We start from the raw sequence: 137780 nt of genomic DNA on the forward strand, positions 1-137780 counted from the left end.
CAGGAAATCAACAATAAAATCTTCCCACTTTTGCCTTAAAAACAAAGGCATAACAGGAAGAACTATTTAACAGCATGTCCAATGAAACAAGCCTTGAAACCATTGAATTTCGTGATCCAAATTTCTGGGTAATTCTTGCTGGCCAATGATGATTCTGTTCAGCTCAGGAGAGATTTTTCAAACCAAAGAAATCAGATAAAGCTTTCCTTAGTCTTTTCACCACACAAGGTATGGCCTGAGCTGAACAATATCATCTTGTATTGGCAGGAATATAACAAATACCATGTTGCTGACTTGGAGGAGTAAACACAGATGAAATACAACCAAAGTATATCATCTAATGGTCCTAAGAACATAACAACATTAAAATCAACAGTTGCATGGAGTTAAAATTAGCAAACATATCCAAAGTATAAAATCATCTAATGGTGACACTGTTAACAAAAATCATAAAACAAAGTCATGAGATAACACTAGCAAAATATAACCAGAGTATAATATCATCCAGTGGTGGTAAGAATATAACAAATGTCACTTGGACATAATGGGTAAAAAAGAACATATAAAAAATCATATCACCAAAAAGCTGGGATTAATGCTAACATAACATAACCAAAGTATGACATCATCTAGTGGTGGCAAGAGTATAACAAGCACTGCAACACTGGATATAATGTAAACAATAAAAAGTGAAAACTTAAGGAAAGTCTGAGCTAGACTGAAGCATACCTTGTATGTGATTTACGTTTCTGAAATGCATTCACCAAACCTTATACTGTACCTTTAATCCAGTGATATCTTTTACTGTTATATTGTTAGTCTCCAAAAAAAAGTTATTAAACTGAACAATGACCTCCATACTCTTTTTACTCTAATGCAGCCTAAAATTGCCACCTCTCCACCTTGAATACTGAGTGGCACTGGAATGTGATAATAGTCACAAAGAAGTGCTACAGAAAGGATACAGAACTATACCACTGTTATCTTTTACCACTAAGCTACGTATGCATCATCATCATCATCATCATCATCATCATCCGGACCTCCTTTCCCACCAGAGGGCAGGTTGAGGAGTTGCAACATCCAGACAGTCCAAGTCTGCACAATTCAATGGACCACACTCCCATTCACTCATCATTCAAGCCACCGGAATTCTGGCTCTATCTGATATGGCAAAAACTTTCACCACATTCTGTAGCTTCAAATAAACACATCCAATAGAGTCAATTCGAATGCTGTCATGTTAAAAATGGGTGCCAAATCCTTGATCATGTGCTTCTTCTCACAACATTCAATCAACTAGCTTGATCTCGTCAGTCCCCTAGCCTCACCGACTTCCATACCTCTCTTCCTCACACACTCATCCACCACATACAATACCTCCTTCGATTCTGGTGTCCAAAGACTTCCTCATTCCGCATCTTTCAAGAATCGCATTATTCCTTATCCTTTCCACTCTCTGTACTCCACATGCATTCCTCAGCAATTCCACCTTCACTGCTCTTACTCTTGACATTCCATTTTCATGCATACCACAGTCACACATTCAAATGTTAAAGTTGGCACTAACACTCTTTCATGTATGCCTCACACAGCTGAACACTTAAGCCTCTGTTTTTTATCATGGTCTTCATAGTACCAGCTACTTTCCTTCCTTGTGTCACTCTACTTTCCACTTCTTTTCCACAGCAACCTTTCTTCCTTGTTGTACCCTTTCCAGCACTTCATCCTCCAAATTTCCATCCTTACTCACCACACTACCAAAGTACTTAAACGCACTCACAATTTCCGTTTCCTCATCATCCAACCTCACTGAACATTCAGAGACTTCATTTCTCTCGATGACCAAAACTTTACTCTTCCTGCATCCACATGTAGATTTCATTTCTTATACACTCCCCCAAACTCATTCACCGCGCCTTGCAGTTCCCTCCACACACATGCACACATAATACTACCTTTCAGCAAACATACAAACCTATTTATCTTTACCTATCTACAGTATACTATACATACACACACACACACACACTACATAGTATATGAAACTACAGTATACTCTATCATAATCACCAAAGCTATAACCACAGTTTATTATAAATCCTCCTAAAAGTTTGCTTAAACTACTTTGAAACCACAAGTTAAAAAACTTAATAAAAAACTCAATATAATGGGTTAACTAATGTACTCCACTTGGATGACATACAGGCAAACCCTGGTTTAACGATGCAATTGGTTAAGTAAAAACCCATCACTAGGCGGGTTATCGTCTCTTGGGGTAGATTTAACATGTACAGTACAGGGATGCATTTCTGAGCCTTGGGTTTCCCCCCCAGCCAAGTAGTAAAACCACCTCAACAAGTCCAAAAGTTTACAGACAACTATATGTGCTAACAGCTGTAAAAGAAGCTAACCTAAGTGTAAAACCAGCACCCATCTCGCTTGTACCCAGTCAAGGTCACTGAAGACTGCAATCTCCAACTCGTATTCAAATTAGTTAAAGAAGAAGCAGCAGCACTGCATACAATCCTACCATCAGACGCTCCCATGACAATTCAATAACCATCTGTTATGCATACGGTAATAATAATGTAAGAATGACGCAGAACCATCCAAGGTGCGAATTGTCATGATAGAGAATCGATGATGTTTTGACACAGATTTATCTTGATGGAATGTGATCAATGATGCGATCATGATAACCTTTTCAACGGACCCTCTTTATGTCGTTTTTGTTACTGTTCCTGTTGCTGAGCTCCTTTATTTTCTTCTCTCTAATTTTCCAACATTTATTTAGAAATTCCTTTGTATTTTCAAAGCGTTTTCCCTTGAACATCCTGAATGTGAGCACGATTTATCGACTGATGATGCGATCAAGAGAGCCTTTTCAATGGCCCCTCCTGATGTTGTTTCAGCTACTGTTCTAGTTGCTGAGCTCCTTGATTTTCTTATTTTCCAAAATTTATTTAGAAATTTCTTTGTACAGTATTTTCAAAGTTTTTTTCCTCAAACAGCCCCAATGTAAAGATATGTTTTATCGATGTCATAGTTTTCATCAATGCATGAAATATTTACTCTATAAGGTTTTCATAATTATTAATATTTATTCAAAACTATTATTATGTACTCCATGATAGGTTAGATGACAGTTCAATGGTCAAACATAAAATATTCTTGGTTGGGTTGCCTAGTTGTCCACACTGTTTTGTACCTAGTCTGATGGGTGAGAATCCGTAACCCAAATGACTGTGGTCACTCCACCTATGACTAAAACATTAAGTCTAAAAACAGTTTATAAATCGACCTAAACACAAAATTTACTTCTAAAATATCATCAAAAATAGTAAAAAAAAATTCAAAACCCACCACAAAACCAGGGGTAGACCTCTGATAGGCGGGATAGGATAGTATTTCTACTCCTGTCACTACTCCAGGGTATTGCATTTAAGGGTATCTTAAAACAGGGTTTGCCTGTACTTTCTAATTTAGTCTTGTTTTCAGCATACAGTTTTATTCAACTTGGGAGACACTTTCCCAAGCTGAATAAATTATCCTGAGGCAATAAAAATATAATGCTAAAAGAGGCCACCAACCTGAAGGGATTAAAAGTTATCCAAAGCTGACGTCAAGCATAAAATAGGCTAAACTTAAAAAATATATACATGAGTTTCTGTCTATATATCATCTATAGTAATCCTTTATTGCCCATTCAGGGGATTGGGGGCCTGGGACTAGATTAATAAGTTCTGATAGTTTAGATGTGTGACCAGTTGCACATCCATGAGTGGTCTATAATCTGCAATCCTCAATAACAATAATAATAATAATAACAACAACAACAATAATAATGATAGTAATAATAATAACAGTACTAATGATAATATAATAATAGTAATAATAATAATAAAATAATAATAATAATAATAACTATTCACACTTAATTCTCCTGGGCCACATCCAGTTGGAGCACCTTAACCCACTAAACTACCATGGTATGAATGCACAGGTTATATGGTTACCATCCAACATACTGCAGTCAATGCTTTTCTGGGTTACATTTGTGGACAGCTAGTTGGCCTCTGCTTCACTAAGCTTCTTAAGTGCTTTTTTGGTGGCTGATATTTTGGCGGTCCTGTTGTTCTTTCCATGACCAATCACCTCAAACATACCTTCAATCTGTGGGAGACACAGAGGATTATGTAGCATTAGCATCATCACTGGCATGATTGTCAAAAAATAATTATTATTCTCCTTGCCGTACTACTACTACAACTACTGTTCATAATCCATCCATCCACCATCCAGTCCTATGTTGTCCCATGAGGAATATAGGAACCCGGGGCTAGGCAAGTTGGTCCTGACATTTAAGACGAGAGTGATCAGCCTCACTCATCCCTGAGTGGTATTACAATAATAATAATAATAATAACAATAATAACTAATAATAATAACAGTACTAAAAATAATACAGTAATCCCTCTACTATCCGATGTAATAGAGCCAAAGGCATGTCCGGAAAGTGGGCCTCTGACTGCTGGACTGGTACTTATGACCCTAACCCAGCCTATCTTTGAAAGTCACCTAAATAACTCCCTACTGGACATGCATAGCACTTATTTAAACCTATTTAACACCCTATTCACACCAATAATGGACATAAAGCATGAAATAAATGAAAAGGAACCAAAGAATGAGGAATCAGAAGTGACTGTACCTCAGCCAGGGTACTTACAGCACTTCTGTGGCCACCTTCTTAAGGGTTTGGCAGTGGTGATAATGCTCTTGAAGCACATACAGTAATCTAGTGTTGTGCTGCACTTACAGTAATTCTTTGCACTATGAGTTATAATTGTTTAACACTGCACATTGTTAATTGCAACATGCCAGTTTCAACCGACAGTTTGCTCTCCACAGTTAATCCTTTGCACTCTAAATTCTAATTTCTTAACACTGCACAACACTGTATATTCCCGTGTGGTCTACTGGTGAGGTATTGCAGTTTATTCAAAAAAAAAAAAAAGCAGCAGCACGTGTGGCATCTGCTGTGATAAGCATCCACTCGCGATCGAAGTTAAGCAGTAACTGTTGATGACGGGGAAATAGTTGCCAGATCGCAATGGCCACATTAGCAAACTCCTCAATTTTCATAACCAAATTTAACTTTTCATTACCAAATTCGTAATGCTAGCATTTATTCTTCACTAATTATATAAACAAGTGGAAATACATGTAATCACTCTCCTTATAATTAACAGCATGTTGATTATTTTCACGCTATGTTGGCTGGCAGATTAATCAGACAGAGCAAACAATCCACCATCTCCATCCTGTGTATCCTCGTACATGTGAAAAACACGTGAAAACTCCATATGGTAATGCATTATTCTGATTCATTACCAAACGAATTTTTCATTGCCAAATTGGCCCACATTTAGTAATGAAAAATACCAAATGGCAACCCTGACAGGGAAAGGGGGAGGGGGGAGGAAGGAAAGGGTGAAGGGTCCGTGGTGTAACAGCTGGTCAGTGCCGCGTGGCAATTTCAAATTACGAGTTGGAAAAAATTAGGATTTTGGGGGGATTTTTTTCTTTTTTTGGCCATTTTTGGGTTCTGAAGGTCCAGGCCCACAATGTCCAGTAAGTGGGCATCCAGAGAGTATGGGGATTACTGTAATTAATAATAATAATAATAATAATAATCCATCCATCCATCCATCATCCAATCCTACATTGCCCCATGAGGGGCGTATGAGTCCAGGACTACGCAGTTGGTCCCGACATTTAAGATGAGAGTGACCAGCCTCACTCATCCCTGAGTGGCATTACATGAGCAATAATAATAATAATAATCTATCTATCTATTGCCAGACGTCATAATCCCGTAAGGGGTGGCCATTTGACTTTGAGTTATTTGTTTTACGGGGAGGGGCACTAACCCTCCACTAACCCACTTGCTCACACATAGGGAGCACGTATGGTTTGGTTATATGGTTACCTCCCAGCATTGTAAATGGTATATTGGCTTAAAGGAAACCATTTGGCTTGTCACTCAATGTAAAGCCACCTGTAAAGGAAAGAAAAGCAATAAGAAGTGACAGGAAAGATGGGAGAAATAGGAAGAGAGGAGGACAGGCACAAAAAAAGAATGATAAAGGCTAAGGAAGAAGTAAGCAGCACTATATCAAGTGAGTGGATGATGGTCACCACCAATAATAATAATAATAATAAATATTCACACTTGAAACGATTCCACCTTTACAATACAACTGTGAAATTATTCCTACACAATGCATCACCATGATTTAACATTTAACCATTTTTCCCCACCATAAACTTGAGGGCAGGATGGTGAGAAAATTATCTTATCTAGAGAACTGGGCCACACATTCATTCATATATCATCCAAATTCCCCAAATCCTGGGTTATGTATACAGCAGGCTATGAAAGGAATGTCACCACTCTCCAGGCAGTAACATGAAAAAATTATTAGTGAAGAAAAATTTTATATTGTACACAGACCTTAAAATAAACCATCCATCTGATAATGAAGAGGAGGGACACAGGATTAATATTGTATACACATCATCATCACCATCATAATCATCACTGTGGCCTTCACTCCCACATACCATATAAATCTGGTGAAGGGTAGCATCCGGGAACACAAAGAGGAAATACAAAAGCGAGAAATTTATCAATATTACGCTAAGCGAAATGGGGCACACAATCATTCACACTTCATTCAAGCCCCCTCGGATACATTTAAATGGGGTACGGCTGTCAATTAACTATCTCTTTGCAATTCTGTCCTTGTACAGTATGCCTCTCTCACTTGTTTAGTCTTTTTCCTTCCTCTTCCTTCTCTTCACAATGATGGTAACAGGAATCACAGGGCTTTAATGGTGTGTGAATGAATATCTTGTCCCTTTCACTGGGCATGCCTTTGATAGCTCCCCAGCTTTTGTTTATCCTTGCTTTCTGAACCCTACCTCACCTCATCCTAAATGGGAAAAAGGTCAGGACGATGATGATGATGATTACACACACTGCTTACTGCTGACAACCACTATTTCAATGGTGGTCATGTGAGGTAAGTAGAAGTATTTTTCATTCAATCATTCATCATCTAATCCACAGGAATATTATCAAGAGAGAGAGAGAGAGAGAGAGAGAGAGGAGAGAGAGAGAGAGAGACTTACTTTCACTTTACACTTGGCCACGTTATCCCCTTCTTCAGGTTCCACCTTTTCAATCTTGACTTTATCAGGTACTTTTTCATACAGCTGACGAACACAATTGATGGGAATAACTGTCATGGAGTCCTTGATTATATCTCCCATGAGAACCTGAATTACATCCCATGCTTTCTGCAAACAAAAATAAATACACTAAGAAAAAAATGAATGATACATGAGGTACAGTCAAAGTTTATTCTGACTAGTTTCACTGAATAAACTTTGACGCTACCTCATATATTCTTTGTCCCTCACTCACCAACCTGTCACAATGTCACATAATAAAAAATGAACTTCAACTCACACTATAAGAAGGAAGGAGTACCATAACAACAGCATAAACTGATTGTCTGTAATGACCTAAGTAGACAGGACTAAATTTCTTCTAATATTATACCGTTTCTGCCTCTCACTTTCTTCTGCTGGATATTACTCGTATTTCCGAGACATTATTAGTAGGCTTCCCTACTCATAAATGATTCTCTACGATGTGTCAGGTAGGAAAGTGATGGACATGATCCAAGCAGAAGGTGGACACAATAGACTAGTAAGTGAACTTTCATCCCTAGCTGCACCTCAGTTTTCAGTTAGAAACCCTGTAACAATATGAAATGCTTACATTGTCAGTCCTCACTTAAAGTCTAGGCTATGTGGCATGAAAATGATACCTATCTATCGATCTATCTATTGCCAGACACCTCAATCCCGTTCGGGGTGGCCACAAACAAATTGCCTCCACGTCGCCCACCCCGCCATTTCACTGCCCTGCTCCCAACTCACACCCCCCTCTCCCATATACCTCTCCACCCCATCCCTCCATCTCATCCTCCCCCCCTCCACCTCACTCACATACACTCTCTTCGTCAGTCTTTCACCCTCCATCCTCTCCACATGGCCAAACCACCTCAGTGTATTCCTCCTAACACTTCCTATCACATCCACATCCACACCACAACATTCCTTTATATCCTCATTTGTCAGCCTGTCTCTCCATGTGACTCCATAGGCTCCTCTTAAATAACTCATTTCCACTGCTCTCACTCTTGACTTGTGTCCCTCCAACAACATTCAAGCTTCACTTCCCTAAGTTAGAGTTGGTATCACAATACTGTCATGTAGTAACTTTTTCACCTCCATGCTCACTTCCCTGTTTCTTATCACTGCTTTCAAGGAACCAGCAACCTTTCTTCCCTGCTGTACCCTTTCAAGCACTTCACCCTCCAAACCTCCATCCTTACTCATCACACTACCCAAGTACTTAAACGTACTCACCTTTTCCAATTCCTCACCATCCAACCTCGCTGTACATTCACTGACTTCACCTCTCTCAAAGACCATCACTGTACTCTTCCCTACATTCACCTTTAGATTCCGTTTGTTACAAACTCTCCCAAACTCATCCACCAAGCCTTGCAGCTCCCCTTTGTCTTCACTCAACAACACAGTATCATCTGCAAACAACAGTACAGGGAGTTTCCAAACACTACCCTCTCTCACCAGGGCCACTCCAACATCCACTACCCTACCTTGTACCTCTTTTATTACCCCATCCATGTACAGATTGAACAACCATGGAGACATGACACATCCCTGTTTCAACCCAACCTTCAAAGAGAAAAATTCACTCAGTTCACCATCCACACACACTGCAGCCTTAGCACCATCATACATACTCTTCACAGCATTCAACAACTTCCCATTTACTCCATATGTTCTTAATACTTTCCACAATCCTTGTCTATCAACCCTGTCACATGCTTTCTCCAAATCCATGAAAGCCGCATACAATTTCTTACCCTTCTCTAGAAACTTTTCCACTAAAGATCTAAAAATGAATATCAGATCTACACAATCTCTTCCCTTCCTAAAGACTCCCTGTTCTTCTCCAACTAATTCCTCTGTTCTTTCTCTAACTCTGTCAATAAGTATCCTACCATACACTTTTCCTACTATACTAAGAAGACAAATGCCCCTATGATTACCACACACTTCTTTTTCCTCTTTGCCTTTGTACAAGGGAATAATTATACCTGACTTCCAATCCTCTGGGACTTTACCTTCCTCCCAGGACAATCTGCACATCTTCCACATCCATTCTACTAATATCTCTCCCTCATGCTTCAGCATTTCACCACACACCCTCTAAATACCAGTCAGTATAATATGAGTCCAACCACAGCAGAGCCCCCACCCCCTCGCTCATACCTCACACAGTTAGAAACCCTCCTCCCACCCCTCCAGGCCCCCCATTACCCACACCCCTCCACCTACACCCACATGTAAGACAAAATTAAATAAATTTATCATAAGAGCAAAAGTAATGCTATTTCAGATGGAGATGTTAGTATCTTACCCTAATGGACCTGCCACTGTCAAGGTACACTGCTCCAATGATGGCCTCCACCATGTCACCCAGAGCTTTGGGGACATCTACATCCTAAAAAAAAAAAAAAAAAAAAAGCAATAATAATAATAATACTGTAATAATAATAATGGTATGGTCATGTGGAGAGAATGGATAACAATAGAGTGGTGAAAAAAGTATATCTATGCAAATTTGAAGGAGGGAGGAGGCAAGGTAGGCAAAGGAGAAGGTGGAGAGATATGGTGGATGAATGTGTGAGGAAGAGAGGTTTGGAAATCGGTAAGGCTAGGGAACTGACAGGAGATCGAGCTGGCTGGATGAATGTTGTGAGGAGAAGTGCATGATCAGGGATTTTGGCACCCCTTCTTAACATGGCAGCGTCTGGATTGACTCTATCGGATACATTTTTGTGAAGCTACAGAACGTGGTAAATGTTTTTGGTGTATCCAATAGAGCCAGGATTCCAGGGTTTTGAATGATGAGTGAATGGAAGCATAGCCAATTGGACTGGGCAAGTTTTGGCTGTCTGGACATTGCAACTCCTCACCCTGCCCTAGGGTAGGAAAGGAGGTTGGATGATGACGATGACGATGATGATAAATAATTACTCTTTTCACTTTAACTTTTGCTACAATTACAATCCCTCCATCTTGAATGCGGAGTTGTAACAAGAGATTAACACAATGAAATATGATGCTAGTCAGAAAGAAGTGCTGTAGAGGGGATGATTTGCCATTCCAGTCTTTTTCAATTAATGACTTATGTGAAAGAAGCTGCAAAAGAACAAAAACCTGGGCCCAGTTAAGGTGAACAAACTACATTTACTATACCTTTCTCTCATACAGGCATTTATCATCACAATCTTCATCCTGATCTTTTTCTTCTACCTAAACACAAGGAAAGAAAAAGTATGAAGGAGAGAGAATTGCCAACTCTGTGTCTAGTGAACTCGGTTCACAAAATCATTCTCACTTTCTGTACTAGATTACAAAACATCCATCAGACTGCTGCTTTTCTAGCGGGGCAGGATGTCAAGATGATAATGGAACAAGGATTTTGAAAGCATACGTGACTGTATGGATAACTTTACTAACCATGATGTCTGATATACAAAGTACAGTGATCCCTTGGTTATCCCACACTGGTTATAGTGATTTTCATTACCACTGCAAGATGAAAATCTGCATGCCTGTTGTTAGCGCAAAATTTGGCTAAAAAAAAACATTGTTATAGTGCACCTGAGATGGTCTCTGCCAACATTGATGGTGCAGTTTCTGTGGTTTCTGATGGCTCTGAGGGATTCAAACATGAGGTCCTACTTGAGGAGTTATTCCTAGGTGTTTGGAGACCAGTAACTCTCCACCCACTAGCATCAGAACCCCTTACCTCACGCCAATCTTGGGCCTCTCTGTGGTACATCTTCCTTCCTTATTGTCTCCTTTTCTTTTAACTTTCTATTAACCTAACCTAGCCTATGTGTTTCTGATACTGTACTTACCATAACAGTACGTATATACTGAGTGAGTATAAATTAGCCCATGTGTGTTTCTGACACTTACCATAACAGTGTGTATGTACTAAAGATAAATTGTTGTAAAAGGGAAAATTTGAGTTTATGACAAGGGTGCCTGGTACCAACCAGGATAAATCCAATAGGTTCTGTGCCTTCGTTATCACACAATTTTGTTATAACGCACTAAGTGCAGTACCAATTATGCGCGATAACGAAGTTACGCCTGTAGTTATTTCACTGTGCTTATCATCATCATCATCATTATCCAGACCTCCTTTCCATCCTAAAGCAGGGTGAGGAGTAGCAATGTCCAGACAACCCAAGTTTGCCCAATCCAATGGGCCACATTTCCATTTACTCATCATTCAAGCCCCCGGAATCCTGGTCCTACCTGATATGCAAAAAACTTTCACCACATTCTGTAGCTTCGCATAAACGTGTCCAATAGTCAATCCGGACATTGTCACATTATAAATGGGTGCCAAATCCCTGATTACGCACTTCTTCCCACAACATTCATCCAACCAGCTCAATCTCTTGTCGGTTCCCAAGCCTCACCGACTTCGTACCTCTCTTCCTCACACACTCATCCACCATATCCCTCCATCTTCTTCGTGGCTTACCTCGCCTCCTCCCTCCTTGAAATTCGCTCAGATATACCCTTTTCACTACTCTATTGTTATCCATTCTCTCCACATGACCATACCATCTCAGTACACTCTCTTCGATTCTGGTGTCACAGATTCCTCACTCCACATCTTTTATGAAACACATTATTTCCTATCCTATCCACTCTCTGTACTCCACATACATTCCTCAGCAGTCCCATCTTCACTGCTCTCACTCCTGACTTTTCATTTTCATGCCACACCATAGTCTCATATCCATATGTTAAAGTTGGTACTAATACTCACTCATGTAAGCCTTGTGAAGCTGCAACACTCAAGCCTCTGTTTCCTTTCAAGGCCTTAATAGCTTCAGCTGCTTTCCTTCCTTGTACTACTCTACTTTCCACTTCTTTTGCACAATTTCCTCTCTTTTCTATCACTGTACCCAGGTATTTGAACTCTCTCACCAATTCCAGTCTCTCTCCAATCACTGTAACATCACACTGGGAGCCACCTTCTTTCTCAATAACCATCACTTTACTCTCCTATCTAAAATCACTTAATCATGGCAAATGTTTTGGAGAGCCCTAGAGGGCCCAATACCTGCCCAGTGCCCCAGCCAAATGGGCAGATACACATGGCCATGTGAAATGTGAGAGGTATGAATGAGGAGAGCAAGAGGGTGGAAGTGGTGAACGTGTTCAAGAGTTCAAGATATGCCGTGATGGCATTGTGTGAAACAAAGACAATAGTGTGTGAAGAGGAGGAGTGGGAGTGTGTGAAATGTGTAAGATCGGGCATGAAGGGGCAAGGAAGATGCAAGGAAGTAGTTGCTTTATTGATGAATGAGGTGAGGCAGAATGGAATGAGAGATTACAAATGTGTCAGCTCGAGATATATGTATGTCAAGTTCAAGTTTGAGAAGGTAAAAGTGGCAGTGACTGTAGCGTATCCACAGGAGTGAGAGAAAGACAGGTTTTGGGATAAGCTGGATGAAACAATGGGAGAATGCCCAGGAGCTATAGAGTTTTTGTCATCATCATCATCTAAGCCTGTGCTGCTCCATGAGGAGCTTAGAAGTCTGGGGCTAGGTAAGTTTGACCTGACATTGAAGATAAGAGTGACCAGCCTCGTTCATCCCTGAGTGACATTACGTGAGCAATAAACCCCAACAACCCCTTGGATACAAACCTGTACGGGCTCAATTCGACTGGAGCGCCTTAATTACCCACTAAACCACCAGGTGCCGTAATTATATGGCTACCACCCTGTGCAGTAAATGGTTTCCTGGTGTGCAGGAAACCATATGGCTTGTCACTCAGTGCAGCGTAACCTATAGGCAGAAGGGAGAATGAATGAAGGAAAAAAAAAACAGAAGAGGGATTACAGGGTCACCCACGGTAATAAGCAAGAGGAAAGAATGAAGATAAGAAAAACAGAAGAGGACAGACAGAAAGAAGGAAGGAAGAGAGGAAAGGGCAGTCACCCAAGAGCAGCAATACATCAAGTGAGGAGCTATAAAGTGATTGCAATGAATGAAATTAATGGAATAGTAAGCACTGGTCCTGAGGATGACATAATGGGTTGTAATGGAGTACCAGAAGAAAATGATGATAAGAAGCAACTGAAGGATATGTGTTTGGAAAGGAGGTTGTGCATCTGTAACTCCTACTTCATACACAAAGATGCACATAAATATACATGGTATAGAGGGAACGGGGATCGTGTTGAAAGGAGCCTGACTGATTACGTGCTTGTAGAGAGGTCAATGCTGGGAATGGTTGCTGATATGAGGGCAGTGAGAGGACGATGTGGAGGTCTGTCAGATCATATGATCGTGGTGTGCAAGATCAAGCTGAGAGGAGTGAGTTGGACCAGGAGAGAAATGAGGAGTCAGGGAGAAAGACTGAAGTAAAGAAGCTGAGGATCAAAGAAACGGCAGATGAATACAGGACCAAAGTAGGGGAGGAATTGAAATCAGTGAACTGGAATGAAATGAAGGGACTGCTTAGTTAGGAATGCTGATGCAGTGAGTGGTGTATTGGGTACAGGAAACCATTTGTCTTGTCACTCAATGTACAGACCATAAAGCAACCCTACATTAAGTGAGTGGATAATGGGTGCTCCCACCTACCACATGCTTTTCCTCACACGTCCAAAATGGCCACTCACACAACCATTCTTCTGTACACTATATGAACAATCTTTACTTCATCATTTTAATGTTCTTGATGCAAATTATGTCAATATCAGAATGATGTAAATAACATGCAACAGAATGTTAAGGTGTAATATGCCAACAATAAATTGCCAAGGAAGTGGTACTACACAGACTCCTATACTAAACACAATATGATGCAATATAGCTGTTGTTACTGTTGCTTGATACCAGACCATCTGGCTAGGCAGACCCATTGACCACAGGCAAGCAACTGCCCCTATGGAGCCATCCCACACATAAACACAGTACATTCACTGTGTAGGGATCCAGTGCCCCTTGTGGTAGACAGTGCCACACCTGAGCAAGACACCACGGTGCACAGTGCCACCACATGTAGTCTCCTCATAAGTGCATCTCTATAGTAAAAAGTACCTGCCATTCCACTTCATCTTCTTCGGTGTTGACATCATCTTCAAAGCCGCTATCCAAGCTGTCCAGGAACTTGTCAATGGTGGCCTGCAGTTTTGGTGCCATGTGAAGCAAATGTTGGTGTAGCTCTGCTTTCACACACACCTTGGCTAAGGTCTCATTGTTTACATAATGTGATCTGCAAAAGAAAGGAACCGTTATACTGTACTCTGTCTATTCTAGAAAGTTCTTACTGACTGCAAAACAAGACCTACAGAAGAAAGGAAATATTATTTTCTATTTTCACCATTTCAGATGCATGTACATGATTCACCTTAGATCTGAGACCTGTCCTGGCGTGTACTGCGCATGTCGTGAGAATACCAGACCTGTCACAAGGTAGTCCAGTACTGCATCCCCCAGGAACTCCAAGCGTTGATAGCAGTCTGTCACCTGCAAGTACCACCACCACCATCATTAGCATCGGCATTATCATCATTATTATTACTCTCAAAATTATTTTTTATAACTATTAACAGCATCACCATTACCTCTACCCAGCATTTTTATCATTATCACCATCATCATAAACATCCTGACAGCCATCACTAGTAACACCACTGTCACCACCACCATCATTTTTTAACATTACTATCACCATCACTGGCATCATAACTGTCAACATTCTTACCATCATCAGAATCATCAAAAACATTTCATCTTTGTTACCTCCATTACTGTCATCATCATTACAATATCAAGGCATTATTAACTAGATTACAAAATATTCAAGCTGAGATTCACACATACATAAACTTCCTCCTACATACTGTTGATTTCTTTTTCTTTTTTTCAAGCACAGCAAGTATCACTTACATTTCTTCCTACATTCTAATGATTCTCTCTCTCTCTCTCATTCTCTCTTTTAAGGTCAGCGTGTATCACTTACATTTCTTCTTACTGCTTTTTTTTCTTTTTACTATTATTTTATTATTTTTTAAATGCACAACAAGTATCATCTGGGTTGAGGGAGAATGAATATTTCCCATGTTCAGGTACTCTCATATTCCTTATGTATTGTAAAGACAACTACAAGGGAGACGGTGGTGATGACCAGAAATCCCTAGGACCACCAATCAACTACAGAAACAAGGCTACAACCCTCACTACAAGGCTATTCAGAATACAGTCAAAGCTTGATTATCTAGGTTCAAATTATCCAGGCTTCGGTACATCTGGGCCATGTCCTAATGATTCAGTGGTACAGTAATGCATAAAATTATCCGTACGACAGCTCCAGTTTAAACAGCAAGCATCCGGTTGCTGGCAAGCGAGCCACAGGTAAACAAGCGTGAGTCTACATCCCCACCCACGCATCACGACGGTGGTAGGGTGAAGTTTGGTGAGGTGACTGTTATGGAAAGGAAGCCAACACCAGAGATGCTCGTTTGCTCATTTGCTAAACATACACTTTACTTTAAGCAGTAGAAGCACCCAACCAAATCAGCTCTACTTCTTCCTAGTTGTGTGTTACATTTTTCAGATTATTTCTGGGTGGTAAATACACATCTTTTGTTAAATCTGTTTCCGAGTTGGTTTTAGCTGTTCCACTGTGACAACTCGTTTGATTTGTCAGTGTATTGGTGGAAGGGACTGTCGTAGCCTAAGTGTTCACCTAAACCTAACCTGACCTTGCTTAACTACCTAACAATTTAACCTAGCATAACCTAACCTGGGCTCCAGTTGGGAAATTTGGAAACAATCATAGGTATGGCTTGAGGAACATCACGATAATAACAGGGGGGAAATCTTTCAGAAAGAAAAGACAATTCACTACCCTCAAAAGTCAGAAAAATACAAAAAACAAACAAGAAGAAAATGAACTGAATTGGTAAGGTCTTTAGGCTGTATGCTTAGATGAAAATTTATGAGTTTCACAATTTTGGGGGACGAAAAACAAAAATGTTAGCTACTCAGAACAAAATTACCCTTTCATCCGACATGTTCTCATAAGTTAGCATTCAGTTCTACATTATTCATTCCAATTTTGTGCTTCCCAACACATTTCAGACCAACTGAGCGTAGCGTTACTCCTGCTACTTAAAGTTAAGCATACATTCACTAATCAATCATTTCTTTGTTCTTGTGTGTGCATGCAAAAGAGAGAGTACAGTAACGATATGAACAATAATGTATTCCATTAACCCCTTCATGGCAGCTGGCCTTGAACAATGCTTTACCGTACCGGAGTTAGTGACGTTGAGTTAGAGTGAGCTATAAAAAACTGTGAACAATCATGGGAAGGGAACGAAGGTCACTGGTATGTGTACACAGCCCTACTCTACCATCCCAAGCAATCAGGCAGTCACTTCATCTCAAACATTTTCGTCCGTATGTTTGCATGTTAACGTAACGTGCGCCTTAATTTTTTTAATTCTTCCACGAATCACAGCAAATCACGGCATGGGTAAAATAATAATAACATAAAAAAATGCCAGGTGTGCCAGATGAGACTTTTCACATCTATAAGAAAAGAAACTGATTTTAGAACTTTGAAAAAATGGTCCTGAGGCCTGCCACATGAGCATGCAAATTTCTGAACCCACGACCATTTAGGGGAGCAAACATACCCTTTATTTTAAGCAGAAGAAGTACCTTACCAAATCAGTTCTTCCTGATAGTCTGTTATATTTTTCTGATTATTTCAGAGTTGGTAAATAAACGTTTCTTGTTAAATCTCTTTCCCCGCTGTTTTTAGCTGTTCTGCCGTGACAACTCTTTGTTTGATTCATCAGCATAATGGCGGAAGGGACTGTCCTAACCTAAGTGTTTAACTAAACCTGACTTAATTTAGCTTAACTATATAATAATTTAACAACCTATCCCAACTGAACCTAGCCTCCAGCTGGGAAATTAGGTAACATAATCCACTTTTGAGTACATTCAGTTTCTTCATTGCAATGGAAACAATCAATCATAGTTACAGCTTCAGGAATGTGACATATTAACAGGGGGGGAATTTTTCAGCAGGAAACAGTAATGTACCATACTAAAAATAGTCAGAAAAATACAGAAACAAGCTGGAGGAATATGAATTAGTAAGGTCTTTCTGCTGCTTAAAGTGTACATTTACCGGTAAATATATCAATCTAACAGTAATTGTGTTTTGATTCCACAGGGTAAACAGTGACTTCAGACTACTCGGGCACCCCTCCACACCACATAGTATGGATAATCGGGCTATCTCTGTATCTGTTTATCTAACTGTACTCAGACATTTAATCCTAGAGGGAACGGTTATGAACGACTCACCTCCACTTTGCCCTCCCCTATGCTATCAGGCAACTCTTTTTCATATACCTCTCCACCCTATCCTTCCACATCATCCTTGGTCTCCCACTCCCACTCTCTCCCTACACCTCATTCATATACACCTAGTCAATCTCTCATTCTCCATTCACTTCACATGGCAAAACCATCTCAGGGTACTACTCCTAATGCACCACTGGATAATGAAAATACTGTCTTACATTTTGTTTGTAGGAACTGTGGGTGACAGCTTGAACGATGAAACTCTTGTCCCTGAATCTGTACCCGATCTTCATTTCCATTCTGTCCAGACAATGTTTCATATATAGTTTCTTGACTTCTCCTGGCGCCCATGCTTCTTGGTTCACTAGGGCAGATGGTACTTGGAATGTTGTTTTTAGAAGTGATTCACCCTGGAAATTATGAATATTCTCTGTCTTGAAAGCTGGGAATTATTAAAATGACAAAATTATACTAACATGTGGAAAAGCTGCTTCTTTGTAAGATACCTGGTATGTATTGAGATATTAATGTATCTCCTCAACAAAGTACTTTCTATATGTGGGCATAATTTTCCATAATAATATTTCTTGCACAGTTTCTTGATCTCTTCCTGCACACATGCCTTTAGGCTCACCAGGGATGAAGGAACTTGGAATGTCAACATAAGAACAACTCACTCTGAAATTCTACTTAATTATAACCAAATGCACTTATGGTTCACCTTCAGCTGAAAAGGCAAATAAAAGTAGGAGAATAATCATTAGAATGTCCAGTGAAATCAGGCTCAAATCAATCCACTCATCCTTCAAGCATTCAAAATTCCCATCTCCATTTCAAATAAAAAACCATCAACTAAAACACACACACACACACAAGCAGACTTTCAAGACACCACCACCCTAGGTATGCAGGGAGGTGACTGTGCCTCACATCCACACTAGCACAAACACTTCTGGTAACACTGATATAATTGTATGGCTCTGTTGTCCAGTTATACAAACATCCCAAAACTCTCTCCCCATCCCCTGAAAGGAGGAGGGTAGGCTGCAAGAGGGGCATATCAGCCTGCAGTCCACCGGGTCCACATTTCAGATGAACTGGGGACCAAAATAAACAACAAGCAAGAGTGTGGAGAGGGTGGAGGAATGGAGTCTTAGACCATCACTTAGTGATGGCCAAGGTAAAGCTGCAAAGAAAATGGATGAGGAGACGAAGGGGAAGACAGGAGGAAACAGCTCCTGTGAGAAGAGTGGAGAATTTGCAAGATAGTGAGAGAATGGCAGAGTATAACAGCATAGTGGAAGAAAGATTGGGAAGGTATGAGTTAGAGCAGATGGAAGGGGTGGAAGACGTATGTAAGATATTCACGGAAGAGATAGGCGCAGCGTGTGAGGTGGTTTGTGGAGTGAGGAGGAGATGCAAGGCTGTGCAAGGGACAGCATGGTGGAATGATGAGGTGAAACGAGCTGTGGAACAAAAGAAGAAGGCATATAGTGAACGGTTAGTGAGGAGAGGTAGGGGAGAAGATGAGAGAGAGAAGAGAGAGGTATATGTGAGCAGGAGAAGGGAGGTGAAGAGACTGGTGAAGGAGAGTAAGAAGAAAGTGGATGAAGAGTTTGGGAGGATTCTGAGTGTGCAATGGAGGGAGAGTAAGAAATTGTCTTGGAAGGAGGTAAAGAAAGTAAGGCAGTGTGAAAGGGGAAATAGTAGGGGAGTGAAAGATAGGAATAATAGATTGTTGGTGGAGAAGAGAGGGAAATTGAGGAGATGGAAGGAGCACTTTGAGGATTTGTTGAATGTAGAGAGTGAGAGCAGTGCGAGTATAAGTGGTTGGGGAACGGCTGGGAGAAGAAGAGATGAGAGGGGGGAGGAAGAGATCAGTAGGGCAGAAGTAGTGGAAGCAATGAAGATCAAGTTGGGAAAGGCCCCAGGAATTGATGGAGTGTGTGGTGAAATGCTGAGGTATGGGGGTGAGATTGTTGTGGAGTGGATATGGAAATTGTGTAGCTTGGCTTGGGAAGAGGGAAGGGTTCCAGAGGACTGGAAATCAGGTATAATTGTTCCTTTATACAAAGGAAAGGGGGAGACAGAAGTATGTGGTAACCATAGGGGTATTTGCCTTCTTAGTGTGACTGGTAAAATATATGGTAGAATACTCATTGACAGGGTTAGGCATATGACAGAGGAGCTAGTTGGAGAAGAACAAGGGGGATTTAGGAAGGGAAAAGAGTGTGTAGATCAGATATTTGTTCTAAGATGTTTAGTGGAGAAGTATCTAGAGAAGGGAAAGTGTATGCTGCCTTTATGGACTTGGAGAAAGCTTATGACAGAATACTGTAGATAGGCAAGGTATGTGGAAGGTATTAAGAATATATGGAGTGGAGGGGAAATTCTTGAGTGCTGTGAAGAGTATGTACGAAGGAGCTAGGTCTACGGTGCAAGTGGATGGTGAGCTGAGTGAGTTCTTTGATCTCAATGTGGGACTGAAACAGGGTTGTGTGATGTCTCCATGGCTGTTTAATATATACATGGATGGGGTTGTAAAGGAAGTGCAAGGTAGGGCAGTGGATGTGGGGGTGGCTCTGATGAATGAGGGTGAGATTTGGAAGATTCTGGTGTTGCTGTTTGCTGATCATACAGTATTGAGTGAAGACGAATGGGAGTTGCAAGGTTTGGTGAATGAATCTGGGACAGTGTGTAGGAGGAGGAAGCTGAAAGTTAATGTAAACAAAAGTAAAGTTATGGTGTCTGTGAGGAATGAAGTCGCAGAATGTACAGTAAGGTTGGATGGTGAGGATATGGAGAATGTGAGTGCGTTCAAGTACTTGGGTAGTGTGATGAGTAAGGATGGAACTTTGGGGGATGAAGTGCATGAAAGGGTACAGCAGGGAAGGTTGTTGGTTCACTGAAAGCAGTGATGAGGAATAGGGAGGTGAGTATGGAAGTTAAGAAGTCACTGCATGACAGTATTGTGATCCCTACCCTTACGTATGGAAGCAAGGCATGGACCCTGCAAGAGGGGAACAAGTCAAGAGTGAGAGAAGTAGAAATGAGTTACTTGAGAGGAGCATGTGGAGTGACATGCAGGGATATGTTGACAAATGAAGAAGTGAAGGAACGTTGTGGGGTGGATGTGGATGTGGTTGAGAAGATTAGGTGATATACACTGAGGTGGTTCGGACATGTGGAGAGAATGGAGAATGAAAGACTGACTAAGAGGGTGTATGTAGGTGAGGTGGAGGGAGGGAGAGGGAGGGGTAGACCGAGGATGAGATGGAGGGATGGAGTTGAGAGGTATATGAGGGAGGGGGGGTAAGTTGGGGGGAGGGTAGTCAAATGGTGGGTGACAGAGCAACTTGGAGGCGTTTTGTCTGCGGCCACCCTTTACGGGATTAGGGCGTAGGGCTATAGAGAGATAGATAAAATCAAAATTCATCTCCACCATCCATTCAAAAAAGAGAAGAAACTTACATTTGACACACCAACACCCAAGTTATGAAGGAAGGTGACAGCTGCCTTACAGCCACATGCCAGCAGGTATGCGCCAATCAGAGCCTCCACGACATCCGCCACGCTCTTGTCTGCCAACTCGTGGTGTGTCCAGGGGTTGTAGCAGGATCCACCCAGTTGCTTCCCTTTATCGTCAACTTTAATCTTCTCTGTCACCTCCTGTGGCCGAGTGTGTTAAGTCCTAATTATGTCACCTCTTTTGACTTTTTTTTTTTTTGTTTATTAGTTTGTTTGTTTTTTGTTAACCCCTTCAATCTGATGATGATTTTCAATGTTACACTCTTCAAACCAATAATCTAAAAAAATAAAAAAACTTTGTTCTTCTTGCTTTCAGATGTTATGGTCACCCCTCACCTCTCTCTCTCTCACCAGATGTCCCTACACTGAGTGACAAGCCAACTGGTTTCCTATACCCCAGGAAATCATTTACTACATCTGGTTGTTAACATAGTCCAAACAACACCTGGTGGTCTAATGGGTTCTGGCACTGCAACCAAATGAAGCCTATATGGTTTCCATCAGAGGGATGGCTGGGGTTTATTGCTCACATAATGCACTCAGGGGCACCTTAAATGTCAAGATTTGAGTAGTCTAGTCTCGAGCCTCTACACTCATGATGGGGTAAATTAGGATTGGCTGATGGATGAATGGATATTTTTGCTGCTTGGAGATTTTACTCAGCTTAGGAAGTGGTAGGCAGTGGCAAGCATCATCCACTAACCTGATGTAGTGCTGCTTACTTCCTCCTTCCCCAGTCTCATTCCATCTCCATGTTTGCCCTCCTACCTTCCTATTTTTCCCTTTCTGTCAGGTCACTTTAAATTCATTGAATTACTGATACCGGTACTCTTCTTTCAATTTCAGGTGGCTCTACAATGAGTGGCATGCCTAATGGTTTCCAGTAACCCAGGAACCCATTTACAGCAATGAGTGGCAACCATATAACCAAACTACAGGGCAATGTGGAGCCTGTTATGGTGTCCATTACACGGGCAAAGAGACTTAACCCGTTCCGTGCCGGAGCCTTTGTCAGGTTTTTGGTCCCCAGTGCCAAGGGTTTGAGAGGTTGTGTGACCCTTAGTGCTGGCCATTTTCAACATTTTTTTTTTTCCTCATGAATAGGCCTAGTCATAGTAAAAGTGCTCACTTTGTCTGTTTTCCAACCAAAAATAGGTGTTTTGATCCAGCATGCCCAGATTTGCACCAGATAGCTACTTTCAGATACTGCCAGCAGCTGATGTGGATAGACTGTCAAATTTGGTGTGGAGTGGGTGGATTCATGTAGTACCTATAGTATGCAAACGCAACCTGGTTTACGTAACGCGGCCACAGTTGAAACAAGAAGCAGTGCCAAGGCACAGCAAACTTGTCCCCTGCAGTCATTTTAGTGCTGATGTATAAACACAACAGGGTATCTGGTCAAAGATGCCACATATCAAATTTGGAGTAAATCGGGCGAAAATTGATGATTTCATACCCATCTGAAATTTTAGGCCCGACCCACCTGACACTGACCCCCCTACCGTTACCTAGGGAGTGACCCCCCTGATGTAATGAGGCATGTTATAGGATGCAGATTTGAAAGATGCACCTTTAAGTTTTGGTTTCATGTTGATATGATAAATCTGAAAGTTTTTTTTTTTTTTTTTTTTGAGCCTAAAGCCTGGGCCTAAGCACAGTTAGGCCCCAAATTTAATCAGGTGATCAGAAGGTCATAGCCCACCATCCCTGTAATTTTAGTCAAAAACGCACCAGTGGTTTTCGTGTAAAGTTATTAACAGACAGACAGACTGACAGACAGACAAACTGAGAGAAAACATACCAATCCCCGAGCCCCTCCGGGGCAGGGATGAGTAACTATGATGGTGGGAAGTTGAGGTCCCATGCTAAGTTTACGTATTTTCAAATTCATTTTTTTTTTATATATATATTATATTGGTTAAAGGCACTATTAACACTCGAATAGGGCACAATAAACACTCATGCAGCACACAGTCACATTAGTTATGGTAAATCAAATGTTTCTTATGGTACTTTCCATGCATTACTTGATTTTATGATTTTGTAATGGTAGGTGGGGACACCTACCATCCACTCACTCGATGTAGTGCTGCTCTCAGGTCTCTGTCCTTTCCACTCATCCCTCCTATCCTTCCTTCCTCTTCTGTCTTTCTTTACTTCATTCTTTCCTCGTCCTTCTGCTTATGGATGACTTTACCCTCCCTCTACTGTCTTTCTTTCCTTCATTCTTTCCTGTTCCTTCTGCCCACGGGTGACTCCACACTGAGTGACAAGCCAAAAGGTTTCCTGTACACCAGGAAACCGTTTACTATGCTGGGTGGTAACCATATAACCAAATTATGGCGCCTGGTGGTTTAAAGGGTAATCGCAGCGCCCCAATCGGATTGAGCCAGTGAAAGTTTAAATCCAAGGCATGGTTGGGGTTACTGTTCACATAATGCCACTCAGGGATGAGTGAGGCTTGTCACTCTCATCTTAATGTCAGGAACTTGCCTAGCCCCGGGCTCCTAAGTTCCTCATGGGGCAACGTAGGATTGGATAATGGATGGATAGATGGAGTACAATCACAGCCTTTTTCACTCTGCTGGCACAGTTTCACTCATCCATGCCTTCTTACATATCTCCAACAAGCACTTCATTCCACTCTCTCCACCACACTTAATTATCTCTGCATACACCTGATCAACCCCAGCTGCCTTCCCATTTTTCAGCCACTTCACGGTGTTCTTCACCTCTGTGACTGTCACATTTCCTGGCACTGCAAAAAGTATCTCCTAACCTTAATAAATTTGTCTGGCAGTAGCAAGAATAAGAAATTTATCAAAGTGAAGGCATTAAATAGTAAAAGTATGGTACAGTACTTACATTTCTAATATTGTCTGCAGAGCCAAAACTGGAGAGTTCTGGCCATATATCATGTGGAGTATTCATATTTCGTAGCACAGCTGCGACATTGTGTTTGACCTCAAACCCAGGTAGGAATGAATTTCCACGTGGATACAGGTTGATGGACAAGATCTTCTCAGGAATGGCTCTCATCTTTGCCAGGGCATACAGTGTCTTGTTACACACCAGCTTGACTCGACGCATGGACAGCTGCCCCTCGTGTTCCTGACTAAACTTCAAGTACAGATGCTCAGCAATGATGTACTTCAGGAAAGAGTCACCTAAAATTTCCAGTCTCTCCAAGTCAAAGTTATCATTAGCTTGCCTCAAAGTTAATGCCTGGACCAGCATCATGGGATGGACACAGTCATCCCTGTCGCTCATTAGAGAAACTGATAAATTTTCACTGAGATCATCTGTGGGTTGTCCAATATACTCTTCTGTCCAGTTAAAGTCAACTGCTGCAAGCTCTCGCTCTGTCTCTGAGAACGAGCAATTCAAAACACTGCCCAACTGGTGAGCCACACTGAAGCTATTCAAACGATGCATTATTGATGGAACACACATGAGCTGCCACCAGAAGGATGCTTTCAAAGGCATCAATCCACATAGCTCTGGTATTAACTGTGGAGGCTCACGAGAAAGCTTCACATCCTTTCTCTTTGCTTTCTTTAAATAGTTCAGTTCCTTGACCATATGCTTTGCAACCAGCAGTGGCTGAGTTTTATTAGTGATCTTCCAATTATAACGAAGCCAGTAGTAGTCTTCATAAGTGTCATACCCCCTGGTGTTGTCAGGGAACTTGGTAACTGGAGTTTGGTTTTCCCGGATATCAATAGTATAATACACTTCACCTGGGGCATACAAGGGATATATAATGCTGTCTTCATAAGCAGATCTCTCGAACTGGAACACTTCATATGACGGTCGCGTCACTTTGGGTGTCAGCGATGAAAATGGTTGAAGTTTTTTGAGAAGGCTGTCATGAAAACAACCTGATTTTGTCAGTGGAACTATGAAAACACCAGAAATCTGTGAACTAAACTCAAACATTGATGGGTTTATGTGAAGCAAGTGTTTATACACAAGCTTGTGGAAGTGCTCAATATTTCTAATGACCTCATCACTGATACTGGTTAACGTCTTCAAAAACCGAAGTTCGACAACAATTTCACCCCATTTTGAAAAATACAGAGGAAATGGAAAATGAACTAGATTCCTCATACACAGTATTCCAAGTGATACATCAGACAAGCTTGAATCAACTTTTATATCTGAGGTGTTGGATCCTTGAGGCCTGATGGTGCAGGAGTAAAGATAGAAGTGCCCTTGATGCTGGTAGGTGAAGGCCTCAGACACCTCACGATCATATATCTGCCGACGCTTCTTTGTTCCCGGGGCTGGTGCTCCTGGCACCTCTGGTTCGTCAGGAAATTCTACCAGGCCATCCACAAGAACTTCATCTTTGTGATCTCTTGGTCGCAGGTGTTTGTTCAGCTCCCCCATCTCATGCAGTCTGCGACACATGCATATGGCTGCACTCTTTTTGGCAAGATCTTTATTCTCCATCCAATCACCAAAAATCATCTCCTTCAGTGGGGCATTAATTGGCAACCTGATACCTGCCCTTACTCCATCCTCCAACTTGATCCCAAAACTCGTAACATTGCTGGCATTTTCAAACACTACCTCAGGTGCTAGTTCTGTGAATTTGTCCTGAGGTAAATGTCCACAATACACATTGATGAGTGATATTGCTGAGTTCATTGTGATTTTAGGACCATCACATCCGTAAGGCTCATAAGGAGGAATGTGCAGGTCTTCGGCATAATGACGACTGACATCCAACTGTGAGGGTACTTGGCGATCATGGCACAGTACATTAAGAGAAGCTTCAATTTGTTTGTACCTAGCTATATCATCGCTCAGTTCATTTATCCCACCTTCAACCACCATGAGGACATACCTGGAGGGCAATGCTCGTGCTCTTCCTCTTGACTGTACATATGAACGGTAGTTTGGGGGTACAGAAAAACGAATCACAATGTTGCATTTCCTGATATCAACACCCTCTTCCAAAACACTTGTTGAAACTATGAAGTTGCACTCACCACTGCGGAACTTTGACAGAGTTATTGCTTGTTTTCGCTGTTCTAGTTTGGCTAGATTGATGTCTACAGCAGATCTGGTATTAGAGCCAATAACATACAAAGCTTTAATGAATCCCAAGTCAGAATTTGTTTCAGCAATTACTCTGAGAAGATCATACAGGATCTTGGCAGTGTTTCTCATTTGTACAAAGATCAAACCATAGACTTCTCTCTTACATGCGCGCAAAATATCAATCAGCCTCTTGACCTTGTTTGAGATGTGGTAAATTGGATTGGTCATTACCAATTCTTGCTCCACACAATATTCATAAATATGCTGCAGTCTACTGCGAAGGAGACCCATCAACTCTCTAATGTCTGGGACATCTTCCATCTCCTCTGATTCTTCAAAATTCTCCATCTCAAACTTGATGGCTCGAGCAACACACCAGTCCCCAAGTTCAATCATGATTGTGTTAATATTATTCAGCTTCTTTTTCACAACCTTTTTGAACTTCTTATCAATATTAGACATCTCTTCAATCTCATGTCTCACCCCATGCAGCTGGGCTTGTATCATGCTCTGATACGCTGTCATATTCTCAGGTGAAAAAGACACAATAACCTCCTTAGGACCAGTGCTGTACTTTATGACTTCATCAGTATAAATGGAGGTCACAAGAGCGCTATCCATGGCCGCTTCTAATTTCTTCATGTACGACATCACATCTCTGGGTTTGCACTTCTTGTGGATAACACATGCAGTGAGGCCGAGGATCTTGGGGCAGCGCTCTGGGGACTCGCTCTTTAGGGATTCATACTGCCGCATCACCTCACGCATGGGGTGGTTGCCAGATGTGTGGTGGCATTCATCAATGATGAGAAGGTTCACTGAAGACATCCTTAGCCGGGCGTGAAGAACAATATCAAGGAAGATCTGTGCAACCATCACCAGCACTTCATGTTTCTCTATTTCTTCTTGCCACTGGAAGATGAAAACAGATAACTGAATTAGCAAAGTCGGCAACTGTATCTACCAAAAGAGCATTAATTAACCCCTAACAGGCGGGCGACGTTACGTAACGTCTGTGCGTGAGGAGGAGGGTGATGTTATGTGACGTCCAGCCATTTTCAGTCCTAATTTATCGGTGAAATTGGGTGATGAGGCATCCTTGTCACCTATTGTCCTTCCTTCTACTCTCCTAAGCCTTGAAACAAGTAAAATAGAATATATATATATGTATTATAAATTGCAGTGTTATATTTGTTCAAGAAAAACAGAATATATGTATGTAAGTTGTATTGTTATAAGTGTTCAAGTAAAATAGAAAACACATACATAAGATTTTGAAGACAATGAATAGTGTAAACAAAGCATAAATGATGAATACAGTGTTCAGTGGTGAAGAAAAAGCAAATGAGTGAATAGTTTGCTAGCCTCGCCCCAGGTGTGCCTGGTGATAAGCTGCCTGCCCGCTCTCCTCCCTCACTCCTCCCCTCCTCCTCCCACAGCCAGCAGAAATGTATTACCATGCATGTAACACCTCTTGCCTTTGTTTTTCATCCATTTTCATCGATTTATGCACGTTCAGGCTTATTCCTTGATACTTTATTTTTCCGAAAATATGCCGCCCCACATGGTGGTATAATCGATAAGTTGCCCGCCCATAAGGGGTTAAGCACAGTCATTACTCGTTTTACGATGTTTCGGTTTACAATATTTCGCTACAACGATAACAGAAAAGTTCAACCCCACAATCCAATTTACGATAAATTTCCTGCTAACGATTTTGCCATCAGGAAGCACCAGGCACACGCAATGTAACCATCGCTTGTCTCAGGCAAGGTGGCAGCCCTGGCTTGCAGCTCATTGTTATGGTTCAGGTCCTCTTCAAAGCCCTGTCTTTTCAACTTGTTCATGTGTGCCCCCCTGTTATCGTCACCTCTCAGCCAACCATCGTACTACAGTACTGTACAGTAATCCCTACCACTTACTGAAAACTGACAAGCACAGGCATAGGTGGAGACTCATTAGCACAGTCTGGTGCACTAGCCATCACTGCCTCCCGTATGCTACGTTCTGCCTTCTTTATTGTACGAACAATTGACTCATTCACCCCAAACATACGGTTCTGAGACAATTCCCCATAAAGTCAATTCACCGACAAAACATGGACGATTCCCCGTCAGGACAATTCGCACCCTGGACGATTCCCCGTCATTCTATAAATATACTTATTAGTGATTAATTAATACTTCAATAACTAATTTTCAGCAGGATTTTATACCTCATATAAGTAAAAAACTAGTGTACTGTACTTGCTAAATATATTGGTGTGTAAATAAATGACGGTGAATCGTCCTGACAGCGAACTGTCGCCGACATTCCTTCCCTGAGTTTGTCCAACATTTCAACTTTCTGTCAGCGGCATCACTTTACGAGCCCACTTTGGTGTGTTACCACATGCATCACTAGCACCACGCTTAGGCCCCATGTTGACACACAAGGCAAGCAATCATTGGAAGGCAGAAAAATAAGCCACAAATAATGATTCGCCAGTCACGCATGGTTCGACCTTCAAATTCAAACTGACTGTGTGGTGCGTGGCAGACTGATCTCCCACCCACAAACACACATGTATGCACGCTGGCAGCAGGTAGGCATTTTTATATTTTATTTATTTCTCTCATATATTAAAATTATTGAGTACTATAATTTTATGTTTTAATTATTGTACAAAAAATTTGTGGATAACCGAAATCACGTGAAAATAGGTCACGTGAATTAAGGGATTACTGTACTGTGGAGATGTGTGCCCAGTGGAAAGGTCAGTGCCAGTGTAGGCCTCAGTGCTATGGTTGGTGCAGGTATGGGTCCCAGTGCTAAGGCTGGTGCAGGCATGGGCCGGCTTCTCCTACCCCTGTTCCCGTCTGACTCAGAGGCTGACCACTAGTGCATGTAAGCACAGGCTGTCCCCCAGCCTCGGAGGGGACGACTTGGAGACGACTTGGACAAACACAGGAAGGAATGAAGGTGGGTTGTCATTTAGGGTTCAGTCTTGGTTAGGTAACTTTGGGAAGCTGAGTTGACGTAGCCCCCCTTTTATAATGGGTTTCAATCTACTGATTTACAATAAAATCGGTATACAGTAAGGTATGACCTGACATAACCCCATCGTAAAACGAGTAATGACTGTACAGGTAATTCCTGTAAGTACTGTATAGGATGAATTCTAAAATACCACAAATTTTTACTGGCAGCTGCTACTGTAAATCGGGGGGAAATCACAGTAATTTCACAGCTAGTAACATAAATATATTAGGCATTTTACTGAGGACTTCAGAGTACAATATATACAGTATGTATGTATATATATATATATATACATCCACCATCCAATCCTACTTTTCCCCATGAGCAGCATAGGAGCCTGGGGCTAGGCAAGTTTTTACTGGCAGCTGCTACTGTAAATCGGGGGGAAATCAGTGACCAGCCTCACTCATCCCCAAGTGGCATTAGGTAAGCAATAAACCCCAACCATCCCTTGGATATAAACCTTCATCGGCTCAATCCGATTGGAGGGCCGTAATTACCCACTAAACCACTAGGTGGCAAAATATATACAGGGTGTCTGAAAAGTTACTCTGCAGTGAGAAATTTGTAATGACCCAACACATCGAACAAATAACTCCCACCACCCTTCAGAATATGTTCCAGCAAATGCTGGAAATGTCCCACAGAGGCCTGAAGACATGTTCGCACATGATGCTGCATACTGTCGAACACATTCTGAAGGGTGGCGGGAGTTATCTGTTAGATGTGTTGGGTCATTACAAATTTCTCACAGCACAGTAACTTTTTGGACACCCTATGTGTAATTATATATAAAAGAGGTTCCTTATAACAAGAGTATTGTACCTTCAGTAGCTATAAAGGGAAACCATTATGAAAGGGCTGCTTTCTACTGGCCACTTGGAAAAAGCCACCCCTTTCCTCTCATTTATCTGTAATCAGTTGCCACAATGCCCCTGCACAAATGTTACAACATCTTGCTGTACTATGAACACTAACTCTGGATGCATGCATGAATACAAAGTTGTTTAAATTGTTGGTGGTCAGTGGACAACACACATGCATGAATAATTGTATATTTAAACATGGGTTTATATATATATTACAAAAAAATAATAATAATAATAATACTTACTTTCTCATCACTCCAAAAGTCCACATTCATGGAGCCTTCATACTTGCCCACCTTAAGAGCCGTGTGTCTCTCTATTGCCTCAGCTTGCTGGTAGACAAGAGGAACAGTGTTCACAACAAACACTGTCCGCTTCCCTTCTGCTACAGATCCTCGGATCTGAAATAGAGAAATTCATCATCTGTGATGTCTTACGTACTGCTGGGAACCCTTAGACAAGGGATGCCCTTGACAGATCCACCTCCAGGCTGAAATAGAGAAATTCATCATCTGTGATGTCTTACGTACTGCTGGGAACCCTTAGACAAGGGATGCCCTTGACAGATCCACCTCCAGGCTAATTCATCCTTGCGTACTTTTCTAAGTTACACGCTTCTTTTTCTCTCACCAATATATGAGGTCAGTCCAAAAAGAAACCAAACTTTTAAAATAGCACACTAACTAGCCAGCGGTGTGATTGTGACTGGAGCACTGTGTAGCGGTGACTTTGAGCTTTAGTCTAACACTAGCCGCATCACGCCACGTCACTTAGTCATTGAGGTACAAGCATTTGAGTGAATGTGTGTTTAGTGTACTTACCAAATTTTCTTCTGACCTTTCAGGGTGGATTTCAACTTGGGGGGAGGGGGGGGGGGTCTGTAGGGGCCAAATCCGGAGAGTAGGGTTGCTAGGGGATGATAATTGTATCAAGCTTCACTAAAAAGTCATGGATAAGGAGCGATGCGCGAGCAAGCGCATTTTTCATGATGCAGCATCCAGGTTATGTTTGTCTATGCCTCAGGCCTCTTCCTTCATACCACCTCCCTCAAATGCTTCAGGACAACCTAGTGTTGACTGTCTGACCACATGGAACAAATCCATGATGAATGATGCCCTTCCAAATACGAAAAGGTGATCAACATTACCTTCCCATTTGAGCAACTTTTTTTTTTTTTTTTTTTTTTTTTTTTTTTGGGGGGGATTCCTCTTCCTTCAGCCCGTGGGTGACTCTACACTAAGTGACAAGTCAAATGGTTTCCTGTACACCAGGAAACCATTTATTACGCTGGGTGGTAACCATATAACCAAATTTTGGCGCCTGGCGGTTTAGTGGGTAATTACTGCGCTCCAATTGGATTGAGCCAGTGAAGGTTTATATCCAAGGGATGGTTGGGGTTTATTGTTCATGTAATGCTACTCAGGGATGAGTGAGGATAGTCACTCTCATCTTAAATGTCACGACCAACTGCTTAGCCCCAGGCTCCTACGCTCTTCATGGGGCAATGTAGGATTGGATGATGGATGGATGGAAAAATTTACATTCTTGTACCTATATACAAAAGTAATATAAAGCCAGTTGAACGTAAAACAGAAGTACAGATCGATTTAAGATCGTCTGCACCAACCTCACACACCGCGAGTTTGGCTCATTCAGCACCCATGATTTTCGTAGATGGTTTTGTCTTCCCATGTTTTCAGTTATGAAAATTACAGTATATACCTGTAGTACTTGTTTCATACGTAACATTAGGTACATTTACTTCAGCACTTGCCAGATGCAGCATTAACCTGTTCGAAACCTACGTGATAGATATTTAAAAAGAAACATGCAGCGAGATGTGTAACATTGCGTGATGGATGCTATTGCACCACTTCTCGTTTAATGTATTTTAGTAACTGTTCTGCAATATTTTTCTTAGTAAATCATGCCTAGAAAACTGGTATAATAACTAATGATTATGTTATTGCAGAATTAACATACTGTTCACTAATAATTAATGGAAGGGATTTTAGCAGTGGTGGGCAGCGCAAATGAAGAGACACCTTGTGCAAGTGCAAAGCGCAATCCACAGTTCACTACCTTGCGCAAGCGCAAATGCGCAATCTGACAAATATTTAGTTTGCGCAATGTCACAAAGCGCAAGCGCATACCATTTGCATATAATTTTGGGAAGCACAGAAAAATATTGGGATATTTAAATAAAACAGCATACCTACTTACTTTTATTTATTATTGTTATTTGCTAGTCACATTTACCCTAAACCCATGTGCCCCCATTCCATCTCTGGGATGGGTTTCAAATGTATTAGTGTTGCGATGTGGAGGGGTAGATTAAGATAGTTGGGCCAAGGTAAGAAGATGAAAAATGACATGTGGTTGCAGAAGAGAAGAGGTGTGAACATTGAGATACAGTTGTAAGGGGCAGACCGAAAAAGACCTGGGACAAGGTCACAGAGTGTGATCTCAGCAAAATGGGACTGAACAGGGAGGCTGCCAGATATCGAGCAGCGTGGAAAGCTGCACTGGATGACCAAAGCCAAAGCATACAAGCATACTGGAGCCTTTATAAATATGATACAGTAGGCTATGGGCAGAAAAACTTATCATTACCTCTCTCAGCTTCAAGGATGAGCAAGGAAAGGAAAATGAGAACTATAGGTGAGTAACACATCTTTGTTTTTCCAGACTGTGGAGAGAATGGAGAATGAAAGACTGACTAAGAGGGTGTATGTAGGTGAGGTGGAGGGAGGGAGAGGGAGGGGTAGACCGAGGATGAGGTGGAGGGATGGAGTTGAGAGGTATATGAGGGAGGTGGGGGTGAGTTGGGGGGAGGGGAGTCAAATGGTGGGTGACAGAATGACTTGGAGGCGTTTTGTCTGCGGCCACCCTTTGCGGGATTAGGGCGTCGGGCTATAGATAGATAGATAGATAGATAGATAAAAACCTTACCTGATGAGCAAACTCTCTGATGAGAAGGATGGAGATGAAAGTCTTGCCTGAGCCAGTGCCCAGAACTAGGATGGAGTTCTGCTTCTTTGCATGCTCAAACAGTTCCAGTTGGTAGGATCTGGGGGTGAATTCTGCACTTGACTCCTCCTGTTTAAAATAAAACCTTGTAGTGTAAAATGTAAAAACTCAAAAGAAAGACAAACTCCATGTTTTAAAGCAATACTTAGGTGTGTTGTGCTGCTTTCACGTGGCAACTTTATGCCTGCTGTACTTAAAAAGAACACAGTGAAGAACATGATAAACCCATTGGGCATACAAACATCCTAATTTTATTCTGCTTAGGATAAACTTTATAAACTTGCAGGGTGAGGTATTGTACAATCCTAATAAACCCCTTTAGTAAAAGAGTTCTTTCTTAAGTTAAATAAACCTGTCTGGCAGCAGTAAAAAAAAAATCATAAAGGATGTCTACCTTTCTATCTAAACAGCAGTAAAAAAAAAATCATAAAGGATGTCTACCTTTCTATCTAAACAGCAGTAAAAAAAAAATCATAAAGGATGTCTACCTTTCTATCTAAAGATTGCCTGATGCCTCAATCCCATACAGGGTGGCCACAAACAAACTTGCCTCCACATCGCACTGTCCAATGCCACTTCACTGCCTTGCTCCAAGCTCACACCCCCCTCTCTCATATACCTCTTCACTTCATCCCGCCATCTCATTCTCAGCCTCCCCCTCCCCCTCTCTTCCACCTCACTCACCTACAATCTCCTTGATAGTCTCTTGCTCTCCATCCTCTCCACATGGCCAAACCACCTCAATGTATTTCTCCTATGGCTTTCTATCACATCTACATTCACACCAAGCATAAAAGGTCTAAAATAGATGTTCCCAGACTAAAAGGGTTTAAAAGACTGTAATTATTTGATACTGCAATTATTCAGAACAATGCTGAACTAATGACTTGGGTTAGGACAGCATGATGTAGGTTAGGCTTGCTAGTATAGTACCGGTATATAACTCGACGGATGTAACATTCTGTACAAAGTAGTAAAAACTCTCAAATTCAAAATACTTGGGTCTAATGACTTTAACCCTTTGTGAGCTGAGCCTTTCCAAATTACATGGGAGGCTGACGGGGTCCTACCGGACCCTACAACTTTTTGGTGAATTTCTGCCATTTGCATAAAGCTACATCATTTAAAGTTTGTGCGTACGTTGCCCAGGACACGACACGTGCAGCCAACCCACCAGTGTCCCCCCCCCCCCTTTTCTGTATTCTAAGAAAATTATTTACATTTATCAGAAATTCATGAGTTTCAGTATGGATGCACTGAACCTACACTTATTTGAGTGTTTGACTGTCAGTACTCACAGGATAGTGTCTTTACATAATAACAAGCTCTGGTATAAAGTGTGATACATAATCATACGTTAAAACTATCCTTATAATGTTCAAATTACACACAAAAATTTTTACTTTCAGTTTCACACAACTATAAAGAAAACTTATTTTTTATCATGGGCAAACAACTAAATGATAGTACCTTTCTCACAAAGAATAGTGACTTCTACAATGTTAATAATGATAATACAGCAGAATGTTTCTGTCAGATTGTTCAACCACATCGTATTCATCAGCATCCGATAATTTACTGACAATCAGTATCTTATTATAAAAAAAAAAAAAATAAAAAAAAAAAAAATAAAAAAAAAAAACAGGCTGGTCATTATCTGTCAATAAAAATCTGTTATAAAATACTGATTTTGGTAGTCTCATGTAAAAAAAAAAAAAAAAAAAAAAAAAAAAAAAAAGTGATGGGGGTCCCAGTAGACCCCACACACATTTTTCACACTGCCACTCCTAAATGCTGCAAGCTTTTTTGCATAAAAATTATGTGCATATATACAACAACCATCTACAATAAAAGTCAGGGATGGGCAGGTTGTAGAAATAAGCAATGGCTTAATGGCATCATTTTAAAGACATGCTGAGGTCCACAGGGACCCCACTCAGCTCACAAAGGGTTAAGGAAAATATAATATTTTGGAAAGTAGAATAGCAATGATAACTATGAGAAAATCATGTAAAAAAATATCTACAGTACCATGAACAGGAAAAGCAATGAAGAATCTTGTATTGAAATGCAATTAAGCATCTTGTATTATATATCATGTACATTACTGTAACACTTGTCCACATAATAAACTCTGTCTTCAAAATAATATACACTGATTGTGTGAGGTGGTGGTAGGTGGTGGTGACCATAATCCATTCACTTGATGTAGTGCTGCCAAATTCTTCTTTCACCTTTATCATCCTTTTTCTGTGTCTGCTCTTCTCCCTTCTTACGAGCTATCTCCCATTTTTTTCTGTCACTTTTTATTACTCTTCTCTCCTTTTCAACTGGTTTTACATAAGTGGCATGCCTAATGGTTCCTGTAGGCCAGGAAACCTTCACAAGGCTGGGTGGTAACCAAATAACCAACCAAAACGTATTCTCTACGTTTCAGTAAGTGGGTTGGCAGAGGGCTAGTGTACTTCCATGTAAAACAATAAACTCAAAGACAAACAGCCACCCTTATGGGATTATGGCATCTGGCTATAGACAGATAGAATGTGTGAGGACATACTGTACCAGGGGGAGGCAGTGGCTGAATCAGTATTTAGGTGCCATGCAGTCCTAATGGACCCTGGTTCAAATTCCAACTGGGAAAGGGAACAGTTTAAGGATTTTATTTTCATAAAGAAGACTTTACTGATATACCACAGGACCCACTGACATATCATAAAAATACCCATGTTACTACCAATACAACAGTCCTCTCTGAGACAGCCCTAGCATGTATGAGGTGTTATTCAAAAGTTCCAAATTATCTATCTATCTACCTATTGCCAGACACTCTCATCCCTTAAGGGGTGGCCATAAACAAATCACCTCCATGTTGCTCTGTCCAATGCCACTTCACTGCCTTGCTCCCAGCTCACATCCCCCTCTCTCACATACCTCACCACTCCATCCACCTCATCCTCATCCTCCCCCTCCCCCCCTCTTCACCTCACTCGCATACACTCTCTTCATTAGTCTCTTGCTCTCCATTCTCTCCACATGGCAAAAACCACCTCATCGTACTTCTCCTTACAAGAAACAAAACTGCACAGAACACAAAAAACACCAACATTTCACAATTTCACCACCATTCGACAAGACTGGGCTGACGGGATTGGCGGTGGACTCATCATCCTGGTACACAAATCCATCAACTTTTCAGACACCAGTGCACACACAGTCACTTCTCCCCCCACGTGACACCACAACAGAAATACAATAAACATGCACTGGTAACAAATTACATATAACAATCGCCAACACATACATTCCCCCCCAGTCGTCCCCCACAGTACCACACAATTACTCTCCACAAATACATCACATCACTAACATACCCATCATCATCCTGGGTGGTGATTTCAACGCCAAGGCGTCGGCCTGGCATGTCAACAACCTGACACAGACAGAAGGCTGGTACTATAATCCCAGACAGATCATCTTTTCATACTGAATAATCTTATCAGCACACCCATACCCCACATCAAGCCCTCTTCCTCCCATCATCCCCAGACATCACCTTCTGCTCATCAAACCTCACCCCCACTACATCCTGGAGAGTGATCAAAACCCTTGGATCTGATCACCTCCCAATCATCATCACTATCAAAACCAGACTCATCCCAGCTGGCCACAGACACACATACACTAATTATAAAAGAGTCAACTGGGAGGCCTTCACAAATGGAACAGAACAACATTTCAAAACAATAAACAGTACATCCATCACAAACATCAACACCACTGCACACACTTTCAATACAATTATACAAAACGCAGACAAAAAGACACATCCCTAGAGGCAACAGAAAGAGACACAACCCCAACTTCACACCAGAAATTCAAGGCCCCATCAGTTAATGGGACACACTGCAACACTCCTCAACAGCCAACACCCCATACACAAGACACCATACAACAAAGACAAGAACTTAACACTCTAATAAACAATAAAATATCAGAACAGCAGACACTAAACTGGAATAATTATCTCCAAACACCTGACTACAAAACAAACACCATCAAACTCTACAAAACACTAAACAGCATCAAACTCTCCAACACCAACACTACACAATCACCTGCTGCCATCGCAACAACAGACACCATACCTTCAAACAACAAGCAAACACTCTCATCAAGCACTTTTCACATGTCAGCCATCTAAACCCCCATCGCAACGACCAATGTACGATCTGACATAAGATACAGTTCCCCACAGACCCAGACTACACACCTTTCACATACAGCCAGATGAAGCACATCATTAGCAACCTTAAGTACTCATCAGCCTGTGGACCAGACAACATAAGCAGCATTCACCTTAATCACCCTGGACCACAAGGCATACAAGCACTCACCAACATATCAAACTAACTACAACTACTCACACAACATAATACCCAACATATGGAAGCATGGCACTATCATCATTATCCCTAAGACCAACAAAGACCCCACATTACCTTCCTCACACCACCCCATCACACTCCTCTGCACCCCCTCTAAAGTCACTGAATGATTGGTACTACAACTTGTTACACCTCACACCCCCATAGCCCAATCACAACATGGCTTTAGGCCACCACACTCCACAAACACTTTTCTTACAGACCTTACACAGAGACTCCTAATCACAATAGAACACTCCTAATCACAATAGACATTAGCAAAGCTTTTGATGCCATCCCCTGCCACAACATCACAAACAAAACTCAACACAAACATGCACAATAACACAAAAAGATGGTTGGCAAACTACTTAGCGGGCAGATGTGCAAATGTAACATTTGCTGGTCAGTCTTTGAACATCAGAAACTTCACAAATGGCGTCCCCCCAGGATCTGTTTCGTCCCCTACACTCTTTAACCTATACATGCATGACATGCCCACACCCCACACACCATGGATACACATAGTTTCCTATGCAGATGATATAACACACATACACACCAAAACACAAACACAGCTGCACACACCCTCCAACCTTACCTCAACACACTACACAAGTAGTTCACCACAAACAGGATCAAAATAGCCCCAGCCAAATCTACAGTGATCCTTCTCACAAACTGGACAGCATGACACAGTCACATTCCACATCTCACCATAAACAACACTCCCCTACCACACAAACACACACACACACACACAATCCTTGGTATAACATACAATACATCAATGTCATTTAAACAACACATCAAAAATATTAAAAATAAAATAACACCAAGCCTCAATGCCTTGAAGTCACTTGCTCATACAAGATTTGGAAAAAAACCACCACCACAGTATACAAACAATATATACGTTCAGTGATGAATTACGCAAGCCTTGCTTGGGCTCCTAACCTCACTAAAACACACTACAACACTCTACAGACCATACAAAACAAGGCCCTAAAAATAATCACAGGCTGCACAGCTACTACACCCACAGATCATCTACATCAAGAAACCAAAGTCCTCCAAGTCAAGGATCACCTAGACATGGGAGGTACCCAAATTCTTGTTGCAGCCTCTACAACCCTACAACATCCACTACACTACATGGCAGCACATCCACACACACCAAGGAACATCAAAACAACACCCAGTGACTGATGTGCTGCAGGAGATAGACGGTTGGGTGGAGTGTGTGCGTTTAGATTTGGAGAAGGCCTTCGACAAGGTATCCCATACGAGACTAATGTAGAAACTAAAGCATATAGGAGGACTGAAAGAAAACATTCTGGAGTGGATGAGAGACTTTCTGAGAGACAAACAAATGAGGACAGTACTAAAGGACAGGATGTCTGGATGGAGGGAAGTAACAAGTGGAGTCCCACAGGGCTCAGTGTCGGGGCCAGTAATGTTCCTGATTTACGTAAATGATATGGTAGATAGAGTGAACAGTTATGCAAGTCTGTTTGCTGATGATGCAAAGATCTTGAGGAAGGTAGAGGTTGAGGAGGACTGCAAAATGCTGCAGGAGGATCTGGATAGGATACATGATTGGAGCTGGATGTGGGAAATGAAATTCAACACAAAAAAAACGTAAAATATTGGAAATGGGTAAAAGTACCAAGAGGCCATCACAGAATTATTTGATGGGTAATGAACCAATCACAAATGCTAAAGAAGAGAAAGATTTGGGAGTGCTGGTCCAGGATAGTTCGTCACCTGAAAAACACATTAACAAGACAGTTAGAGAGATATATAAACTCTTGACTAACATAACAGTAGCATTTCACTTCATGGATGGGGAGATGATGAAAAATTGACAGTGGCCATGATCCACCCCAGGTTAGAATATGCAGCAGTATTGTGGTCCCCACACAAAAAGAAAGATATAAACAAGATTGAGAGAATACAAAGAACAGCAACCAAGATGGTCCCCAGTCTGGCGGATGTCGTAAAATGACAGGCTGGAAATGCTGGATTTGCCTTCCTTAGAGGAATGGAGAGAGAGAGAGGTGACATGATTGCAGGGTTCAGGGCCATGGTGGGAATAGACAAAACTGACAGAGAAGATCTGTTTGTATGGGATAAGAGAGTAACAAGAGGACACGGAATGAAACTGAAGAAGCCAAGCTGCTTGAAGGTTATCAAAAAATATAGTTTTCCTTATAGATGCATAGACCTGTGGAATAACCTGGACAAAGAGATCATCCAGTCTAAAAACTTAAACGAGTTTAAAGGAAAATTTGAGTTATTGAGAAACAGAGACAGGACCCCACGAGCATACCTTATTTCCTGTATATCACAATTAGGTAGGCTAAATACGAGGGAGAGTGGCCATGTGCAGTTTGTCACAAGGGCGTGGGAAGTACAGTAATTTCATCTTGTGCGGTGTGTGTGATAAATGGGTGCATAAGAGATGTAGTGGTATCAGAGGTAGACTGCGAGATAATGCTGATTTTATGTGTACGGAGTGTCGGGGTGAGCAGGTGGAGATTGTCAGCCGTGAAAGGATTGAACTTGCTGGTGAATATCTTGAGTGTGTGGAAGAGTTTTGTTATTTGGGAGACATGTTGTGTGCTGGAGGTGGGGCTAGAGCTAGCTCTGTGGCTAGGGTGAGAAGTGGTTGGAAGAAGTTCAGGGAGCTCTTGCCTCTCCTGACATTGAGAGGCCTCTCCCTACGTGCTAAGGGGTCTTTGTATGCAGCATGTGTTAGGAGTGTAATGCTGTATGGTAGTGAGACCTGGGCAGTGAAGGAGGAAGATATTCGCCGGCTCAGACGTACAGAAATGACAATGATTAGGTGGATGTACAGTGCATCCCTGCGTCCAAGGCCTGGAGGGGCTGGGTTTATGACGGAAGAGTTGAGAGGTAGGATGGGACTGGAGTGTATTGGTGCTGTGATGAGGAGAGGTAGATTGAGATGGTTTGGACATGTGGAGAGGATGAGGGATGATAATTGGGTGAGGAAGGTAAGCTGTGTTAATATTAGGGGTGGGGTTATGAGGGGTTGACCGAGAAAGACATGGGATGAGGTCATTAAGTGTGACCTCAGGGTTAAGGGACTGAACAGGGAGGCTGCAATGGATCATGCAGCACGGAGAGCCGCCATAAGGTGATCAAGGCTGACATATGCAAGCATGTTGGAGCCTTTAAAAACGAAACGAAAACGAAACAAATAGTGTCATCTCTCCCCCCTCGCCTGCCTCAGACCAGCTTCCAGAAGCATATCCATAATCAAATCACTCGCCGCTCCACTCAGTCACTTAAAGACAACACACAGCTGCATGCACAGCCTCCTGATGTCCACCCTTCTGAATCCTATCTCCCTCATGAGGACAGGGTCCACCTGGCCAGGCTGAGATGTGGGCATCATCCAGCCCTCTTAAGTTACCAGAAAAGGCTGGACGATTCTGTCGCTGATGCCTGTCCAAGATGTAACACAGCACCCCATACTATTAAGCACACTATGAAAGACTGCATTGCACACAATCGCCTACCTCAACAACATAACATACACTCCTTGAGAGCTCTGTGGGAAAGTCCGGTCTTGGCCATGGCCTTCCTTAGGGACTTGGGGCTGTCCGCCCACACTGCCTAGGGAACAACTACTACTACTGCTACTTCTCCTAACACTTTCAATCACATAGAGATTCACACCACATTCCACATTTGCGGGGGTCTGTGTCCCCTAAACCCTGTGAATGTGGAGGGCCGCCTATGTGGTTTTGCAAAGCAAGCTGAATGGTTCAAAGAGGGGGTGAAGTGGGTGACTGGTCAGGCACACCACAGACAAGTTCACCTCTGCCAGTCCAAGCCAGACACCAACCCTCACTTGTGATCTTGGCTGAATACAGTACACCATGGCTTTTCATGGGGTTTACCTTAGGATGACAGGGGTGAACTTGCATCCATTTCCATACTGTCAAGCAAAATCTACTGAAAATGCTCATATAAAAAACAAATTTTTGCTTGGGTGGCAAGGTTGCCTATGTCATTCTCAATGCCTCATATGGTATATAGATGGATAGATAGTAGCAGAGAAGGACACATTAAACATACCTCAGATGGAGACGTTGTGTCAGGCTGATCAACATCCATGGTTGTACTGAAAACCAAAATGTTCAGTTTATAAAACAGTATGTAATAAGTATATATACATGTAGCTACAGTTACTGTGGCCCAAGTTCATCTGAATGTGAACTCAGTGGACTAAAAACAACAGATGCCCTTCTGCTATTCACTATCTTCTTTTTGGGAGACAGGAAAATTGAGGGATGTTTGTATGGCCTGGCAGCCTATGTATATTACATCCTTGTTTTAAGTCATTTTTGTAAGTGTTCAGTTTTGCTATTAAATCAACATGATCAAAGACAGCCTATTCAAGGCTCCACTGTTCCTATACAGTTGATATTCCAGTCTTCCCCATTTGACAGTACCGTACTACCCATATGGAGAAAGTTTTAGTAGTGGAACAGGCTGCTGCAAATCCAGAATAAACTACACATGAAACTGGAGGACTACAGACAAGCTGTTCTTTTCCTGTAGTCCACCACCTTCCTTTTGGGGTACTAGAATGGAGTATAGGGATGCTCGTACAACTAAACATCAGAGTTGCTTGATTATGTCAGTGCCACTATGTGAAGACAACCCTCTTCAGCACCACAAAAAGGTGTATATATAGTACTATCTTTTAATGCAATACAATACCTGTATTGTATTCATATATGTCAGGAATGTGTTCCAGAATGTTAGTTTTTCCACACACTTGGTACTATAAACTTGGAAAAATGGCAAATAAGCTTTACAGATACCAACAGAAATTTAACAAACACTATCACTGTAACTTACTTTATAGGAGGTGGTGGGGGGGGGTCTATGTCGTACAGGGACAAGCTACTAGTATCGAAGACTGTACGGCATCTTGTACAGAACTGTCATATAAGTGTGCATTTACCATCATCCTAATCCTATTTCCCTCCATTAAATAGGGATGAGGTGCTGAGGAAGGACACCTACATGTGGTGACACCAATAAAATAAGATAGTTCTATTGCCTGGTTATAAGTGTCCTTCAGCTCCCTCCAAACACCCAATAGAAGGATGGTGGACTGCAGGAGTAGGGACAAGTGAGCCTGTGGCAACAACAAATGAGGTGGTAAGATCCAGAAGCAAGGATACAGACAACACAAAAATGTGAAAACTGTTGAGTGTGTTTGGTGCAATGGGTGCATACGAGTACCTTTATTCCCTAAATCATGAACACGAGGCATGTTTCAACAAAGCTGTTTCACTTAAAATAGTATTTTCCCTGCAAACTGCAAGTAGGAAAACACTGTAACACCATCAGGAAAATATAATCAATAACAATATTAATAATAATGATGATATTAATACAGCAATAATAACAGCAACAACAATAATAATCCATCTATCTATTGCCAGACGCCGTAATCCCGTAAGGGGTGGCCATTCAACTCTGAGTTATTTGTTTTACAGGGAGGGGCACTACCCCTCCACCAACCCACTTGTTGACACGTAGGGAGCACGTATGGTTTGGTTATATGGTTACCACCCAGCGTTGTAAATGGTTTCTTGGCTTACAGGAAACCATTTGGCTTGTCACTCAATGTAAAGGCACCTGTATAGGAAAGAAAAGCAATAAGATGTGACAGGAAAGATGGGAGAAATAGGAAGAGAGGAGGGCAGGCACAGAAAAAGAATGATAAAGGCTAAGGAAGAAGTAGGCGCACTACATCAAGTAAGTGGATGATAGTCGTCACCACCTACTACCAATCTGAAATTGCAATGCTATGAATACAAATTTCCTCATTCTGGTTTGACCACACAAAAATGAATGATGACAAAATGTTCTCATTTATGTGAACATCACAGGTGAAAACTATTATTTTACAACAAACATACAACCAAGTTAACATCTTGTAACAAACCTATATTGGCTGATAAGCACCTTAGGTTCTATTATCGTTTCAACCCCTAACGGAAATCATTATTTTTCTGTTCTCCAATGCAGAGTTCTCCTTATGACAAGAATTTTGAGTAGCTACCAATTACTTGAGTTAATACAGCACAGCCTCATAAAGGTTAGGTTGGATTGGTTTGGTTATAGTAGGTTAAAAAAAAATAAAAATAAAGTGAGGTTTGGGGCTTAAACAATTTTACCGCAACTTCTGGTTACGCCTATTAAGTAATACAAGTAACCAACCTTCCTAGTTGAGGACGGGGCGAATTTAAAACCTTTCCCATCCATTTTATAATCAGTATAAGTAAATGGTGACATCATCATCTATCACTCAAGATCGGTCTCAAAAATTCTTGCACAGCAGGCATGGACTAATTACCGTTCACTATAGTACACCACATCTTTGGTCATATCTTGTAAACTGTTCAGTATTACACCTTAACACCGTGGCGTTATACAAATAAAAGTGCTCTACATAACACTACCTATTAGTTTTGTTATATTTATACCTGTGGAACCATACGCAAAATTCTGTTGGTTTGACCGAGACTGAGAAGGCAACCTTACCTTTAGCCGAGATAGGTTGACCATAGCTTAAGTACAAGTCACAATGTCCAGGACCACATCACTTGAAGGCAGTCACCGCATATTCTGAGCCCCTGCGAGACTTATCGCCCGTCCCAGCGCTCACACGGTACGTATCGCCGCACATAACGTGACGTACCGCCCGCCACAACAAACTGGTCGGATGGTATTGTCTTTGACTTCTACTCCATTGCTTCTGAAATTTGTTTTTTTTGGCAAGTTATATAGAAGAATTACCCGAATTATATATTGGAAATATATCTAATTAAATATCTTTATAAAATACAGGAAAAGTCTTAGACAAAATTGCATTTTTTACAGATTATAATTAAATATTCAACACGAAGAGCGTTTGAACATTTCGTAGCCACACGTTCAGGTCCTGTCGTCTCAAACTTCAAAAAAAATATACATGAAGAAGTAAATCAGAGTCCACCTCCATAGCTAGGTGATCATTATCATTATTCCCACATTCTTATATGAAGTACTGTACCTGGGTTATGAGCAATCAACATGACATTGTCATGAATAATTATCGACACCAAATATCTGCTACACCGCACAGGCCAATCTACACATTTAAAATACCTGTTGAACTGCCGTTCTGTCGACTGTCACACTGAGTTACAACCCTTGTCAGTGCATCCCTTGCAATCATATTTTCATAACTTCCTTAACCACATTTATTCACATATCCACTTAACGTACCCGTCCACTATCTTGCGTTAAAGCCCATATATTTCAGTTACTCCTTACATTCTTGCAGATCCTGTCAAGCCCATTATTATTTACTTATGGGCACTACGCACACCTTCATGAAGTTCTTTTGAAATACTGACTTCTTTAAGTTACTCTACAGTACTCTCTACTATCCTGCTTTAAATACTCTACAGTATAAGCATTCATCGTTATCCAAAATCCTCATTAGCAGGAATTGTACAATACTGTATTATATAAAATTTCCTCCACCAACCCTACATAAACCTCAAAAACTACAATGACATACAGTTTTCATGTAATCTCATTCCTTCTACAAGCCTTGCTTCCATACCCCAACCTGTAGTCATATCTAGCTATAGCCCCACACCATAATCTGAAAACGGGTGGCTGTTGTCTTTGAATTAGTTTTACGGGGAAGGGCACTACCCCTCAACCAACCCACTTGCTGACACGTAAGGAACACATAAGGGCTGGTTATAAGGTTTCCACTCAGCTCTGTAAATGGTTTCCTGTATTACAGGAAACCATTTGGCTTGTCACTCAATGTAAAGCCACCTGAAAAGGAAGGAGTAATAAAAAGTGACAGCAAAGATGAGAAAAACAGGGAGAGAGGAGGGCAGACACAGAAAAAAAGAATGATAAAGGTGAAAGAAGAAGTAGGCAGCACTACATCAAGTGAGTGGATGATGGTTGCCAACACCTACCACCAAAGTCCCCTTGTGCAATGGGCAAGTACAGTACTTATTAGCAAGTGCAAGAGGAAATTACTCAGGTGTGAAAAAGATACCACCATTTATTTATTAAAGTTTATATACACTGTAAGAAATTTAAACTTAGGACTCTGCAATGCAATATATACTTTAACATCCATGTCTCGGATAACACACAACATACGTTTGATGGTCTACCAAAACATTCCTTTATAGTAACCACACAAAGCCTCAGACATTTCACGTACAGTATTTGGCTTATTTGAAGCTTTCAGAGTTAAAACCTAATTACATAATGATAAAGCTTCAGTACTGTATACAGCAAACAAATGCTATACCTACATGTATTTTGAACTGCATTGACACCAATCTCTGGTATCCTCAATACAACACAAAATTACGTACTGGGTGATATTCTCAGCTTTTAACCCCTTCAATCTGATACTGCATATTCTTTCACTTATTATTATTCTTGCTATCTCTATACAACTTGTTTTCACCTTGGGAGACCTTTGGGAAGTTGAGTAATTAAGTTCAGCCTTCATTTACCCCCCTAGCATTAAAAGATCTCACCCAAACCACATAACATCATCTAAAGGTAGCAAAAACAAACAGCTAAAGTACACCACTGGATTCTAAGAGGTTTACAAACAAACTTGTCCTTTAGTAGTGGTGAATATGCATTTTCTTTACCCCACTGACAAACATGCCTCTATTCTAAGAGGCACTGTAGGCTTTGCAGCACTCTTTCCATACCAATTTATTACATCTATTGCACCTTGATATTCTCTACTGTTATTTACATATTTTTAGTACAGTACAACCTCTCAAATCCAAACACCTAATCTTTACAAACTTTCACTTTCCAAAATATTTTTTTCATGCAATATGAGGGTGTTCATGGAATCTGTCTTCACACAATTAACATATATTTGATCCGTGAATAAGTATAACAACAAATAATATATTACCGGTACCACTTCACTGTATTTACTGTTCATAGTAGATTAGGCTATTTTTTTACATGACTTTTGCAGTTACCATTGTACGAGTAACTCTACTTCACAAAATAACTATTCCATTTTCCATAAAGCCTTCGGATTCAAGCATCTTGGATCGGAAAGTCTGTACTGCACTAACATACTCTGTCCCAATAACAAACACGAAGCTAAAAACCTGTAACATGCAAAATAAATGGCTGAGAAAGAGTGTTACCAAATCTCCAAAGCCTGTCAGAAAATGATCCACAGCCTCATGCCTCACTCACTCCAGGCAGAGATTTAACCCTCCATCCATCAGCCAATCCTATGCTGCCCCATTAGGGGCATTTCAGTCCCATAATACAAATTTTGTTCATCCATCCATCATCCAGTCCTACACTGCCCCATGAGAAGCGCAGGAGCCCGGGGCTTGGCATGTTGGTCCTGACATTTAAGATGAGAGTGACCAGCCTCACTCATCCCCGAATGGCATTACATGAACAACAAAACTAACCACCCCTTGGATACAAACCTTCACCAGCTCAATCCGATTGGAGTGCTGTGATTACCCACTAAACCACCAGGCGCCAAAATTTGGTTATATAGTTACCACCCAGCTTAGTAAATGGTTTCCTCATGTACAGGAAGCCATTTGGCTTGTCACTCAGTCTAAAGCCACCCACAGGCCAAAGGAAGAGGAAAGAATGAAGGAAAGAAAAACAGAAGAGGGATTAAAGAAATAATGATGATAATAATAATAATAATAATAATAATAATAATAAGGATCTGGATTGACAGGGTTAATTCTTCCACGTCAATGTTGTATTTTCAACAACCAATTCTTGCCACTACCAGATTATTTTATTAAGTTTTGAAGGCTATTTTATACTGTAAGGGGTTAAGGTAATCCCTCCAATTAAAAAATCTCAAACTTATTTAACTCATCTGGAGGTACAGCAGTATGAATATGAAAAATATGCCATCTGAATGACAAAAATTGGCATCAAATACCAAGCATTTATCAACCCATACTGTATTATGCACTTCAAAAAGACTAAAATCAAATGCACAATGACCTGAGGTATATCCACAACACTGACCTCGAATATATATACTGTACGGGATTATGGCATCTGGCAATAGATACCAGTAGATAGATAGATAGACTATACACCAAAAGACAAAAACTGACTTCTTTTAGACATTACCTAACATTATTTCTTCAACAGATCTGATTGGCATTTAAGAATACAATACCCCTTTTCACACCTGAAATTTCGCTGAACTGCATTGAAAGTAAGGTTTCATGCTTCCTTCCTCGTGAGGTATAAACCTCTTGTAACCGATGATATCATCATCAAATCCTACTCTTGCTACTACCAGCCCATTTTATTCTGCTTTAGAGAGATTTTTAGCATTTGTAAAGGCCACATACAGGATTTCACTAACCACTTCACTAACAAGAGATCTCCCTGAAGTTTAATAAACTCATTTGGAAACAACATATTTAAATTTCTAAAAATATGTCATCGAACTGAAGGATTCAATGTGATACAAATGGTATAGGTATTACTGTGGTACAGTATACACAAAATATCATTACCCACTTCTCAATGGGAATTATTTTATCTGCAGTTTGGAACATACTGCTGCACTGGCACTGTACATTCGTGGACATGAATAGTGATCCACTTCATAATGGGAATGAAGCAGTGAGCAATGACTTTCCAAACCCAATTATATGATCTTCAGAACTAAACAAACTTTTTGTAAGAACATCCCTTAGTTTTGGTACAGACAACACACACACAAATTTTGTATATATAGTGCATCACAACCAAACATCATAACAAACTTCATCATTTTATTAGAAAAATCCACGATAACGTGCTGGCAGACAAAGAAATATGGGAAACCTCTACTGACAACAGCAAACACTTAAAAGAAATATCTTCATCACAACTTGTTTTTTGATCTATGGTCTCAAAATATATTTTTTTCATCATATGAAGATAAATTTCTTAAACAATGAGATTAAGTACAGTACAGCACTGACTGATGTATGAAGTATTTGAATGCATACATTATGTAAATAAGATCATAAAAACTAAACAACTGTATTTATTAATTATACCTTTTCCACACAGATGTCTCTTTTTTTTATTATGTGCAAAATACATCAAGTATTTTAATGCGTAAATACAATACTAATATTCTATTTCATAATTATATAGTTTCCATACAGTAATACAGTATATATACCAAAATTTTAATCATAAAAAAAAAATAATAATAATCAATCAACTGGGTTTCAAAAGACAAGAGATTACATCCCTCAAACAACTGAACACTTGAGGCAACTTTTTTGACCCCTTCAGTCCCAAGATGTCTTTTTATGGGTACTCTATTTTATTCTTGCTAGTGACACAGGAATCTATACACCTTAGGAGGGGCTTTTGTAACTGTGGGGTTGTGGAGAGAATTTTAACATGGGAAACTTTTCTAACCAGGGGATTAGGAAGAATATTTTCCAGGGAGAGACTTAAATTGGGGATCAGTGAGAGACTTTTTTATTATCTGCAAGAATTCAAAGGCCCAGGACGAATGAATGATATGATACACACAAATGAACATACTCTCATGGGATTAGAAAGATTACAAGTCCTTTTCTTTAGTGTCTTATTTTGCATATTATAGCTTAGTCTTCTTCTGTATATTACTTATGCCTTTGAGATATCAGCATCGAGTGCATAAATGACATACAAGAAATTATTAAAGTACGGAAGAAATTTACTGTTAAGGAAGATGTGTAAGAGAGCCTCCTTAACCAATAACTATATGAGCGTAAGTGACTTTTCAAGGGAGGCTTTTCTAATGGAGGGGGAAATAGGGAGATTTTTAAGGGCAGACCTTTCTAACAAATGGAGATTAACTACAACCTTCATCAACCTCTCCAGCTTTACTTGAAAATCATCATCACAATCCACACCTCTTTTCCCACCCTAGGGCAGGGTGAGGAGTGGCAACATCCAGACAGCCCAAGTCTGCCCAATCCAATGGGCCATGCTTCCATTCACTCATCATTCAAGCCCCTGGAATCCTGGCTCTATCTTCCACATTCTGTAGCTTCAAATAAATGTATCCAATAGTATCAATCCAGACGCTGTCACATTAAAAAAGGTGTGCCAAATCCCTGATCGTGCACTTCTCACAACATTCATCCAGCCCGCTTGATCATTTGTCAGTCCCCTAACCCCACCGACTTCCATACCTCTCTTCCTCACACACTCAGCCACCATATCCCTCCACCTTCTCCTTGGCCTATCTCGCCTCCTCCCTCCTTCAAATTCGCTCAGATATACCTTTTTCACCGCTCTATTATTATTCATTCTCTCCACATGACCATACCATCTCAGTACACTCTCTTCGATTCTGGTGTCCACAGACTTCCTCACTCCGCACCTTTCACGAATCACATCATTTCGCATCCTATCCACTCTCTGTACTCCACATACATTCCTCAGCAGTCCCATCTCCACTGCTCTCACTCTTGACTTTTCATTTTCACTCCCCACCAGTCTCACATACATTTGTTAAAGTTGGCACTAACACTCCTTCATGTAAGCCTTGTGCAGCTGCAACACTCAAGCCTCTGTTTCTTATAAGGACCTTCATAGCACCAGCTACTTTCCTTCCTTGTGTCACTCTACTTTCCCCTTCTTTTGCACATTTTCCTCTCTTCCCTATCACCGTACCCAGTATTTGAAATCTCTCACCAATTCCAGTCTCTTTCCATTCATTGTAACATCACACTGGGAGTCACCTTCTCTCTCAATAACCATAACTTTACTCTTTTCTATGTTTACTCTGAAGGCACTATGCTCACAGACATCAGCAAAACTCTGCAATAGTCTACCAAGTTCTTGTTCGATATTTGCAAGTAGTGTATACATATATATATTATATATATATATACTGTATATATATATATACATACACACATGTATATATCATCATCATCATCAGCCGTTGAGGTCCACTGAAGGACCGGCCTATCCCTAACAAAGCAGGGATGATACAGCCAATGTATCTCTACCCAGTGGCTTAGGCTGTCTGGTAGAGACTGTATGTAAGGTGAGAAGTGCTTGTGAGTGTGACTGTAGTGTTGTAGTGGCTTTGGATGTGTGTGTAGTCTGTGAGCCAAGTGTAATCGGCCCGGCTTAAGCCGACTGGGTGCAGGCATACTAGTATGCAACACTGGTTCAACCACAGCACCCCTTATGTCCGCCAAAGTAGCAAGTGGCTTGGTGAACGCTTCCCAAAGTTTTTACAATTCTGGCAGGCGGTGAACCTGCGCTCACCAGTGTGCGAAATGTACACTCTACCACTGTACCACAGAGGCTCCATATCTATATATATGTATATCTATATCTATCTATCTACCTACCTATCTATCTATATATATATTATTTATATATCTAATCTATCTATCTATCTATCTATATATATATAATTTTTTTTATTATTATAAAGGTGCATTAAACTCAATATTAAAAAAAAAAAACTTGGGCTGAAGGGATTACAGTACATAAAACCAAAAATAAATTTCCTCCCTTAATGCACTGCTCAATTAAATACTTTACTGAAAAAAAAGGGGGGGAAAAAAAAAAAACACCTATCTGTATTCTTAAGAATATGCCACATTATCTTTCTTTAATAATCACTGAAAACATGCTTTTTACTTACTATACACTGGTCTTCAAATTAACCTGTTTTCAGAAAGTATTTAAAAAAAAAAAAAAAAGACATTTAACCTTGTACAGCTGCATATAAATATCCCAGTTTATTTTTCCTTAACTGATCACTTAAAATAACCTTGTTACTATATCTACATTTGCCTTCACAACCAATCCATTCAATCAGAGAAGAAACCAATGCTGACTTCTCTCTTATTTGCCTGTACAGTAAAAAATGAATATGCCAGCATATGTTTCTTTATGAATCACCGAAAATAACATGGTTACCTATTCACGCTTGACTTCACAATTAACCTGGTCAATAAGAGACTGTGCCATTTTATTTCTGGCTGTCTCCATACGATTACATTCACCTTAGGAGAGTTTTTGAACAGGAAAGGTTAGATGGAGCCTTCATTAACCCGTTCAATATGAATGGCCCTTTCTGAGTTAAACTGATAGTGGGCTTTACTGGACCTTGGAAAAACTTTTTTGAAAATATTTATATCTATTAAGTAAATAAGTAGATTTTGCTTTCCGGGTTAAATCAGAACACATCTATGTCAATATGGTAACAACAGGCTAACGGCCAATCCCATATTACTGACATCCTGCTCAATATGTAGGGTCCCAAGGCTAGGCTACTGTTGGAGCCAGATGACATGTTTAATTGGTTTAGTCCTGTTACTTCCAGACAATATTATTCAGTTATGTGGAGATCTTTCATAGTGAAGGACTCTGATGGATATTACTTCTAACTTCATTACTGTGCAAGGTTTCTCCACAGTATAATTACAATTATCTTAATGTAGTGTGTCACAGATGCCTGAGGATGTTGAAGAGTACACGCAGCTGCACAAAGTACCAATACATGGAGTAAAGACATCAATACTTTGTTTTTCCTGCTTTTTTCCTCCTCCTTATGGGCACTAGAGTATCAATAACCCCATATACATTCTTGATTGAAGCAAACGATATTTCCCAGTTTTTTTTTTTTTTTTTCTGTCCACTGATGAATCTGAGCATACACTCTCATCTATCCAACAGCCAATACATTTTTTCCTACTTTTCTTTCTCTCATCTGTTCTTTGTAGAAACTAAGCATTCATTTTTATCTACTCAAAAGTTTATCTCAACAATACCAGTCACCATATGCATTACATGAAGTACTGTATGTGTGGCTACACTCAGTAACACAGTAAAAGTTGCTGTACTGTACTTTGTAATTTTCACATAATTTTCACTTTTTTAATGGACACTGTCGTAAGTGAGCATAAATTTCCAGTCTACTAAAAACATTTTATTTATGTCTTCTCTCTTTTCATCCACTACAGAAGCTAAGTATATATCTACAACACAAGCAACATTTTTCCAACTTTTTCTATGTCCACTGCAAAAGCATGTTTTCCATCTGCTCAAAGTACTGTATATTTTTTTTTTTTTTCCTTTTTCCCCCTGCTTTCCACTGCAGACACAGAGCACACAATCTCATCTACTAAACATTCATTTTCCCACTTCTTTTCCTTTTATATCAGTACTGACTGAGAATATAATCTTACCTAATAGTGAAAACAGTTTATATGTTTACCACTTTTTCTCCTCATAAAGTAAATCTATATACAAACTCGATCTAATCACTGCATTCTTCCCCGTTTTCTCTCTTTCTTCAGTAACACCCATGCTTATATTCTCCATCTACTCAATCACACCTGTACCAGTAGGCTAATAATATTAATCATTTTGTCACCCAATCTCCTTTATATTTCAGAGGGCAGGGTAAATATTCACTGTAATTATGAAGTTTAGTAGTGCAGTCTTATTTATGGATATAAGTCACATCAAACCTCGCCACGAAATCCAAATACTTTTATTTTTTGATGTGGGCACATTCCTAGAAGCAAGTCTGTCTCTCAAGTCACTTGCTGATGACTTTTTGTAATGAGATGCTCCACACCTGTAGACTTCAGTGATACTGAAGATTAGGGCTGATGCTCTCCCATCTATTTACAATACAGTAGTTCTTTTCCATCCATCATCCAATCCTACATTGCCCCATGAGGAGCATAGGAGCCCGGGGCTAGGCAGTTGGTCCTGACATTTAAGATGAGAGTGACCAGCCTCACTCATCCTTCAGTGGCATTACCTGAGCAGTAAACCCCAACTGCCCATGGATATAAACCTTCACCAGCTCAATCCAACTGGAGCGCTGTAATTACCCACTAAACCACTGGGTTACCACCCAGTGTAGTAAATGGTTTCCTGGTGTACAGGAAACCATTTGGCTTGTCACTAAGTTTAAGGTCACCCACAAGCAGAAGGAAGAGGAAAGAATGAAGGAAAGAAAGACGGAGGAGGGAGTGTAAAGCTACCCATAGGCAGAAGGATGAGGAAAGACTGAAGGAAAGAAAGAGAGAAGAGGATGGAAGGAAAGGTGGATGGAGGAGAGTAAAGGGCAGACACCAGAGAGCAGCACTACATTGAGTGAGTGGATGGTGAGCACTCCCACCTACCACACAGTAGTTCTTTTTTATTCATTTATTCTTTGCCAAGGTTAGGGGTGCAGGATGTTCTGTTAGGATCGAAGTTCTGCACATCCATGTTTTACAAATGGGATGTGTCTCTGATAACCAACCACATACCGGTACATAAAAATCAGGCATCACAGCAACTGTATAAGGGGGGGGGGGCTAAATTGTTGTTGATTGTATAAACAAATGATTGTATACCGAATGACTATAAAACGAAGGTATACTGTACAGCATATGCTATTCACAGTTAGGTTTGGACACTAGGTATGGCTTGTGTACTATCCGTAAATAAGACTGTGCAACTAAACAGGACAATTACTGTACAACATTCACTACCAAAAGCCTATTGCTCTGTTATTATTATTATTATCATTATCACTAAACTGTCCCACAGACCAGTTGGAGTTGATCATCAAAGTATTAGTGTTCATTATATCACTGTTAATCCCTTCCTGTCTTAGCAAGTTATTTTTTAATTTTATTGCTACTACCAGACTTTTTCAGTTCCAAGAAGACTTCTGATATTGAAAGGGTTAACAGAGGCTATACCCAACCCCTGAAGGTTGAAAGGTCTCCTTAGTGGAATATAATAGCCTTCAGGTAGCAAGGATAAAATGAAAAAGTACAGCTCCAGGCAGATGACAAAAAAACATCTTTCAAAAAACCTGCAGCTGCAAATAATATGTCTGTGTTGATATATCAATAAAGACACTGACTAGGTAGTGTTCTGTTAATGGGAGAGAGAGACAACAAAAAAAAAGCTAAAAATGCCTACATATTTATGGAAAAACATGTGAATTTCAAAATAAATGGCATACAATGGAAAATGAGCAAAGTGTTCCAAGTCTATGCATATTATCAGCTCTCAGTGTAGTGCAATAATAAATCAAATCCTCTCTACATTGAAACAAAATACTATATTGTACACACACACACAGACACAAACTCTTGCTAGCATGAAAGTCTGCAGTAGCCCCCTCTCAGCGATTTGTTTTCCGTACTATGCCCTAACAATCTCCCATATGTGTTTTTACACCTTTTAATATCAGTACAGTATGATTTCCTTAGGAGACTATGGTGTACAGCTATAGACAGCCAAATAGATTATTTGAAGTAGAAATGTACATGGGGAAAATAACCCTTTCAGCATTACAACACCAGCACAGTGTCAATGTTAAGGTGTAAGAAGGGATAAGAACCCTTTCAGTACAGGCAGGTCCCATTATTCGAGTGGGATATGTTAATGGAGGACTGCTCAGATAGCGAAACCTCATATAATGGATGCGGGGGAGGGGGGAAGCCTTGCAAACCTTGTATAATGGAGTACCAGTACATAACCTATGGGAAGAAACGGGTTAGGTTAACTGACCCTGCTCATGTCACCGAATTCTGACTTAAACTGCCCATTCTCATATCATCAGTTTCTCATATAGCAGATGCTCATATAACAGGACCTGCTTGTATTATGACACTAGCGCAGTGTTAAGGTTTTAGTGTACGAACAAAGTAAATTACTGAGAAAGATGCATTATGCTCCAAACCCAGGAAGAATTCCACCCTCTATGACTGGCTGGCCATTTACTCGGGTCACTACTACTATCATCTTGACCACCTACTGTCCTCTTGACTATGATGAAGTCTTTTGTCACTTATTCCTCATACCACCAAATTATTTTACTAAGCTTAGGAGACTAGTCTTTCAAATTTGAGGAATAGGATACAACCTTCATTAACCCCCCATCCTTTACAATTAGACTATTCCCCTAAGCTGCATTAAATAATCTGTTTGGTAGCCAGAAAACTGCCCCTACCTGCTTCTGCTATACAATCACTCCTCACTAAACACCTGGAAACAGTCTAGGTAAAATGCTACTCTACATGAAACAGCTTCTGGCAAATAGTGTGGTTATTTGCTCAAACGATACAAAATTCTCATATCACAGCAACTTTATAATGAACCATCAGCAACCCGAAAGTAAAACGAGGTGTTAATTCACCAGCGAAACTTAACAACAAAACAACGTTTAACTTCTTCACCAAAGAAACAGCTTTTCAGCTTTACTGCAGCCTCCAGATGATTTTATTTAACCCAGGAAAGCCTTCTCAGACCAAGTGCATTAACAAGACTAAATCTAATCCCTCAAATCTGAAAAGCATCCCCTAAGCTGAATAAAACCATCTGGAGACAGCAAGAATAAAATATAAAAAGCATCGCTGTACTAAAAGTTACAAAAAATGGCTTTAAAAGAGGAGTAACTGTACTAACCTGGCCCATCAGCCTGCCTGTTAAATAGTAGGTGTATAATCAATTCCTGGGATAACTAATATTTTTCACACACCGAGTTCTGCATTATACGAGTTATCTCAGTATATAATCTTTTTGTCCACAGAATTTTGCATGATTCAATTTGCCCCATTATAAAATCATTTCATACACAAAATTTTGCATCATCTGAGTTGTCTCCCACCGCAAATCTTTTTCATCCGTAGATTTTTGCATTATGTGAGTTGCCCCAGTATAAACCTTTTCCTGCTTGGAATTTAATGCTGTCAGAGTTCTCCCAGTATCAATATTTTTTTTTTTCTATCAATCTGTCTTTTCATTCAACTGTTTACCGCCCCATCAGAAGCATAAGGGCACAGGGTTACACTATTTTGTCCAGACATTTAAGTTGAGTGACCAGATGCTCGGCCCCAAGGATTATGTGAGTAACAAACCCCAACCACCCTCAACTGTAAAGCCCTATAGGCCACATCTGGTTGGAGCCCCTTAACCCACTGGACCACCAACCATCCATGGAATTTGGTCTTATCCAAGGTACCCCATTATAGGTGCTGCCACTCGACTGCAACCACACTGGAATTACTCTCCATGGTGTGTGCAATGGTGTCAGGGATTGCATGTGAGAGCCACATATTGCAGAGCCGGGCATACTGAGAGTCATCAAGGTGTAGAGGGTTGCCTCGCTTCAAACCCTGGTCCGTCTCGCCATACTCATCCAGGTAGGGTGGGCTCACAAAGCAACCTAAAGAAAAGGCAGGGAGAAAATTACAGTGTGCACCTAACACATCACTACTCCTACTTGTCATTCTCCTATACTGGCAGATATCCCTACAATGAGAGAGGCATGGCATATTTCATTGCCAATAGATATGATGTGTCAAGCAGGAGTTCCAAATATGATGCAAGAGAAAAAGCAGAGGAATAGTATGCAAGCTTTTATCCCTGACTGTAATCAAACCAAAAACATGATCATTCCCCAACCCTTATTCCCCCCTAAAGATGGGGTGAGGGAGTGTCAAGAAACAAGGAGAGAGAAAGCAACACCATATCCACTGAAACTAGTCCAGATGCTCATTCATGAGATACCTACCTTTAATTCTGCCAGCGAGCAGGAGTATTTTACATTCGCGCACCCTGAGGAAGATGCCAGTGCCAGCGCCACAGTGGTCGGCGTGGAACGTACACGCACCAACCATTTGACGTGAACCCTCTGGAAACTCGGTCTGGCAACAGTAACTCTATAGAGAGAGCATTGTTCTGAGTTTGTACTGTGACTGTTGGCGATGGAAAGGGATACATTCAAGTGATGGCATCAATATGACCAGGCAGTGAAACTGACTAGTAATACAAACATCCCTCAATCTCTTCCCTGTCCCCTGAAAGGAGGATGGTGGGCTGCATAAGGATAACTTCAGCCTGAGTTCACTGGGTTCACATTCTGATAAGTCTGAGATTGCAACTACTACTACTACTACTACTATTACAACTACTACAACTATTACAACTGTGACTGTTACTAAGGTTGTTGTACTAGGATCATGCCATATTTCAGTAACTTTAAAATATTCGCTGTTGTTACTCAAGAAAGTAGGTAAATTAAGCCTCTCTCTCTTTTTTTTTTTTTTTTTTTTTTTTTACAAAAACCTATCAGACAAACTGAAATGCTGCTTAGGTCTGATTTCACTCCTATTGATAAACAAACAGTAAAAGCCAATCCTGTGTAATCACCTTAAGAAAGAAAGGCCTGACGCTACACTACCATAATCAAGAATAATTTGAAGTAAAAACCTGACCAATGTTCCTGATAGTGTTTCACATAAAATCCTCCAGCCACTTCTGACAGATTTAAACTGATACATGCACAGCAAGTAATTACTCTTACTTGAACACTTTACACTTTAACTTCATGTGCCTACAGGTAACATTACTATTAAACTGACTGAGCAATGGCAATATTTTGAGTAACAATAACATAGCAGACCCAATGTACCTGTGAACAGAGCATCTTGCCACAGACAAGACACATGGTGGGTGTGCGGGAATCATCCCCAGAAGATGCCGGGCACGGGAATTGGGACACGGTATTGATGAGCTCGGAGTAGTCCCGTGGCAGACTCACCAGCCGGTTAATTCGTGTCCAAGCCCTCACACACCCCTCACTGCCTGCACAACTTAACAGTGTCCCAACTCTGCTGTCCTCACACCACCTGACATGTTATAAAATGCTAATGTTAATATAGACTCTTAAACTACCTTTTGTGGGAATTATACTCTGCAGATGTTTTTCTCTCAATATTCATCATGTATATCCCCCGACACACCCCACGCTGCCAGCACAACCCAACAATGCATCAACTCTCCTGTCCTCTCACCACCTTCCATGGTCCCAGTGCTATAGTATCCCCTTGTGGACAGAGGGACTTGAGGTTGCATATGCAATTTTATGACAACATTCACAGACTACTGACCATGCTAACAAGAGTATGTCTTTTCATTTGATGGCAGTGCACATTATTTAATCCTCTCTGTAATTATACTCCTTCTCTCCCTCCCAGTGTCCTATACAAGACATCACTGGAGAATGGCTTAACATCTACTCTACCTATTGACTAGTTCCTGAAGAGCTGGGTCGCTGAACGTTGGCTTGAGGTGGTTCATATTTAAGCCAAGGTACCTCAGTAGGCAGTAATATTCACTCTCTGGCACCCACACAGATGACTGTAGCTCTTCTGGGGTTGGTACCTCTGTCAGGAAGTGGAAGAAGAGGCCACAGCAACGCAAGAATGGCAGGCTGTAATGGGGGGAAAAAAATGTGCAAGAAAATCAAGGGCACGGGGGGGGGGATTACAGCAACACAAAATGATAATCATTTAATCCATTCATTTGATTTTACATACCAGCTTTCTTTGACATAGTTAAGGAGGCGCTGTGGGTTGACTGTGAGTGGACGCAGATTAGCAACAGTGCGACAGTGAACCAACATTGACATCAGCCAGTCACCATCACCATCAACACTGCCACTACCACCATCACTGTTACTGCTGCTGCTGCTTCCCTCACCCTCACCGTGACACCCTTCATCTTCTGGATTCAAATCTACATCCATGTCAGAATCAGGATGCTCCTCTTCGTATGTCAGCAGAAGCTGCACTAGGTGAGCCAGGAAGCACACTTGCAGTAAATATAAATCCTGCAAGTACAAACAAAAATGATTATCTGAATACAGTGCAAGGCTGTCTTCCTCGTAAACCAGAACTATTATCACTCTAACCCAATTTTCCATGTTCAAATAAGAGCGGAGAAGATCTAAATCGCACTTCTTTAATCTATCTGGGCAAATGGATGTCCGAGGGGGCATTCTCTATCCCTTTGTGTAATGGGAAGAATGAGATTACTAATGACCAAGCTTCTGGATGGCAAGGTTACCCTCCTCCTCCTAGCCCTTTGTCACCTGACACAATATTATCCCCACTCCTAGTTTTTTCTCACCTGTCACAACCAGCCACCATTTCTAGCCCTTTCAGTCACCTGCTGTGGACTGATGGCCACTCCCCGAATATTTGGTAAGTCTGACAGTTGCGAATGTGACCAGCACTCTAAAAGTGTAACTATCTCTGGTACCTGTTCTTGCTAATCTCAGATTATTTCACTCACCTTTGGAGTGATATTTCAAACTAAGGGGTTAGATGCAGCCTTCATTAACCTCTTCACTATGGTTCCCAACAATGTATGAAGCAGTCTGCTCTGTGGCCAGAAAAAAGTGAATAAGAAGCCACTGTAATGAAAGGGCTGACCATAGTTATGATCAACTCTGAACTGCACCTGCTGTGAACCGATGGCCACTCCCTGGATGTTTGGGAAGACTGACGGTAGTGAAAGTGTGAGTGTGACCAGCATACTGAAGGTGTCCCACTCCAGCACACAGGGAACATCTTCTCCACCCTCCAGTAACACACTCAACAAACGAACAGCTGCACTCTCGATGGTCTGAAAAAGAAAAGAGGGAAATGAAAAAAAATCATCTTCATATCAACGTCACCACCACTCCAATCCATAATCCCTCCAAAAACTGTATCATCGCCATCATCCAATTTGCCATAACTGCAAAGGGGTTAGCAGGAAAAATAAAATAAAATAAATAAATAATCGGTCATCATCATCATCACAATTCAAGAGTCTGATTTTTTTTGTGTGAGGGATATGTTCTAAAAAACCAACAGGATATAAGGGTTGGCTTATCCAAGACACTGCAATGCAGAAAAGCACATATGGAACACCAAACCTATTACTGTACTTTTAATTTTTTAACACAGTAGGGGAAATGTGCAGCAAACTTAACTAGTACAAAAAATTTACTTCATATAATTAAGCTGATCTCTTAACTGTATGACCAACAGCTGTACACACCAACCTGTTTTTTCTTAACACAGTGAGGGACATGTGCAGCAAACTTTACAAGTGCTGCAAGACAATCCCTCTGGCGTGCTGAGAGCGACGTGAGGAGAGCTCGGCTAGAGCTGCGCTGTGTCTGCTCCAGTGTGTGGATGGTGTATGCTGCACTGCCCCACACCAGCAAGGGGATTCTTACACTCGACAGATTCGGGTTCACTCCCAGACCATGCTGGAGGGGGAGGGGAGTGTTACGTAAGATTAAGTTATTTTTGCAACAATATCACAAAAATAATGATAAAAAGTGCTCCCATATTATTCCCTTCATGATGTACAAATCTGAGCATCATTACTGTAGGTCACTACATTTAATGTCAGATGACTGGTCTACACCCCTTGGCGGTATTACATTATGAAAAAATCCTCCAATTGTCTTGTAGGTTAGAATACACTCCAAACAAGAGGCTGAATGTTTGATCCCATCAAAGGGCCAATGGTTATTGCCAAGGAGGACATTCAGTCACTATGTATAACACTCCCCAACAAAGTCTTCAAGTACTGTAGAGGCAATGCCTCATGAGGAGATGAGTGCATAGTGTAAATCTTTATCATTTTCACCATCATCCCCTCATTTTTTTTCCATTTATGGATGGGGTGAGGTAAGGTTTGGAAAGCAAGGAAAAAGAAAACATGGCACATGGAGAATTACTCAACAACAAGCTCAGTGAAATAAGTGAAGCATTCACTCACTCCCTAAATATTCCTGCCTCCAGAATCCTGAATCTACCTCAGAGGCTTCACATTTGCACATATCACATTTTATCATTTTTCTCTGAATGTATATAACATTACCAGCCAGATCTAGTCCCTCCAAGGACTATCAAGTTAAAAGGACGGAAGCCAAACTAACCATATAAACAGCATGAGCAAAGGTGGCCATCATCTCTGACGTGTGGGCAGGGAAGTCCGGTAGTGTTGTGGCGGCGGGGTTGTTGAAGAGGGCACAGAACGCCTGGGCCATCTCAGTGTTGGTGGCCGCAATTAGGTCCATTGCCACAGTTGTCATCACAGGTGCATTCCAGCAGTTGTCCATGGCCTCATCTTCATCTTCATCTTTGCCCTCTCCACCCTCAAGCAAACACAAATATCATCATCATCATCATCATAATCCAATTTCCTTTCTCAACTTCATCACCATCATAACCAAAATTTCCATTCATGATATTCATTATCATCACCTACCTGTCCACTATTCATCATCATAACCCAATTTTCATTCTCATCTTCATCACTATCACTATCAAAATTTCCACCTTCATCATCATCATCATCATAAATTATCATCATCATCATAAATCATCATCATCATCTTCCAACTACAATATTTCAATGGGGTGGGAATGATTTAAAAATAAAGCAAAATACAAGAAAATAGACAGTCTCCAATATGTCATGCCTATGTTCCAAAATCTAACATCACCCTTTCAAACAACCGCTACTGGACACTGGGTAAAGCTAGAAATTTAGCTGTACAGGACTGTTTTTTTTCTCTTTTTTCTGGAGAGGGACACCTTCACATGGTAGCACAAATATGAACTGGCAACATCCCTGCCTCATCTCCCACCCCTTCTCCCCAAAGGAGGATGGTGGATTGCAGGAGGAGGACATCTTCAGGCTGCAGTCCATTGTGTTCACATTCCGCTAAGTTTTTGTATGTAACTACTCAAAACAACATACAGGTGACAGAATGAGGACTTACTGTATATGAACAATTCTATGCAGTAAATTATAATACAGTACAGCATAACCTACACTGGATATAACACTGAAAGAAGAAAGGAACTGATGGTGAGCAATTTATAATAATTTTGCATAACCTAAAGAAAAGATAATAACGTGGATTAATACAATGAGTGCAACAATATAAAATGTAGAGAAGATAACTCTGAAAGAAAGATAACAACTCTGAAAGAAAATTTAATAACACTGAAAGAAAAGATAATATGTGAAATAACAATGGAATCAAAATAGCAAACAAAACAAATCACTGCCGCCTTTACTGAATGCCCACTGCCACAACAAAATATAATACTTCAGTATATTGACTACCTTTCCACCCACCATCCAATCCTTTTTTTGCCCCATTAGTAGTGTACAGGCCCAAGGCTAGGCTACTTAACTTTTGAAAACTTGACTCTTGCAACCAACCAATTTCATTCAGTTTGAGAGAGACAACATGTATGTAAGGGATTAATGAAGACTAAATCTCAATCCTCCACTTAAAAAATTCAATGTTAAACTAACAGAAAATTGTCTATTAGTATTAACAGTATGAAATCATAACAAAAGACAACTTCACGTTAAATAGGTTGAGTTTATTCCAAGCTGAATAAAATAATCTGGTGGTGGGAGAAAAAATCTCTTAGGCTAAAGGAAGTAGACAAAAAGTTAAACTCTCTTTTACTTTAACTTGGCCTAAAACTGTTTTCTCTCCAACTTGAATGCTGAGTTATAACAACAGAATAACACAGAATAATACAAGAAGTGTTCTGTCAAGGATATAGTGCCACAGCATTATAGTGCCACAGCATTGTCTTTTTCTGCCACGCAGCCATTTGTAATAAGCTGCACAAAGACAAAACTCTAGGCCAAGTTAAGGTGAAAGAACAACAGTGAAATAATGTTACCACATCAAGTGCCAGTGCTGTCCTGTGCACCATCTCTATGTACCATGTACTGTAATATACTTGGCCCTCACTTAGCCTCTTCCATACCAGGATATACTTTTAACCTCTTGAATTTGATGACATATTTATGATTTCGCTACTGCAACATTCACAAGATTTTATTTAAGTTATGGAGATAAATTAGGTTGTGGAGGGCTAATGAAGACTGTTTCACACCACAATGTCTGGAGACAGAGAGAATTAAAAAAAAAAAAAACTATGTCATCAGAATAAAAAGGTTAAGATTATTTCTCCTTTTGCCAGATTACTTTATTAAGTCCAGGAGATACTTATCCAACTTGTAGAGTCTGAATACAGTTTTCATTAACCTCTTCACTACTATACAGTTTTTACTTTGCCAAAAACTGCCATCTTTCCATCTTGAATGCTGAATTGTAAGGGTAACTACTAGAATGTGATGTTAACCACAAAGAAGAGCTGCGGAAGGGAAGTAGAGCTGCAGCAGTCTTTTTCAACCACAGAGCTACATGAAGAAAGTTGCAAAAAGGATAAGAATCTAGGCCAAATTAAGGTGAAAAAACTTTAGGCTGCTCTCCCAAGCTGAACAAAATCATCTGTCAGCAGCAGGAATAAAATAAAGATGATGTCCACAGGCTGAAGGGATAAAGAGTGATGGAACTGTGCAGACAAAACACTACTTTAGGTGTGGCATACTCCTGCTGGTGACTGATGGACTAAAGGCAGGGTTAACAGCACACAAAATACCCATACACTACTTATATTCAGAACAGCATTACAGTTAGCCCTCATTGTATTTTCTTTTTTTTTCTTTTTTATGGTAAAGCCAGTACTAGGAACAGAAGGCAACTGATAAATTTATAGGTTCTCTGATTCACTTAGGGAAATTAAGGTGCACTTTCATGCTATGTACTGATGTAGTGAATTAGCCTCGTTGTCCTCACACAATTCCTAGGTACCTGGTGGTCTAGTGAGTTAAGGCACTCTATACAGATGTGACCCACAGTGGTCTAATTCCAAGAGGGGGCTGGGGTTTATTGCTTACATTATGCCACTAAGAGTTATGCAACTGGTCACTCTAGCCTTAAATGTCTGGGCTGAGCAGCCAAGATGGACATCTATGGTCCTGTTGGGGCAATACAGGACTGAATGATGGATGGATGGTCGGAATGGGGCGTTAACAGGCAAATTTTTATTACAGGGGATGGCCAGTAAGTAGAACTCCACTTGAAGCTGACCTGACAGTACCTTATGTGTTGAGGGGATGACTCAATCTGCTAGTGTAGGTATGGGTGTGGTAGTGAGAAGGAAACAGATCAATAATGCAGGATAGACACAGATAATGATCACTTGGCCATCCTTTCAACATACAAGAAACTGACCGTCACGAATTTGCGCGAGCGTATTTGTAGGTTCGTGACATTTTGTTTCAGTGCGAAAACCGTGAATTCTAGTGGAATTCCCACTGCGTATCACTCAGTTCAACCGTCCTAGCATTCACTCGATTGGGACGGTTTTCAGAACATTTTTCACTGTTTCATAAATGATCATCCTTGCGCGCGACATTAGCGCCTTCACTGAGTGATTTATTGTGAGCGTATATCGCTCACTTTCTTTCCGCTGACCGCTGAAGCAAACATGGGAGGCCCTCGCCCTCTTTCATAATCCGAAGTTAGTCAGGCTTTGATCGTCGTGAGAAGGTTCGTGTGCCCAGCGTGGAGAAGCGCCACCATTGTACAGCGAGTTCCTGAAATCTCCACCTAGACGGTGAACTGGCGAAGAGGTTTAGCGTATTGCAGCGTCCGTCCTACGTACTGGCGCCCAGTCATTCCGCTTAGCTCCATCTACTGACCAGTATTTCTTTTCGTTTTCCTAGGTTTAAGTTTTACTGTTTGAATGAGCGAGTGAGTGTATTTCCCTTGTTATTTTGAATTCATTTTGAGACTCATGTAATGTAAAATTAATTCAGTGTAATCGATAAATTTACAGTTCTTTTTCTTTGAGCTTAATGTAGTTAAACCCGTGTTTTATATCTCCACATTAAGCTTATTCTAGTTGCCGCTCCTAGTTTGCATAAATGCTTTGCATTATTCATAACTGGTACTCAGGCCAGTTTCTTTTGTATCAAGCTTAAATCCACTGTGCCAGCCAGGAGTTAATGCACCGGCAAGAACGTCTTTATCATTAATAGCATTAGTTATTGATTGTCAGGGGTGGAGTCACTTTCTCATGAGGCTAACAGTTCTAACAAACAGCACTCGTGAGTAATTAGTTTCTACTGTGTACTGTTGAGAAAGTTTATAAATTCTCGTCCTTAGATAATCGGCGAAGTAAGCCGGCATAAAGTAAAACTTACTGCTTGATTTTCACAAGTCAATTTTTGCCCCTATTTACATGCAACAACTAAAGTATATTTAATTCATAAATTCACATCCCCCCATGACACTGACCAGCATAGTGGAAGACGAATATTATATATGGGCCACCCTGTACAAGGTTTTATATATATAATGTGGACTTACTGCAACAGAACCACTTTAATTGAAGCAACTGAGAAATAAGGACTATCTCTACAGGATATGAGATGACAACAATGACAAGCTAATAATGTTAATCAATACAGTATAATACTGCTCAAAGGGGAACACTACTGAGTTTGAAGGTGTGATACGTGGAACCATATCACTAAGTATGAATGATGAGAATGCAATGAGTTAACTGACAATTTTTTTTCTTTACTTTGTATTATGATAATTCTTTTCAAAATTACTAGTGATGAAAAGGGGTTTCAGTTTATCTGTATACAGCCAGATGTCTTTATTCCACATAGGGTGGCCACAAACAAACCTCTAAATGATAAATATGTTCAATATACCTGATAACCAACATGTACTGCCCTGAATCACAATAACAAAGTCATATGCAGCATTAATAACCTAATGAAAATAATGCAGCTAAAAGAAACACTACTTAATCAGGGTAAGGCCTCAGAAAACTAGGATCATTAACGAATCTACTGTAAATACAGTGTGTCCCAAAAATGTGTAAGAAACTTCAAGATTTGCTTTGGTTAAACTGGGTAAAAAAAACATTTTAATAATATGGCTCAATTCTCTGCAGTTACACAGCTACAGTTACTGAGGACTTTAACAGTCAAAATTGTCTTCATCATTATTCACTCATAAAATCATCAGTGACTGTAGCTCTGTAACAGCTGAGGATTCGACCCACTGATTTTTTTGTTTTTTTGTTTTTTTCTACGCAAAATCAGTCAATGAACAGCCTCCTGAAGACTTTCACACATTTCCCATGACACAAACTATAATATGAGTGTGGGCGGCATTATACCATCTATCCTATGCCAAATAAACATGAGTATCGTAAGGTCTCTAATACTCCATCTATCCTATATATAAGAAACATAAGAGCCCCATTACACCACCTATTTATCTAATAAACATGAGTGAGGGCCTCTTAGTACCTTCTTGTGTTTCTTGTAGAGTGGCAGTTTGGACCAACGAGGTGGTCTACCCCCCTGCCCTCCTTCCCTATACCGCCTACACGAGGGTACAGTTACGGAATTTGAAGAGGCCCCTCCAGCTCCAACTGAACCCAGCACCAGGACCGAGGTACTGCCCCCTCCAGCCCCCATAGGACTGGGTGAGGCTGGGGCTGAACCACTGCCATCTACTGGCCCTCCTACCACTGGCACTGACCCTCGCAGTGGACTGGCTTCTGACTGAGAATCGGGGGCGGGTGCATCATCTTCATCGGGCCGAGCTCCAGAAACCGTCACAGTCTGAGTACCATGCAAAATGCTGTTACCAACCCACTCATAGTATGGTACTCAAAACCACCACAGTCTTGGATCATGCAAAATGCTGTTACCATTCCACTCACGATACTGTACCTCAGCATAACTTCCAAGTCATAAAATCTGGAATATAGTCCTTTCTGTACCAGCAACAGTACATATGCTGATTTACTGCACAGCAAAATTTCTCAAAATATCAAACCCACACTTGAGGAGTTACTATATAACTATTCCATTATACGTGTAAACACAGTTTCTGAATATGGATTTATTGTAGTATGGTATAGCAACAATATAAAATTTACCATATAAATTTTAGACTCAGAGTTTATGACTTACCACTTTTTTTTGGCCTAGTATTTGTCTCTCATGGTTTCCCTCAAATTGGTACAAATACTGATTACTGTCTGGTTAGTGAAAAAAAAAATAATAATAATGTATTAGTTTATAATATTACAAAGCCAAACTTAGTTATCCACAATGGATGCTTTTCTTCTGTTCAGAGAATTTTACCTCAACACTTTCATATTGTGAAGCATTCCCTGGCAAAGTGTCAAAAATTATGTAACTCAAAAACTCTCATACTTTTCCTGTGCCTTTAAGTCCGTATCAGTCAAACTTATCACTCATCCATCTAATACAAAAGTTGCACCTCAGTTCACAAAACAGTATCTGTTACAATCAAACGATGAGACCTTTGACATGAACAGAGTTAATGATAGCACAACTCACTGAAGTTCACATTCCATTCATACTCCAATTACAGTTTGAAATGGCAGTAATATTCAGTCCCATGCTCCCACTCTTTTGACCACTTTCAATGATATCCTGGGGTATATATGGGTAGTAGTAGTAACTCTCCTTCCTATACCAGTATACAGTACTAATGTAATATTCTGTGCTGATGTGTGCATGTACTGTGCTATGCTCACAGTGCTGTGAACTGGTCAAATGGATAACTTAAAACCCACACACTGAAACTGCTTATTGTAAGGACAAGAGTTTTGGCCCAACTTGGACCCTCTTCATGTACAAAATGGGATAAAAAAAATATTTTATGACCATATATAGAATGGTGCTCTGTCTTTCCTTATCACTGAGCAGAGTCCAAGTCAAACTGAAACTGTTACATCTTCACAATTTATACAATTTCAATTAGTGAATATAAGTCTTCTATCATTTTCATTAATACCACAAACAAAGCTGAATGAGTTAAAGTATTACTGTGTTTAATAATGAATCCTTTAGAGCAGGCTTGGGAAAGCAAGAAGGGTAAGTGGGAGAGTTCAGAATGAGGAGATTTATCATCCTCCTGCAGGTCATTACTGTCAGGAGAGATGGGTGGGGAGGAAGTGACATGCCAAAACGCAAGATTACACAACACACGCACATACATACATACTCACCTGAACATATGGTGAAGGTTACATCACTGACATGGAAAGACTTAGCCATGTTACTGCAACTGAGTGCACAAAGGTGCAAGCAGGTCCCAAAATTATGAAATGCCTCTACAGTATATGATAAAATGAGACGTAGACGAAAGAAGTTTAGGGAAATAAGTGTCTCCCAGCTATAAAGGGGCTCTTCTTTTGGGATAAGGGTACTATTTACAAAACATGTGAAAAAAGCTTTATGCTATATGGAAGTGAGACTTGGCCAGTTTGAGATGATACAATCTTTCTAGACTGCACAAAATTGAATATGCTGAGATCAATGAGCAGAGCATTTCTGAGTAACAGAACAATATACTACAAGAGAGATATGGCATAAGTGACTATTAAAGATGTGGTACAAACCAGCTGAATAAAATGGTTGAGGCATATTACGAGAAAAGGTAAGGGTGACTGGCTGTGTAGTCAAAAGTATGAATGTAGAGAGGGGAGAATGCCCAGAGGCAGACTGAGGAAGACATGGGATGAAGTCCTGCATGGAGACCTTCTGGATAAGGGACTGAGTAGTGGAATGGCTCAAGAGCGTGAAATAACATGGAAGGCTGCCATCAATGACAAAGTGAAAAGACCTACAAATGCTTGCATGGTCAATAATCTCTAAACATAAAATGTATTTGTTCAGACTGCATCCTACATTATAAAGTGTAGTCAGCGGAAACAAATAAATGTCAAATAACTTCTACCACAATCACACACTTTAGAAATCATCATAAAAAACTTGTGGCTGATCCATGCCTTCACATTCTAAGTATGAATACTTTGGTTCTCTAAGTACTACTTGTATACTTCATTCATCCCAAACTGTAATGCACCTGGGGTGCGATGATCAGACACATTTACAATCACAGTAATTCCCTGCTCACTTGTCCCCGCCCCAGAGGGACTAGGGGACGGGTATTGTTTTCACTTGGTTTGCCTGTCTGTTTGTCTGTCTGTCAATCTGTCTGTTACATCTTTATGCGAACTCTACTGGTGTGATTTTAAGTAAAATTACAGTGAGATGGGCTATGACCTTCTGATCACCTGATCAATTTTGGGCCAAAATTGGCCCATTAGCCAGGCTGTAGGCCCCCCCCCCCCAAAAAAGGAAGGGGTGGGGGGGACAAGAAATCATTTTATCGTCATAACTCCTTTCAAATTTGTCATATCGACATGAAACCAAAACCTAAAGGTGCATCTATCAAATCTGTATCCTATAACATCCCTCAATACATCACTGGGGTCACCTCCCAGATAGCAGTAGAGGGGTCAGTGTCAAGTGGGTCAGGCCTAAAATTTCAAATATGCACAAGATCGTCAATTTTCACCTGATTTACTCCAAATTTGATATGTGACATCTTTCACTGTATATCTTGTTGTGTTTATACGTCAGCTCTAAAATGACTGTCAGAGGCAGGTTTGGTGTGCCTTAGCACCACTTCTTGTTTAATTTGTTTCTGCAGGAAGAACCAGAAAAATGGAAATATTCTGCACTCACATTTCCTCATCATTCCTACAAAAACAAGTCATGGATACAACTGGGAAATTATAATTAGTTAGTTTGTGTTATCTTAGCCTTGTACTTTTAGGGGGAATGATGAAATCAGAATCCCTGAGATGCATAAACCTGAGAATAACAATGATTTACTAATCCTGCAAAGTGAAAGGAACTCTATTTAGGCACCTTCAAATTTTTTTCCGAAAGTCATTTTATCTACATCTTATATTGTGTACTGTATTAAGAGCTGGGATGAAGTAAAATGCTGACTGCTATACCTGTACAACAGTCAACTACAATCTGGGAAGAAATCTGCATATACTGTAAGGACAACAATAAATTAAATTATCTGATGGTGTATATTGTACAGCAACCCCTACTTCTGATGCAATGGCTGCATAGTGTAGACATGAGTCCAGTTTCTACTCACCCTCACCCCCCCCTCCCACCTATGTTCTGAAAGCAAATCGTAGCCTGAGTGTCACACTGAACCATGGCTCACAACTGCACATCAAAGTTACATTCTCTGTAAACTGAATGCCTGACAGCAACAAATCCATGCTAGTAGCTATGCTCATATGGCTTCTTTCTTGTTTTATTTTTTTAATTTTAATTTTTGCTACTACTGTACCAAAGGTTTTTATTTAGTTTCCTCGTCACTGCACGAAATCTCACTCACACTTATAAGAGTTCAGTAGTATTATATATGAAGAAATGCATCATCATACTAAAGGGTCGGGTTTATATGTTAAAAATTCTCCTACAAGAAAAACAAGACTGGTTAGATAGGTATCCTGTTGTACATAAAGAGGATGGGAACATATGGGGTGAATAGTGAATGGAGTGAAGAAATAAGAATGAAGAGCAGCTTACCGCAAGACAATGAAATATGAGATAATGACTGCAACTGTGTCTGGAAACAGTTGCATAGCTTATTTTTGTTGCAACCACCAAGACACTAGAATGGAAATCTGGCAACAAAATGACACCAGTTGCTTATGGAGAGGCAGTGAGTGGAATGAAATGATAATATAAAGCTGCTAGGAAAAGGTCAAATGTTTCTTGTATGGCCATGATGGATCTGATGGGAGGATATATCAAGAAGCAACAGACTGACAAACAAATTCTAATGAGCATTTAGGGATGAATTGATATAAAAGCAGGTTCTGGCTCATAATAGCAGATGTGGAGTGCAATAAAGACAAAATCTCTTTTCTACTTAAAGAGATATGAACATATGTTACCATATGACTACAGATGAACAGAGCACACAATTTCTACCATTTGCTGAAAAATTGGTGTACACTTACAAAATCTACCAATACTGTATATATTTGTAGATGGACAAGTACAAAGACAGTCAGACAAACACACAACAGACAATCCTTTCCACGTGACTAGAGAAGAGTAAACAGAGATGGACAGACAGAAAAACTATACCATTACTAAAAAAATGTGGAGAACAACTGGAGATACGGTGTAGTACAGGGTGAGGGGGTCCATATATTGCACCACCTTGTCAACTGTTATGTGTTGCAGGAATGGCTCAGTCTGCTGATATGGGCATGGGAGGGGGACTGGGTTGAAATGACCCAGCCAGTGACAGTTTACCTTTACTATTCATACGTGTACCAATATTTAGTGTTTGTTTTCTATTTATGTTGGACAGCTGTTAGTAACACTAACCAAGTCACAACATATGAAAATTGTCAAGAAGAACACAACACTGTACAATGTATAGACTACCCTGTACACAGAAGTTATGTATACAGTATAATGTATGCTTGAAGAAAGACATGGCATCCTAGAGTTTCTACTTCATACTGCAGAAGAGACAGCCATGTGGATAATTTTGTCTACCTTATGCTTGAGGATGGTCTGCAGTCCCTTTAACCAGTCACTAAGGGGTAGTTCCTTTGGCTGCTGTGGGTTTGTGGCTGCAGCCCAGGTCACACTCGGAAGGAGGGGTAATGCAGTGTTGCAAAGAGCCTCACACAGGGGACATAGGTACTCAGACTTCTCAATGTCAAAACTTAAATTCTGTCTAAATCTGAAAATGGAAGAAATTACTCCATAAATCACTCATTACACCAAGCTTACAGAATATATTAATGAAGACTGCTCATAGCTCTTTCACCACTACAGATCTCTCCACCTGAATAAAATAGTGTGACACCTGATGTAATATAAAAGCATTAGTGAACCAAAGGCATTACTGGAGACTGTTTTTGACTCCTCCAACATGAGTGGTCTCTCCTGAACTAAACAATGTCATTTGGTAGTTGCAAAAAAAACTTTTCTATGTATCTATCTATTTATCTACCTATCTATCTATTGTCAGAAGACTTAATCCCATAACGGATGGCCATACACAAATCGCCTCAATGTCGTCCTGCTTTCTGCCATTTGGCTGCCCTCCCTCTAACTCACACATCCCATGCTCATATACCTCTCCACTCCATCCCTCCATGTCATCACTGGTCTCCCCCTCCTCCTTACCCCTCCATCTCATTTACATACTGTACACTGTTCTATCCCAACTCATACGTATCATAATGATGATGTTACAAATGCCTGTAATATCTACCCTTCACAAAGGTAACAAAGGCAGTGGGCTTTGTAACAGATTTTGCTTGGCGATATATTCTGTAAAGTAAACCTCAATATCCTCCTGAACATTGATATATAACACACAAATACTACAATGATATAACTGACACATGAGAGAACATTCAAGTGTAATATGCATAATAAACCATTAAGGAAAAGGTGCTACATACCATACAATGTGACTAATAACATACCACTAAAAGCCAAGTACAGGCAAGGAGTTATACTGTTTCCTTTCCCTTTCACTCCTCTTTAGTACACCATGACCTCCTCACCCAACCTTTCTCCCACGCCCTCTAGCCACAGTCGCCATCTTGTTTCGTACTCAGTTTCAGAAGTTTGTTTACTATTCTACTGCATCTACTTCATGCTTAGGTCATGTCTGCCATTTCCTATATAAGAATGATCTGCCTCATATACTCTTAGGTCATGTCCATCACTTCTAATATAAAAGAAATATCCACCAAGTAGACATTTAGGTCATGTCCATCATTTCCTGTGTAAGAATCATCCATCTACTACACACATAGGCTATGCTCATCATTTCCTATATACAAGAATCATCCATCTACTGCACAATTATGTCCACCATTCGCCTCTGTAACAGAGAATAATCTTTGGGTAGAGAAACATCCCATGCCTTTCTCATCCTTGAATCAAACAGCTAGTAGTGGAAAGTGGGAAGCAGACAAGGTGAAATAATATACTGTACTTCTCACTTTCACTTTCCTAAAACTTGTCATCTCTCTATCTTCACTCTATCTTGGCAGTTGAGTTGTAGCAATAAATTTTTACCAGAATATGATGCTTGTGAGTCACGAAGAATGCCATGGAAAGAATATCACGACGTAGCAGTATGCGTGCGTGTGCGCGTGCGTGCATGCGTGTGTTACGGTGAACGAACTAAACGGATGCACAACTTCGTCAAAAAATTTTATTTACTTTCATTTTTACCCCTATAATACACCATAACCCCTTCTCCTATCATCAAACCAGTCTCTCTCTCTCTCTCTCTCTCTCTCTCTCTCTCTCTCTCTCTCTCTCTCTCGGTAGGTCTATGGTAGCTACCACAGCCCTTTCTCGGTGTTACAATGACCTAACACGGTAGCCCTGAGTCAGCACGTTCGTAATCATGTGTCACAACGCGCGGGAAAGCTACAAACACTACGCCACGTCTGAATACATCTATTGCCAACGGTATCTACTTGCACGTTTGATGCAACCTATTCCCAACGGTATTTGCGTGTTAACACTTTGGTCGCGGTTAGTTTCTGTAAGATAACAAACTCCACTGTCGTATGTTGAAATAAAATATCATCTTAGTCTGCACCTCCGTAATAATATGTCACAACCCAGAGGTAGCTACGTCTTAAAGTACACTGAAAACATCCACTCTCAACGGTGTCTTCGTGTATGTTACCTATCCTCTTTACAGTGAGCTTTTACTTGGCCCAAACTTTCATCCTTGTGTAGCTTATTTCACACAATGGCTGAAAAAGACAATGCTCCGGCTCCACATTTTTAATCTCTAGTACTTCTGCGTAACTAGCATCATATTCGTGTTGGTTTCTTGCTACAGCTTGGCATTCAAGATGCTGATATCGCAATTTTAGGCCAAATTATAACAAAATTGTATATGTTCAAGCCTTTATAATTACTATACACACGTCCGCAAATAGTCTTACAGTGTCATTCTTCCAAGTCTCGTCACACTGACAAACCATTCTTGGTGTTATCGTAACCAAGGAAGTTGCCAATATCACTTTTGAAAATACTTCAATCAAACGTGTATGCAGAACTGCAACCCTAGCGTATATTTCAAACTATGTACAATGTAAGACAGCTATCTTCCCAAAGTCTGACGAATATACAGTACAGCGGAGAAGTCGAACCATTTGAAGCACGCACTAGTAGAGAATAAAAGGGTTTTCAGCGTATTTCGCCAGGTATACATTTTCTTTGGACGCAACTGGGAAGATTGATGTGTCTTAGATTGTACATAAGTTAACTATACGGTCTACACCCCTCAACCGGAAAAAAAATAAGTGCATGGAATCTATGACCTGCAAAAAACTTTTGAAGAGATTATCCTATCACACACACACACACACACACACACACACACACACATCGCTCGCTGGTGCAGTGGTAACGCTCTCGCTTGCCAACTGGTGGACGGGAGTTCGCGCCTCGCTCAGGTTGCGAAAAGTTTCACTGACGAAATGGGTGGTTACTGTCCCCCTCGAGCAAGGGGACGGGTGTGTGCGTGTGTGAAGGTCACGGCCTTGCCCTTAGATCGGACTATATGAGCTCTCAGCTCCCTTCCGGGAGGGTAAAAGCTGACGATCACGACCATCAAGTGATCCTGACCGACCCGGTGAATTACACACACACACAAACGCGGCCGAAGCTTCCTAATGAAAATATGGGAACAAGCCCTTCATATCGCTCACCAGTGACAGAGGAAGAGTGTTCAATGCGAAAGGAATCAATGACCGGAGAAATGGCTTAAGACAAAATGAGCCACCCTACGGAGAAAAAAAAAAAAAAAAAAACGGTCACAGCATCCAAGTAAAAATACGGAACAAGGTACTCACGTTTTTCACCTACAAGAACATAAGTATATTCAAATGAAACGACCATCAAAACTGCTTATCTCAGGAAAAAACGAAAAAGAAAGCAAGAGACCGAAGCAACAAAAGTAACTCGACCACAACTTTCAAAAATGCGAAAGCAAGTTACATCTCTCATCCGCCAAAAAGGAAGATTGTACGAAGTGAAAGGAATCAATGACCACTATTCAAAATAAACGCGCCCACTGGATAAAATTGGCCTCGGAGAGCAAACAAAAACCGTCAACCACAGGAAGAGAAACTATCGCCAGAAGCCAGACTGACAACATTAATAGTTTCTTCTCAAATTTTCGAATCAGCGACAATGTTCACAAAATCTCACTTCTTCCACAAAATATGAATTTCTCGCAGCGTCACAGAACCCTCTCTCGTTGGTTTTGGATATTTCGCAACACCTCTTCCTTACCCACTTCTGTCTACTGCATATTAACATCCTCTTGTAAGTTACTGATGCAAACTATGTCGAATTAAGATACTAAGAACATCTATCAATCTTTCTCTAGGTTGCACTATTCTTGGAGAGAGAGAGAGAGAGAGAGAGAGAAACACTCAGGGCTCCAGTAACTGTTTTCCCCACTTTTTATCGCACTGGTTATATCGATTACAACACACCTATGGAATTACACACACACACACACACACACACACACACACACACACACACATATATATATATATATATATATATATATATATATATATATATATATATATATATATATATATATAATAATCCCTATCACTGTATTCTATATTACCACTTTTTCCTGGGTCGGTTACATATCAATAAAACCTCTTCGCGTGTCGGGCTCATTGACCAGCCAAGCTTTTTTCTCTCCCCCCTCCCCCCTGTCATCTCGGCAGCTTTCCTTTTCCGTCGAGCTGGATTGACGGTGTTCTCGACTCCTGAGGAAAGGTTTTGATTATGCACAGCCGGCGTCAAGAGTTCTGTCGTCTCCTGTTTCTCCATGAAGTAATTCCGCAGCAACGGATACTGATGAATGTAATTAGCCATGGGTCAAGGTCGTTAGTGCACACTGCCGTGGTATTACGAGACTTACTTTCCAGGTCCATGGAGACAAAAGGAAAGCCGAGAAGGCTTTTGACACTGACTGTAATGACAAATTATACGTTACTGGTGCTCCTTCTCCCAAGCTCAAGCTAATAATAACAATAATAATATGCGGGGTGAGCAAAGGACTGGGCGGTATGGGCATGGGCTGAGATGTTGGTGGGCGGTGGGACTGGGGTTGGAAAATATGTCCTGGCAAAGTGCATGTTGTGGTACAGACTGAATTATCTGAGTGAAGTAAAGGTAGGTTTCAAAATATCCTCCAAGAACGAGAGCGTCGGATGGACAAAGAAACGGGCGAAGGAGACAAAGAAATAGGCGAGAGGGAAAAAGTAATGGGGGTGGTGGACAAAGAAATAGGCGTGGTGGACAAAGAAATAGGCGTGGGGGACAAAGTAATGGGGGTGGTGGACAAAGAAATAGGCGTGAGGGACAAAGAAATAGGCGTGGGGGAAAAAGAAATGGGTAGAATGAGCTGGAGTCGTGGTAGGCGGTGAGGAAGAGCAATGAGAGTATAATGTGAAAATCAGTGATGTAGATTTATGAGGTTAAGCGCAGTGATGGTTTAGTTCAAAGTTTTCTCCATAATCATCATCATATCAACAAACTCACGCTACTCTCCTTTAACTCAGATCTTCCTGTAGAGTTAATTAGAATGCAGTACAGAAAGGTTCGTAAGTCTTCTCCAACAACAACAGCAAGAACAGGTATAACAAGACACCCCCTCACTGCTCTCATTCATCTTGTGTCTTGCAATGGAGGTAATAAGCCCACTCGTGCTGAAAAGGTCAAGACTGTTCGTTCCCGTCTCCCGCACTCATCGACCTCCTTCACCCACTCCCAGAGACATAGTTACCCCTTGAGCGATCACTGCGTCTTCTAGGCCGTGATGGTATGCTATTAAATGCACGCACTCCAACATACACGCACCTCCAGCTCACACATGCACGCCAATACACACACGCTCCAACACACACACTCACCTTCAAAACACACACACACACACAGCATTAACAATCACAGGTTCCTATACTCATTCGCACTTCCAAAAGCACGAACTCACACACGCACTCCCTCTCCACCATCAACAACCTCTCCCCCCCCCTTTTTTTGGGGGGGTGGGGGGCGGGGGGATGTGGAAAATCTCATCTCATCACTATAATGAATTCCGTGACCTAAGATAATGACCAATAATTAACCGCTTCACCACAATGACGTCCCTCGCTACCACCAGACTCTTATTATAACAACTGGAGGGGTTTGGTACAGATTCCACTGACCCCCTTCGCTACAGGAAGTTTTCCAATAAATGCCAGACGATTTTATTCAGCCGTAACTGAATCATAAGAGCCTGGTAAACAAAACATGCACCTTCCTCTATCTTTCTCACCTCCCTTCTCCTTCACACACACACACACACACACACACACACACACACACACACACACACACACACACACACACACACACACCACGTGCTCCCACACAGGTTTTTATGCAGGTGGAAAGTCTCATCTCATCACCAGTGCAATGTATTCTGTGACCTAAACCAGTTTGCTTTCCCGGCCCATGCCAACGTGATCCTCCTTTCTCTTCCTCATGCACATTTCCGCAGGCGATTTCAACATGATGTAGTTTGGAGAGCAACCAGATATTCTTAATCCAGTCTCTCTCTCTCTCTCTCTCTCTCTCTCTCTCTCTCACACATAATATATATATATATATATATACATACACCACACACACACACACACACGTCGTGATTTTGACGATGATGATAGTGATGTTAGTACCCCCCTCCCCCCTCTCTCTCTCCCCATCTATCTATATCTACCTATATTTGCTTTCCTTTCTAAACTGACCGGGCTCCCTTCATCCTCCACTCTTCCGCATGCGATTTCGACATCAGTGATTTTTGAAGCCAATCCCCCCTCCCCCAGTCTCTCTCTCTCTCTCTCTCTCTCTCTCTCTCTCTCTCTCTCTCTCTCTCTCTCTCTCTCTCTCTCCTATTTAACACTATAATAATAATAATAATAATAAAATAGTAACAGTAACAATGACAAATCACAAACATCTAATCATCATGATCACCATCCCTACCTGCCAGGTGTGACGTGGTGAAGCAGGTTCCAGAAACGAAAGAGAAAGCACAAAAGAACCAGTCAAAAGCATGACCAGTGAAAGGAGCCATGCAGAAGAGAATAATAATAATAGTAATAATAATAAAGATGTTAATAATAATAATAATAATAATAATAATAATAATAATAATATGATGATGATGATGATGATGATGATGTGACATTACAGGTTCCCTTACATAATAATAATAATAATAATAATAATAATAATAATAATAATAATCACACCTCCTTCACTACAACACGTTTCTTCCAACAAGGCAACGTACCCCAACCCCATTCAGCTCAGGTGTTGGCCATGTGTCATAAAAAATTGAAAAGGTTGATCTGACCAGTAACCAAAAACGAGACTCTACACCACAACTAATGTTCGTCGATTTTCACGTTACCACAACTTAGTATTCACAGTAGGAGTTGCTCAGTTCCGTCAGATGAAAGCAAGCCACCCACCGTATACACAAGAACAATGGGATTCAAGCCTAAATATTATCTTTAGCTTTCGTTCACAAGAAAAAGATTTCACGTTAAATTAAAAGACTCACAATAATACTTTCACCTTAACCCGGCCCAGATTTTCGTCCTTTTGCAGTTTATTTCATGTAGCTCAGTGGCAGAATGGACAATACTACGGTTCTACACTCCATTCCACAGCACTGCTTCGTGACTAGCATCATATTCTAGCGTTAAATCATGTTACAACTCTGCATTTAAGATTACGAGATGGCAATTTTAGCCAAGTTACAGTGAAAAGAGCGCAAAACTTTTTCTTTGATCATTTCCTTTGTTTATTACGCTAGCCTTCATGTGGTGGCAGTGATATACCCGGGCTATGGGGCTGCCCGAGTATGCAAACGTCCATCAATTTCCTCCCTATCCCCCAAAGCACGATGATGGACTGCAAGAGAACCTAAGACTGCAGTCCACTGGGTTCACATTTCAAATGAAACTGAGGCAACAACAACAACAACAACAACAACTACTACTACTACTACTACTACTACTATTACTGCTGCTGCTGCTGCTGCTCCCCCTCCTCCTCCTCCTCCTGCCACTTATACTACTACCACCACCATTACTACAACTACTACTATTACTATTACTACTAACACCACCACCACCTCCACTACTACTACTACTACTACTAACACCACCATCACCTCCACTACTACTACTACTACTACAATCACACTTTGCTATTCACTATGATGCCAATTTTTTTCTGTTCGTATGCACAACAAAATACTGACGCACCATAGGCAAACTAAGACTAGTAGAGACGTACAAGGGAGCCTCCTAAACCTACGAGAATACAACCATGGATCGTGTTTTAAGTGGCATAGGAGTCCTCGCAGCACTTACCACTTAGCGATTTATTTTACACATTACCCTTTAACATTCTATGCAATTAACACGGCTTTGACATCGACATAGTTTGGATAAATAACATAAGCAAAGACACGAATGCAATGTGGAATAAAATCGTTAGGGAAGGGGTGTTAGGAAACCTCTAATGAAGAAAGGGGATGGAAGGGAAGGTAGATGAGTGTAGAATTCTTTTGTGTAGGATTCAACCCCACGGCACAAGGCATCACAGGGCATGGGAAGGGATAAGATACTAGAAATGTTTGATGCTGTACATGCTCTGACCATTTTAACTTGGCGTAAGACTGTCAGCTCTCCAGTTTGAATTTTGAACCGCATCTTGAAATTGTGGGTTGTATGCTTAAACGTGAAATCGCATAGTACAGTAGTAGCAGTTGTAGTGATATAGTAGTAATAGCAGTAACAGTAGTAGTAGTAGAAGTGTGTGTGTGTGTGTGTGTGTGTGTGTGTGTGTGTGTGTGTGTGTGTGTGTGTGTGAGAGAGAGAGAGAGAGAGAGAGAGAGAGAGAGAGAGAGAGAGAGAACGAAGTACCGACGTCTTTCTTCATATAAATTAAATCGTCCAGAGGCAAGTTAATTGTGAGTCAGGATTCCGTGGGCTAAAATGGAAAGCGAATGAGTGTGTGACCCAATGCACTGTGTATGCTGCTGAGTAGTTCTCCCACTTCCTTTTTTTTTTAACAGCACCTCACCCCATTCCAAAGTTGTAAAAAGAGGTCTGGTTGATGATGACAATACTGAAAGGTTAATCGGACACTGACCTTTTCCTTTGTCCGACCTTTCCGCAAGTGAGGTTACTAAGCTGATGAAATAAGGTGGCAAAATAATAATAATAATAATAATAAATACATAAATAAATAAACCTAAAACTGCCTGGAAAATAATAATAATAATAATAATAATAATTACATAAATATACCTAATATTGCCTGGAAGAAGCAAGGAAAAAAAAATGTACTAAGACATATGGATAAATGTGGTTTGACCTTCCCCTTCGAAGTTCCTAAATAAGAGAGAGAGAGAATCCTACTAACCAGGTTACACATTTCACCTATCAAGCACAACCGCCTCATATTCCACCTAACACCATTTTTTAAAGCAACCTAATATTCAACCCATCATTATGTACATTAAAAGAATTCATTTAAAAACATGTTACTCGTTAAAAAGGGCGAAATGAAAATAACAATCTGACAGAACACTCATTTTTACACACACACACACACTCCCTCTCTATCCTCTATATATATCGATCTATTTACCTCTCTGCCTCTGCCCATCCATCTATCCATTTCTGTACACACACACGGCAATAAACTGACACCGGTTGTCTTTGCTTTCGTGACCTAAAATCGAAACCAGTTACCAAATATCAGTTACCAACATGTATTACTGTGCATATCTGAGAGATGTGTGCTACATTTACGTAGAGAGAGAGAGAGAGAGAGAGAGAGAGAGAGAGAGAATCATGCTCCTCAACCACCCAATATCAGCAAGTCAGTTTGAACATGGACCACTTTTAAACTGTGTATTTGCACGGGGCGAAAGCGTTCATGTTTGGTTTCACCCGGGAAAGTTTACTAGGTATTTTTTTTAACGCCATTATGGTCGTTTTCTTACGTGGCAATGGAGATTTCGAGTACCTCAACGATTTTTTCTACACATGACACAACAGTAGCCTCTTGTATGCTACTAATGGACTGTTAGTCGATAGTAAAGCGATATAAATATATACAAGAGAATATTAAAGACTAATATGAAACTTAAATCCGCTAGATGCAACGAAGCCTACTGCAAATGACAAGGTGCAATATGCAAAATGAATCGTTTAGGAAGATGCAAAGAAGCCTCTTGTTCCACGTAGTAACATAGGGACGTCTTTTTGCAGTTGATTCTTGCTACATTCAGACGATTTTATTAAAACCACAACGGCGGTTTTGCAGTGAAGGGGTTAATGAAGGCTGTATCTAATTCTTGTCTCATCAGCTAAATAAAATCGTCCGGAGATAGTAGGAATAGCATAACGACGTCAGGGAACTGAAAGGGTTAATCTCCCTCCCCCCCTCTCTCTCATATTCCTATGATATATATTTTTTTTTTTTGGCTCGACAAGTGCGGTCTGTCCATATATAACTTTTTTTTTTCTGGAGTAGTCAGTATGGTCTGTATATACGTAACTTTTTTTTCTGAAGTCAGTGTGGTCTGTATATATGTGACTTACACACATACAGTACACATAAACACCTTCCCTAAACGTACACGCACTCAACAACTTTCCCACCACTACGCAGAAATTTTCACGGATGTGTATGTATAACTTTTTGGTGAATGTGCGTCCGTCTCCAGTGTAAGAACGTGTTAGTTTTGGTAATTAAATTTTCTAAACACCTCTTAACACGATATTGAGTGTAATGTGCAGGATAAACAGCTAAACGAGTTACCCTGCACATTACACTTAATATCCTTCCATAGGTTACTGACACAAACTATGATGATATTCAAGCCGTGGAAATTGTATAGGCCTACCTGGGTACGTTAAGGTGTAATATGCGAATCGCAAAGGAAGAGGTGCTACCAAGCCTCCTATGCCATCCAAAATATGTATCGGGCATGTAATCATTAGTCCAGATGTTCGCTCTTTTGCTGCTTGTTTTATGTAACCCTGTGGTACAAAGTGTTACCGTACATCCTTTTCAAACAATACTTTCGTGACTGGCAACATAATCTAATGTTAAGCTCGTTACAACTCAGCATTCAAGATGGAGAGAGATCAATTCTGGGCCAAATTATAGTGGAAAGAGTTTTCTGCGTCACAGCATCAGTCAAGCCTCGGACACTGCCGCTCGCGTACATTGTCGCCATGGTGGCACTTTCTCTTCCTCCATTGGCAACACCATCGCTACATTCAACCATCATCATACGTCCGCCACTCCCCAGCCTTACTGCACGTAAACAAACCCACTTTCCCACCTCCACTGCTGTTGCTGTTGTTGTTGCCCCATGCTCATCTGAAAGTGAACCCGGTGGACTGCAGGCATAAGGTGCCATGCGCCTGAAGTCCACCATCATCCTTTCTGGAGATATGGAAATAGTTAAGGGACGATAGTATGGCCAGGGTGTGGGGTCGCCTGGTTCGGTGCCACCACATGAAGGCGACCCTCTCCAGCACCTAACCTCTTGAATTATTTAATACTATAATGCAGTACATCAACCATTCGACCAACTTCAGACACAAGCACATTATACAAATTTATCTGTTACTATCAAGACTTAGGAGGAGAAAACTGGAAATTCAACTCACTACGCGTCCCTCAACTCTTGTTTCCGCGTATTCCAGTATGTCAACAAACTGACTTTCGCACATCCTTACCATCTCAATTACATTCGAAACTATTGGTCATTAACTTGGTGGGAATCTTCGTCCCTCTCAAGATTATTTCACCTAACTTAATGACAATACTACGGTTCACCATTCTTTTCAGAGCACTTCGTCATGATTAGCGCCATATTCTAGTGTCCTCCTGTTGCTACACCTCAACATTCAAGATGGACAGATGCCAATTTCGCGCCTAGTTAAAGTGAACTGAGAATGCATGATTACAAACTACAACTGGTCCGACGATAACACATTCATTCTTGGACACATGCACAATCAAAAATATACCTATCTCCACTCAAGCAACGACAACTACAACCATATTTCAACTTGTGAGAGGCAGTTACAGGACAGGGGGTGGGTTAAGGGGTCAACAAAAGATGACTGGCTTGGGGGTAGGCTGAGGAGCGGGCTAAGGCGGATCTAGAGAAAGTATGTACGGAGTAATACTACCCCCCTTACACATATGCTCTGTAATGTTGCACACCAAAAAAAAAAAAAAGGTCAGAATTATAATAGCTTTTCACTAATGTTCAACCTTTGTGAAAAATGACCTTTCGATTATCATAAAGGTATACATAAGAATCTTGGATATTAAATATAATAATTACAAGCAAAACTTGTATATTAAACGCTGGGTAAAGGCACTAACATAATTATTACATCTTTGTGCACGATTAAAGGAAATACGAAAATATAATTGTAAAACACTAACAGGCCTATTAACAACCTCGACTTGGCCAGTTTAACATGAATCCCCAAGTAATAATCACTCAATAATAATTTCCTCTACTCATTCCATCTTTAAGAAAAAATATAAGAAAAAAAAAAACCGCAGGCAAAATCCGGCAACTTTCGACTGGAAGTGTACAGCCAACTAGTCAGAATCAGTGATGGTAGTAGTGATCCAGGGTTCACAGCGGGAGGCACACTTTCTCACCCTGCTCACCCCCTCTGCCACTGCCTCGCCTAACCACTCTCGCTCAGTATTCATGGCCGTCCAGATTAGTATGGATGGAAAACTACTCCGAGAACTGTTTAATTAAAAACTACATTGACAGCAGCTAACCACGCTGTTAGTCACTGCTGTTACGGTGAATTTGTGTAATTTGAGACTGAAAATTCAACATAACGGTATAATAGGGAACTGAATGATCAATAAGTGAATACCTCTGAGGACTCAACTTCCACTGATCATGAGTTCTGTGGGAAAAAGTGGCAGGACGGAAGATTTGGATCCTGGAACAAGTTTATCTACGATTCAAGAGGAAGATCAAAGGACAAACAGAACTGGCCAGCAAAGCTCAAAAGATAATCGAGAACCACAGCAGCAAGACGAAGGAAGAAATAAACACGGAAAACAAACCATACAAGATTACAGTCACTCCAACGGTCAACCTCGCACACGTGGACAATCTCAACCACAAATTAAAGCTCCCACACAGGAACACTCTCGCTCCCAAGAACAACCTCGCACACACGAACACTCTCCCACAAGAGGAAAATCTCGTTCAAATGGACAGAGTAACACACAAGAACACTCACCTACAAGAGGAAAATATCGTTCAAATGGACAATGTCACATACAACACTTCTGCACAAGTGGGCAGTCTACCGCACAAGAACAACCTCCACCAAGAAGGCACTCTTGTTCCCCAGGACACTCAGTCACGGCAGAAACCCTAATGAACCTAGTGCCTCGAGTCCTAACCCCAGGCTTCACCCGGGGTCATCGCGAAAACAATATCGGTGGGATGGATACTAATGACAGCGAGGCAGGAGGGCAACTGAAAAACTCCACTGCAAGGGGCACGGAGAGATGGATGGTGGCTGTTAGTGCTACTGGCGTCATTGTGTCTGGGTTAGTTCTCGTCATAGTTCTTTACCCATTAGTTACTCCACCGCCTTATATCACCCCAACCCCTTCAAGTGACAAATCTCCCTCGCGGCCACAGGCAAGAGTAACTGGTTTTTCTGATTATAATGAGAACCACCAGTCCGACATGACTCGTACTCCTAAGCAACTCCATAAAATTGTACTCAGTGACCATCCCAACACAACACATACTTCTATACAACCCCAAAATGAGAACTACCAAACCAATATGACTCATATTTCTGGGCAACTCCATACCAAAGTAAGCAATGACCACCACAACCTTACTGAGAGAGAACAGTCACCTGTGCTACGAAAATTCTACAGGATGGTAACCAGGAACACTGAAGGAGCAATGAACACTACTGCTGATCCATGCCAGGACTTTTACGAATATGCCTGCGGGAACTGGGGAGTGAGACATCCGCCTCCTCTGGGAACAACAAGCTGGAGTAATTTTGAGGATATGACCTTGATGATCTGGCGCCACATGGAGACTGAAATACAGCGGGTTAACTCCGGCTTTAACACCTCTCTGAAGGATGCAAATCCTATTGTACGAGGTCTGGTGGCAGACTATTATATGGCCTGTGAGAATGAGACGCATCTGACTGCAGAGGGAGTTGACCCACTTAAAGCAGTCCTCAGCACAATGGATGAGATGTACCGCCAAGCTGCCCAGGATATGGAACCACTCTCAGCCTTCCAACACATGCTACAATATGTTCATCATCAACTGGCTATCCACAGTTTCTTCAGCTGGAAGGTTGAGACTGACAACAAAGTTGAGGAAGCCTTAGCTATTGAACTGCGAGCACCAAATGTGGACGTTTTGCCACAGGGAACAGACGTAAAGAGCAATAAACCCATTGCAGATGCTTACAAAATCTATGCTGCAAATATACTAAGCAGGGTTGGAACATACACAGATAATACTACAAGAGAAGTAAGCATAATTTTAGACTTACTAGAAACATACTTAGGACTTACTGGTTCTCCATTAATTAATGATACTAATATTGCTGAACTAGACACTCTTGCACCATTCTTAGACTGGCACACCTATTTCAACGAGGCATTTAATAGCACTGGAACCTTCATTAACAGAGAAGAACGAATTCTCTCCCTTATACAAGACTACCTAGCAGCAATCTCCAAAGAAATCATGGCAGAAATCAACACCCACGGACCTGAACGTCTGTACATATACCTGCGATGGAATGTAATACAGTACTACAGTCAATTTCTCAACGAGAGGGCACGAAACACTATTCTCCCACTCCTGGATATCATAACTGGGCAAAACACATCAGCCACACCACGTTTCCGTTACCGTCCCTGCATCAAAGAACTGGAAGAGAAGTTTGCCCTCCCAACATCATATCTTCTACTGGAAAGTGTGAAGCACCATCTCCCCAGTGGAACTATTGCAGATACAATGAAGAAGGTGAAAAATATGGCAAACAACATAAGAGATAAGTACATCAACTATATCAACTCTTTTGTGTGGGTGAAGCCACATGCTAAGGCCATGTTAATAGATAAGCTGCAACATGTAAAGGTCTTAGTAGGATATCCAAATATTCTAGATGACACTAAGAAGCTTGAGGACATGCTAAAACTAATCAAATTCAACAAGACATCCCTACTGCAAAACCAAATTGCCTTAAATCGTTTCAACCTGCAACGCCAAATGAGGTTCTTGAGACAGCCTGAACTGTACAGTGAGTGGGAGTTTCTGTCGCCAATGTCACTACTCAGCTTCTATATGTACCGAAGAAACACACTTCTGGTGCCACTAGGAGGATTCAGATACCCCCTATACAGCTCCAAGCTCCCGAAACCTTTAACCTATGCAACCTTGGGTATGTTTATCAGCCACGAACTGGGCCATGCAGTTGACTTTGTGGGAAGAACAAGGGATATACATGGACGCGCAAATGCCAGCATGTGGGATGAGGAGACTGTGCGGGACTTTGCTGAGAGGGTGATGTGTCGTGTGAGGCAGTACAGCAAAGATTATTACCCAGTGCAGGGGCTCCTAACCATAGCCGAGGTGATGGCTGATGATGGGAGCATTGGTACGGCGTATGAGGCTGCCAAAGATGCCTTACACCACACCACCTTCCCTACACAGATGGTCAACCTCATGAAGCGTCTGAACCTTACACCAGATCAACTCTTCTTCATCAACTTTGCACAGCTCTTCTGCATGTCTACGGCCCCAGGCACTACACCCAGGGGCATTGACCACTACCCACCACACCCTACCAGAGTCATTGCTACCCTCTCCAACACTCCACAGTTCCATAAAGTATTCAGCTGCCCAAAAGACAGTCCAATGAATAATATAAATAAAGCCTGTGAAATATGGTAAATCACTAAGTCTAAAACTTAAATACCTGTAGTTTAGTTCTACAACACAATATTATTCTGTAGTGTACTGAATAACAATTGTACTACTACTGTGTAACTCTGATGATCTAAACACTGACTATTTCTTTGTAAATTCGAAGTGCAGTGATGTGTATGAACCTCCACAAGTAACTTTTCAGTTCTGGCCATTCACGTTTTAACCCCTTGAACCTGGGTGACATTTTTTTTTTTTTTTTTTTTTTTTTTTTACTCTTGCTGCTACCAGATATTTTTACTCAATTTAAGAAAGGGCTCACACTGAAGGTTACGTATGAGTATTATCCGATTCCTTCTGGTTAAAAAAAAAAAAAAAAAAAAAAAAAAAAAAAAAAAAGGCTGAATAAAACTGTCATGGAGTGGTGAGAATAAAATGACGAAGAAATTCCCAGGTTGCTTAATATGAATGTATGTAAATAAGAACTTCTTCCATACTTCTGCATATAAATCCATCTCTAAATGCAGTAATAAACCAAGTAATGAATGTATATTACTTTCATAAATAAGGCAGCGTTGCAATATGAAGAGCTAAATATCTAACTAACAGCATCCTTAAAGAGACGAATAACTGTAAGTGTTTCATAAAAAAAAAATACCATGTAATCAAAACACTGCTTTCCAATGTCTGTGCCAAACTAAATTACAGTACTGATAACTTGAAGACTTCCACCACTAATCTATTAATTGCTTCTGGGATGGTTAGTAAAGGTATGTAGGGTGAATATTATGATCTAGCCAATAGTGTAGCCTAATATGCCACCCTTCACAACCAGAATTTCTCATAACTATTAAAATTTGTATTGTTAGCATGAATGTAAAACCTAGGTGCATTCACAGCAGTGGGAAACCTTATGAATTTTTTTCTCTCTCACTGCTAGCATTTTTTTTTTTTTTTTTTTTAAGCCAATTAAAAAACCCACAATATGTTACCCTAAATATGACTGCGTACATACAGTAGATGCATCCATAGCAGCAATATGATTGATATGAATTTACTGTAAGTGGAATGTGTATACTGAGGGAAGGGACACGGAATTCCAGTTATGTTGTTTGCAATACTCATCCTCTTGACTATAATGACATTGAGCTACTGCATTTCAAAACATTCAGTTGATTACTTGAAAATATATAACAATGTGCTGTTCAAAATTTCTTTTCCTATCCTAATTATGTATTTTAGTGTTGTGCCCACCTCACACTTGGATGTGAAAAAGAGGTCTGGATGATGATGCTGGGTGTCATGCTGTTTTGTACTAAATTTCTTGGTCCTGTGAGACTGAGTTATACAATAACAGATGAAGCCCTCGTAACTGGCAGCCTCCTCTGACAATCTTTTTGCTATTATGTCCACAGTAAATTACACACATTTTACCCATTACAGTTCCACTACTACCTATAGCCAGTAAACTGATTTGTTAGTTTTTCCCAATTTACAGTACCATTCTCATTAAAAAAAAAAAATAAATAAATAAAATGATATTCTGAAAGATAATATCATTATCATCTTCCCCCCCTCCTTTTTTCCCCCTACCTTCATGTGGACTGTGACAGGGTCCACAAAGTAGAGAGAAAACAGAACAGTTGGGGAAACAAATCAATAGCATAGCCAATGCAATGCACCATACACCCATTTACTCACCATTCAAGCCCTCAAAATCCTGACTCCCCCTCACAAAACAAAACAAAATGCCTTGGCATCACTTTTTTTTTTTTCCTTAATGAAAGAAAGAAAGAACCAAAGGTCAGCAGCCTGCAAGATTGTTCCCTCCAAGGAAAAACAAAAACAAGATAACAGGGAGTCAAATTCAAGATCCATTCATCTCGAGATGCCTGGACACACTGCGTTTGAAAGACTGGAGATCATAGACAGCAGGAAATACACAGAGGGAGACAGTTCCAGAGTTGACTGGACTGGTGCAGAAGTTACCAATGCCAAAAAATCTTCATCATGCCAACTGTAATACAGCAGTTTGACATCTCACACTCATCAAACAATGAGGAAAATCCTAACTCATCTCTCTACTATGTTTACTGGATCAATAAAACTGCCTGCAAATGATGAACATAGTGAGGTTACTGTATTCCTACACCTAGATTTATATACAGTACAGTATACTATAGTTCATAATACTATTTCCTTAAAAAAAAAAAAAAAAAAAAAAAAAAAAATTAAACCCATGTCTATATGAAACAGATTTGTCAATATGTGTGTGTGACAATACTGGAGACAATTCACATGCTGTTCTGAAATCATTCTCAGAACAAATTCTTCATCATCATCACCATCCAATCCTACACTGCCCCATTAGGTAAAAAATAAAGATCCCTGCTGTTTTCTGAAACAAGGAATTTTCACTGAGCTGGCTATGCTAGGTGCTGTCATGGAGTAATGTAATAGTCAAGCAGTAATTCAAGCCTGTCATCATCATCGGTTCTGGTGCCTTCCTGTCTGGGAACACCCAAAGGTAATTTACGTCAATGGTGGGCACCAATTCTTGGAACATACTAATGCTTGCTCACACACAGCTTGCTCAAGGTCATTCACTTTGCATGCTGCATGAGCTTAACCAGTTGGCACCTGTTAACCATCATAAATTGTTCATACAGAATTATTTGTGTCTGTATTGAAAGTACGACTGAGCGGAACTTTGAAAAAAGACAGACCTCATGTGGCACGGAAAAAGTGGAGCAGTAGACTAAGAAAGAAAGAGGAGGAAGTGGTGTGTCTAAAAGGGTGTGAGAGGTGTATGAGGACAAAGTTGCTTGTATGCAATTCTGTCAAAACCGTCCTCTGTCGGGGAATTCCCAGGAGGGGTGCAAGGCATCAGAGATGATGTTGGTAACGACAACAACATACAAGATGATGTATGGATAATCATATTTACTAAAGGAAGAGTACACTTATTATTACTGACAGAGGTATTATTTTATTTATTTGCTTATACAGTAGGATCTCACCAATAACGTCTAATTGGTGCCAGAAAAACGCCGTTATTAGCGAAAACGTTATTTGCGTGACATTAACATACCTGTATAAAGGGTTTATTGGCGCTGCCACTCCAGGACTTTAATCCACTTTTCCCACCTGGAGCCCTCCTATCACTACTTTGTTTTAGTTGAAATGATAAGATTAGTTATTAAATCATCATGAGTAATATAAAACTCATCTTCAAGGCGTTATGAGGTGTTTGGTATGATAATTGTTTCGAGGCTTGCGCATAGACGCTACTGCATCGTACCCCCTGACCACTCGCTGGCCTCATCCCCACTCCTGCCTCTCATGCCAGGGTCACCCACTTCCATCAACACTTCATTAAACCCCATAAAGTGAAAATCTTCAGGAAAATTCCCAGTGTCATCATCTACTCAACCCTTCTCTGTTGTTCTTCCTCAGCTGGCTAGCTTTGTGAAAGAGAGTGAGGTGATGAGTGACTGATGGTGGGCATTCACTCGATCGTGATATTGTTTCCGGTATTTTCTTGAAATCTGATTTACAAGTCCAATCATTAGTCATTAATTCTGATGGCCACTCTCTCTCTGTCTCAGCAGACTTGAGTTATGGCTGGAGTGCCGACCAGCCATGTTTAATGGTTGCCAATGTTGTATTATTCTGGGTATTGATGAAGAAATTTACAAACTGTTGAAAGTTATATTTCTTCCAGAATACAGCAACAGACATTATGCTGGGGGTTGCAGGTATGCCTGGTGGTGCAGGTGAGTCATGTGGGACTGTGGAGGTGGAGGGGGAGGCAGATTGTGAGTCAGGTAGGACAATTGAGGTGGAGGGGACGGCGGTTGGCGAGTCAGGGGAGGTGGCGAGGGGAGGAACCTCCATCTCCTCCTCTCTATTGCTCACATTTTTGGCGATTTTCTTCATCTTATCTTGTTTGTCTGTTTCATTCCTCAACTTTTTATGGACATATTTGCAGTATAACAACTTGGTATTCACGAAATAACCATTATTCAAGTGAATCCAAACGTTATTATAGAAAAAGGGTATCTATTCTAACTAACCGTTATTGCCGAAAACGTTATTGTCGAAATTGTTATTGGTGAGATCCTACTGTATGTTTATTTGTCCAACAGCCATTCTCTGAGGCTTAGCACTCAGGACCAAATTTACAAAGAATATAATTAGGCTGATGCCTCAGACCTCAAGCTTGCAGGGGACCCCAATATATAAACAGATATGTTAATAAATGAATAAATAATTATAATTAGTTTCCTGTACACCAGGAATGCATTTACTGCGCTGGGTGGTAACCATATAACCAAATTTTGGCGCCTGGTGGTTTAGTGAGTAATTACAGTGCTCTAATCGGATTGCGCCAGTGAAGGTTTATATCAAAGGAGTGGTTGGGGTTTACTGCTCACTTAATGCCACTCAGGGATGAGTGAGGCTGGTCACTCTCATCTTAAATGTCAGGACCAACTTGCCTACCCCGGGCTCCTACGTTCCTCATGGGGCAATGTAGGATTGGATGATGATGATGATGATGATGGTGATGAAGTTTATAACATCAGTAAGTTTAAGAACATGCCAAGCACAACAGCAGAATAAAAATCTACTACAGTACCATCAAATACTCTGAAGATTTCTAGGAATACTGTATTAGTATTAAAATACTGTAATGGTATTGTGTGTGTATGTATGCATGTATGTATGTATGTGAAAGGGCCTCAGAGCAGAAGTAACTCAGGCTCCAAATACTCCTAGTCTGCACATGCTATACTCTCCGCCAGGCAACTTGTTTCTTAAACCCTGCCCCTTCACCCACCACCCCGAGAATGGGAAATACAGTTCCTACCTATAAAGTCTCCCTTCTCCCACCAGCACATATTCATTGTAGGGAAAAGCTGTGATATTCTGAACACATCCCTGACTGACAACGAGAACTACCTGCAATTACCTTTCACATGCAGAAGACATTTGTGATGGAAACCCAAACAACCATGTCTTGCTTTATATTCCATCTCTACATAGCCTCTGCGATCTTTACCCCAGCTCCCAAGCCAGTTAAACAGCTTCATAACTGACACAACCTGAAGCAACCGTGAGCAAGGTGGGCAAAATGGGGGGAGAGCTCACAGTCTCAGCCACTTTAAGGTGATCTTTGGAACTGAGTGAACAATACAGTACGGACTTATAGCCTCTCCCTGGCCAATATATTATCAGTTATAAGGAAAATACTCTGATATTCTAAGCACTTTCCAGAGTAAAAATGAGAACTGCTTGTAACTAGCTTTTGGCCACTATTAAGTGATCCCACCCCCCCTCCCCTTTATTTTAATGGTCCAGTTCTGTCTGGTAAATACATACTGACATAGTGAACAAACAGCACAATACTGTACAGTACTCACCTATAGGGTCTCCTTCTCTCCTTCATCACCACATCATCAAAGTACTTTTGCCAGCACTGCGCATGCATGGCGTGGCCACAGGACGATGTGTGTGCTCCCCAGTGTAGATCAGCTGGCCATATTAACGGATTGTATGTTTCAGGTTGGTCAAGGTGGCGGGTGCGATTGCGTGACAGCACAGTTGAGCGCTGGATGAGGGCGCCCAACACCATTGGACGGCCAGAGTTGCCATCACCTCGACCAACACTATCTTCTTGATGGCACAGGATGCATGTGTACCTAATGGATGACACATCATCATCATTACCACAGCCCACACTATCCTCTTGATGATAGAGGAGGTACATGTCCCTTATGAACAACATATAAACATCAAACATCTGTAGAGCTACACTTCTGAAAGCAACATATCCAACAAAAACAATACTGTCAATGATATTTCAATCTACTTACACAACCTCCTGTGGCTGTCTCAGTGTCTGGCGGGGACCAATGGCAATCATGTCTTCTGGCAGTTTCTCACTCAAATCCATGGGTGCTGCCTCAGTAGTTTCAGAAGTCTGTTCATTGGAGGGAGTTTCCTGCAAGAGAATTGGATAAAAATCATAAGCACCTTCAATATGATGATGTATTTCTAATATTCTTGCTACTTTCATACAATCTCATGCAGTTAATGGAATGAAATACAACTGTGGAGAGGTTAAAAAAGACTCTGACCCCTCCAGCTTGAAATTTTTCTACTACACTGAATAAAGTTGCCTGGAGGTAGCAAGAAAAAACAAAAACACATCAATGGAGTGTAGGGGTTAATCCATTCAATCTGACATCATGACAACATCTTTTAAGTTATATTCTTACAACCTTGAACCACATTCAGCTCGGGAGACACTTTTCAATAATCCTTCAACTACATGAGGTCTTTCCCGCATTAGAATGGGACAAAAATTGTAACCCTCCTAACTACTACCACATCTTTTATTCTTACAACCTTCAAATGCAAGCAGCTCAGGAGAGACTTTTCAAATGTGAAGGAGGTAGTTAGTTGGCTGTAGTAATTTTAAGCACTTGAGACGTTCTTCCTGCAAGAACACAGGACAAAAACAATAAACCTGCTGATTACAATGATGCCTTTTATATCTCCTTACAATCTTCAGACAATTTTATTCAGCTCAGGCAACTTTTCAAATACAGTAGGTACAAGAAACATCATCATCAGCATTATCATCATCTAATCCTGTGTTATCCCATTAGAAGTGTAAGAGCCTGGGACTAGACAAGTGGGTACCGACATTTAAGATGAGAGTGACCAGCCTCACTCATCCCTGAGTGGCATTACGTGAGCAATAAACCCCAATCACCCCTAAGAAACAATGTGAAATATCCAGCTACCTGATGTCAGTACAGAGTTCAGTGCTTAGATCTGAAAGTATGGTAAATTATAATCCATCCATCATCCAATCCTACATTGCCCCAAGAGGAGCGTAGGAGCCTGGGGCTAGGCAGTTGGTCTCGACATTTAAGATGAGAGTGACCAACCTCACTCATCCCGAGTGGCATTACATGAGCAATCAACCCCAACCACCCCTTGGATATAAACCTTCACTGGCTCAATCCGACTGGAGTGTAATAATTACCCACTAATGCTGACAGGAAAAGACCTTCAGCAACATGGGAGGTAAGCTGACCAATAACCAGTGTGAGATACCGGTATAACATGGAAAGATAAGTGATTGAGGGAGCATTATCACCATCATGAAATTTTTTTCTTTTTTACCTAAGAATGAGGTAACGTATGGTCCAGAAAACAAAGAATGGAAGAGTGCAAAGGTGGGACAGCTATCAAAAGCATGCCCAATCAAACAGGTCACACAATCATTCACACATCACTCAAGCATTTGGAATCCTGGCTCCAACTTGCAAACATAACCATGCACTCATATACTTTTCGTACTCTTTGTGACAGATGCAATTAACAAATTCCTGTCAGATATTAATTTTTCAAGTTAACTTCTCCACTCAAATGACGACTTTTGACAATTAATTCTTCCTTTTCTCAAGTGATAGTATTCAGTTTTGAGAAGAGCCCAAGAAAGATAAAACAATACATAAGGCTGAATATAACTTTTCCAGTTGAAGAAGTCTTCCCTGAATTGAATCATATGGTCTATAAATAGCAAGAAGAAATTTATAAAAACACATCGCTGGATTGAAGGGCTTACAGGAGGGTGGTGATCATTACCTCAAAGAAAGTTTCATTGGTTTTAATGAAGTTCTGCTGCATGGACGCCATCTTGGCCATGATACGGGCTCTCCTCTGTGCGGCAATGTCAGCACGCCTCTTCTTCTCAGCAGAAGCAGTGGCAGTGTCCGACTTGGAAGTGGAGGCCAGCACTACCTCAGGTGTCTCACTTGGTTTGGCAGAGTCTGTTGACAGGTTGAGGACAGCATGGTACCTACAGAAAAAATGATCAGTGACTGATTTCAGCAGTCTGTCCAAGAAATGACAAATAAAGAGTGTCAATCACTTTTTCTCCCCCTTCAGAGCACAACAGTCCTTGCCTAGGCTACCACATCTAGAACATTATAGACCAACCTGCACCCTGGTGGCATCTTTACAAGGTAAAATTTTTACATGACAGAAAACCTCTGGCCACTTCTGGGACTCAAGCTGTAGTGCTTAACCCATAACACATTCCAACCTGAGAGCTCAACCACCATACCACTAGGCATCTAAATGGTAAGGACATCTAAATGATAAATAAAAAATAAATAATAAACAAAAAAGTCAATATGAAAGGACCCAAGAAAGGATTATTACAAAACTATTCATTTATGAGTACCTGTACAACAGCAAGAATACTATAAAAGACATCATACAGAAACTGGGTAAAATCTTCCCTAAAGCATCTCACCCAACAGGAGACACATAGTAAACTTCCTCATGGTCAACAACAAAAAATGAGAAAAAGATGTCATATAATAATGATCATCATCATCATCATCATCATCATCATCATCCAGACCTCCTTTCCCACCTTAGGGCAGGGTGAGAAGTAGCAATGTCCAGACAGCCCAAATTTGCCCAATCCAATAGGCCACACTTCCATTCACTCATCATTCAAGCCTCTGGAATCCTGGCTCTATCTGATATGCCAAAAACATTCACCACGTTCTGTAGCTTCACATACACATATCCAACAAAGTCAATCCAGACGCTGTCACATTAAAAAGGGGTGCCAAATCCCTGATCATGCGCTTCTCCTCACAATGTTCATCCAGCCAGCTCGACCTCTTGTCAGTACCCTAGCCTCACCGACTTCCAAACCTCTCTTCCTCACACATCCACCATATACCTCCACGTTCTCTTTGGTCTACCTCGCTTCCTCCCTCCTTCAAATTTGCTCAGATATACCCTTTTCACCACTCTATTGTTATCCATGCTCTCCACATGACCATACCATCTCAGTACACTCTCTTCAATTCTGGTGTCCGTAGACTTCCTCACTCCACATTTTTCATGAATCACATTATTTCGTATCGTATCCACTCACTGTTCTCCACATACACTCCTCACCACTCCCATCTCCAATGCCCTCACTCCCGACTTTTCATTTTCATGAAAATTATTATTATTATTCTACATATCAAATGCTACATGCTTGCCCACCCTTTACTGGATTATGGTGTGTGGCAACAGAGATGATGATGATGATAATAATTATAATAATAACAATAACAATAAAACAGTAATAATAATAATAAACTAACCTTTTCATATTCAGTAGAGCTCGAAACATGTACGCACCTTTACAACTACAGAGGGGTGTTAAAATCTCATGTCAAGGAAACGACAATGGAGAACAAACATGCTTACTTCCTGATGGTCCAGGCGAGCAAGTCCTTGTGAGTGGTGGTGCGGTGATGGCCAACCAGTGCCTCCAGCAGTGGCAGGAGCTCGACCTTTTGGGCACGCTGGGTGAAGTGGAAGTAGGGATCATTGTTGCGATGGTAGCGCTCCTCCTCATGCAACGCATACCCAATCAGATGTAGCACCTTCTGTAGCTGCGACTCACTCACACTCTGTGCCTTGGCCTCCCCCATCCTAAAAAAACAACAATCATTACTACCACACTGAACCCAGAGACTTTTTTTCATTTTACTTTTGCCATCCTCATGCAGCATGTACCTAATCAGATGCAGCACATTCCACAGCTGCAACTCACTCACACTCTACCTTTGCCTCACCCATCATGCATAATGGAGACAGAATTACTACACTATGGGTGATGGCTACTGCAAAATCCCAGCTAATTCTACCTAACATTGATAAAATTGGCTTCTTAAGGATGGCATATATATATAGCTTGCTTGACATATCCTGGTCAGTATTGTCAGCATACATACATTCATATGATAACAGATAAATTACCTAACAGCATCAAGAGCTATACTGATCAATTAGGGTATTACCAGACTCCCCCTGCGAGACACTCTTTATCCAGTGTACACGATGGACATGTGTCTAATTATGTGTTTATCTACTTCTGCACTATGGCAAGAAAAGCAGCTCATATGGTAATTCTAGTACTGTATATGAAAAGTTATCTATATATATGAGTATATATGAGTTGTACTGTTTGTTTGTTTGTCCTTCAATCACACCCAAACCAAGGGTCAGAGACCCCGAGACCCATATATATTCTGAATCAGGGTGACCTAAGGATGGTTTTAGGGGATCAAAATTCAGATCTGGGTCATTTGAGGTCACCAGTAGTGTGTTCACCTTTTTGACCTGAGCAACACCCGGTACCCCAGTACCTGAATTTTTGGCATGGAGACTCACATGACCTCCAGTTCAGACACAGGCTATGTGAGGTTGACCTCCGAGGTCATTTGAAGTCACCGGTAATACACGCTCGAACGACTGGGCCCAGCAGCCCTATTTTTGGCATGGAGACTTACATGACCTCCAGTTCAGATATAGGCCTCCAGTTCCGATGTGAGGCTGACCTCTGAGGTCATTTGGGGTCACCAGTTGCATGTCAGTTGAGGTCACCAGCTGCAGGTCATTTGAGGACACCGGTAACAGTAAACAAGTGCACACAAATACCAAGCGTTACTCTGCAAAAGCTGAAACAGAAAGTTCCTGGACCTCTTATAATCCCTCTTCAAAAGCATAGGAGGTACATGGTTGTTCTGGAGTAGAAAGAAAGATTGACTCAGAACAACCAGGATGACAGTGTGCATCGTTTTGGCCCCGCAACACCGGTTACCCGTTAGTATAATCCTAAATTAAAGATTTCCAAAATTCCTCCACAAGAAATTCTCTGTGTACTGTAAGGCTTTCCTGAATGCTGCAGTATAACATTACAGGGAGATACAGGTCTTTTGAGAACAGGCTTGGCAGCATGGAGGAAATATAGCACTGGAGTATGACAGACATAGATATAGACATACAGACAGAGAGACAGACACAAGCAGACAGACAGAGAGATGAATATACATGGACAGATAGATAGACAGAGATATAGACAGATAAAGGCCAGACAGATAGATATAGACTGACAGACAGACAGACAGAGATGGATAGATAAAAAAAACATTTACAAGGCAAATATTAACCTCTTGAGAACAATCTTGACAATGTGAAGGAAAACGTCACACTGGAGTATGTTGACAATCATAGTAAAAGGCACTGTGAAGGGTGGAGGGACAGGGGGTGGACAGCACTCCTCCTCACCAGCTGCCTTCTTCCTCGCACGCTGACCAACCTGAGTGTGATAAAATACAAATTTGTAATCTTAAGCTGCGGGTCCAAGTAATGTATAAACCAATTCATGAATACATTTAGCAGTACTCTCTCTCTCTCCCTCTCCCCCAAAAATAGGTCCCTACCTCAGATTTACTCTGTTCTTCTCGCGTATAGTGGTAGAAGAAGAGGTTGTAATCAGCATAGTACAGTTTTTTCAGTTCAAAGTAACCTTTGGTGGTACCAGATGATTTCTTGAAGTCTGCAACCTCGTCAATGACCTGCAAACACATAAAACATGAGTTAGGACAATATTAACAGAATAGGTAATAAAAATAATTGAGTATACTAATGGAAGAAATTCTGCCTGGTCAACACCAATATTCCAATCATGTGCACAGGACTCTCAAAATGACCAGATACTGGTTTTCTTACACATGTGACTTTCCTTGAAAGCAAAATTTTTATAAATACTTTATCACTACGCAATGGCAAGTTATCCCTCTGAGGAAAATCCCCCTCTTCTTTTCCTACAGTAGGACAGTCAGGAGGATCCAGAAATGAACAACCCACCTAAGATCCCCTTCCACTGCTACTGTGCCACAAAGGGTAGGGTCTTACCAAGACTACACTTGGCCAAAAGGTGGTCAGAACACTTCAAGGGGCACTTTTCAGTCTAATCTCCCCCAATTTGACATTAACGTACTAAATGTTACAACAGTTATGCACTCCAATCCTATCATTTTTACACTAGTGTTTGGTTCTGATTCAGAAACCCAATACAGTTACAGCAAATTAAGTTCATCCAGTTTAGCTTGGTGGAAATTTTTGTTTTTCTGCAGCTATTTCCATAACTCAATGGGAGAATCAGACAATACCACTGCTTTACACATTTCTAACAATTCTTTGTGACTCTTCGCCACCTTTTCTAGCATTAATCACTTGTTACATTCACATTCAAGATGGAGAGATGGCAATACTAGGCCAAGCCAGAGTGGACAAAATACATTTAGTGAGGGAACCTGTTACAATCAAAATGACAATAAATCTTGTAAGACACAGCTACACTTCAGTGTTCTAAATGTCTCAACCCTTTCAGTCCAGTGAAGTATCTTTAGTTTTATTCTTGCAACTGCAACTTCCAGATGATTTTCTTCAACTTAGGGAACGCTTTTACCCACAATGAAGTAAATGGATGCTGTACCTATCCCCTTCAGTTCAAAAAGTCACTCTGAAGCCAAATAGTTGTAGCAAAAATAAAATACAAAATACATTATTGGACTGAAAAGGCTGAAGACCTCCAACTGTTCCTCTCACCTTCTCCATGCCAGTCTCATGGTTAGTGCCTTCCGGAAGCGCCTTGTTGAGCACAGAGTGTGGCATGGGTTCGATGCAGAGGAGCTGAATGATTTCTTTCTTGATGCGGTCCTCCTCCCCGACCTGACCGATGCCAGGAGTGTAGCGCTCACACACCAGTGTCATCACCAGCTGCAGGTACTCCTCCACCAGCACCACTGTTTGCCTCATATTGTCCTCATCATTACCCTTTAAAAAAAAAAAAAATTATCTATCTATCTATCTATAGCCCGACGCCCTAATCCTGCAAAGGGTGGACGCAGACAAAACGCCTCCAAGTCACTCTGTCACCCACCATTTGACTCCCCTCCCCCCAACTCACCCCCCCCTCCCTCATATACCTCTCAACTCCATCCCTCCACCTCATCCTCGGTCTACCCCTCCCTCTCCCTCCCTCCACCTCACCTACATACACCCTCTTAGTCAGTCTTTCATTCTCCATTCTCTCCACATGTCCAAACCACCTCAGTGTATTTCTCCTAATCTTTTCAACCACATCCACATCTACCCCACAACGTTCCTTCACTTCTTCATTCGTCAACCTGTCCCTCCACGTCACTCCACATGCTCCTCTCAAGTAACTCATTTCCACTGCTCTCACTCTTGACTTGTTCCCCTCTTGCAAGGTCCACGCCTCGCTTCCATACGTCAGGGTAGGGATCACAATACCATCATGCAGTGCCTTCTTAACTTCCATACTCACCTCCCTATTTCTCATCACTGCTTTCAGTGTACCAACAACCTTTCTTCCCTGCTGTACCCTTTCACGTACTTCATGCCCCAAAGTTCCATCCTTACTCATCACACTACCCAAGTACTTGAATGCACTCACATTCTCCATATCCTCACCATCCAACCTCACTGCACACACTGTGACTTCATTCCTCTCAAACACCATAACTTTACTTTTGTTTACATTAACTTTCAGCTTCCTCCTCCTACACACTGTCCCAAATTCATTCACCAAACCTTGCAACTCCCATTCATCTTCACTCAACAATACTGTATCATCAGCAAACAGCAACACCGGAAGCTTCCAAATCTCACCCTCATTCATTAGGGCCACCCCCACATCCACTGCCCTACCTTGCACCTCCTTTACAACCCCATCCATATATATATTAAACAGCCATGGAGACATCACACACCCCTGTTTCAGTCCCACATTGAGATCAAAGAACTCACTCAGCTCACCATCCACTCGCACCGTAACCCTAGCTCCCTCGTACATACTCTTCACAGCACTCAACAATTTCCCCTCCACCCCATATATTCTTAATACCTTCCACATATCCAATAATAATAATAACAATCAACACCACCTCCATGGCAATCCTAATTCTCCATGGCAATTCTAATTCTTACCTAAAAGACAGAATGGCGTCGCATGCAGAAACACGAGTCTGGTATAAATGTCTCAAAACTAACATAATTTCACTGAGGAGAGTATACTTTATCATTACCATAGGCTAGTTTTCCTAACCCTACTCATCAGAACTCCACCAGCATCACTGTCTTTTGTATGTTATCCTGAATGATACTCTACACAGCAACAAGAGCTGATTAATCATATTTATGAAGCCTTTTTCTTGATCTCCCCCACCCCATGTATTAGAAGAATATGGTTATGATGACAAAAATGATCCGTATGCTGTGTACCACTCTATATGAATATTATAATTATCACAACCTACTTTCACCATCATCATAAGCTTAGTACGGATGATGGTGACAGTAACCAGAAAGAAGGAAAACGAAAGCATAACAGTCCAAGATCTATCAATACAGTGAATACTGAAATGGGCCACACATTCACACAATCATCACTCTGGACAATGATTTAATATCGATTACACAAGTATGGTCCTAATATACAATCATCATCATCATCATCATCCCGACCATTTTTTTCACTTAAGGATAGGCTAAGTTACAGTCCTGAAAACAAGAAAAGAAAGTACAAAAGTTGGAAATCTAATGACAACATGTCCTATGAAAGGGTCCTGACACTCAGTTTTACTCAATCCCCTGCCAGAAGGGAAGAAGAAAAGACTAACCCTGAGGTAGTTAATTTCATAGTCCTCCCTGGCCCAGTTCATGAGGTTGAATCTGTTCATGAGGTGGATGAGGAATTCATTGGAGTCTATGAGTGTGGCAGCAATCTGAAGCAACATGATGTCCCTGTCCAGCATCTCCTGTCGGCACCGTACATTGTGGTAGAAGTAGATCTGGTTGATGAGGGAGAAGCCATTGCGGCGCCACATTCCTGCATGCACCTGTAACCAATGTGCCAAGACCTATTAGCAATGAAAATAAATGGTCTTTCACTAAGGACTCGTTTAATTGAAATTGATAACGCTGTTTCACTTAAAGGCGTTTTATTAACCCTCCTGATACCAACTGATGAAACATCCATCCATCCATGGCCAAGTGCTGGGCAACCAATATCCCGCCCCCTACTCAGATCTTAACAGCAAGCAACCCCTCCCACCCATCCTTCCAGCATGTAAAAAATCTACATAATTGTATTCTTCCTAACCCTGAAAGAATTCAAACTGCTGGCTGTACTCACATAATCATAACCTTTGTCCTTAACACAGGCTACATCAATTCCTTTGGCAACAGCTTGCCCTTCACCAACAACACCAACTACTTGACATGTAACGAAAAATGCCTGCACTATCCTTCCTAACCCTCAGAGAGTTTCCACTGGAGACTGTGCTTGAGTAACTATGATAGGCATTCTTAACTCAGGCTCCATCCATTCTGCTGACAACAGTTTCCCCTTCAACTGGAATCCCTAACTACATAACTTATAATGAAGAGTACCATACCATCCTTGTGTTATTCTTCCTAACTCTCAAAGAGCTTGCTCTGTAAGTTATACATAAGTATGCATGAACTGAATCCTTAACATCAGCTCCATCAATTCCACCAACAATGGTTTACCCTTCACCAGCCACCCCTGACTACATGACTTACAAGGACTACCTGTATCATTTTAACCCTCTAAACGTTTATAATGTTGGCCACACCTGAGCAATCATGACCTGTGTCCTTAACACAGGCTCCATCAGCTCCTCTGGTGATGGCTTTCCCTTAACCTGGAAGCCCGGGGAATTGTAGTTGAGGCCGTACTTGTCCAGGTGGAGCACCAGGCCAGCCACCAAGCGGGAGAGGGGCAGATGGATGGATACCGGGGCCGAGGACACATCATACTCTATGCACGACACTGAGTAGTCCAGCAACTCACGCACATAACGTCGCCGGGTTGCCTCCGTACCAAGTGCTCCCAATGACTTCATCAACATGCTAGGGAAACACAATTATTTACAGTTTAACTTTCTCAATGTTAGAGGGAAAACTACCAACATAATGCCAATACAATTCCCCCCCCCCCCTCAACTCTGGGCATAGGCTTCACAGCTTGCTCTCAAGGCCCAGTAGTCCTCCTACATATACACCTCCACATGTCACCACTTCGGTGCTAACACCCACCGTCCATATTGAATACATGCTAGGGCTGTCTCATACAGGACTGGTGCATTGGTATTAGCAGGGGTATTTTTACATGTCGACAAGTCTTCTGGTAGATCAGTAAAGTCTACTTTACATGAAGTTCAAATCCTTAAACTGTTCCCTACCCCAGCCGGGATCTGAACCTGGGTCCAGTAGGACCGCAGGCCATCTCTCTACCGATTGAGCTACTGCCTCCCCCCAGCCACCACCTCCCCCGTTGCTACTATGATTAAAAAATAAAATATAAAAATAAAAAAAAATAAAATAAACTGCTGTCAGCACCATGAACATCCTTACCGGAAAGCTTTGATTAAAACGATCCTATCTGAAGCTGCCCACTCGATCACCAGAGGGATGACTGCTGCCAGCTTTATGTGCAAGTTGAAGGCAGACTCCCACTCTGGCTCATACTCCATGTGAGTGCCCACTTGTCGCACCATTGGGTCCATCCCCTACAAGGTAATGAACAGTGGTTTACCTTAATACAGCCGGCTATATCTGCAGTGGATTGGAGATTTCATACACAACCTACCATACATAAATCTCATTTACCCAAACTTTCATCCACAATGTAAACCAGTTACAGCTTACATAAACAATGTTGGCACCAGTAATCAAATTATGATAAAAAAAACATATACATGCAAGCACAAAGCACAAAAAAACGTTCTATTCCTCACCTGCATCATGGAAAGAAGTCGCAGTATGAGGTTGTATCCATAGAGAAAGCCACGTCTAAGGTCATCTGTCCACACCTCTGGCTTCACCCCCAGCAGGTATTTCAAATCATACAGAATATACTGGATGCGGCGGAAAGATGAGGTGTTGGAGCTGCGATGCTCCAATGCCAGTTTATCTGCAAAGAGGACAATTATTCACATTTCTTCTGGTGCAGATGTTTGTTCAATACAAAAATCTTTAAACTGATACACAGTAGCTCAGTTATTTAAAAGGTTCTTGAGTTTCACAACGTTGTTACTCCTCACCCCTGCCTTAGAATTAGAAACAAGGTCCATATGATGATAATGATGATGAGTTTCAAAAAGCCAGAGGGTAAGCCATTGTGTGGAAAGGGATGCCATCATACTGATATATGGCAACCAGCTAGTCCCACTGCCCAGTTAAACAAAGGTCCCTTAACTCTCTCCCTATCCTCAAAAAGCAGGATTGTGAATCACATCAACGCAACTTCCAGCCAGTCCCACTGCCCAGTTAAACAAAGGTCCCTTAACTCCCTATCCTCAAAAAGGATGATTGTGAACCATATCAATGCAACTTCAGCCTGCAGTCTACTGGGCTCAGAGTCAGAGAAGCTTGTGGTCACAACAAGCCATATTATGAATGCAATAATCCTGCAACTGTAAACAATGGACAAAGACCGCCATTGAAATCTGTGTGTTTACAGATTTTCCAAGAAATTATTCCTTGATATTAACAAATTATTTTAGTTTCTGTTTCAAGAGGTGGACTTAGTTCAAGACTGTTAAAGCTGTGATTGCTCTGGCAGGTCTTACTTTTAACCAGCTATTTTCAGCATCCAATTTCAATTTCTCAATAAAAATATACTGCTACTCTGCATCCAAGAGGGAAAAATATAAAATGCCTTTTAGATGATTATGACTAATGAATGTGTGGTCTTTCTTTTACTACTTTCTTTTACTATCCACAAAGAAACCATAGGCTTTATTACTGGATTCCAGCTGTGAGGAGGAAAGATGGAAGACTAGCTGAGGATTGCCAGATTTGAAAGTGGAAGAATGAGAGCCTAAAGACTTGTGTTGAAACCTCTGGACTTTGGGAGTGAGTAGGGAAATGGCTCTAGATAGCAACACATGGGGCACTGCCATCAACTGACAAAGCCTACCGAAGTCACACTAACATCATTAATAGTCTCTACGCATATATGAACTCACCGTCCTTGAGCTTCTTCTCACATTCTGACAAGAAGGTGTTGAGTAGCCTGGCCAGCACATCCTCCTCGGCCACCAGCATGTGTGCAATGGTGGGCATGGTGAAAAGCTGCACTCCCAGACTGGCCACCGACACAGCGTGGTCATGGTCATCCAGGATAAAATCTTTCATCATCTTGCTATAGTGCTTCGTAAATGTCTGAAAAACACATGCCATTAAGGTAAATGGTAAACGTGGGGGCAGACACCATGAGGCACTTTGCTACAATGATCATGTCTTAACCTTATGCCTTTGAGTCTGTGGTGGTTATTTGCCCACATCATGGTATACACAGCCACTCCATTGTCCTGGTTACAACAGTTACCAAACCTCCCCAAGGTGTTACCCTTGGTTGTGGATGGACACTCAAGTCCTGTAACACTGCTGTCCACACTGGGATTTGAACCCTGGCACTAATGGGCTTGACAGTTTTGTAACTAGCAACATTAACCACTTAGCTACTGCAGTGGCACTAGGATATATAATATGAAATACTATGCAAATAGTTTTTATTTACCCTCTTTAATACAAGGACTAGCCTATGTGGCAGACATGCTGCAGCCTAGAGGTAAAGTATGGAATATCTGTATGGCTATGTCACTAATAAAGAAGTTGATAAAAAAATAATACTCTATACAGTTCAAATCTTCAAGATATCAACAAGCATGAGTGGGACACCCTCAAGTGGTGGCACTAATAACCATGTACCATGGCCACCACTCCCTCCCTGTCTCCCAGACGGACGATGGTGGACTGCTGGAAAAGAACAACTACAACCTGCAGTCCAAATAATTAACATCCAGATGAAGCTGGGGTCACAACAGCACTCACCCTGGCAAACATTTTTTTACTCTCCTGATCCATGAGCATCCCTGAGATAAAGAGACGATGCCACTGTACTCTGGCAGTCTTCCACATCTTGGTGTCAGTCCAGATGATGCTGGTCACTATGGTGCCTCCATCCTGTAAAAATACGTTCCATATTCCAACATGGTTCCTCTTCACCATTGGGGGGGGGAATCATTTGCACATATCACACTTGACATACTCCACCCTCTACCATTCACCATCATCCTCGTCCTTTCTTCACAACCTGAGTTTTAACACTTCTCATATACCCATCCCTCCACATTCACAATCATGATTTTTCATCTAATTTTCATTAAGCCTTTCACTATGATGATGACATTTATACTACATTATTGCTATCATAAGGCAATTTTATTCTGCTGAAGAGCTTTCTCTTTAAACAGAGGCTTAGATACCATATATACACCATTAACCCTGTAACTACTGAATTAATAGGTGCAAAAATGGCAAGAATATAACAGAAAATATAAGAATATAAAATACATCACATGACTGAAGGCTTAAACTGTATTAGTAATGTTACTTACCTTGTTTATAATATCACTGAAAATTAGCCTAAATGTCTGTGCTGATTCTAGGATGTTGTGCAGCCACGTGAGGAGTCTGGAGGCAAACACTTGATGTGCTAAAAGGGATGTGTGCATCACCTGAAATAAAAAAAGAACAGTTGGTTGTGTTTATATATATCTTTAAATATGTTCAGTTCTACAGTGCCAACCAATACTGAAATTTTTTTAGCTGTTCTAAGGTGCACTACTGTATCTCAACACTCAATGTTTGTTTATAAAAAAAATATCCATTACCGTACTGATCACAGAGATGAACCAAAAATCAATAATCAGAACCATCACCGTGAAGAATAATGACACTCAAATTACTATAGACTGGCTCTGGAGAATACTTTTACATAGTAGGTGTTACCTACTTTCATCTCTAGGAGATACTACAATAAAAGGGAAATGTGACTACAAGCTTGGCTTAATGGTCACAAAATCCTCATTCTTTGGCAGAAAATTTAGCCATGAATAAACAAAGTCCAAGCTTGGACTCCGACATTATGACAAGTCTTCTCACAGTACCCACCAACCTTTGGGAAGTTCTTAGCTGGTTTTGACACTTTGTTAATCCTCCAGGAAACAGAAAACCTTGGCTGTACCATGGCCAACCCCAGCATATGGTTTCATCATGAGGACCTACAGAGCTATTTTCACTTTATTTGGCTGCCAGGGAATTAACTCACACACTTTCTTTCCATACGTATAATGTAAACAGATTTACGAATATTTACTACCAATGACACAAGAATACTTTAACTGGACACAATAAAAATATCTCTTTTTTTTTTTTTTTTAACTGCGTAACCACAGCAATACTACACAAAAGAAGGCCAAAACCACACCACCAACCTGAACTTTAAGGGGTTTTCCACCACCTCTTGATGTCTGCCTTTCCATGAGGCCTTTGGTAAGCGAACATTGCTGGAAGTTTGAGCATCTCACAATGCAGCGTCCTTCTCTATCGATACTCGTTGCATAGGCCACCGCATCCCTCTGAGTACACTCTATGGCTCGTTCCAATGTTGTTATTACCTGTAAACAATTTACACTTTAGACTATAGGTACATCATTATCATCATCATCATCTCCACTCTCATTCTCATTACAGCCTCATCATTCCACCTAGTAGACGCACTGCTCACCATAAGTTGTTCTATTATTAAGCTATTAATGAATTTAACCTTACTTCCCTTGAAGTTGTTGATGACTCAATATTATAAAGCTGCTGTCAAGTCAGAAACCTGTGTATTTTCTGCTTACAAAATCCAAAACCAGAGTCAAATTCAAATGCTTTACAGTTATTACAATTGAAACAGTATTTTGCCCATCCTGTTCCTAAATGTTAAGTAAGGTTTATCTATACGCTATTTAATATGGTGTAACATTAAGTCCTCATAATGTCTCTCTCTCTCTCTCTCTTTTTTTTTTTTTTTTTTTCCCATAATATCATCATCATCATCAAAAACTAGGCTTCTTCTGCCACCTAAGAATGGGGGTTGGGTCTGGTGCAAGAAAAAAACTAATAATTCACAGCATATTATAAAAAATTGCTTACTAACGTTTCAATTCTACATATAAAACTGTATTGCCAATTTACAAAACAAAGTACTGTATAAGGACTTTATTTTTCCTTAATACTTTGGACTGCTTAGTTAGGAATGCTAACGTGGTGTGGCAAGGGTAACAACAATGAAGAAAGGTAAAGCATGGTGGGATGAAGAAGTTAAGAGAGCAGTGGAGGAAAAACAGAAGTGGCTACAGTGGTTACAGAACAGGGATTCAACTGAAATATGAACTGAATATATTAAGGGCAAGAAGCACGTAAAGAGACTTGCGAAGAGGACAAAGAAGGATGTAAATGATGATCTAGGAAGAAAAATGAATGCAAACTACTCTGAAAAAAGAAAGTTATTCTCGAAAGGTGTGCAGAATTGTAAAAGTGACAGCAGAAAGAAATGTGAAAGTGTGAAGGATGCGAGTGCTAGATTAATAACCCATGGGGATGAAGTAAGGACCACATAGAAAGAATATTTTGAAAGCTTAATGAATAGGAATAGAGAAAACAGAGTGGCTGTAAACATGATTGGTTTGGGGGATGTGCTGAGAAGGAATGCAATGCCAGGAAACATAAGACTCACACAGATGAAGAATGCTGAGAAGAGGCTGAAAAATCGGAAAGTAGCTGGAGCTGATGAGGTGTATGCAAAGATGATTAAGTGTGGTGGAGAAAGTGGAATGAAGTGCTTGTTCAAGATATGTAACAAGGCATGGATGAGTGAAACTGTGCCAGCAGAACGGAAAAAGGCTGTGACTGTACCTTTGTACAAAAATAAAGGTGAGCGAAGTGTGTGCAAGAATCATTGTGGCAGAAGTTTATTGAGAGTTGTAGGGAAAGTATATGGAAGAACTGTTACAAAGAAAGTGAGATCAGAAGTCCTAGTGAGTGACAAACAGGGTGGCTTTATGAGAGGAAGAAGATGTGTGGATCAAATATTTGCAGTAAGACAAAGTGGAGAGGGCCTGTTAGATGGACTATATATAAGGTGTTTATGGATCTGGAAAAAGCATAGTGGAAGGTTTTGCACATGTATGATGTAGACACTACGCTGCTATTTGCCGTCAAGAGTTTTTATGATGGTAGTGAGGCATGTGTGAGGGTAAATGGGTATTAAAGTGAATGGTTCACGATCAACGTGGGCGTGCGACAAGGTTGTGTGACACAGGTAATGAATGGTGATGGATGGAATATCTCAAATCTGTTGCATGCTGATGATGCAAAGCTACTTGCAAATACCGGTACCAGACAAGTGCTTGGTAGACTAGTACAGAGTTTAGATGATGTCCATGAGCATCGTGCCTTGACAGCAAACGTTGAATAAAGTGATGGTAATCGCGAGAAAAGGTGGCTCCCAGTGTGTTACACTGAATAGGGAGAGACTGGAATTGGTGACAGAGTTCAAATACCTGGGTACAGTGATAGAAAAGAGAGGAAAGTAGAGTGACACAGGGAAGTAAAGTAGCTGGTGCTATGAAGGCCTTGATAAGAAACAAAGGCTTGAGTGTTGCAGCTGCACGAGGCTTACATGAAGGAATGTTAGTGTCAGCCTTAACATACAGATGTGAGACTATGGTGTGGCATGAAAATGAAGAGTCAGGAGAGCAGTGGAGATAGGTCTGCCAAGCAATGTACCCTGTATAGTACAGAAAGTGGACAGGATATGATATATTGTAATATGATTTGTGAAAGATGCAGAGTGAGTAAGTCTGTGGACACCAGAATTGAAGAGAGTGTACTGAGATGGTACGGTCATGTGGAGAGAATGGATAACAACAGAGTGGTGAAAAAGGTATATCTGAGCGAATTTGAAGGAGGGAGGAGACAAGGTAGGCCAAGGAGAACATGGAGGGATATGGTGATGAGTGTGTGAGGAAGAGAGGTATGGAAGTTGGTGAGGTCAGGGGACTGACAAGAGATCGAGCTGGCTGGATGGATGTTGTGAGATGAAGTCCACCCCTTTACAAAGGGACTTAGGCATCTAGATACAGACAGAATTATTTCACTTCATTACACACCTGGTCATATGTGTGAGTCTCATCATTGTACAGCATAGTCACATAGCAGTCCTTCATATCATACAGGTTAGAGGGGTTGGTTGGCTCACGATCAGATTCTCGGATTTCTAAGTCTTTGGGAATGGCGAACCCCTCTTCGTAAGTAAGAAGTTCCTTAGCATATGAGAGGATTGTGTCAAAGATGAGATGAATCCTCTCAACCTGAAATTAAAACAATAAAACTGTACAGTATTAACTATATATATACCAGCTATTACAAAAAACTCAAAACACTTAGGATTAAAAACTATAATGGTTGAACCTAATAACCTCATTTTGCTTTAGATTTCCTACTGTACCTGTGTAAGTTTTATTCAATTATTTATTTTTTTCAGATTAGGAAAAATATCTCACAGTTACTTCATGAAGCATCCAAGGTGACCCAAATATAACACATCATAATTCTCACGTGCCACGAACAGAGTTCAGTTGGCAGGTATGAGGTCTGCAGGTACAGTATTTTGGTTGCTTCATGAAATATCTAATCAACTATGCAATCAGTAAACAACAAAAGCAGACATGATAAAACATGGAATGGGTTACAGAAAGAAGACGATGCACGGCAGACACTGGTAACAATGACTGAACTGTTCCCACAACACACAAGAAATGAGTCAGGTTATACATGGGCCATCCTACATATCTAACTTTATTATCTTGAAATACTTATTATCTTGAAATACCTCCTAGGTTAAATATAATCATCTCATTAATATATGTGTGCAAAAATAACAAACACAGGCACCAAAAATAAACCCTCATAATCATAATTTCACTCATATAAGGAGTAAAAGCCATCAAACTGGGGTAAGAAACCTGAAATATGACTGAAAAAACATGCACAGGATGCACTCACTCTCACAACTCTGACTTTTTTTTTGTAGGAAGGACAAGGAATACAGTGTAGAAAATTCCCATTTCACCTGTTCATCCCACAACTCAAAACCTGAGTTGGCCACTAGAAATAATTAATATAGGTCTGTTACTCAATGTAGCCCATGACTTAGTTACCAAATCATCTGGTATCTTTACTGATGGATTCGGTGACTGTTGTGCTTACTGGCTTTTGACCGCTATCACAGAAAAAGGTTAGGGAACTTTATCAGCCTTGAACAAATGCACCGAAGTGAATCTGGCTCACGACTTACCAAATCAGCTGGTATCTTTTCCAATGGGTTCTGTGACTGTTCTGCTCGCTCTCCCTTAACATGAATATCACAGAAGACGTCCGCTTTCCACGCCTCGCGGTCACCACAGTCACAGTACCCACCCCCTGATGACGTACTGATCTTGTATCTGAAACAGAAGGCAGTAACAGAATTTTACACTTTCCACCTTAACCTGGCTCAGGTTTTTGTTCTTTTGCATCTTTCACATAGCTAAATGGCAAAAAAAAAAAAAAAAAAAATTATTGTGGTTATATTGTACGTGTTTTCTACTACATTTTTTCATGACTAGCTTAACATTTTAATGTTACTGTTACAACTTCGCATTCACGATGGAAAAATGGCAATTTTGGTCCAAACTAGGGATTGTGACTGTACAGTGAGGGGTAGAGGACCAGCCTACTGCCTTTGCTGGTGTTACATTACCGAAAAGCTTCACACATGCAAACACACCCACTAGTATTTTTACTGAGAGGTCTTCTTGAAATACTTTAAAGAAAGTGCACAAGCAGGATGCATGGCATAGTCTTGGCAACCGTAAGTGGGGTCACCATTTTTGTTGTTTCCCTCTCTTACCTATGTTTACTGTGGGCGGAATTCTTGAAGCAGTCGGCACACAAAACACAGGTTGGATCCATGCCACAGTCACGGCAACCATACGTGGGATCACCATTCTTGAAAACTCGGCCACACAGAGACGGAGGGTTGTCCAGCTGCTTCACTGTCTGTTGGTTAAATGCAGAGGAATTAATAAAGGAGATACTGATGATGATCATGATGATGGATACAAATGATGATAAAGAAACTGACAATGGTAAAACGAAAATGATACAGATTATGTAAAAAATTATACACTACTACAGATGATACTGTACTAATAACAATGAAAATAAATGAGATATGTTTAATATGATAAAATGATGCTCATCATGATCATACCAGTAATGATGATGATACAGTCAGTGGAAAAAGTTTGCTCAATATTTCAACTCTTCTGAATACATTATAACTTTCATCTTCTGGCTAATATTTCTGAGAGAAGCATCAGGGAGGAAAGTGACAAACATGCCCAAAGTATGAGGTAGAGGTACTGGAATAGCAGGAGAGCTTTCATCCGTAAGAGTACCGTACAAGAACTCCTCAATTAATATCTATTGCAGTGTGTATCCAGGCAAATGCTACTTTATCCCCTGCAATATGGATGGTCTCCTAAGCTGACTAAAATCATCTGGAGATTGTACAATATTAATTAGTACGGTAGATTGTTTATACATTAAAAACTGCACTACTAATGATCACTGCTGAATAAAATCACATGGTCACACTAAGAGAACGGATGGGGGGGGGGTTTTTTTGTAAATGTGCTGAACTGTTATGGTGGAGTAAAGCCTGAGTGATAGTGGAAACAGACACCTTCTCTCACTGCAACTAATATACCGTAAGAGGTTGAATATGCTGCCCAGTTAGCCTATACCAGTGTCCCCAAACTCCCTCCCTATCCCAGGTAAGGATTAAAGAGAACTGCAGGAGGTGGCTAATTTAAGTCTTAAGTTTGTCAAGTTCACGTTCAGATGAGCCTGGGATTGCAACTACTGTACTACTACTACATCTCAAACTGACTTTCTAACCTGGTAGACTTGAGCCGGATCACCTCCACACATAAAGCGTTCCAGAGGGTCGAACAGCATCTTCTGTGCCAATTCTTCATCATATGTTATTCTCAGACAGTTGCAGTTTGGCTGGAAATAAATGACAAAATAAGAAAATCTGTAAATTACATTACTGTATAATGAACTCAGATATCTATTAGACAACTAGTAAACTTCACTATCATACACAGGGAGAGTAAATATCAAGGTCCAGTATCCATGAATTTCTGCTATGTGATAACTCTCTCTCTCTCTCTGAATAATAATAATTCTGACAAATGATTTACAAGTGGTTAGAAAGCTTTGTCAGGTTTAATTAAATGTACTATAGTATACTGTATCGTATCATACCTGTGGTGAATATATTTCGGGAACTTTGACACGCCAATACTCTCTAATGTTAAGGGCTGAGAAGCGACCCTCCATGTGCAGAGCTGTCCATCGCTCCACTAACTCGACCACTGACGGATCCATCTTGTCAATATCAGATGTCTACAAAGCACAAAGTCATAACTACATAAACATTTCATTCACAACAAGTCAGTCAGATTATTTAGCTAGTTAGGCTAACTGTCCATCACTTTTGACATATATAAACTGTCAGTCAAACTTTTATAATAACAAATAAACTATCTGTAATATTTTCAAACAATCAAACTGTCTATCATATGTTTAAACCTATAAAAAGAATTTCAGGCTTTAAGAAACTGCTCGTCAAAGTTCAGATCTGTCTTAATTATCACATTAATTTTTCAAGTTATTTTAGGATCCATGAAAGACAATTCTTAACACTGATGTGCTTTTTGTAAGAGTGTTTTGTCCCAGGTGACTGGCTGAAGAGTGTACAGTAATTGTAAATGTGTACATGGGGAAGGCTGATGCCCTGGAAGGAGGAAATTATAAAGGTATAAAGATTTAGGACCAGATAACGATGGTAATGGAAAGAGTTATAGAAGCTATGATTAGAGAAAGTGTGAATATTGAAAAGATGCAGTTTGGGTTAATGCCAGGCAAAGGGACAACTCATGCCATATTCATTGTTCGACAGCTTCAGGAAAAATATATAGGAAAGAAAAGGGAATTGCAGAGTACAGGTACTTTGTTTTGTTGATTTGGAGAGGGCCTTTGACAAAGTCCCTAGAGAGGTGGTGCAGTGGACAATGAGAAAGCCTGGGATCGAGGAGTGGCTGGTTATGGAAATGTATGTGGATGCTCACACCCAGGTAAGGGTGAATGAAGATTTGAGAGATGAGTTTTCTGTGAATGTTGGTGAGCATCAAGGCTCAGTCTTGAGCAACTTGTTGCTTATTATAGTACTTGAAGCCCTCTCATTATGGTACTTGAAGCCCTCTCACGTGACTTCAGAAATGGATTCCCATGGGAGATGTATGCTGATGATTTGGTTTTGACTGCAGAGAATGAGCGGGAGACAGAGGAAAGATTTACGACGTGGAGAGATGGTATGGGGCACAAGGACTTAAGAGTAAATGCAAGTAAAACAAAAGTGACGGTACCAGTAACTAGGGCTGGTGGCGGTACTGTCAAAGAGGAGGGTGAGTGGCCACGTGTGATTTGCTATAAGGGCATGGGAAGAATTTCCATCTTGTGCAGTGTTTGTGATGAGTGGGTGCATAAGATATGTACCGAAGAGGTATAAGAGGTAGACTGAGAAAATGCTGATTTCCTGTATGTGATGTGACGGGGAGAGCAGGTGAAGACTGTCAGGCGTGAACAGATTGAATTTGCTGGTGAGCCTCTTGAGTGTGTGGAAGAGTTTTGTTATTTGGGAGACATGTTATGTGCTGGAGGTGAGGCTGGAGCTAGCTCTGTGGCTAGGATGAGAAGTGGCTGGAAGAAGTTCAGGGAGCTGTTGTCTCTTCTGACACTGAGAGGACTCTCCCTCCGTGCTATGGGATCTTTGTATGGTATGCAAAATGTGTTAGGAATGTAATGCTGTATGGTAGTGAGACCTGGGCTGTAAAGGAAGACGATGACAGGCTCAAACGTACAGAAATGGTAATGATTATGTGAATGTGCAGTGTGTCCGTTAGTGCGAGGCCTGGCGGGCTGGTTTGCAATGGATGAGTTAAGAGGTAGGATGGGACTGAAGTGTACTGGCACTGTGATGAGGACAAGTAAAATGAGATGGTTTAGGCATGTAGAGAGGATGGGAAATAATAACTGGGTGCAGAATGTGACATGCGTTAATGTTAGGCAAACTGATAAAGACCTGGGATGAGGTCACTGAGTGTGACCTCAGGGATAAAAGACTAAATAGCGAAGCTGCCAGAGACTGAGCAGCATGAACAGTTGCCATTAGGTGACCAATGCTGATGCATGCAAGCATGTTGGAGCTTTCAAAAATGAAACAAAACGATATGAATATGTATCTGTGAAAGCATATATTAAGCCTTCACACACACATTCACTATCACTACTTTTGAAATATCTTCCACAGCATTTTTCTTTATCCTACATAAGGCACTCCACATTTCTGCTTCATTAGTCCAGTATAATGAGGCTAACCATACAGTACCGAAAATTTTGCATTTTTCTGGTGTCCCAACTATGATATACGTTATTAAAGGATGGCAAGATTACTATGGGCAACACCTCAAAACTTTATACTTGAAAGCTAATGACTGTTAAAGATACAGTACTGTGATGGATGATGACTGGGATACTAGGGCAACAGTTCCAATATAATACTTGTACTATAATAAACTGATATTCATGTTACTATTTCAAGATTGAGCACTAATGAATTCTTCTGAACTGGTGCTTTTAGGGGGGGGGGAAAGCTCAATCATTCTTATACCAGGATACAATATTGTAATTTATATAATCTAAGTCTGAATAACGTTCACCGCACTAAAAACCTTCAGAAATGTCTATTAATTCAGGTCTCACAAAAAGATCAAAGATTACCCTGAAATTTATGATAATTACTTCCTTCAATTTCCACAACACATTTTTCACTTGCTCTGCAGAGATTCTACAACTTTTCCATGTACTTTACCACCCAAGGCAGCTACTGGATATGAAAATTAAATGAGAACTGGTAAACAAAAAATATATATAAAATATATCAGATACTGAAATCACAAAACAGTGCAAAGATTCAGCTTTTGCTACACAGTGGCACAAAGCCTAATAAACCATGGATATATACTTGTACAGATATTAATTTAGAAACCATCAGCTGTATCCCAAACGATATTATGAATTGTGGAAAAAAAATAAAATGCACCATGTTGGAACTTTTGGTTAGTTCTAGGCTAACTTGCTTTAAAAATTAATCATAAAATGATCTTCACAGTTTATAGGCAATCTAGTTTCAAATAAGAAGCATTATGGAATTATCAGGATAATACATACACACAAACACACTGTCCTTTTCAGCCTAAACAAATAGGGTGACCTCGTCCTAGTTAGTATTATCAAGGAATGTTATAATTATCAACATACCACTCGGGAGATACACTTAGTACTTAAAAAAACAACACACGGGTGGGGTCTGGTGAGGGAGCAAACGATAGTGAAACTTAGGAGAAACCCACAACAATAAATCCAAAAAGAAATGACGACGTATTTTCATTAAAGGCCAATTTTACGTAAGTACTTACTTCAAATCCCAAGGACGCCATTCACCAAACTATTCCCACCATGTAACTCATTCATATAAGAACGTATACCTCCCCTAAATCTCCGGCACCGCAATACACAAGACGCAGTATTACGCAGTGGAACTTACACTTTCAGTCTCACAATCAGCCAAGTCACTTTCTCCTGTGGGCCCTGACTAGCGCTGCAATGTTGCCAGACCCTCTTCGCCCAACAACACAATGACTAACACTAACATCTCCATTACTCCTCATATATCCACCTAACAAACCAACACAGCTTAAAATTACACACATCCAATCAATTAAATAATTTTTATATATATAATTAAAAGTCTCTGAGAATATTTAATCATAGAAATCTTTACTAATTCATAGTTAGGATTTTACGTGGCTCTGGTAAAAGCATCACGTAAACATAAGCACGACAAAACAAAAGAGCATCACCGTTCTTCCATCTCTTTGCTAATGCTTTAAGCTCTTCTATATATATATGAGGAATGGACAGTCACTCATCAAATATTAAAATCCTTACCTTTTTTTCGAAAGCTCAACGAATCCAGTCTAAACTATTTCTACAGAAATGTCCTAAATTATGGAAGTAATCAATTTTCTGGAACTGGTTCACAGAATTTGTTTTTCAGATTTATCACGTTTACTTATTATTTTTGCATATTCTCCTCTCGTGATGCTTGAAATTGCAGCAAAGGTAAATTTTTAAAACAATGACTTAGTTTAGGGCATCAACATTCATTACAACAAGCAACAACTGGGATACAAGACATGCAATAAACTATGTAGGATAAATCATGGCACAGACAGAGGAATGCTGCCTGACTCAAGGACACCTCGAACACCCACACCACTTTGTTTTCAGTCACAGGAGTCTTCAGTTGTCAGGCAACAACAAAGATGTAAATTGTTCAATTTGTAGCCTACTAAGGATAACGGAAAATTGACTGACGCCAAATCTAGTGAGAGAGGAGTACGCTGGCTGTACTGTACTTCCTCTCACCTCTACATCCTCCTTAATGATTACGGGAATCTCGAAAAGAGACATAGTGTTTTCTTCACTTCCTTGAGCGATTTTCCACCAGGGATCAGCCTCCATGCATGAGGACTATCAAAGGCCTCGGCCCATGGTAGTGATAGAAACTTTAGTAGCTGCAACCCCAGGGTCATCTGAACGTGAACCCAATGGACTGCAGACCTCGTTCAACCATCCGCCATCCTCCTGTCAAGGGAGGGAGAGGGTAGTGTACTGGGAAACGTTTGTATAATCGGGAAGCTCCACCACTCAGTCTTACAACCAAACTAAAGCGTATATTACAGTAAAAATGAAGGAAATTTGTTTCTTGGTATTAATTCCAACGAAGACGTACGCTATCGCAGAAATTGGCTGGGCTTATATTAGTCCTGTAGCGCTTTTATCCCAATCTGGCAGTTACCTCCTCATTCAGCACGATTGATCTACCTGGTGCAGTTAGAATGAAGAGATAATTTGACCAGTAACTAAGGAGATTCACTAATAATCCATGACGAGGGCGCATCGAATTATGTAAGCATGACACGGCAGTTGCCCAATGCTATCAGATGAAAACAGACACACCCGTCGACTGTGTAATCTGCGCCGCGCCACGAAATCCTTAAAGGGAGGGGGAGGGGGAGGGAAAAGGGCTTGGTGAGCACAAAAATGGTTGGACGAGCTGGAAATTCGGTAGGCGGTGGGGCTAGGGGCAGGAAAGTACACCCTATGAAAACTGGGTGTTGCAGAATTAGTGATTTGAGTGGAGTGAAGGTTTGTGCAAAAATAAGCACAGGTGTTGTAGTAATGGTGTGAGGGCAGTGAAGATTTATTTCAGTTTCTTCCAGCAAGATAATCTCGGATTACTCCCATTTACCTTGTATTACATCGCAGGTAAAAATAGATGAATGAAGTCATCACTGAAGGAGTATATCTAAGCACTTTCTTTTACTTATTTTTTTACTGTTTGTTAACAGGTTAGCTTAAATGTGAAATTCTACGGGTTTTACTTCCACAGTTTCATTTTCAACATTTCGGATGTGGATGTTTCTTAGCAAAAATACTGAGATTATCTGACCATATGGAGACGATGAGGAATGAAAGACTGACTATAATGAAAGACTGATTATAGAAGTGAGAGTGAGGTGAATTGAATAGGGGACGGGAAAGGGGAGACCGAGATGAGTAGTTATAAAAAAAAAAAAAAAAAAAAATCCTATATTGTTCCTAATGCTAATAGACGACTGGGGCTCACTCCTAATGTGTAAGAATAAGACAGAGTACAAAAATTAAATATATAACTAACGTACGTGGTGGTGAGAAGGTTAATCACACCGGCACAGAGATAATCTGAAGGCAGCCAACAAAACAGCATCCTCTGCATAATCGGCAGCTTCCTGTGTGCATCCTTATGACCTTAAACCAACACCACTACTGCTGACACCAATTCTGTCTCCTCTGTTTGTCGAAATCTGAGGCATATTGTCGTCTATCCACTGACCATCATCTGTCTTAGAGTGTATGACTATCCATCAATATTTCAAATATTTGTCAATCTGCCGATTTGTCTGTCAACAGAAACTAAAATTATTGTCTATTTATCCCCTCATCAACCCTTATTTGTCTGCATCTCTAAGTCTATCTACATCTATCTGTTTATTTCTTTATGTATGTAATGATCCACCCATCAGTCATCTACAGTATATCAGTTCATCCTTATCTATCTATCTCTTTGCAAACACTAACGCCAGTTCATCCATGGTGGCCTCAAAATTTCCTAGCATCATACTCGTGGACTTGGTTCTGTAGCACTTCCTCGGTTATAGCCCCTTCGCTCAGATTACGTTATCTTTTAATTCTTGGAAATGAAGGACAAATATGACTCAATTTAAATATTCTGAAATAATTTGTTAAGGAAGATCTTGGGGAGCAAACTAAACCTACGAGAATGACTCCCAAGCCCCGAACTCACGTCGGACAAGGCTCCTACCACTTCTTCCTTACTGGTTTGTTTTTTTCATATGGCACGTTCAATTCTTCTGGGTGTTATTTTTGCATGATACTTTGATACTAACCCTTGAAATCGGGTTACTTTTTTTCTATTCTAGTTTCTTTCAGATTAAATTATTTATTTTTTGAGAGGTCAGGTTTTAAAAGAGGTTAATGGAGACTGTTTCCAGTCCCATCACTACATATATTTTCTATAAAGTTAGCAAAATCATGTTGAGATAGCGAGAATGAAGATGCGTCATTGGACTGAAGGAGATGTATGAGAATTACACAAGCTGACCACGACAAACATTATACAAAACTGGCATGAAAGGATACTACAGGACATTGAACATAAGCAGCATTGCATGAATTGAGGGAACACTGGAAGTGAACACCATCAATGTACTTAGCAGTCAGTCTCCTACTGAAGGGTATGTACATAGATCTGCCACACACTAACAAACACTCCCTTCTTTGAAAACTGTTTTTCCCGATCCACCCCAAGCTCATTGTACTCCCGACTAGCTCATGTTAAGTGGGCACCTCTTGTCCCATGTGCTACACACACCCTTCATCTTTATACATAAATTTTCTGTATTTTCTCTTCATTTACCAGTACATCCAAACTTGTATATTGTCATTTTCATTACTCAGTTTGGACATTACTCACCCAACTGTCAAGAGAAACAAGGATACAATTATGATGAACTGTAAAAACTAGACTATAACAACATGAAAATGGGAGAACATTAAATGCTAATCCACCCAAAATTACTTAGTCTAACCAAACAAATGAACTATCACCATCTGATCAACAATATAACATGAATACAGTACAGCATGTAGTAATAACAGTAGTAGCAGAGCAGCCCTAGTCTGTCTAAATGAGCAGACCCATTAACAGCAGGCAAGCAATCTTTCCTGCAAAGCTGTCCCATGCACTGAACCAATGTTCCCTTTTGGCACTCAGCACCTCATCCCAGTGAGGTGTGAGGAAGAATGGTTCCTGTATGGATGCCACATTTGTCTCACCACCCAGTTATCAGGTACACCATAAATGACTCTAGATCACCCTGGTATTTGGTTACATAGTTGCCACCCAGCATTAGGTTAGTCACTCAGTGTAGAGTCACCCAGGGGCAGCACTACATCGAGTGGGTGGATGATGGGTGCCCCTACCTACCACAAACAGTACAACATGTAAACAGAATACTAAGATGAGCATGAATTCATGGTAGTTGTAAAACAGCAGCAGGTGTGAAATGTAGGAGGACCGAAATTTGTCAGGTATCACAGGCTGAGGTCACAGATCTTAAAAAAGTAAAACAAGATGTTCTCATTGCATTACATAACATGTATGATTGATTAATTTTACATTCATGTTGCTGGTTATGCATACAAAACAACCAGGTACTGAAGATAAAGTTTATTTACACTGCTTCAGTCTACAATGAGAGAGGCGGTGGCGGTGGTGTGTCGTGCTACAGCCGCCACTCCAGCATCACGGCCCCACCCCATCACACCCAGGCTTGACCCCACCTCCAGTCCTCTCGTGGCCGGAATAAACCATCACAAAGCAATGGATTACTTCATGCAACATTGAGGTACAGTTTGTTTCCCACGGCGTTGGAATCTTGCCAGAGTGTGTGGACCATGAGCTGCAGGTGAAGGTTACGGGGCAGGGGGTACAGCCAGCGCATGGGGATGGCGTAAACATATCCCAACAATAATAAAAGTGTTTGTATATGGTAGTGCTGCTGAGTAGACAGAACGAGGTGCTGCCTGAAGGGCCCATGTTTACAGAACCCCCAACAAGCTGCCACTGTATAACCTGCCTGGGAACCCAAAACTCCATGGGTTATCATATTCGAGTCCGGTCCCACATCCTGTACACATTATTAAAAATTATTGTTATTATTAGGAGTGTGAGAGAGGACCTTCACTAAGCAAGGCAACATTGATAAAAAGCGTCAGTTTATGAAATCAGTCACGCTAGGATCATGGAAAGACAAAGAGCCCTCGAGTAGAAACAACGTAATGAGGTCGGCTGGATGGCATGAGTACAAGACACTGAGATGAGTTCCGGAGAAGTTGTAAGACACTCAACATTGCCTTCAGGAGGTATAATAAAGTGCAACTGATCTTCATAAACTTGTGCAAGAAAGATTGGGAAGGACGGCCTCAGTTGACGTCAAAAAAATAAAAGTACAATTCAGCCGAACTGCAGGCCAAAAATCTTAACTCTATAGTATAAAACTGTACCACTGGATTACTCTTCTAAGAAAGTTTGATATGAATATAATATTGGTAGATGTGATATTTTTCTTTTAATCTATACTAGGAACCCTTCACCACATTAAACAGATTGAAAAACAAGAGCCTTGCTGCTGAAATCTAGCTAATCACTGTAAGAACTAACAAATATGGCCACTATTAACCCCTTGAAACAGGGCAATGTCCTTTTTAGCTTACTCTCACAGTGACCAAACAATTTTATTGAACTCAGGAAAGGCCACTCGTTTTGAAGGGGTCTATTAGGTCTATATCTAACCCCTCCATTTCAAAAAGCCTATCTTAAGTTGAATAAAATTATCAGGCAATGGCAAGAATAATATGAAAGAGACATCCCCAGGTTCACTGGGTTAAGAATACTAAATCAACATTGCATGCTACACATATATCACAAGAGACACCGTACTATTAACACAAGAATTAACATGTACATTTCCTGATAAAATAAATTCATGTCTACTGGAGCAATAATGGTAATAATAATAATAAAATAATTATAAAATAATGATGATGATAATAATAATAATAATAATAATAATAATAATAATAATATGGGAACAAGCGCCAAGTGTGTGGTCGACCCTTGGTGTTTGCTCAATACTTAACAATTAAACATGAACCTTACAATCTAGGGAGCCACAAGTCAATCTGTGGCTTAGAAGCTGCCAAAGTGACCTCTTAATGACCTGGATCATGACCTTTGACCAAGTTTAACCCTTCTGCTGCAGATGGTAGACTTAGGGACTTCTTATTCAGATTAACACCATACTTTGTTCAACTGAGGGAAATCTAAGGAGTCAAAGGCATCATTAGCTATCTTGAGTTACCCTTTCTCTGTTTCCTGGTACACATTCAGATGACACCAGGCAATTTTGTTCTATTTGATGAAATCCCAGCAGTCAAAGGGTTAATGAGCCAGGGAGGAGCAGTAGACCGGCCACTAAACAGCTGCAGGCAAAGGCACTTGGGACATCGGTGAATCACTTGAGCAGATCGTGGATGGATGTGGGGATCGGAAATACTGATGGTGTGACCAGAGCACTTGGGAGGCGGTTCGTAAAATGATCATAATATGTCGACACTCTACAACAGTGATCGTGAGTTGTCGACGGTCTACTTTAACAGCTGCGAGTTGTTAACACTCTGCTTTAATCATCGATAAGTCAGTCACTGGCACTGGAGCTCTGTGATCATATGGAGATTTCAACACTCTGTTTTTGTGATCGTAATTTTTGACACTGCTTTAGTCAACGCTAAGAGTTGTCGGCACTAATAAAGTTCAGTGATCATATGGAGATTTCGACACTCTATTTTTGTGAGACATCGGCACTCGAGTGATCGTCAGCGTCCCAACGAGCTACCTCTGGCACAACTAGATATAAACCTGTGCAGATAGAGGCTCATATTCTCCAGGAGTCAAGAGTCAGGAGGCTTTCTAATACCTGTTCCTAAGCAATTTGTTTTGCATATTACTTTTCGGTATTCTCTCGTATGTTATTTATATGAATTTTATATAGACATACTGGTAGTCTGAATAAATAACATAACAGACAACACTATCATGTAACATACAGATATACACTGGTGAGTAAAAGGTACTAGAGAGCCTCCTAAGCTGACAAGAATACGACCCAGAGTAGAGAAACCATCCACATCACAAATCAATGGTAAGGACCAATGACCACTTCAGTGTATATTTCTGACAGGACTGCCCAATGTGGTCATTGCTTAAGTACATACCTTAACTTTTTTTTCATCAACTAAGGCTGAGACTAACAGGCTAACACCTTGATTCCTGCATGCAATCATTAACTGATCTGTCACACATAGGCAGTACAAGGCCCCTCATTATAAGGCACCATCAATACTTTTTTAAGACAATCAAATGTCAATAAATAGCCCAGAAAAATTCTTAAGATACACATTAACAAATACAAATCAACAATTTCCCTGCACAATTCATGGTACAATAGTAAGAAATTAGTGTGATATTATGAAGGCGCAGACTACAGCAACTACTGTACATTGTCTGAGGAACAACCACATCACATTATTATCATACACATCCGAAGAATGTGTGAGTAACTAGTGTACTTCTGAATTACCTTTCTAATTTTAGTGGCAAGTACTGTTAATGTAGAAAAGCACTGCCATGTCCTAGAATTAATCATGCTAAAATTTCTCAACAAAAATACCATATAATTAAATCTGCAAAAATACTGACGACCTATGTTTTACTTTTTTTTTTTTTTTAAACAGAAGAGCATCTAACATTAGATGAATAAAGCCTTTACTAGTACAAATCAACGATAACAGTCAAGGTCAAACAGTGCAGACCACTAGAGAGGGTGGTGCAGTGGTGTTAGGCCCTGCCACACTATCACACACGTCTGTCAAGATACCAGACGCAAACAACAACCAACTTGCAAATTTCATCATTGACACAACAGTCTGCAGGCTACTCAGTGACTTTATAATTCCTGATATTTTGAAGTGACCAAATTGTTTCTTCTTTTATTATAACCATTCTGTCTCATATAAGTGACAATGTACAGTATACTACTAACATCATCACTAACAAAGAAGAATTATTTGGCAGATCTGAGGGAGCCTTAAGAGAGCACAAAGAATCCTCATTTAAAGTTGTTTAACTAAATGCTGCTAATGAATTAACACCCACTTTTAACTTGCAGTTAATTCAGCACTAAGTTACTGTAAGTCAGATTGCAAAATTTTTGAGTTTTTAACTCCTAAATCATGAGTCAAAAGCATTCCTAATTTAAAGTCTGGAATGAGTGTACTAATGACTTATACTGGGATATTGTGCCTAACAAATGACAGTGGTGTGTGAGGATGTGGGCGGGCCAGTACAGTATTGCAAGTCCTCGTTAGGATGTCGGTGATGTGGTCCAAAACATCACAATTTTTTCCATAGTACTAGTACTGCAAACCAAACAGAACTGGCATATTGAGCAAGTTTTCTGTAATTTAATGATGACTAAATGCAAATACATACCTCAAAATGGCAACTTATGTTGCAAAACTCTATGTCATAAGTTGACATTCAAAAAAGTAAACAAAAAATGTGAAATAATGCAACAAAAAAAAAAATTTGTAAAATAAGCAACTTACAATGCTGAAAAGTATATCAAAATGATAATTTGTATTAAAAAAAAAAAAAAAAAAAAAAAAAATTGATAACGATAACGAGGACTTTGACTGTATTGAGGGACTCTGTGCGGCCGCCAGCAACACTCACCTCAGGAACTAGGGTAGCCATGGATGGAAAACAACTTAACCCCTTCACTCTCCGATGGCATATTTTTTGTGTGTTTCTGCTAACAGACAATTTTATTCAACTTAAGGGAGACTCTTTCAACACAGAGGTTAGCCTAAATAGAGGCACCATTAGCCCTTTTAAAATAAAGAGGCTCCCCTTAAGCTGAATAAAGTCACCTGGCAGCAGCAAAAATACACACACCAAAAAACTACACCTCCAGTGTGAAGAGGCTAACAGCCAACACAACATAACAAGCTAAACAAAAATGCAAACAACAGATTGCTCCACTGTCTTGCAAATAATAAGGAGCACTGAGTGCATTATCAACAGTATGATAATAACCTTCCCAGTGTAACGGGCATTAAGTTAATTTCTAGTTGAAACAGCTGCCTGTACGCTAATATTAATTAATGCCTTTTCATTCTACTACAGTATTTTTAAACTATTCATAACATAATGATTGTGAGTTTTCTTAAAGATGATAACTTTGAATACTATGTACAGAAAAAATGATCAGTAATAAATATAGTTATTCTGTAACATGAGTAACTCCGGTATAACATCTCATTGTTCAAGGCAGACCTGGACGGTAAGACGGTAGTAAATCACTTGATACACACGACACAGGCAGTTATGGCTGACCTCTTTATATTAGCCCACTCAGCCCTGAGATGGTCTTTTCATTTCATTCTTGCTGACGATTTTAATCAGCGAGAGACTTTTTGAATGGGTGGAGGTGGATATAAGCTTCATTAATTCTTTCACTGCAAGACGTCTCTCTTGAGCTGAATAAGATCACGTAGTACAAGGCAAAAATAAAATAATAAGTACATCACAGTACTCAGAGGGTTAACTGCAATCTGAACACATACTAAGAAATCCCGTACATGAATCTGCAAATGTAGGGATATTTCTATCCCATTCGTGAATTTGCACTGTAAATGTTCAAACTGCAATACAGGGATATTCTTCCACCAATAACCACACATGTCAAGCGTAACTTTCTAGCTTTAGGCACTATTCCATCACAAGAGGACAAAAGCCATCCTCCTCCTCCTCACCTCCAATACCAGAGAAGCTATACGAGATCAATGTCAGGCACTGAGATCTCTGAACATCTCAATAATCACTGCAATATAGCTTCTTCTTTGTTCTCCTCTCCAGTTTATAACATTAAGAATCCAGCAGATATTAGCCCATTCAGCCCAAGGATGTCTTTTATATTTTATTCAAGGTGTCTTCAGATGAGTTAATTCCAATAAGGGGAAATTATTCTACTTGGGGGAGGGGGGAGTTGGAAAGTCTTCAGCAACTCCTTCATTACAGGTCATCTCCCTGAAGTTGAACATAACCATCTGAAGATACCTAGAATAAAATGTAAAAAGAAGTCATCGTAGTGAATGGGCTAAATATTTTTTCACAGGAGAAGCAATCAGCATGACTCATCCAAGACAGAGAGTCCACTTTTAGTACATTCTGCTTCCCCTATAACACAGCATATAATGAGTTGTACAAATACAGTATAATGACGCTGCCTTTAATATTGTACCAATGCTGACCCAGGCCTGTATTCTTGTCAGCTTAGGAGGCTCTGTAACACCTTTTCTTTATTAGCTTATTCCTGCATATGACTGGTTATTACTGCCTCATGGGTTATTTACATAAACTTATGTCACCATCAGACTGAAACACCTGGTAATATAACTGGTTATTTATGTAAGCTTATATTGTTACTTAAATTACATAAATAACACACAAGGACATTTAAGTATAACATGCAAAGTAATTAAAAAGGAAGAGATGCACAGGAGTCTCCAAATTTGACAAGACTCTTATCCCGTCTGGCAATGGGACCTCACTTTCGCTGACTGAGAACCATGTTCTTGTTGACCCCTGGCACCTCTTCCTTAGTGATTTATTTTGCTTAGAAACACCTTCGTATTCTCTTTGCCCCTTGAGTAATGTCCTTTTCAGTTTAATCTTGCTGATACCTGATGATTTTATTCTATTCTAAGTCTCTTGTACTGAGAGGGTTATTATGGTCACATCAAACCTCTCCAGCCTGAAAAATGTATTCTATGCTAAGCATAAGCATCAAAAGATAGCCAGAGTAAAATTATAAAAAAAGTTCCCAGACACACTGGGTTAAATGTCATCTATGCCTCTGTAACACTGACACTGACAGCACAGATACCATTCAGGGAGATATGAACGTGCAATATGCAGAGATACACAGGTAAAGACGAGGGGATGGAGAGTCTTCTTTGCAAATGAGACTACAGGCCTGGGTTCCATGCAAAATTTCCCCCTACACGATACTATAATATTGTTTATGGCAATTTACAGCAGTTTTATATTCCATGTTGCCTCCCACGTAAGCTTAATTTTGTATAAAGCAGGGTTGCATAATTTTTTTTCATATACAGTTGACAGTATTATTCCTTGAACCTAAAAGCTAGGTTTGCATATTTTTTTTCCCATATACATTTGACAGTATTATCCTTCAACCTATTAAGCTTGAGAGGTACAAGTTTATTATTACATGAAGAGGAAAGACACAGCAACACAAAACACAATCAGACACTGTTGTTGCCAGTCTTTGCCTTCTCTCTTCTCAATACTATTTATTTAAGCACGTGCATTTTTTTCTCATTTTTCATTTTTTTTGTTTTGTTTTTTGTGTTTATTATTGTCCTGTTTACAGCCACGTGTGGAGGTTATCCATTTTGGATGTCTCTAGCATGTCATTTAAAAAATCTGTCGACAAGTCATCGTTGAGCTGCAAAGAAAAAAGAAGGTCATTAATACAGTGTTCTTTATCTCATATGCTGCTACCATTCAGCCACCATTTCATATTCAACTACCATCTCATGTTCAACTACCATCTCATGTTCAACTACCATCTCATGCTCAATCACTATCTCACATTCTATTACTATCATATGTTCAACTATACTCCATGCCAGTCAACTTCGCCATTGAGCCAGACCATCTCAGCCGCCAAGCAAGACTTGTGGAATGCCAGAGTGAAATTTACATGAAATACAAATACACAGTGTCACATGATCACCACTTCATCAAAGGGAAGAAAATTATCTTAACCAACTGGAGGTGATTGCTAAGGAGTAAATCTAGAGACAAGTTGGCTGACACAAGTATACTACATCATGTTCAACTATATGCTTTTTAGTGTAACTTGGCCTGAAAGTGCCATCTCTCCATACTGAACACTGAGTTGTAACAAAGTACTGACAGTAGAATATGATGCCAGTCTCAAAGAAATGCTATGAAAGACGTTGAGTTGTAGTACTGTCTTTTTCTGCCACTGAGCTCCATGATATATAGAGTACAACAAAGGAACAAAAACTGGGCCAAGTTAAGCTGTAAGAGTTATACCATTACATATTCAACTACCAACTCATACTCACTTGATATTTCATATCTATCAACCACCTTATGTTCAACTACCATCTCACTTGGTGTAAAATACTCTGATTACAAAAACTTTACCTGCAGCATAAAGATTAAGACTAGACAAGATATACCAGGTAAAGGTTAAGGTACTAAAAGTGGTTTGCAAATGCAGGGTCACAACACCTGTGCCGTACCTGTATTGTCGGTACCAAGTCCTCTGAATCCATAGACTCCAGCTCAGGAGCCTCCAGGATGTTGTTGGCTGGGGACGTCTTCATCTCGGCTGCAACAAAAAAAAAAATTGCTTATCAGTACATCAACATTCACTGACAAACATGAAATAAAAATTTTGCACATTTCCTTAATCACTAAGTGTTAGAAAGTTTATTATATATATATATATATATATATATATATATATATATATATATATATATATATATATATATACACACTGCAGTCAAAAAAGTTATAGTAATACCTTGTAAACAGTGGATTATGTCACCTACAATACTCAATAATATACTGGTATGAACTTGTTCAGCAATGTTGTAATTATAACTTAAAAATTCATGAATGCTACACAACATATAATCTATACTATGGAAAAATCTACAACATGGGAAAAACTACACAATGGAAAAAATTTTGATACGTAACATATTGTCCCAAACACCTCTGAGTACGTCGGACAACCAGCATACTGATGGAGATCCCAGTGAAGGCAAGAGTCATGCACTATGCTACTGTACACTTCCCAAACCCAAACTACAGTACAGTCCATTCCAAATTAGTTACACTTGGTCATGACTCACAGCCTTCCACACCTGATCATACTCTCTCAGGCTACCTCCATTGCCTACATTCCACTTGAAAACAGAATTAAAGTTATAGGTAAAGGAGCTGAAGTGAAGCTGTACATGTAGGTGTGCAGGAATGCAAATCATGGCCAAGTGTAATTCTAATCTGGAATGAACTATAATACTACACTGTAAGTAATGGTTCTATCAATGTTTAACCCTTAACCCATTCAGCCCTTTGAAATATTTTTTGTACTGTATTATGTTTGTATTGCTGTATTTTTCAGGCAAATGCCAAACAAATGTATTCAGCTTACAAATGGTGCCTCAGGCTGAATGAATTACCAGTAACCCTTAATTGCTAGAATTTCCATCAACTGACTAAACTTGTCTCCTTTCAGCCATGAAAAGCTTAAACTATGGCTAGTCTCAATTAATATCTGATTTTCCCACCAAAAATTCAAATTCTCAACCTTACAGTGGCTACAGAGTTCCACCTCTACTGCATCTATGTGGATTAAATTACTCTCACACTGGCTTATACTTGCTTAAATCCTTCAGCCTAAGGGACTGTTTTAAAATTACAGTAATATAATCATCTGGCAGTGACCAAAATATATCAGAAAGATATACTCAGTCTGAAGGGGTCTGGTGCGAGCCAAAATAAAATATATAAACTGATCAATTAATGGGATTTACAAATTAAAAATACTTTACAACTAGATAGTAGATGATAGCTGTTGTGATTTAAATACTTGGTGAGAAAATACATAAAATACTGATTAAGTTTAAGAGGTTAAATACTGTACTATGAAGGGCTTTCACTCAGACTTCCAGCTGTCATTGTGTCAAGTAAGAGCACAACCGCAAAGTCAAGTCCACACCAGACAACACCTGACACAGAAAAGCTGGCTGAATGGAACACAATGTAAATGTATCTGTAAACGTGCTCAACAACTTACGTGTACCTGAAAACATACATTGATCTTTATTGTGGATTTAACAGATTCATTTGTAATTGAAAGCAAATATCCTACAGTTTGCTGGGTTACAGAATTTGCCACTAGTGTTCTTAGATGTATAATGTATATATACTTTACATGGTCATCTTAACACTATGAACATTTCATAACAATACATTCACATCTAAAACTGCTAACACAACAAATCATTACAGACTTAATCTGGCACACCCTCTCACAATGTCACAAGTGTCTTTTCACTTTCTCTACACTACTGTAAAAATTTTCAAATACAAAATGCACTTACACCTGTAATGTCTATATTTACACAAGTAAGAAATGCACCTGACAACTGGCAGGCCTAGAGATCCTGTGTTACACCAGGAACTACATCCCTGATCAACTACAACACCCTCTACTCAAGACACTTATGTTGTCCTAATACACTAAAAAGCTTCTGAAATAGTTCTAATGACTAACTAGCCTTTCATGTACTAAATACCAGGTCTGATCATAATCTTCCAGGACAACAATGATACAGTAGTAAGGTACCGGTACAGTATACTGGCTTAAAAAGGTAATAGTTAGCAACTTTTAAAATCCACATGCTGTATTATTTGCATATAACATCATCTTGTCAGCTTGAAGAGGTTACTGATGCCTAAACTTTGATATTCTTCTTAACCCATTCAGGTCCTGTTGCTTCCCTTGGCTGAGTAATGTTGTCTGCCACTAAGCAGAATGAAATGCTAGACAACACCTATCTTTAAGAGATACAGGTTTTCATCTTAGTAATTATTATTAATGTCTTGCAAAGTATTCCAAACCAATAGTACTGTGCTTGCATTATTTGTCTGACACATAAAGCTGCCTGGGGGTGCATTGTATACACAAAAAATATATATACTGCAGTAAATCTTAAATCTTAGCATATCATTTTCTGTATCAGAGCATCAATTTATATACATTTTTATCAAACACCTGATGTGGCAATAATTACTACTTTGGCAAAATACTGTAAATACATATCTGGTGATCGGGGTAACCAATAATCGTGCTCTGCACAAGCTTTTTATCTTGCATTTAGAAAAAAGTCTCAATAATTTTTTCTACACAGTGACTCCTTGATATGCGTGGTTTTTTTCATAAAACACATTTTCCACGATAGTATAACCCTTGACCCTAATTCAATTCATGCGGTTCCATCCACTATTTCCATGTCTTCATTGGGGCACAAATCGTGTTTTTGCCGTGTAAAAGTTTTTTTTTATTCTCTCTCTCTCTGTCTCCAGTGTGATTACAACAGCAACGTGTATGAAAAGTGCATACCAGCAAAAGTGTGATGCCTACTGTTGCATCAAAGTATATTTATCCAAAATACAGTATACTGGTAGTCTCTGCAGTACAATGGTAACCAACAATTACTAGTTTTTGACCTCTGTAGTGGCAAAAGTTGAATTAAATGTGTGAAAACTGCGTGAAATATGGTCAGAAGGGAAAATTTTTCAAGGGGGTCAAAAGGGGTACTTGGAAACAATATCTGGATTTTCTTACAAACATTAGCAAAAAAAAAAAAACAATTGTTCTTAAGGAGTGTTTTGCACAATTCCACCCCCCTCCCTCCATAATACATCACTGGCTCAAAATTAGGGATCAATGTACTTGTGCTGTATTTACTGTTCTGAGACCTCCCCTTCCCCCATCTTTTAGGTGGTAATGAAGGCTGGGATGATGATGATGATGATGACAAGAAATGTATATTTATTGGAACATATTCCAAATAACATGGCAACAATATTTTCTGTCAATTCAGTCCTGGAACATAATGATCAAACCCAGTATTTACAAAAGAGCCTGCATGCAATTGGAATACTGTACTAAGACTATTATATGAAGAGGGATACCAACACCAATAAAGACAACCTAAAGAAGAGTGATATACATGTAGTCCCTGTTTAAAGCCATTTCACTTACAGCTGTGTCCTTATAAATCCCTTCAATCCAATGACCTTTATTTTTTTTCTTTCTTTCTTTTTCATGTGGTGGCACCAACAAAACCAGGTGGCTCTACCACCTGGTTGTACAAATGTGCACCAGCTCCCCCCTACCCCCAACAAGGAGGATGGTGGAGAGCAGAAGAAGGGCAATTTAAGCCTGCAATCCACTGGGTTCAGTTTCATATGAGTCTGGGGTTGCAACTACTACTACTACAAAATATTTTTATAACTGCAACCATCAAATTATTTTATTTAACTCAAAGAAGATCTTTTGTACTACTGTATATAGATAACTGAAGGTTTTGCACTATATAGATAACTGAAGGTTTTGTACTATATAGATAACTGAAGGCTTTGTACTATACAGATATGTGAATGCTGCATCTAACCCGTCCAGTTTGAAGAGTGTCTTCTAAGCTTAGTAGAATAATCCGAATGTAGCAAGCATTAAAGAAAAAAAAAATCACCATTGGAGTGAAGGGGTTAAACTTTCATTATTAGGTTGCTGATGAGTTAAGATTTTTTTATTTTTTTTCCAGCTGCTTCTAATTCACCATAAAATTTTTTCAGACAAATTATTTTTTTTTACCTTGAACAAAAATAACTGAACAAAAATAAACACTTGCAAATACAGTAGTAGTACTTCGCCTGTCCACATCGTAGACTTCAAACATGGACTGACTGTACTTAATACTTACTAGAAACTAACTAACTAACCAACTAACTACATTCCAATACTAATACTGTACTGATGCTGCACCTAATTAGCCTAAGGACACTACTGAACCTGTACAATACTGTCATTTAAGGCAACATCAACTCTAATTAGATGAGTGAAAGCTGCATCATCCACTCAGCATTCATAAGCTCATAACCCTTTCAGTACAATGACGTCTTTTGTGGTCAGTGTGATGGCTTTGCATATGTTTGGCCCCCAGAGAGGTGACTGGGGGTGTTTACATCTTGTAAAGCCATCAGGGGAAGCAGGCTGGTCATCTACCCTTAAATGTACTGTACTTGCCTACTGTCCCTACACCTCTAATGGGATGAAATGGGACTGGCTGTTGCAATTTATATCTTCTTTCATCCACACTAACACCAAACAGTTTTATTAAGCTTATGGGAGACTTTTAACACTGAAGGACTTGGTAATAACCTTCACTAGTTCCTGCAATGCACTTTAACGTTTACTAATTTCCTTCTTGCTACTGTCAAAAAGAGTTTATTTAGCTAAGGGTATATGTGTTGTGGAGAAGGGGTTAATTACTTCACTACTGCTGCTTCACAGTTATATTATTCAGGTTTATGGTCCCTATTACCAGAAAACTTCAGTTTGCTTAGATGAGTCATGTAGTTGTGAAGAGGAGGGGGAAGTGTGACTAGTCGAGAAGGGTTTCATGTATAACTGTGGAGGGACATATGCCCAGAGGTGGATCAAGTCAAAAGACTACACATGCTAGTGTGATCAATGATATACAAGAAATGTAAACTTCTAACTTTTGTTCATCAACCTGCTAAGCTGAAAAACATCATTTGGACTTATCACAAAATACAAAAGGTATCATCAGCCTGAAGGGCAAGACCAAAGAAAAATGTTGGTGCTGTGTCAGTCTCTCCTCAGCTAAAGAAAACCATATGGAGCCTGCATGAATACAACACTGTATTGTGGGGCAGCTGAAACTATCTGAGGAAACTGACTCTGCATAAGAAATAATCTTGAAAAATTAATTCCAGGGGAAAGTAGGCATATGACCAAGATAATTTTGCTGTGGTTGTGTAGGCATGTCCTGTTGCTGTTGTTGTGGCCCCAGGCATATCTGACCATGAACCTAGTGAAGGCTGAAGATGCCTTTCTCCTACATTCCACCATCCTCTGTTCCAAGGACTGGATGTAAACTGTAGCAAGAGATTTTTGTATACCCAGGTGAGAGGGTCACCTCGTTAGACTGAAGCAAAATGTGAACTCCCACTGGTATAGGCATTTGTGTTATCTTGGTCTTATTTATACTTTCCTAGAAGTTAAGTTCCATAAAATTTTTCCTTAAATGTGGTCTCAACTGTCCACTGTATGGTACAAATGACGTCATTGGCCTGAAGAGATGCGGGTCAAGATTAAAGAAGGAAGAGGAGGAGGTTGTTGGTTGGTGTGTTAGGATGAGCCGGATGGAACTGTACATACTCTGAGGGTGAACCAAACTCTGGCAACCAACCATCAGAGGGTGTGATCTCCACATCCTCCATGGACGTCAGGAAGTCCTCAGGGGTGTGGGGCAGGGAGTAGTTTGTGCCCAGGCCCAGCCCACTGTCGGCGGACTCCTGGCGCGAGTGGAAGTCAGTGGTGGTGATGAATGGATCGGCACTGGACGTGACGACGGCTGTGGTCACTGTCGAGGGTAAAGTCAGGCCGGCAGAAGTCAGCACCGGCTCACTACCTTGCTGCTGCTGCTGCTGTGATGGCTGCTGCTGCTGTGTGGACTGCTGCTGCTGCTGCTGGCCAACTGTTTGTGCGGTCTGCTGTGGCTGTGGCTGCTGTCCCGGCTGGGTCTGCTGTGGGCCTGCTTCCTCTCGTAGGCTCATTCGCAGAGACTGTTCCTGCAAACCAGCAGTGAAATTATGCTGAAGGAATTCACTCAAATAAGTTCAATTACATCATATACTCAAACAACATAATAAAATCCTGACACATGTTATAAAACAAGATACCACAGACAGCTGAGTACAATATTTTATATCGTGCAAATAAAGTTACAAAATGGTTATCAATGACACACAAAGCTACTGTAATCCTTTAGTACATGAACATCATGTAAAAAATTGACAAAACAAGATAGAATAAGTAACAAAGAAATACAGTAAAATTAAGTAAAGTAACTGACAATAACTTCAACTCTAAGCATACAACGATATCAAACAAATAATAACAATTTACACACCAAGACTGTACATTCTTGCAAAAGATATTACTGTAACACTTCACATACTTAAAGCTGAAAATCTGATCCTGTACTATTACAAAAATAAAAATAATAATAATAAAAAAAAGGTGAACTAGGATGAGAGACCAGCTATTATTTAACTTCTGCATTATATCAACTAATTGGGAGAAAGACTGGTCAATAAAAGACAGGGATGATGAGATGTTCCAGATGTCACATGGCTAGATCAAACATTGCCTTGTACTTCTGGAACAAGAATACGATGATGAAAAACATGATTAAAAGATGGCGATGAGGAGGATGAGTACTTTGGAGGGGGGGGGGGGTCTTTGAGTGGCAGGCAGGGGTAGTTGATATACAGAGGCAAACACTCCTGCAGTGCGGTGAAATAATGTGTCAGATTTTTCTACCTATCTGTCTATCTATCAATCACCAGATGCCCTGATTCTGTAAGGGGGTGGCCACAAATGAATTATCTCTTTCCTCCTCTAAATAACACCAAAATAAAACAAACATTATAGATGGACGTAATTTTTATCTCCCTCAGTGTGGAGGTTCTTCCAATGCTAAATAAATGCCTAATGCACTAGTCCCAAAAGAGAGAGAGAGAGAGTTAAGAATGAAGAAAGGCGACAATAAAGATGGTGTAGAGAAAGAGAGAGAGAGCCAACACCACCAGCATCCTCTGCCCTCACCCTCACCTACCCTGGCCCATTGCCATGTAAACACTACTACCACCACCTCACCTAACCTCCACCTCACCACACTGCACCTCCCCACCTCCACCCTCTCCACTACTCTCTCCATCATCATCATCATCATCTTCAACATTTCCCTCATCCTCTTATATATCATTACTCTCACTTTCTCCTTCTCTTCTTCAATGTCACCCTTACTCTTAGCCCAAAACTCACCTTCACCATCACCCTCATTCTCCTTTCCCTCACCATCATCCTCTCCCTCACCTTCACTATCACACTACCCCTCACCTATCCTGGCTCCTTGCCATGTAAACACTGCCACATGACCTCACAACACACCATACCATCTCCACCACCACCCTCATTCTCTCTCACACCCATTCTCCCCTTCACCACTACCCTCTGCCTTGCCTTCATTGTCATCTTCACCAATCTTACATCTCGCCCTCACCCTCTTTTTCGTCTCTTTCTCTTTCACAATCACACTCTCCTCTCCCTCAACCTTTCTCACTTCCTCACCCTAATTTCATCTCCCACATTATCACAATCACACTCTCCCACACCTGCTAATCCCCTTCACCCTATCTCTCATTCTACCCTTCTCCTTTACCCACACCCCCAGTCACCCTCACACTCACCATCACCCTCTCCCTCACCATTTCTTTCACCAGCAACCCTAACCATCACCCTCTCCACCCACACCCTCACCATCTCAACGCACACCCTTCATCACCACTACATGTTTCATGCACATGATATGCTTAGTGTGAGATGAAATTATAAATAAAGTAAATAAGTAAAGGATGCACTGATTTTTGTCTGTGGTGTGTTGGTGCTGGTATTATTATCTTTATTCAGGTTTATAAACAATAGATGATTCTGAGATGTTACCAAAGTTCTTGACCTACTACCCCTAATATTCTGGCTTGCTCACTGTGGGTAGTATCATTTCTAACTACATTTATCATTCAGTTCTGAGCGAGAAGCAAATTTTTTTACTGCACGATGACCTTTGTGTGTTATACAATATATGAGTGTGGTATGGCGGTGTATATACTGTACCGTACAGTATAAGTGCAAGGCAGAACTGGTGATACTGTAAGGTAAATTTCGTGAGTAGAGTGCACTGATGTAGGGCACAACAGGGCAGGGCAGGGCAGGGCAGGGCAGGGTTGCTGTAAGGAATAGTGGTGACCGGGACTCACCGACTTGATAATCTCCTGTTGTCGCAGCCGCAGCCGCTCGTGCTCCACCTGAAGGTGACGGAGCCGCAGTGCCTGTTGCCGAGTCTGAAGTGCCGCTGCAGAGGGACTGCTGCCGGGTGCCAGGGGGGGCAGCTGATGGCTCATCTGAGAAAACAAAATATAATGAAAATATTGGTAAATAAAATAAAGCAACAGAGAATGATGACGAACAAGGCAACAGAAAAACTTGAAAGATGGGGAGGGGCTGACTAGTGGCTTGATGACCTGGTGGTTCAGTTGGTGTGGTACTAGCCTGATGTCTGGACAACACTCTTGAGTTCAAAGGTC

General features: G+C 40.5%; 4 protein-coding genes across 4 annotated transcripts in view; 1 reads left to right on the top strand and 3 right to left on the bottom strand.

Annotated features, from left to right (window-relative positions):
- Window positions 1-4068: 4068 nt before the first annotated feature.
- Dcr-2 (Endoribonuclease Dcr-2) lies at window positions 4069-41673 on the bottom strand. Its single transcript, XM_080267675.1, has 11 exons — window positions 41635-41673; window positions 33026-33172; window positions 30319-30474; window positions 24000-27095; window positions 21075-21272; window positions 17822-18013; window positions 14626-14744; window positions 14316-14490; window positions 9590-9673; window positions 7201-7368; window positions 4069-4176 (listed from the first exon to the last, which is right to left on the bottom strand). The coding sequence occupies exons 1-11, from the start codon at window positions 41671-41673 to the stop codon at window positions 4069-4071; spliced, it is 4482 nt and encodes a 1493-aa protein (XP_080123801.1).
- Window positions 41674-55979: 14306 nt separating this feature from the next.
- Ubr1 (Ubr1 ubiquitin ligase) lies at window positions 55980-116957 on the bottom strand. The gene is made up of 31 exons (XM_080267494.1): window positions 116854-116957; window positions 113579-113719; window positions 113207-113317; window positions 112155-112303; window positions 111561-111708; window positions 110374-110574; window positions 107650-107832; window positions 106771-106890; window positions 106205-106336; window positions 105337-105532; window positions 104104-104279; window positions 103721-103875; window positions 102940-103216; window positions 101962-102180; window positions 99866-100093; window positions 98695-98829; window positions 98422-98570; window positions 96674-96901; window positions 95039-95252; window positions 93253-93380; window positions 92800-93078; window positions 71797-71986; window positions 66673-66990; window positions 61397-61615; window positions 60509-60718; window positions 59920-60084; window positions 58995-59287; window positions 58700-58888; window positions 58088-58304; window positions 57188-57335; window positions 55980-56839 (listed from the first exon to the last, which is right to left on the bottom strand). Exons 1-31 carry the CDS (start codon window positions 116872-116874, stop codon window positions 56640-56642), a joined length of 5739 nt encoding a protein of 1912 aa, XP_080123620.1. The 5' UTR covers window positions 116875-116957; the 3' UTR covers window positions 55980-56639.
- LOC145393463 (endothelin-converting enzyme 1-like) lies at window positions 84836-87403 on the top strand. Its single transcript, XM_080267563.1, has one exon. The coding sequence runs from the start codon at window positions 84836-84838 to the stop codon at window positions 87401-87403; it is 2568 nt and encodes an 855-aa protein (XP_080123689.1).
- An 8384-nt stretch (window positions 116958-125341) lies between the features above and the next one.
- Window positions 125342-137780, bottom strand: part of LOC145393465 (transcriptional coactivator YAP1-like) — a 156921-nt gene continuing 144482 nt past the window's right edge. Inside the window, exons 4-7 of the mRNA XM_080267568.1 lie at window positions 137454-137597; window positions 134822-135203; window positions 129047-129135; window positions 125342-128217 (exon numbers count right to left, since the gene is read on the bottom strand). Coding sequence (XP_080123694.1) covers window positions 128137-128217; window positions 129047-129135; window positions 134822-135203; window positions 137454-137597 — 696 coding nt within the window. The 3' untranslated portion in view covers window positions 125342-128136. The remainder of the gene's footprint in view (window positions 128218-129046; window positions 129136-134821; window positions 135204-137453; window positions 137598-137780) is intronic.

Source organism: Coenobita brevimanus, chromosome 24 (genome assembly GCF_032717465.1).
Source record: "Coenobita brevimanus isolate Jiangsu-jjx chromosome 24, ASM3271746v2, whole genome shotgun sequence".
Lineage (NCBI taxonomy): Eukaryota > Metazoa > Arthropoda > Malacostraca > Decapoda > Coenobitidae > Coenobita > Coenobita brevimanus.

Bases quoted from the DNA above. Each gene is read 5' to 3' on its own strand.
- LOC145393463 (XM_080267563.1), top strand. From the start codon at position 84,836: ATGAACCTAGTGCCTCGAGTCCTAACCCCAGGCTTCACCCGGGGTCAT.
- Dcr-2 (XM_080267675.1), bottom strand. From the start codon at position 41,673: ATGGATGTTGATCAGCCTGACACAACGTCTCCATCTGAG. The intron at 21,273-23,999 runs GTAAGTACTGTA...ACTCGGCCACAG, and splicing joins CTGCAGACAATATTAGAAAT to GAGGTGACAGAGAAGATTAA. The intron at 4,177-7,200 runs GTAAGTCTCTCT...TGTCTCCCACAG, and splicing joins TGGCCAAGTGTAAAGTGAAA to ATTGAAGGTATGTTTGAGGT.
- Ubr1 (XM_080267494.1), bottom strand. From the start codon at position 116,874: ATGGCGTCCTTGGGATTTGAA. The intron at 105,533-106,204 runs GTGAGTGCTGTT...TGTGTTTTTCAG, and splicing joins GTAAAAAAATGTTTGCCAGG to ACATTTACGAAGCACTATAG. The intron at 96,902-98,421 runs GTTAATATTTGC...TTGTTTTTTTAG, and splicing joins GTCAAGATTGTTCTCAAGAG to GATGGGGGAGGCCAAGGCAC.